Source organism: Pagrus major, chromosome 7 (genome assembly GCF_040436345.1).
Source record: "Pagrus major chromosome 7, Pma_NU_1.0".
Classification (NCBI taxonomy): domain Eukaryota; kingdom Metazoa; phylum Chordata; class Actinopteri; order Spariformes; family Sparidae; genus Pagrus; species Pagrus major.
The window spans coordinates 16,739,943-16,865,944 of record NC_133221.1 but is presented as its reverse complement, the minus strand read 5'-3'; the positions used below and the strand labels follow the sequence as shown (position 1 = coordinate 16,865,944).

Sequence of the window (126,002 nt, the reverse complement as noted above, 5' to 3'; positions counted from 1 at the left end):
TAGCCGTATGATAAAAGTTTTTTCTTCTGTTTTATTAACGCTCCTAATCAGGTTCACTGTAAAACACAATTTTTTGATGTTAGCAAACGTGTTTACTCCTTATTTACATTTGTCTCTCCTGTTTGTCAACGGGGTGAATAAACATGACTGCTGGTGTCACCTCAACCTGAGAATGCCCCCTTTGTGGGAGGAGGGTTGAGCATTGTCATCCAGGAGAGACAGACGCCAGCATGCTGTGTGGGAAGACAGCTTGAAAGAGTGCCAGCGTAAACACTCCCAGACCACATGTTCTCCCAGGGCAGAGGGGGCTGGCCTCTCTCCAGGCACATCTGCACACAATCCCTCAGCTTTTAGCAAGCCAGCCAAGGAGACAGAGCGGGGCAAAGAGGGGGGAGAGAGAAGAGTTCCCAGACGAAGAGAACCTGCTTCTTCTGTGACGCTGGTGTCAATGATGAAAGCGATGACATCTAAGAGAAACAATGAAAAGCAGCATGCAGAGGGAGGATCACAGGAATCTACTCCCTGTATGCAAAGTTCATAAAAATTCTGTGTGTGAAGGCTGACCGCCATCTTTGCAAGTGTACATCTGTATCACACCACTATATCCATGTGCCAAGGTCTGCTTGGCTACAATCATTACCCAACCTGCCCATATCCTTGAGAGAAGATGGATTGCTGCATAAATCAAGCTGCCTGACTCTCACACAGCCGGGCTCTGCTTCTGTAGCTGCTCTGCGTGCATGCAGTACACCGTGTCTGCAATTCTTCAACAAATTTTACTCACTCATTCTTCTGAAAAATAACCACTGCAGCTCATAATAGGCCTAAATGTAAATCTAGATGTAGCCCCATCTGTCTCTGACATCTCACTAACAGCTTCCCTTTAGTTGCTGCCTTTCAGTTTGCTAGTAAAGTGTGGCTTTGTGCATGTTTTCACAGAGAGGTAATTACTGAGCAAGCTATGCTGACAACACCTGAGGAATGCAGAGCATGCACCAGCGGCCTGTGTTCTCCTAACCCTCATTCCAACTCCCTTCTCCCCCATCTGCAACCCTCCCCCCACACAACCCACCAGCAAGGAGCTCCAGTCCAACCCAAAGTTCAGCATGACATTTTCACACGGCTCTTAGATTTGTAGATAATGCAGGTGTTATTTTATGTAATATTTTGATTGCTCTACCAGGAAACATACTTCAGCTCTAGATTATTCTAGATTAAACTGCTATATCAACAAAATCTGTAGTATTGCAGTATATAGTTACAATTAAATCAGATTTTCCCCCCTATCTGTTAGTAGAGGAAACCCTATCCGAATTCCACAGCTCCCAACAGGCCCTACGATTCCCGTTACTGGTGAATTCACAGAGTGTGCTGGCTGGCTCGGCCACTCTGCTGACTGAGTCACTCCCCAAACTGTCCTTGAGCTCTGTGGAACTCACAGCCCATCTGGCTGAACACTTGCATACACATATCAAAGCATTGCATAGATTGAAACAGGGGGAGTGAACAACCCTGGGTGACCTAATTGCAGTCCCACAGCGGTCCAGTCGAAAAAGAAAAAGCGTCAATATCTGGCCGGAGAGAATGATGGCAACCAAGAATAATGTTATTTTTATGCAAATTAAACCAATGTATCAAGTTGAACACTGTGCGGATGCGTGTGTGTGGGAGACAGAGAAATAGAGATTATGAATTCAGCTGAGCCTCTCTCGTCTGTCTGACTAGACTCATGATGAAATCAGGATGAAATCCCTTGTGCATCTAGATCAACATAAGAATATAGGCCTGTCCTCTGTCTTCCTGTGCTGCAAATGTTTTTGTCTCTAGTTGTATTATGCAAATGCCATGGCTATAAAAAAAAAAGAAACACACTGTATGGCTGAGTGAACAACTGCATATGCTTTCTACACACTCGAGGGCTAATCAGTCAGGGTATGCAAGATAAGGCAAGAGGGTCAGGGGATTTAGTTGCCAAGCAACTTCTGTTGATACAAACACTTTTTTTATTCACGTGATGAGAGCCGCCCAAAAGCTTGACAACTGATGCAAAGGCAGAGGGATGCAAAGTACGCTCTGACTGAGATAGTTATCTTATACATCAAGAGCCAAATATACATTTGGGTCAGATCCAAAACTATAAAAAAACATGGAAATTAGTCGAAGCGCAGTCCCAGCGTCCGGTGCTGTCTTTATCATTATATACGATGTAAAGTCATGGGCAGGTGTGAGCATGTTAAAATCCTGTCAAAGGTAAATTAAATACTATAACTAATACCAGATGTATTTTCGGGAAAGAATTGTTTTCAGGTTTTCATTGGCAATACAATGACATCACCAAATGTATCTGGTGTACTACTAGCTTACCCCAAAAATAGTGTAATATAACAAACTACTAGATGTTAGCAAGGCAAAAACAGGATATATTCAAATTACACAGCCGCTCTGATATGCTGTGACTCCTCTGTGATCACAGCCACACATAAAGTAGCAGGTTTCTTTTTTTTTTTGTGCCCAAGGCAGACCAAATGGCACACCAAAATCTCAAGGCACACATGTATATTTAACCATGCAAAAAAGTCTCTTTAACACTTGTTGTCAATCACTCTGTACGTGTTTCCTTTCAGTTCACTGGAAGGTTTATAAATGTTTTTTAAGGTAAAGAACTTGCCTCTGTTTGAGGAAATGAATGTGTACAAAGGATAGTTGTAGTAAATTAAAGACTCATCATTACTTGATGTGTATATTGCAAAAATAATCTATAGTTGTAGCAAAATCCCATGGTGCACCGGCAGTTGCCTCACAGCCCACCAGTGTGCCATGCCACATGATTTGGGAACCAATGGCAGTGTATGTGTAGAAATTTAAACCTCCTGGCATTTTGTTGTTGCTGTGTTCTATTTTTCAATAATATTTTCTTTATTTTCATTCTTTTTTAAAAGGCTGTTTTCTATCTCATAGAGCGTCCCTGTTACTCAGTGGTTAGCCAGCCGTAAAGAGTTGCTAACAATGGAAAATGTCATTTGTTCAGTGTGCCATGATGGTCTAAATGCTGTTTCAAAGCTTTTCTACCCTCGGGAGCTACATCTGCTTCATTTGACCAAATGGTCCAAATGGAAGAGAATGCCAGTGCTGGTTGCAACCAGGTGATCAGATGTACTTTTTTTGTTGCTTAGCTCTAACTTTAAAACACAATGTTGATGCCATAAGTATTAAAGGTCCAGTGTGAGGGATTTAGTAGCATCCAGTAGCGCGGTTGCAGAATGCAACCAACCGAACACCCCTCATGTCGCCATCCCTTATGGTGACTGCTAAAAACGCAAATACACAAAAGGCCCTCTCTAGAGTCCGCGCTTGGTTTGGCTGTTCTGGGCTACTGTTGAAACATGATGGTGCAACATGGCGGACCCCATGGAAGATGACCCGTTCCCTCTGTAGATGTAAAAGGCTCATTCTAAAGCAACAAAACACAACACTTCATTTCAGGCGATTATACACCAATAAAAACATAACTATGACTGTCTTATTCCGTTTCTGCCCCTAAATCCTACACACTGGACCTTTAACTTGGCCCACAATTAACAACAATGGCATCATATTATACTGGAGACATGACAACGAACCTACCTAATGCAAGTATAGTCATATTGAATGTACTATCGACACAGCTGTTCTGATATTGTAGCTATCTATTAATTCATTACTTAAGACAGAACTTGCCTTTAACTACAGTTAGCTTGGGGACATATTTCTACCTCTGCACTAAGAAATTGGGACGAACATGCCATATCGGGACAAAACATAATTTTTATAATTTAAAACCTATGTGTGTAGAAGTTAAAGTTATTCCAGGTCACAGTGAGCAACGTCTACCTTCTACTTATAAAACAGTATAGAAAATCTGATGCATTATTACCCCTTGACCTTAATCTCATTCAGCCTGACACTAAATCCAGCTGCTAAAAAGATTGACTGCTTCAGAGGGTGGCATCCAAGGGCCAATCTCAAAATGAAAATTAAAGTCAGGTGTGAAAAATTAAATTTTCACGCCTGACTCTGGTAAACATGATGGAATCTGCCTTTTCTGCATTTCTCCACCAAATCCTAAACCCCCACAGGGTTACCAAGAGGACTTAGCACTGAAAGAGTGGAATTTATATTTCTTGCAACAAAATAAAATATCTTATTCATCCCCTTGTGTAAAACTTGATCACGTGATGGCTGAAGAGGAGGATTGCGGTGGATAAAACCGATGAGATAAAGTCACATATCACACTTATATGAGCATATAGCCAGTGTGGAGCGTGCAGCACATCACAGTGCTGGGAAGAGCGACTCCAATCACCACCGCTGCTCCTGGCTCAATTTCCCTGGCTGACGTCAGCTGACTGCCTCGGCTCTCCGCTCTCTCTCCGCTCCTCCGGACACAGCGCCGCGGAAAAATGCTGCTCTCTGCGCCGCCAAGGACAGGAATCAACCCATACAACGGATACACCGGCAAAAACAGCAAGAGGGTGAGTACGGACACCACGGCCCCACTTTATGTCCCCTCTTTCTTTATATCTCGATGCGGTGTTTGTTCGAGCTCTGCCTCTCCAGTTAAAAGCTGCTCGGGCTGTTTAAGCTGCAGTGTCCTTGAAAAGTGGATCCCGGGCGACGTTTTTAAACTCTCGCACTTGCTCTTGCAACATTTGCTGTGGGCTTATTTCCCCCCCGTGTTGTTGCTGTAACACTGTTACAAACTAACACCGGGGCCCGTTACATTGTTCCCTGTAGATTACTACTACTGTTTGCTTTTGGTTTTTTTCTCTCCCCCCCCCCCTCCTCCGACACGGTCGCTGTTCTCTTCCTATACCCAGCCTGCAACACACAGCACAGCTTTCAAACGTGCTGTAGATGCTCGCAAGGCTATAAAGGCTAATTACGCTCGACTTTTATATGAATTCGTGTGGGTTGAATCAGCCGCTTCTTCGCTTAGGTAATGTTTTCATTGAATTAACCACAAGTTAGTAAAGTTTTTTTTTTCTCTCCTCTTTTACGCGTACCGATATGCCCCACCCCTTCTGTCCTGCTAATGATGACTGAGAGGGTTTGCATGGCACTATGGATAAGAGGAAAGTTACAGAGCTCATGTAATAAGTCCAATGTAAATGTAATACATGTGGCTGTATGAGGAAATCAGTTATAGGTCGTTGACAGCAGAGCTGGGATTCTAATATTGATTAGCTTGTCTGCTCATATGAATAATTCATTGGCTGACAGTGTTATCTATTTCCAGCCACTTTTTTCTGTAAAGACCATATAGATTTTTTATGTTTTACATTCTGGGTCATGTAGGAATCATGGGATTGAAATAAACTGTTTCAATCTGGAGCATATTGAGTGCTGATTGCATTTTCATGTAAAAATGTTGCAGCTAAAGTGTGACTGGAATGGCATATGAAGTCTGTTGACGCCTGACTCTCATCATTTTCTTGAATAACGCCCGAACAAAGCTGAAATCAAATACCTCCCTCCTTCCCTGTGTTATTCCCTTCCCTGCCTCGCGGCTGGCAGGAATTCAGATTGCTCAGATTAATGACCTGGAATTCCTGGAATCCTGGATTCAGACAATGTGTTCATTTCAAGAGGAGTCTCTGCAAACTCAAACCCTTTTTCTTGAAAGAAGACATGCACACAGTTTTTTTTTTCTTTTATGCACATTTGGCATTGTTAGTGCGCCAAAGTCACACAGAGGGAAGACTTGTAAATCCAGCGTCAAGTGGTAACCCCTGGTCTGTGTCTTTTACTACGGGAAAAAGGGCGGAGAAAAGAAAGGATTAAGAGATTTCCCCCCCTTTCCTCTGCTTTCGATTAACTCCCCCCCTTTCTTTTTTCTTTCTCCCCTGTGTGTTTCACATACCTTGATTTCTTGTCTGTCAGTGGTTCAGTTCACATGGAGAGGAGAGCCTGAACATTCCTCTTAGCTGATGAATCCCTTCACTTAAGGAATTGACTTTTCTGCTCTGTTCAGGGTGCTTGGTACCTGTTGAAAACAGACTTTCCTAACTATCTGTTCAAATTTTTCTGGTGTTTTTTTTTTTTTTAATGAAACTGGATTGAGTCAGAAGAAGGAGAGAAAAGAGAATCTCACCCTTTAGCCACGGGACGCCAAGGATTTTCATCAGCTTTCTTTATTGGGCTCTTCCCACCTTCCACTGTTTTCCTTGCTTTCTTTTTGTGCCTGCAGCTGCAGAGATCTAATATAAAGAGATTGTGTCTGTAACACTATGATTTTTTCAACGGTGCCTTTCAAAGTTTCTTTACCCAAGCAGGTAGGACTCTCTCATTCTCTCTCATTCAAGATACTTATAATATGTCATTTATTCTTAAACATGTACTTGTTGCAGAGCATAAATAATAACTATTTTGGCAAGATAGAGATTATGATTTGGACTTGATTATTTAAATGCAGCTGTATGGTAAGATAGTAATTCAAATAATTAATATGTTCGACCCTTTTTTTTAACATGAATAGTTTCAAGGATTTTGCAGTTAACCATTTGCTTATTTTGAGAGATAATTCAATAAAACAACTAAACGGGGAGACCTAAAGAAGACTTTGGAAGATTGTTCCAACATCTTCAGCATCGGTTGCACCAAAAGCCTTTGTTGCCAGACAGATGTGGCACTCAAGCGTCACACAATCAGGCTCATATCTTTGCTATTACTGTGGAGTTACAGGCATACATCCTGCCTCACTTGGCACTCAGTGTTCTCTCTCGGAAGAAAAAGTCCTTGAGTCACCTGCGCTCCCTGTAGGCTTCACCTCTGCTCCCTCTAACTGTAATCACCTCATCAGTCTTCAGCTGCTGCCAGGAGCACACTCCCTTTCTCTGCACCATGCTGTCAGCCACTTACTGTAGTTATATAATATTTAATAATAAGGCAAGTGGCTGGTTTATCTTTCCGCATCAATTACTGCATACTCTGTGATCATAATGGTGACGTGCAGACTATATACTACACTTGACAACTTCTCTGTGCAGAAAGTAGAGTGGATGAAAGCAATGAGCATCAATTGTTCATGGGCAGGATTATTCTGTTATTGTACAATGTAAAAATAGATGCCTTTTGCTTTTATATCCACTTTTTGTACGTCAGTTTTAAATGTATAGATGTTGTATGTGCAAAGGAGAACTTCCTGTTTTTATGAGGGTTGATCTTGTCTTGTAGAGAAGGCCCGTTCCCACAGAATGCCTCCAGGAATGCAATTCAATTTAACGATGACAGCTTGAACTCTAATCTCAAACCAAAAACATGTCCCTCATGACCCCTGTCCACTTCAAGGAGAGAAGCACAAACATGCGTGTATTGCAGAGGAATGTAAAGAATGCTAAGAAGATGACACTGAGATTCATGTAAGGGACGGTGTTAAAACATATGGGGGCGGTTGTGGACTGAAGAGTAACAAGTCGGAAGGAAATCGGTAACATGCCAGGAGGTCAAGTTTTGGGCACAGACTAAGAGGATATGCAACCTTACATACTGATTCAAATGATTCATGAACTGTGATTCACAATCCTGCACATTTAAGACATGTCATACTTTCTGCCCTTTTTAACTGCATTTGTGTTCTTTATGCACATTTTCTTGTGTTTGCACCAGCACATCAGGCATTACCTTACATGGGTGGCAAAACACCTGGAGCTGGTGCTGGGCACTGGGGCAGATGGGGAGTAGGTGTGGATCTGATTCACTGCCATCCTTTTCTCAGAAGGAGCCTAGCAGAGCGGTCTTAATGAGACACTACCTTCTGACTTGCGAGCACATGAGAGGGATTAGCACTTTCCGCTAACAAGCTCAGATCCCAATTAGACAGGCCTCACTAGCTAGGCTCAGGCCTGGACTCGGTCTCCCGTCAGATCGTATCTCCCCAGGCCTGTGCAGGTGCATCCCTCCTGATAGTCTGTGTGGGCCGCCTACAGTGAAGGCAAAGGGAGAGTACAGGAAGAGGCTGTGATTGTGGAAAAACAAACGGCGTACTATTGATGCTGAAGAAGAGAGGGAGATTAGAGAAGAGGGCCAAGATGAATGGGCACTGTGAGTCACTTCACTTTCTCAGTTGACTAAAAAGACCTGGAGTAAGTTTATGAAGGCTGATTTCTTAGGAAACTGTTTGCAAAACACAAGGCAGCTGGAAAGGGTGGATACCATAAAGCTTCCAAAAGAATCACTGGTGTTGCTACTCATGTCGGTTGTGTCTTTAAGGATAAGGATAGGTTATATGTAAGATATATCAGGGCAACCATTTTTCCCGTATTCAAGGTTTAGCAGTCAGGCAAAGATGGCTTTTTATAAGGGAATCATGTTTCACACATAAATCATCATACATTAATGTATGAGGCACAGGCATGCATCTTTAATTGTATGTCAATTGTCCTATTTATCCTGCCTGAAGATAGTTATCTTAAAGTAGGCTACATCAGTTGACTATAGATCTTTCTGATATGAATCTGGTCTATGAAGAGGGATCACAGTGAAATGACTTGTATAAATACAGTATAAAGGTTTCACAAACCACAAGTATGATTTTAAAGTCTTTTCCTAACGTTACTCAGTTTGTAGTACAACATATCACTCTAGTTAGCTTCCTCCAACTACAAGATGAAGTCTTGAAGTCTATTTTATAGATTTAATGTCTGAGATTGGCTTTAAGTTAATGTTATGTTAGCTTCATCTTTCTTATCGTGAGCTTATATTGTATGACAAATCGTTAAATTACACATAAAGAGGGCTTCAAAAGAAGATATACATCTAATCTAACGCAACTTTATCCCGTTTTTTTCTCTTTTACTGATTCGGTTGACCGTTTTGGCCATTGTTGAACTTCTGCATCGACTGGTGTGACGTGTGACCAATAAGAATGTTCTTAGTGATAGCAGTTGTGTCAGTTGATTGGTTGTGATTTGTCAGAGCTCACATGATCAGTTGATTTTTCTTCCCACCCAGGCATTTTTTAGCTTTTTCCTTCTCCCAAATTTTGAGATCTTTCACCTGTTACATCAGCCATATTGATCTCAGAATTATTTTTTTCTAACATTTTGTAGACATTAGACTCCAAGCATTGTGACTGTGAGTATGAAACAAAGATTTATAGTTTAGTTTTAAACGTCCAAATCTTTGTTTTAATTTTCTCATATGTGTTCCCTCATAGTTTTGTGTGCCTGGAATCTGAATTATTCTTGTACTATAGCTGGTTAGATTCACACAGCAGGGAGAAATGGAGAAGCCACAATTAGCTTGATTCCAGCAGTCTTTTGACAACTCCCTCTCTGTTAATAAGCTGGTGCTCCAGTGCTGACCTTGTGGTGTCCAACAAGCCATCCCATTGTTCCCCGGGGCCGGGCCTGCTGACCCTAACTAATCAAACAGTTCCTCCTCCACCAGCAAGGCAACACCAGCTGACACTTCAATTCCAATTGATTTAGTTTATCCCGGATCATGGTCCAGATTTTTTTTTTAAAGTCATATGTATGCACTTAATTCCTTATTATCAGTGCCTAATTTAAGCTGATGAACATATCATGGCACAACAATAATGTGCATGCATGCATTGAGTTGAGTGAAGTCTCTGCGTACTGATGTTGTCATGCTTTGATTGTGGCGGAGATATGTTGTAGTTTAAGAGTGTCTTCACTCAACAGGTCCATTTACCCCAATCTAACAAAACATTTACTGGTATCTAGCCATTCAGATGGTTTAGGTTTCGAGATTTCTCCCAAGACAATAGTAGTGGGTGGAATTTGTTTTTCGCTGCTCAAACTAAAGACTGAAATATTTCATTTGTTCTTTCCAGGAACAATATCCTCGTTACTGTGGATAATCCACAGCTCTCCCTTGAACAGTTTTGATTGGAACTATTTCAAATACGCCCAATGAAAACTGTTCGCATAAACACTTCCAGCTTCAACCCACAACATAAAGGCCTGTCTTGCAGCAGCGTGGAGCTCAGCCACTTTAATTCCAGCCAGGTTTAATAATATACGCTTTGTTTTTGCATAATACATTTTACATATAGATGGGCTCACTTGCCATCACAGCATAGGCAAAGCGTAGCTCCTGAGTATACTATACATTTTTACAGTTTGCCTGTCTGCCAAAAGTAGTTCTATACTATTAAAAAAGTTGGTCAGTTTAACTGGCACACTTAAGTATGTAATAACGAAGCTAAGGTCTCAACATTTACAGTCAAACCAACAATCGATGTGTTTAGTAGACAATCTATAATGGATCACCATGATGATTAGTGTATCGCCTGTCATGTCCCAGCCTATCTGCATTGGAGACCCTCATGACATGAAGACAGGGTGTATCATTGTCTTAATGAATGACTTACATGGGTGACTTTAGACTTAAAGTTTAAAGACTGGATCATACTGATACTAATGTTGCCATGCGGCCTTCCTCCATTTTTTGTACAGACTGATGATGAACATCAACTTGTGGGACCACCATTTACTTATCTACTGCCCAAGCAGGGTATACTGTTTTGCTACTGGCTGCTTGTAGAGGAGTTTGATTTATTTTAACAGTTAATATTTCAGGTACCTTGTAATGAGTTATGTTTTTTATGATCCCCATCACTGCTTAACTAGGGCACATTCAGAGCCTGCAGTACATGAGCTACACATGCACAGATCCTCTCTGTATGTATGACCTTTTAATGTGAACATGTGCACATTCTGCTTCATGGTACATTTTGCAATCTCACGCATTGTTCTTTCTCATATTTCTCTTCGGAAACACAAATTTCATAATATTAATGTTTTACTTTGTTTCACTTATTGAACTGTGTATATTAAAAATAATTTTGTAATTTTTTCATCATATCCATTTTTTATTTTTATTTTGAATTATCATCTCATCTGACCTGTCAAATCAGATAAGGCAGCGAAGTTGCTACTGATATCTTTGCTCTGACTCTGTGGCCCTATTTGGATACCTTCAACACCATTTAACCAGCCACTGTTGCTCATTTTCTGGCTTGTTGTGTCTTTAAAAGCCTGTCGTTTGAGCAGGTCAGTTAGTAGGCCGTTAAGTAGCTGGTATTGCTACATTACAGTTGATATCATGCAACTTCAGAAGCTTCTGCTTTGTGAATGACTGCATCATCTCAAATCTGACTCTGCCCTCTATTTTTTTCTGCAGCAGACGTATGTGTCCCCCTCCAACCATCAGATGGCTCCTCCAAGCCCCAACAACAACAACAATAGCAACTCCACCACCAATTCCATCAGCAATGGCAGCAGCAGCAACATTGGGGGAGACCAGCTGAGCAAAACCAACCTGTACATCCGTGGCCTCCACCCAGGGACCACAGACCAAGATCTGGTCAAGCTCTGTCAGCCGTAAGTCACCCAAAAAAACAGTTGCTGTTACCTCTAAATGTACATCCAGTAAATCTCTCCCTGGCTGCCCACTGTGCCCATGAAACAGATTGCAGTTGCAGAGTAGATTAAGACAGAAAAGAGCGATGTGTGCATGGATACATGGGCGATGGCTGTCTGTCTGAATGAAATCAACAATCAAAGATTGCAGGACTACATACTTGCACAGCTTCCTCACACTTACCTTAGCAGGTATTTCTCCATCGAAGAAGAGAGCCACATTTTTCTTTCAGACGTTTTCAAGGCCCATCATTTAGTGGCCTTGTGGAAAAACCAACAATCATTTGGGCAGCAAACTAAGACCTTTCAGTTTGGCACACATAAGCACAGACTTTCCAACAACTAGGTACAGAATGTTTAGTCTCTCTCCCTCACGCTACTTCTTTCTGTATGTCTCCTTCCACAACTTTTAGCCTGCAAGAGTTATTGGTCCACTTTGCTTCAGTCTTGTAGATTATCATCAAGCAGTTTGATGACAATGAGACTCTGCTCTCCTGATTCAAAGTCATCTTCTGAACTATAAATACCACACTGTGTTGCTCATCAGTGTGAGTGTGAGTCTTTCAAAACTCAGTTGTGGGCAGCGTGTCGTCAGACATCAAACGACAGCATCATCCAATCCATCTGATATGTTTGTTAGGCCTTCAATGGAAGACATCAAAACAAGTAGGGCTGAGATGAATGATCTGGGTTCACTTAATTGAATTCTGGAGCTTGGTGATGAGGACCAGAAGAGCAGAGGAGAGGAACGAGAGAAAAGGAGGGAAAAGGGGCTGGAGAGATTGAATAAGGGAGAGAGAGAGGGAGAGGCCTGCTATTTTACAGCTGTCTGGAAGATATGGCTCACATGAGGCTGCCCAACCCTACAGGAAATGGCGAGCCCAGGGGAAAGGGAAAGACAAACAAGGGCAATGGCATGAGTGGGGGGAGAGGGGTTGGATGGAGAGAATCAGAGGGGGAGGAGTGAATGGAGTTTAGGGTTTGTGTGTCAGGTGGTGTTCTGTGGGGGTAGTTCTCATATTTCTGCTTTTACAGAGCAGATAAAATCACTGCATGAAATTTGCCTTTTAGCAGAGCACATTAAGGCCGATGTAATTCTCATTTAAGCTGGACTGAGAGAGGATACTGTATCCAATAATAGTTAATAGGGGAAATGCTTGTCATTGAGGATGTAAAACGGTAGGAAAGACAAGTCAAGGAGGGAATTTTGACTTATTAAACTCAAGTTTTGAACAGTAAATGTGTGCTTAGTATCAGGACGCAACACGCAGGACGCTGCTCCCCTCCCCCACACTGTAGAGTTGTTGTATGCGTGCTCTGAAATGAGCTGTGTTGGGAGTGAGGGATGAGAGGAGAGAGGGAATGGGGGTTGGTTCTCCATCTCCGGCCCCTGCAGTTGCCTCTCTGGGTGCCTCGCTGCCACTCTCGCCCCGGTCCGTCTCTGGTGGTTGACCATGGATGGACATCGGGCCGGACTATGCTGTGCTCTCTCTCACACATGGCTGAGTCTCGAGCCCTTCTTTTCTCTATGCATCATGTAGTCTGAGTTCCTGAGCGCAATTAAGTGAACGGGTATCTCAACTGTGTAAGCAGGGGAGTGCAGTGAGCACAGCTCACAGCTTAAGTGTTAGTCATAATGTGAAGTCATAGACTGGTGGGATCCACAGTAATAATGCATGTGAAAATATAGGGAGACAATGTTGGCATATGCATCCAGTCCAGTTGGTGGCATGTTATGGCTTAGAATCAGAAATGCACCATGAAATAGTAATGTTGTGTAGGAGGCCAAATGCATATTACAACAGACCTTCAGGGTGATACCTTGATCATCTTGATCGTGTCATAAAAAGGAGGTTTATTAAGATATTTCATAGAGCCCCAGCAATATATTGGTCAGCTGATATTATCGCAGATATATCAGTATTGCCATATATGTTTTTCTGATATGAAAACTTTCCTTTTTTACAGAAAATAATGCAAAAAAAAGATGCTTGGGGTAGTTCATAAATATTAAATTCCTAGTGAAGTGTACAGTTTCAGTGTACCATTTTAAAACATCCTGTCTCCAATACGTACAACTTCGGCAAGAGTGTTTGATGACCACGTTTGAGGGATCACTGCAAAAATGTGTTTATATGCACAAATTCTGTGTACATAAGAATCATTTTATTACTCCCTAATATCGGTGTCGACATTGCCCCCAAAAATCCAGTATTGTTCAGGCTCTGTCTCACAAAGTTTTTATGTAGGGTATAAACACATGTGAGTAGGGCCGGGTATAAAACTTCAGCACTTTAATAGCACCGACCAAATTACCTCAATATTATCAAGTATAGAAAAATGTCTTGTCATTTGATACCAAATTACAATACCTAAGTAGTTAATCTCATCAGCGTCAGTGAGCCAATAAGCATGCAGCATGCTTGTTGTGCCAGGATCTAATCATGCTAGTGATTGGCTGTCTGGAGGCATGCAGGAAAAACACCAGGTTATGCTCAAAGGAGGGGCTCATCACATATATTTGTAATGTAATCTTTTGCTTAAACGGATTTCATAAAATTGGTATCAAAAAAAGAATAGTTCAGGAACCGGTATCGAAATCAGGGTATCAGTATCGGTACCGGTACATTTTTTTAACGATATCCCTCCACGTCAGAATTAAGAATGAAGATAAACAGGAAATCAGACAGAATGAAAATCTATTGAGTATATGTTTTCAGTTTTTTCTTGAAGCCCTCAATGGATTGACATAATCAGGCAGAAAGAGAGAGTTCCACATTATAAACAGCGTTTTAGGATCAAACCAGTGACAGTTTGGTCTTGTTGTACTGCAACAAGAAGTAAGTAAAATCTGAATATACATTGTATCTGTCCTTCAATATTTATATTTCCAACATGTAGTAGTGTAATCTACTGTTGGAGAAATCAATAATTTAGAATAGATGTATATTCTCATAAAAGCTTAAACATGTTCATGTTCAACCTTAAGCCACCTTGGTGACGGAATAAAGATTTGCAGATTTCTTTTTTTCTGAACGGAAAATAATCCTAAATTAACTTAAAGCAAACAATTTCATTTACGATTTGGAGTAATCCAACAGATTAACTGTCAGATTAAAATTCCGGCAGGTCATCGCTTATCCTTATTAACAGAGTATATTTTGAAAGGCACTCTCTCTCTCTCTCAGTGACACTGGGTAAAGAAAGCTGGACTGCATTATAGGAGGGGCACTAAGACCCAGTGGCAGGTCGTGCCAGAGGGTCACTGCCTAGAGAGAAGCTGGTTAGTAGAATGAGAGAGTGGCTGGGAGCCAGCGTTGGACAGGACAGCCAAGGAGAGGCATATCAGATTACACTGCATGCACATGCCTGGAGAGATGGGAACCGATAGACACTCTCCCTCACAGAAGCATTTGCCCGAGCCAGGCGCTATCGTTTGCATCTGCATTATCTATAGCTGGCCAGCCGGATAGATAATGCAGGATTTTTATATTGATAGAACATTGTGAAACAATCTGGAAATGCAGCAAACACATTTATTTTTAGCATTTTGTCACATCATGTTGGATTCCCCTTGAGTTATGATCCCTATTGACATCTGTGTGTGAGTTGGAATGAATAAGATAAATCTATACTTCTCTCCAGCATGCAGAAACCCATGGGACATTACTCTTATTACATTTAATTGACGTGCCCCCCAACCCCCCTATAAATTTCCCTTATGCACATAATTTATTATCAGATGGTGTAATTGTATTCATTGTAATTACACTGCATCTTTCAGGTTTATTATAATTCAGTCATCATGGCGCACAATCTCTCAGGGTATGTTAAGGTTTTTTTAGAGAGAAACCACACTGCCTCAGCAATGTTGCAATGCTAATATTGAATGTAAACAAGTCATTATTTTCAGTACACAGGGCAAGGACGATCCTTGAGTGTAACCCTTGCTGTTTTTCAGGTATGGGAAAATCGTATCCACCAAGGCCATCCTGGACAAGACTACCAACAAGTGCAAAGGTGAGGTGTGAAGGAGTCAGCTGGTTTAACATAACTGTTGAGCAGGTCACAGAGAAAAAGTATGTCAATGTGGGAACTTGTGTTGATTGAGAGAAGTTTTTGAAACTTCAGTGTTAGTAACCATCGACACCAGAAGATACAAAGGCTTGGATATGAATTAGAGGTTCTGTAGTCTGTAATGACAATGTCCTGGGAGAGAAGAATCACATTTCGTTTTAAGCATAACAATTTACAGAAAAGTGTACCATTTGAATTGTTGATCCATGTTTAAGTTAATTTTGTTAGGACAGTCAGATAAGCCAAAAGCAGTTTGTAATTTAGGCGCCTTCTTGAATAATGTTCAACCTTTGTTACGGTAATTTATAGTTATAGTTTACTTCTGTCCTATCAGATGCTGTTGCTCTGTTATGATTATGGCTGCACCTAAGTGTTGCAAAAATGTTCATTCATCATTAATCTGCTGCTGATTGTTAAGTAAATTGTTTCACATTAGAAATGTCAGAAAATGTCAGAAAAATTCATCATAAAAACACTATTTTTGTTGGTATACCTTGCAACCATGGTCTTCAGTCAATAAATGTGTATGTACATGTATGGCAGGTTGTAAACAGGGAAAACAAATAATATTCTGTGGTTGGAAATACACTCCATACACAGTGTTCTGTTCAGTCTGTTTGACAGTTACAAGATTACGGCACACGTTCTTCTCTATAATGCTGTTTGTTTTAATTTGCCAAGTGTTTACTCTGTGTTAATAGTCACACTATACCTGCCCAACAGGTGTGTATTGTGACATAATGGGTTGTATAATGCTACATCTGTCCTCCATGGAGAAGCATAGACAAGCACAGCTGCCTGTCTCTTCAGATTCTAACACTACAACTCTACATGCCTCATGTGTTCAGGTTACATGCCTGTGTCCATACAGTCCTGCGCTATGCACATCTCATTGTCATAACTTGTATGTCTTGCTGTATGTGTCGGTCCCTGCAGGCTATGGCTTTGTCGACTTCGACAGTCCCGCCTCTGCTCAGAAAGCTGTGACAGCACTGAAGGCAGGTGGAGTGCAGGCTCAGATGGCCAAGGTAAGAGTAATGTAATGAGTTTTGTTTGTAGTTAGCACCTAAATTACATCTGACAAATTGTTACAGATGTGGGATTTGTATTTATGAGCTGTTGCACACAGAAACTGTGGGGGGGGGGGGGGGGGGGGGGGGGGGGGGGGGCAAATTGCAGAAAATGCCAATTTCTTGATAATGCTGCTTTAACTAAAGTTTAATTAACTATAAATTTAACATTTATTAATAATGGTTATTATAAAGCGGTCCTTTGGTCAGAGTTAGATTCTCAGATTCAACATACATGGGTTAATACAAGGAAACAACAAGCAGCAGTAAAGAAAATAAAACATTTTCTAACAGTTCATATGAATAATGAAGTTGAAAGGATGTATGAGTCATTTAAACGGACTACTGTCTGCATTTAGCAGCCTGATAGCAGAGGGAATGAAGGACTTAGAGCAGCGGTTTGTTCTCCTAAAGGGCACATTACAACATCGGCCTGAGGGCATTACAGTGAATTCACTGGAATGAACATGGTCTGCAACATTTTGACAGTGACTCAGCAAAGAGTTCGAGGATGAATTATTAATTACAAATTAAATAGTGAATTATTAACCTTGCAGCAGAAAGGTTGTTCCTCGGCCTGACCTGCTTCTTATGACTTTCATTTTCAAGCTGTCTCAGACTCTTTCTCTAACATGCTTCCTTCCCACGTTTTTTTTGTTCTTATATGAGCCATGGTTCAGGACTATAAGCCAATTAAGCCTCAGTTTGTGTGTGTTTGCATGCGCGTAAGGGTGAATGCTTAAATCAGTATATTTATGGGTATTAATGCACTGTAGAATATGTGTGCTCACAAACAGGAGTGCACGGAAGCGCACAGGTACATGTGTGTACACGTGTATGTGGTGTGTGTGAGTGTGGTGACAGTGTTGAGGGAGTGTGTCCCAGGGCCTGCTCTCAGAGCTCCCTGCACAAAGGACCTGTCTGTTCTCCCTGGTGGCATCTGACTCAGTGTCTGAGCAGCTCCCCAGTCAGCAGGGCCCTGTGCCCAGCCACCCGCCCTGTCAACACACACACACACACACACACACCACTTGACAAATCACACATGCACTTCACCAGCCTTGCCTCAACCGGATTATGACACACACTCACGAGCACGCACACGCACACCACCGACACCCTGGGAAAGCTGATCTCTTGTTAAGCTGGATCACTGACATTCATACGGCTCCTTGCTCACAAAATAACTTGATTCCCCTTCACTCCGGGTTTACAACAGGGCTTATGTTGGCGTCATATTCCTCTATGACTCAGTCTGACTCATTTGCGGTTGAAACCCACAGCAGGTCCCCCTCTGCTCGCTCTCATGGGTTCAAGCTTTGTCGCTAGTTCGCTGCTGCTGTGAAGGAGGATGAGGAGGAGGAGGGAGGTGAAGGAGAAATCACCTTCAGCAGTGCAGGTCGCTGCAATTACACATGCATTATTCATAGGATGGAAATTAATTCACACTGCATTTACAGGTTTTTAATCACATCTGCACTCTGAGATAATGAATATGCATAATGGTTAGAGGGTGATACAGATTGGTTATCTTACAAGATGCTGTTGGTCAAATTGAATTTGTTTGAGTAGGAGGAAGAGAATAGAGGAAAAAAGGCTGACAGAATACTTCAAAAGCATAAAATGAAGAGTTTCTTTCAGGTTGTTTTCTAAAAAATTCAAACTTGCATATGGGAAAAGCTGCATAATTTGTCTGATTTATGCAAGCCAACAGAGCCGGCCACTGTGTCTGCATTCAAGGTCGGGATTACCACGAGAATATAACTGCATGAATACAAGCGACATCTTATTACCACGACCTGGGGAACCGGATGATAATGTTTGCCTTGTGGGAAGATGATAGCATAATGCTTCAGATGTCCTCCAGATCATTTCCAAAGGTCTCCGTCCAAAGCGTCTCTGCTGTGATTCTCCAGCGCGTAATCATTTTCGATCATCCATGGATGGAGAGCCATTTGAAACGTGATTACACTTTGATATCACATTACCTGGATCCTGCGCTTTCATCCTCCTAAGAGGCCACAGTCTCACAGTGAGCCTGTCTTCTTCCAGTGTGGTAATAACATATGAGAGCAGAGTGTGAAGACAAAAAGGAGCGAGTGGGTTGCATAAAGTGGACGAGACAGTCATAGTGAGGCAAAATGAGAGAGAAGTTCAGCTAAAGTCCAGCCAAGCCAGAATACTATCTCCTCCATCTCTGAATATCTGCTTTCTCTTCACTTGTGCAGCTCACTCTCTCATACAAGGCCAAAATGAAATCCACCTTCAACTTCAAACCCTTTCTCTCAGACTTTCTAATATCCTGCACCTGCCACCCATCCAAATATCATACATCTCACACAGTTCCTGCCAGCAGCTTTTGTATGGCTTCTGATTTTTGAAGGGGCTTGTTCTGATTTTTTCCGGAAGAGCTCTCTCTGTCTGCTCTGCATTCTCACTCTTTGATCCTCTCTCTGCTTCTCTCCGTTCAGCAACAGGAGCAGGACCCCACCAACTTATACATCTCAAACCTGCCTCTGTCCATGGACGAGCAGGAGCTGGAGAACATGTTGAAGCCCTTCAGCCAGGCCATTTCCACTCGCATCCTCCGTGACGCCAACGGAACCAGCCGAGGAGTGGGCTTTGCCAGGTATAAGCTTTGGGTGTTTAGTCACATGTGTTAGGACGGCGGATTAAAGTGGATTGTGATGGTTGTAACTGCCAAAAACATCCAGTTACACTGTGAAAAATAAAAAAATTGGAAGAGTCAGGGGTGAAGTTAGAGATCAACTTTATTTTTTTAGTATTAATCATGGTGAGTGAGCCCTCTGGTGGCCAGTAGAGGTAGAAAATCACCAACACAGAGAAGTACACTGTGTAACTGTTACACATTAAAGTTGCAACAATTAGTTCAGTTAATCAGTTAGTCGAAGAAGAAAAAAAGGCAACTGTTTTGATAACTGAGTTATCGTTTAAGCAATTTTCTAGGCAAAAATGACAAATATTTCCTGATTCCCAGCGTTTTTTGTGTGAATTTATGATAGTAAATGAATCTGAATGAGTCTTTGGGATTTTTACTGTTAGTTGAAAAAAAAAAAAGATTTTAAAGGGGCTATTTGTAAGATAAGTTGATTTTCTGAGTCTCATTCCCAACTCAAAACTGACGCTTTGGGATGTAGGATGGGTCGACCGCCATCCCAAAGCTTCAGTTTATAGCATAGTGTCAGAAAATAGCACCTTTAAGTTGTCACTTTGGGTTCTGGGAAGTTCCGATGAGCATTTACATTTGATAGTTTTAGTTCTGCAGCAGAAAACCTGGTGGGCTTATTTGAAGCCTCCACCTAAATAATGTTAAGATATCACAAAGTTAAAGAAAACAAAAAGTTAACTTACAAAAAAATAATGTGAATACATAAAAAAGATAATAGATAACTCATAATTACAACACATGTATAGCAACAACAACATAACAATGATAGTGTCAAAGTAAAAGCAGAAAATGTGAATATATGATGCTGTAGACGAAACCAAACTGAGATTAAGCGATTAATTCTAGAAATATCGTCAGATTAATCGATAATGAAAATAATCATTAGTTGTAGCTCTATTAAACACAGTAATCGTTTTAAATAAACATTTACCTTTTCTTATAGGATGGAGTCAACAGAGAAATGTGAAGCCATCATCCAACATTTCAATGGAAAATACATCAAGACTCCACCTGGAGTTCCAGGTGAGGTTTCTTTTTCTCATCGCCTTTTAGGATGACATCTTGTTTATACGTAGCATATTAAAATTTTTCCCAAACAACACTTTCCAGTGCCGTCAGAGCCTCTGTTGTGTAAATTTGCTGATGGAGGACAGAAGAAGCGTCAGAGCCAAGGGAAATATCTTCAGAACGGCCGGCCCTGGACGAGAGATGGGGATACTGTGAGTTAATGATCATTTTCTACGTCCCCATGACATCTTCTTTATTAAACTTGTGATACAGCACATTGATCTTCCTCACGATAACACAGCCCTTGGTCTTTGTTTCTCCAGGGAGGAATGACCCTGACCTATGACCCCACCACAGCCTTACAGAACGGGTCAGTACTGCTACTCTGACAAATGCTTTGTACGCCCAGAGGGATTGGGATCATGCTTTTGTGGTGACTCATTTTTAATTAATTTTTCATTTGCATCTCGTCTGTAGGTTCTACTCCTCTCCCTACAGCATCGCCCCCAACCGGATAATCGGGCCAACCTCTCTCTCCCCATACATGCATTCACCTGTGTCCACCTACCAGGTAGTTACAGACCCTCAGAGCTAACAGACTGGTGTTTGATCAAGTCCAGGCCTGCTGTCATATACCTATAAATCCCATGATATTGACACATGAGTTGCTTTAAATACAGCAAAATTTACGGGGATTTGCTCGTCTATGCTCTACCTTGATTGATTCTTTTTATATAATGTATTCTTATCCTGTTATACTTGTGTATTTCTTGTTCCTGCAGGTACACAACCCGTCCTGGTTACATCACCAGTCATACATCATGCCGCCCACAGTGAGTATCTTGAATTTTAAAGCTTTTTTTGTTTCAGTCGAGACCTTTTAAGATTCTGCTGCCTTCACGTTCTGTCAGACAGCCTCTCAATGCTAACACTACTGTATGTTTTTGTTACAGGGAGCAGTCCTGACGCCAGGAATGGACCACACCATGTCCATCCAGCCGACCTCGATGATGGGGCCCCTGACACAGCAGCTCAGCCACCTCTCCATGGGCAGCAGTGGCACAGTCAGTAGAGTATTCAGCACTGCGCTATCAGTGATACTTAACAGCTAAATCTAAATCTTTCCAAGGCAATTTGACGCAATTTTTCTGTCTGTGAAACACTCAAGAGTATGGTCACTTATATGTGATTGTGGGCGAATGACCATCGCCTGCCAGTACAGTACTGAATGTGGGCAGTGCAGGATGTTAGGCACACGAAACTGAGTTTGCTGGTTTGTAGTGTGTTTGAAGGGTCAACTACACACACGTCAACCACACCATTTCTTTGATGTGAATGTTTCATTTGCCCCTTCGCTCACACAGAATAGAAGTACACAGCTGAGCAGTAAATGTGTTATTGTGTTATACAAGAAGACACAAAAGGGATAGGCAATTATCTTAACTTTCCCTGCATGTTCATTCCCTTCTTTTAGGGATTAGGGTGGAAATAACGAGACTTACTGTATATTTGGGCAAGTTGAAGAAATCAGAAGTATAACATTGGATGGGATGTTCATCCTGAGCTGCAGCTTCTCTTTCTCGTTTGGGCAATTAAAGACAGGTGTCATTTCACATTTAAAGTTTGGAAAATACTTAATTTTAGCTGTTATGTTCACAAATATGCTTGAATTTGAATATACTCCTTGAAAAATGCTTGATTTTAAACATAATCTGGTGTTACATCTACACAATAACAATCAAAAATCTTTTAATATTTGAAATGAATCAATCTCATTGTCATTTTTGTCTCCTGGCGTCTCAAACCAAACTAACCCCAACCCAGCATGGCCATGATCAAAACTCACAGTCACTTACGAACGGTTAGTTTATTTATAGTGCAATCACCGAGAGACTCGTGAGAAAAACATGATATTACATGTCTCCAGTTGGTCCAGAACCAGCAGCCAGATGAAGTTGGATCACAGTAGTCTATTGGAGAAGTTATGAAAGCATGTATGCAGCTAGAAAACTAAACACGGTGGCAATATACAGTACATTGGTTGCTGTGGGTATAAAGTAACTCTATAAACTTTATTTTTCACAGTTGCATTTATAGTAAGAATGTAGATGCGATGATAAAGGCTTCAAGAGTCTGGACATTGTTGGTTTACATACCCGGAATGTGCTTAAATTTTATTCTTAAAAAGCTAAACAAACCCCGGTAAAATCTCGTCTAGTCCAGCTTTATTTGACAGTGTCATTGCCATGCAGCTGTCATGTCTTATGAAAGTATGATCTCTATTTACCTGCAGTATATGCCTGCAAACACATCTATGCAGGGGACCTACATCCCCCAGTACACCCAAGTGCCTGCCACCAACATCTCAGTTGAGGTACTGACCTCTGTTTTCTCTCACTACAACAGTTTGACACTAAAATGTTATCATGGGTTTAATGTTTGCTGCCTCCCTCTCAGGAAAGTGCTGTCCAACAACCCGTTGCCATAGAGACGCCCACAGAACACACAACCTACTCCTACCAGCATAACAAGTGAAGAGGTGGCAGAGGTGGGTTTGATCGCTGCCAGTGTCTGTGTGTGTGTGTGTGATTGTTTTGTGTTTCTGAAAACATCTTGACTTTTTTTTTTGTCATGCTATGTTTCTAACTGGTCTTCTCTTCTCCTGTCAGATCTTCCTCTGGAGCCGGAGTGACTCTCAAAGAGGCCCAAGTGCTGAAACACAGTGACTCAGGCACCAGACACATGGGAGGATCGTGGACTGTTACACAGAAAGGACAAAAAAAAAAAAAAAAAAAAAAAAGATATTTTCTACAAACTCATATTTTAAAACAAACTCTTTTACTCCAAGCAAGTAAGGCTGGAGGATGGATGGCAGGCAATGGGAAATGGAAGAACAGAACGAGGAGCATCTATTTTGATAACAGTCGAGATAAAAAGTCACACACGCTACACAGGTTTTAAAGGTTTTTTTGTGCGTTGTTCATATTCTTTTCTGATACTTCTCCGGGGAGTTAGAATGAAACCAGGAAAAGAACATTTCAACATGTTTTTATTTTGAGTTATGTTTTGTTTTTGTAAGATATGCTACTTTTACTTCACTTTTTTTGTCTGATACTTTCAGGCTTTGAACCTGCCTTTTTGTACATGATTCTTTGAGTTGGCGTGTTTCTAGCTTCATGTGTCCTAGTTTGATTGATTGGTGCAGATATTTGAAATACAGAAAGCTCAAAAACACAAACTGAAGTCATTCAAAAAGCTGATGACAGATAATATGGTGCTGACTTGGGTAAGCTTCTCATGAAGTGGCAGCAAGTTCATCAGGTATGAAACCTCACCTTTTTTTTTTTTTGGCACTTGACTCTCAAATAATTTATAGTTCCAATAATCTCGACTGAGCTTCAGACAATCAGAAGATTAAAAAGAAGAGAAAATTTAGAGATGATGGTCACTGATGACAGATTTCACAGAGAAGACTTCTTTGAAAGAGCTAAACAGATTCAAAGCATTCCAGAGATTAATATCAGAAAGGTCTACATATTGGTTCACTTTGAGCTGCTCCACTTGATGAAATCCAAAGTTGCTCAACAGGGATCACATCTCTCACAGAGCTGACTGTAAATAAGAGATTTAAATTTATTAAGGCTTTCTCTTGATTTCCTTTTATCGGTGTAGTAATGCTTCAGTTATTTCAGTAAGGACATTATACCAAACTGTTAGCAAACATAGCAATCTATGTCTTGCTGTGTGTTTTCTGTTTTAAAGGAGACAAATCATGCTCATTTTCAGGTTTGTATTTTTCATTTTGGTTGCTACCAGTATACGTTTATATGCTTTAATGCTGAAACAAAGGCATCCGTTTTCTCATACTGTCCAGTACAGTCTCCTCTGATTGTTCAGCTCAAACACAGCTGAGCCAGCACCACTCATTGTGTCTCTGGTCGGCTCTGTTGTGTTTTCAGTTTCCAGTTAGCTTCACTTCTACCGTGAATATACACATAGGTTATTAAAATGTGTGACATGGTGATGTAGTGTGATGTCACAAAGTCACAGAATTAAAGGCAGGACTACTGACGTTTCAGGCACTTCAGGAGCAGTGTTTTCTGTGGGAGAGAGAAGCTCCTCCTTGAGATTTTTAGCTTTCAAATTATTTTACATGCATGGGAACCAATATAAATCACTGAAGGAAAGGAAAAAACTGAAAAAGCATAATAGGTCTCCTTTAATCTGGGTCTCCACTAAATCCCAAAACTGTATTTTCTGAAGCAAGAATGAAGTGTTGTTATTAGAGTATGAAGTTCTTATTACACAGACATGGAGATCAACCAGTAAGCGTGGCTCTGTCCTGTTATATCTTCAGAAAACACTATAAAGGTGGATTATTACGGCCAGTGTAGAGATGTTTTAATACTGGCCATTGCTGTGTGTTTGCATCTTGTTTCTGCATTTCTGTTTTTCACCCGTTTTTTTTTTTTTTTTTACATTTCTTATTTAAAGGTTTTCTTATTTGTTTTTAAACAGTTCAGTTTTAATACTTTTAAGATTGATCCTATTTTTCAAAGAAGCTTTGATTTTATTTTTGATAGTGTGTTGTGTGCTTCAAATAGTGAAAAAGTAGATGTTTTCAACTTTTCTTTTTTCAAAAATACTGTTTTGTTTGTATGTTTGCATTTCTCTCGTTCTGGTTTCAGTGTTGACGTCAAAGAGGCTTTAATATTTTCTACAGACATTTCAGTTCTGGCTGTCACAAATATCGGCACCTTGTGGACATGACTCCTGATCGTGGATGAATTATGTACATTAGGTTCTGATGCATTGTTACAGAGTTGTGCCCCCAAGCAGTTGGGAACAGTCAGATAAATATATGTTCAAAACCTCAACTTACCTCATCCTGCCAGAGCAATGTAGATTCAGTTTGTGTACAAGGTTCACTGGCAATAACCGACTACAGTAGGTCTACAGTAGGTCTCATGGCTGTTCACAGCTGGTACTGTGTCCACATCCTTTAACTCTTCCGTCCAATGTTCGGAAAACATGCCCAAGGTCTGATGATCTATGCAATTAATTTATTATCCTTATGAATGCAATACTACAGATATCCAATGACAATGGATCACCTCACAATGACTTCACAGTCTGGCTCACATGGCTTTTTTCCTTCATTACGCATACGATGAGATTTGTTTGTTTTCCGACTGACTCGATCATCTTTGTTTCATTTATTGTTAGAAAGATTGCTGCATTAAAAGGGAACTATTTCATACCAAAATGTGGTTGTTAATATGACTGTAGGAAACGTAGGAACTCTATGGCAGGCGTGCTTTATGTGAACGAAGGCGGGTCCCCCACTCGTCTACCCAACTTTTATTTTACATGGATGCCATAGAGGTTGTGTTAGATGTAATTCTCCATTCCATCCAGCTGCAGTTTTTGTTTTGTGTGTCCCATCTTGTCCTGTTTGTTAACTTGCTTTCTTGCTGAGTAACTGATGCTGTTTTCCTCTTTTTAAACCATGAAACAGTTCATTTCCAGGAGAAAATTAAACTTCACAGAAATGCCTTAGATTTCACTGGAAGGGAAGTGAAGTGCTATTCAGATTTGACGCGCTTGATCTCTGACTGGAATTTTGTTTTTCATGCACTGCTAATGTTAAAAAGATTTTTGTTATATCAAACTACTCTGAACATAGATCTATGAAGCAAAGGACTATTGCGACTTTTAATTACTATTTTGTGTCCAAAACATTGAAGAAAAAATTGAATGGTGGCTTACTGAGTCTAATGAACTATTGCTGCTAATTTTGGAGTGCTAACTATTTAGAGATATTTTAGCTGAAGGTCATTCAATATATCAAGTCACATTTGGGTCAGTTTGTAACTCATGTTCAATGATGTCCATGCAGTCTTGTTTTTTTGTGCATCAAACAACCTCTCCTCAGTAAATGTTTGTCTGTGCCATGATACAGGTCTTTGTCTTCTAGTAAAAAAAAAAAACCCTACAGCTATTAAACTTTTAACTTGGTTTGGTTTTGAACTTGTCATTTTTTTAATAAAATTTTTTTTCACTGTGGATTGCGTCCTTATTGCACAAGAGATTCTTTGCGTGTTTTATCTCGTAAAAGAGATCATGCACTACAAATAAGTGAAGACACACGTCCAGGTTCTCTCATGTTTATCAAATTATCAAATGTGGCAGTTTTTTTTATATCAAACCGAGCTGATTCTGAGGTAATACATGAAGAACAGTCACAATACATGAGCATTTATTTCTAAAACAGACTTGAATCTAGATAAAAATATAGGAAATACGTAAAGAAAAAGTATATTACACTTTTCAAGAGGCTTTATATGTTATCAGTATGTACAAAGTTCAAAATATACCGAATATGCTCAAAAGTTGCTGTCAAATGAAAAGAAAGAAGACCTCTGAATACATAAAATAGACTTTTAACCTTAATTTACAATCTTATATCAAGACTAATGAGTAAGAATGAAATGGCAAAACTTTTACCCTGCAGTTTTAGGGTGCAACAAAGACCGTTTTGTTACACTTGCAAGTCAGTGGCAAGTAAAACATTCTGTTTCCATTAAAAATCATACTCTGAGCCAATGTCATATTTGAAGACTTTTGTGCATTTTAATCAAACAAATTATAAAAAAAATAAAAGTCCCATGCCCAAAAACACATTTTAAGAATAGTTCTCACTCAAATTTTAGTTTCATGGGCATTCATATTGCCTTGGTCAGCCAATATTTTTTTGCACATACCAAGAGTATCAAACATTGACAGTGACACCAAAATGCAGGATTACTGCCATTATAAAAAAATATGCAGCATTATGTGCTTGTCTCCCTGTAAGACAAAAACATGTAAACTTTGTACGTCTGCATCAACATGATCATTGCAGCTCAGAGTATGGTTTTGTAAGTCAGTACGTAAGTGTGATTTCAAAAACAGTTCTGGCTGGGCAATACAAAACACGCAGTACACAGCTGCTGTATTGATGCTCCATGGGTGCACCATAAAACAACAAAGTGGAGTAGAGTATTGGGAGGCAGTGCTTGGTGCTCCAGCATCATCCCATCAGCTAAGATCCGCTGAGGGCTGAGAGGATGCAGAGTAGCAGAGCTGGTTCCTGATCTGATGAGCTGGTGTGCAAGTCTTTCCCAGAACAGGACATGTGGATCCTGTTGTTGAACGTAGCTCAGCCATCGTTACGACTCGTATTTTTTTTATTGTGAATCAGCTATACAAGTTCAAAATCCTTATACTGACATCACAACAGCTTGTGGTTCACAATCTCCCACACCATCCGTCTTCTGAAGTAGGGCATGTGTTTCTGTGAATAAAAGAGAGGGCACGTGAGCCATTGTTAGGCAACTATCATGATGATTACCTGATAAATATTGCTGTTAATGTTGATGTGGTTTGTGATTACCTGCGTGAATGTGATTGGCTTGTCTTTGGTAATGTAATCTGCATATTTGCATGTGAACATTCCACAGTCGCTACCATTCATCTGCTGTGGGATTTCCTGGTAATAAAGGAGGAATAAAGAAGTTATTCGACATTACACAGAGCAAAATGTCTTATCGTCACTACAAATTTGACAGGATATTTGATCAGTAAGATTTACTTGACTGCTGAACCTTTGCTTTGAAAAATCACATTTTAGGATGAGGATTTTCTTGACAATGAATTGCACTATTAATAGATTTTCTTTTTAATTCACCTGGTTAGAGAATTGACTGCTGGAAATGTCTTTTTTTGAAATGTGTTTAAAACTTTTTTTCTCTCCTTTCGTGTTTTCTGTCTTTAACTATGTTCTCGTGTTTATGCTGCTGTCTTTCTTGGCCAGGTCTTGAAAAAGAGATTCTTAATAGCAACTGGACTCTCCTGGTTAAACAAAAGTTAAATTAAATAAATATAATACAAAAGCTGCAAGAACTATAACCTGGAACTTTCTGCTGATAATTGAGACATCTCCAAAATTTCTAGACATATGTAGTTTGATGACGCAACATGACATGAGACTGCTTGTATATATCAAAAGATGTAGGGTGGGAGCACTTCCTGGACTCAAATTCAGTTTGATAGGCTGAGTCAAAATCTTCATCCTCTGGACTTGCGGACTGAGCCCTCATGGTCTTCAGTTCCAAGTACTGTGACATATTAATTTTCATCACGTAAAGTCTGCGAGGGCATGACACTCAAGGCTAATCTAAGCCACTGATAGACAGGCCTAGACAGTAAAGTAATAAAATGCATTTTGATGACCTCTACAGCCTATACATCAACATATTTACATCTACATTATTTCTGTCCCACATAATCGAAGTAATGTTTCAATACAGAAATTGTTTTACACATTCATATCAAGTTCTAAAACATCATGTCCCTAGTGCAATGAATTGTATGTAATTTAATCAGTGAAGTCCAGTGAAGTCTGCAGCCCACGCCAACTCTATAGAAGTCAGCAGAAAGTCGGCTTGAGGACTGAATAAATTGTGTGCCCTCAGCACCTCAGCCCTCAGACTTCCCAGGGATGCGCCTGCGCAGTCCCAAATCTGCAAGAGCGGGGAAATCCAGACATTTGGATGCAGCCTTAGTGGTGCATTAGGATACATGCAGGCATAAAATCACAAGAAAACTCCAAGGCAACAAACTCTTAACGCAATTCTGCATGAAGACTTTGTGCCAAAATGCATCAGAGGTTGTTTTTAAGGTCTAACGTGACCATGCTGTAACAATAAAGGCTTTGTAATCGTTTAAAAGTGAGTGCCTTGGAGTTTTCTTGTGATTTTTAAAAAGGAAACCGACTACATATTACTCTTCGTCTTCAAGTGTGCAGGAATTACATTGCGCTTTTTGCTGTGCAGAATCCAGCCTGAGGTATCCAGTGCCTTGCCCTTCTTGTCCTTACTTTCCTGTTGCAGGTAGTCACTGAGGTAACAAAAATGAAGTATTACTTTCTGTGCACTTTGATGGTTCATGAGAATCAATTTGCAGAAGTTACATTTAGCACTACAAGTATTCAAAGAAACATGTCTGGTACTGCAACTTACAACAATATTCTGCATGCTTCATCATTGTTTCCTCCCATAGAATCAAAATACAGGATAGCCTTTTTGCGGAAATCCACCACCTGAGAGAAAGACGTGCAAAATTGAATGAAAAATTGAATGAAAAATTGCTAAATAAATAAATAAATCCCAACATTGCTGCTTCACAATTATGGCCATTAAGACTTACAGAGAGGCACCAGTGCACCCCCAAGTGGACAGGAACCAACAGGATGTCTTTAGCAAAGATGTCCATCTTTTTGGTCCAACGGCGGACAGTAGAGTAGCCACTGCTGCGCAGCTTGGGGTAGAAAAAGGTGTTGAATGTATTGGCGGATGGCAGATTGGGGTCCTTGCTGCGCTCGACCAACAGGTTCATGTAAAAGTTGATCACCTGAGAGATTAAGGAGGGAGAGTTTCAATTAACTGGGCAAGGACTACTGAATGGCTCAGTTGTGTTTCATTATTACACACATAATACAATCATGTATTTTTGATGTATGCCATGATTTATGCATAACCAAAAGAACATAAGACATTCAGATGAAAGGCCAAATTAATACCTGCTGATAATTCACACACAGATCTCACACCTTGAGGATAATGTGTACTCACTTCATCATTGAGCCAGTTCAGGTTGCTGAGGGTCTGCAAGTCTTTGCGGGTCAGGCTGAGACCAAAGCCTTCACTTAATACTTCATGAGAACCACCTCCTCTCAGTGCCCTGTTCACCTCAGCCTCCATTTCCTTAACAGAAGGAGACAGCATACATGTGAGAAAAGCAGAAAATAAACCTTATACTCATAACAAATTAATTTATACCTAATATTAAACAGCCTGTACCGACCTGCAGCAACAAAAAATACCCAATACTCTTAACCCCTGGTATCGCTCTGAGTTGTAATATTTGAACAATTTCAGATTTTATTGTTTGGAACAAAAGAATGGGTCTTTAATAGGGCGAAAATAATTTTCTTAATCTAGTAGGCAAAGAGAATCTAAAAGAAGGCATAAGCTATTCTGGAGAGAGATAAATCATTGTTCAGTCTCATTACCAGGTCGTCAAATACCAACGTTTTGGGTTTGTGACTCCGCTCAAGCCACAACAACAAGGCAAACATTTAGTCACCCCATAGTTTCAAATGCTTTTCTACTTATTAAAAGAAATAAAAGATTTACAGAAAGAAGAAATACATAATATTCTATGTGGAGGCAAGTCTATTTGGATTATCTAAATAAATTCCATACTTGGTAAACACTGCATACACATCAAGACTCACCTCTGTGAGTTCAGGGAATTCTGGTTTCTCTTCCAAAGGCTTTGGTTGTTCTATCACAAGAGTCAAAGGAACCTCCTTCTCCAAAGGAACTCGAACATGGACCTCCACATGTGGGCTGCGTTGTCCCTCTTCAGACAGACGCTGGGAAGAAGTAACAACATAAATTAAAGAGGTCTTTAAGTAACAAGAGGTTGAAAAACAACAACATTTATAAAACTGAATCTGAAAGAGGGCTTCAGTTTTGTACACTCACCTGTCGCAGCAACTGGGCAGCCAGCGCCTCCTGCTCTTCTATCTGTCTCCGTCTTTCTCTTGCCCGAGAGTCATACATACTAGTCCTATAGTGACCAAAAATACATGTTTACCTCTGTTCAAACATAATAGTGGATAAGTCATATAATTAAATACTTTTGCGAGTGTACTCACAATTCTTTGATCCATAACTCAGCTTGGAAACATGGCACACTGTAAAGATAGAGACAAATAATTGTGTGTATAATTAAAACACCTGAGTAAGCTTTCACTCAGCTATCACAGAGTTAACATGGTGTATTCATATAAAGTAATTTGAATATAAATTAAATATACAGCATCCAACATGAAATGTTTACACATTTACATCTTTGACCATACATCCATAACGTTAAATCATATTATATGTTAGATTCACTTGAAGCCTCTACTGTGCATACACTAACACTGGTCTTTACAGTGAGGTAGGAGACATCATGTGTCCAGCAGTTTAACTTGCGAAATAAAAAAAATATTTGCATAATTACATATTCTGGGACTTTTAATAAGGGAAAAGGAGTAGGTGCCAATCAGAAGGATTTCAGTGTGGAAATTTGATGAATAAAATATTAAGCCTGAATGAAAACTAATACCAACCTTGAGCTGTCTTTCTTTTTACCCTTTTGCTCATTTAAAATAATTACAGAGTCACCGTCATGAGCTGCAAGAAAAGACAAGGAGATTATAACCTAAGAAGAGATAAAGATGCAAGCAAATATAACATTCACTTATGGTATCACATTTGACAATGCCTAGATTTCAATAGGGTGTACACGCAAGTGTGCAAGAATTTTACCTGATGATTGTGTGTCCTGAGAGGAGTTATCCTGCAGAGCAGATGGGGAGGGAACTGATGTGAGAATAGCTGCTCTGCTGGAGCTGAGGTCTGTGTCCAGAGACCATGTCTGGGTCCCTGGCCTGTTGGCTGTCCCCACTGGGCTGGGGAGGTTGCTGGAGCTCTGGCTAGACACACCCCTGGGGCTGGGGGGGCTGCTGGGTGCCTCTGAAGTGCCTTCTGCTGCTGACCCAGCAGGGGAAGAGAACTGAAGCAGTCTGCGGCTGGTGGTCAGGAAGCTGGTGCTGATGAGACAGTGACGGGGGTAAGCATAGCGCACAGTCAAAGTGGTAAAGGACAGTCATGCAACTATTGAAATATATTTATCATGCAAATTCCCACTACCCATTTGAATGTAGGGAGAGTTTGTGAGTAAAGGTAGATGCTAACTGGTGGTTATACTCCCTGTAGGGTTGAATGTGAAATCAAATTGCAATTATTTTGACAGATACTGTGGTTGGGATTTGAGTCCTGATTTTAGTGACAATGGTCATCATTGCATTTCATTTTCACTTAACCAAATTTAAAACAATGCTTCAAGAAAAACATTTGAGCATCTATTATGATATTGAACCTGGCCATTTAGCGATTTTGATAATATTTGCATACTGACTTTTACATGCCAGTTCCAGCAACAGAGCAAACATGCGGCTACCACTGAAAATCCCATCACTATGGCACAACAGTGAACAAAAGTGGTATTATTCTCCATGACTATTTGGACCTTTGTTATTATTATTGTATCATGTTCGATCATATTCAAACTTCACTGAATCAGAGATTACTGGCACTTCTGAAATCTGACTGTAAAGGTATGCACATAAAAACTTGTTCAATCTGCAATTGGAAATAGATCTGCTGTTTATGTGCCTCTGGAGCCCTCCACTGGCCTGTGACTGAATTCTGGCAGTGCTCTCCCTCATTTGCCCCCCTACTCTACATCCCTCTACATATTTCATTAACAGTTTCAACATGGCATTGTAGAGGTCCATTGCAATTATATGGATACGTACAAATCTCTGTGCGACCTCACGATGGCGTGTGAGCTGCCGTTGTGTAGGAAAGACGACTGACCACCAGAGACCATGGTCAGAAGCTGCCTGTAGACCTCCTTCTCCTCCTCATGAACAGACTGTAAAACACAGAGGAAAACCACAAAGTAAATAAAGAAATGCAATGACTGATTTCGAAGAAAACACAATGGCGCCTTTTTGTCATGTTGTCTGACCTCTTGTGCTGTGCAGTGAGGCCTGGCCCTGTGTACACGGCCAGATGAGGTGCTGTGTGTTGGGCTCTGCACCACTTTGATGGGAAAGGTCTTCTCATACATGCTGGAGCTGCTTGCCACCCCACTAAACTGACTGCAGACAAAAAATGAAAGTGTGGTAATCAAACATCAACTGACAATAATTCACAGTGTTATGACAAGTCATTTAACTAAAAGCAACTCTTGAGATGGGGAATGCTTTTTCCTAAAGACAAATCCAAGAATACCTTGGCATTCCATACGGTCGGAGGTTTAGGGGCCTCCCTAACCGTGGGGAGGGGTGTAATTCAGGGGTGATGGAAGTTGGCAAGTTGACTGAGTGCCCATTGGTTTTTGGCACTTCACGATGTGTCGGACTCATGCACACTTGTCGCCTACAGACTTTTGATCCCAGAAGCGACTTCTCATTACGCAAGCAATCTAGAGTTGAACGAGAACAGAGGAATAAATAACTTCTCTCCAAGAACCTTAAGCCTCTACAAACACTATCGACCTTGAAACAAACGCTAATACACTTAAAGTGATAGTCTTACCTGATTTGGATGTTTTCCACGACAGAGTAGTGGAGGGAGCAGCGAACGTCTCATCCAAAGAGTTTCTTTCAACAATCTTAAAAAACAAAACAAAAAAACACATACATGATATATTAAATGAAAGGCAAACAAATGTTCTGACATCATCTACAGTCAGGCCCTTAACGTCAATTCCTTACCGGCCTCCTTGTCCAGACTGCTGCTGAAGTTGATGGCTGGGGTTCTCCAGGTGGAGGACCAGGGGAGGCAGGTAGTATATTTCTCAAGGTAGGGCTCACGTTGTTCCTCATCCATGTAGCCACACTGGAGCTATGAGTCTTAACCCCTTCAGCTGCAACCTTGACTGTGTCAATAAGATCCCCTTGGGAAAAAATAAACAAGCCGACAGGCAAGACTGTAAGTGGGATAGTATTGATTTAACTGTATCCTCACATACAGTATACTCACACCTTACAATGTATTAAAGTGAGTGGTGATTTACCCATTCGAGATTTCTTTATCATTAAGCCATCTTGGTCGACGTTATGTCCATCTTCCAAACTTTAGGGAAAACAGATTCATGTCTTACAGTTAATAACACATTCCACTGAAATACGGTTGAACAGAAACGATAGTTACGATGACTCAGTAAGATAATTCAAAGTAACTTGAGGTCCGTTTCTTTTTAAACACACCGACTTCAGATTACACGAGGGAATAACGCCGTTACAGCTCATACCATTCAATTGGTCTTTTCCTCCTCATCTGACCATCTCTCGGTGCCCCGTGTGCATCTGAGTCTTCCGCAGCTGGTACACCATTGCGAAGATTGGCAAAGCTTGTTTCTATCCATTCGTAGATTTTATTCAGCATGGCTCAAAAGTTTTAGAAATAATGCCGTTACAGATAAAACGCTACCGCTGCTTCCAGTTTACCTGTCAATATAGTCAAACGAAACCAAGCTAATGCGCTTCATTCGACTGAGGCAGGTTAGCTGAGGCTATATCAAAGGCTAACACTCCTCACAAATATCATTTTACTTTCCCACGAAACGAGCTAACCGTTAGCTAGTTAGCTGAGAATTAGCCAGTTGCCTAGCTAGCACACTATGCTAACTACCTTGCTAGCTAACGTTGTTAGCCACACGGCTAATTTGTAGAAGTATGTTTAAATTCCAACGGGAATGCGATAAGTCGCAACCGACGCTTTCGAAAAAACGGTTATCATTTTGAGCCGCAGCCTAAGTCATGTATATACCCGTAACGTGACTTTAAATTGCATATAAACTCGTTGAAGAATATTATCTCCCGCTTCTTCCTCATTCAAAACCACAACATGGCTGAACAGGACGCTCTACCATCGCACCTTGTGATTGGATGATTGGAGGCTGTGAGTCCGAGTGTACTCGCGGTTTACTGGTTGATTGCGGACTAGAGGAGGCCATTTAATATCACGTCACACTCACCGGCATCGACTTCTGTGCACTATTTATTTATCACATGTAGACGCCACAAACAATCAATGGTTGAACTTTCTCAAGAGCCAGGCATGACTTTTCCGATTTTCCAATAATACTTTCAATGAAATAATTATATGACCTTCGACCTTTATGCTAAATACATAAACCAACGGCCACAAAGTATGTCCTTACGTGCTTTAATTATTCATAATTAGGCATAAAATATTAGATATTGAGTATTTCTCCTCATACTTTAACCAGTCAAATGAACAGGCAGTAAAAAATGCAAACCCATTCAGTCAAAACAATACTATGCTGCATGTGGCCACGTTTTTACAAGTATTATCTGTCCAGTGAAAGTTAAGAAATAAGGATTGGTGAGTGTAAAGGATGAGTGAGGAGGCACAGAGAGGCAGCACATTGGTTCAGTTCTGCATGGGCAATTATTGTGTCACCCTGAATAAAGTAAGCAACTCAAGCCACATTAGCTGCCCAAGCAGCAGTGCATAACCTTCACCAAGCCATGGTCCATAAATACCATCATTATTTATTATTTACCCCAGCTACTTTGTGTGGAGTCAACCACCAGAGGCAAAGCTGAACACATAGTCGCAAAAAACTACAATTGTACAAAAATTAGCATGATAAGTGTACAATCGGTGCAATTCTCTGTTTACAAGTCAATAGACTGGATTAGAGAATAGGATAGGATATAAATAGAAGTATACCTCCAAAAGAAACAGAAACAAACTTCATAATGAGCTGACGTAATCAGAAAAATCTTTTAACAGTGGACCAAAATGCTAGTAAATAAAACGTCTACGAACTGCATGTTATTTTAATTATGTTAGAGGGTGATTTTATCAGAGGAGAACATTCAGAATATTCTGAAAAACAACTCCACAGCATTGAAACGTTTCGGCTGAATATATAAAACTGAAATTAAGCTTTATCCTCTAAAAGCAGCATTTTACACCTCTTACATGGTGTCATAAAAGTAACAGGCCAAAAATGATAAGAATGTAGAGGTGTTGAATATTACTATTTATTAAATCAGAGAGAAACCAGTGATTGAATTCATACACATTCACCATTTAATCAATTAGTACAGTAACACCAATGCTACGGTGAAATGCAGGGTGCTCTTAAAACAATACACGGCACACATCATCAAGGTATTTCAAGGGCACTTGAGAAGACGAATAAGTTAATTTTAAGCTTCAAACTCACCATTTTGTATCACACACTTTCTGAAATATATCACTCTGTCATAAAAAAATAAACTTCAAATGTCATGGAATATAGCATTCAAGCCCATCCACAAATGTAGGCCTTATCAAAAGTCACAGTAAATGCATGCATGTATGGCACTGCCATGGTTATATTTAATTATCATCTGTCACCACTTCAAAATTATGAAATACATTTCAGTAATATTAAGACCAAAAACCATAACACCAACAATCAAACTAAATATCTTTCATGAAAAAATCAGCCTAAACAATCTATATTTAAAAGATTCCAGGTTCAAACACACACATTAGAGAAATGACACACTAATAAGAAACATTTCAACAATTTCAAGGCAATGAATAACAGCTTCATAGTTAAATGGAGCAAAAATCAACATGCACATGATACAGTATACAATGAACATGAGTAACAAATCACGGTAGAGATGAGTAGCAACATCCTGAATCCAGAAGTAACATTTTCAGATTGTCATTCAAATGCCAGAAAACATGTCACCTACTGTCAAAGTAGTTTTTGTAATTCACAGTATTGAGACAACATTGCATATGATTGAAAACACAGGAAAAGCCTTTCAGTCTTAGAAGCCTTGTTTAAATTACATTTGTGCTTTCAATCACTAAATCAACACCCACAGCAAAAGTCGAATGATGGGATGACTGTACTTGGCATAGTTAGGGCTTTTTAGAGTCATGCATAATGTATTATAGATCTACTACCTCTTGACATCTATTGTTCGCAGAAGATTTGTGATATCTTGGCAGGCATGGATATAAAGACACCCATACAGCTTCAGATGAACACTCACAGTATGTTTTATCTGCTTTAAATGGAGGACAATCACAGAATGTTTCCAGCTGGTAAAGCGAATGGTGTGGGTTCACAGCATGCTAGAGAGGATGGAGAGGTTATTATTGACATTTTGGATGTGAATATCAGCATACGTCTATGTACACGTATAGCTGTACAAGAAAAAATAAAATTGTTGCATTTGGAAGCACTGTCATCACAATCACCAAAATTCTAAGACTGTTCTCATGTCTGTCTAAATTGCCATACATGGTGCATCCCTTGTCTGAAGGTAGAGTTGTGGTGATGGTTTACTCTCGTTTTGTTCCAAAGATTTGGAGGAAGAAGGAGAAGATGTAGATGATATCTAGGTAGATGTTGAGAGTGGCAAAGACGTACTCTTCTGGGCTCATGGTGTAGCGCTTGTTCCCCATGAGGAGCTGGGTGTCAAATGCCAAAAACTACAACAGAAAAGAAAATCAGATAGTAAGACATCTTTTTGTCTGGTTCGATTCATATAGCCTGTGATATATGTGCATTTCTAGCAATAATAGCTTGACAGTGTCTGTACTCTTACCATGGTAAACAGTATGGCTCCCAGGGCAGCGAAGATGGCATCTAGCCAGGGTACCTAAATGACCATAATGATTTGATTAGATGTGATCCCAAGATTTAGATCACCACATCTGAATGCACATGATAGTACAATTACTACATATTGTCTCAATTTAGAGTTGTGTCTGCATTAGTGACATTACAAATATTTGCCAGATTGTCAATTTACATTCCTATTTGATGTAACTGTGTCCTTGAAAGTCCTCAAAATCCCAACCTTACATGACACACAACTGGTGTAAAAGCTTGATTCACATGGTCGTACTTACATATTGAAAGGGAAGGACGAATGCAAGCACCAGTCCAGAGATGAACATGACCATGCAGAAAACAAAGAGCACGCCTTGGTATGATGTCACGTCAAACTGGATGGAGAAAGCATATGAAATCAAACCTACATATGTTAATCCAACAGCATGAAAAGCTGGCACACTGATGATTTTACAGTACATCAGATAAAATATAAAGGCCAGAAAAGGAAAAATCTCACCTTAGTTTGGAAGCTGAAGACTGTGACCAGGAGACAGACTGCTGCTGTGATGCCCAGACACATCACCACTGACTTGGTGTTATAGAAGCTATTAAAACAAGAAACATGTCATCACGCTGGGTATAAAGCAGCAAGACACAATGTAAAGTAACAAAAGACAGTCACATAGCTAACTCTTAAGTGTACCTGGACAACATTCCCGTCATGTAGGAGAGTGACAGGGTCTGAAACAGGATATATTAGAGTTATGTGAAAATACATTTATCTTTGGACAGGTCATGACTATGGATCCTTAACTTTTATAAAACATATTTGTAAATGTGTTTTGTTTTTTTGTTTTTTTACATCATTATAATTGTCAACTTACAGTCAGTTGTGAGTGAAAGTTACACATTGACAAACTTTGGTATAACTTTTTTAATAACAATCACTTATGAATTGTAAATTTAGTTAATAGTTATTTAACTGTTAACAAACAATGCATAAAATGCTTTATAAACGATTTGTTGAGCAATTATTTATTGTAAAGCTGCAACTGATGTAAATGGTTATTAAATACTGTGTAGTTCATCTATAAACATGATTTGGGAGGCCATTATAAGGTTGCAACTGATGTTTACAAACCGTTACTCTTGCTTCATTCAACGGTTTATAAAGCAAAACTCAGTCCACCAATGAAAATGTTTATTACAAAAAATAACAAATATCTGCTTTACACTTACAAAGATGGCAAGCAGAATCAGATTCCATGGAAACTGTCTCCTGTAGGAGTAAGAAGTAAAAGATTGAAGTTTAGGTGCTTGAAGTGATGTACGATTGTTTCTAGTAGTTTGTATTTTTTTGGTGTTGTACATTTAACTTTTAGGACTTTTTGCTTACCTTGGTGCAGAGCAGCAAGATAGGGTCAGATATGTCACAAAGAACACAGCGCTGTTAAACAAAATAAATATTGTTAGATATTTTGTTAGTTGGAAGTGACATGGACCAAAAATGTTACATAAAAAAACTGTGCATTACTAAACCAAGACTGACTGAACCTGTTACTTACTATGAGGCCCAGTACCACCCAGGATTGGTTTGAATGTAGTCCTTCACAGGGTCACTAAAAGAAACACAGTCTCTTGTAAGTACACTACCCGGTGAGTTTTATCAGATTTAAATTGAAAAAACATTGATCTAACACTCACCAGAATGTGAAAAGAGCCACAATAGCTAGAGTTACCAAAAGCTGAATCATCAAGATGGCATACACCTGAAAGAAAGCAAGTTAGAGTTAAAAAGAGATTGCATACTGGTTATTTTATATGTAATGGTTTGTGCTGGTGAGACCTTTAAAGTTTAACAATGCTTATCTGAGGTCAATTATAAGTGACACACAGCAGTCACAAAAGAGCTAATACTGTAATTAATGGAATGATCATGAAGCCTTTGATACCTTTCGAATGAAGACCCTCCTGATGTTGCGATCATCCCAGGTGAACTCTGTGAGCATCTCAACATCATTGTAGCAAGGAGCACTGGTGCCTGGAGAACACATTCATTTAAGACTATTTGGTCACTTCTGTACCACCCCAAAACACGATGAACATCATCAAGTGCATTTGTTAAAGTTTATGACACCCTGAAATTATGATTAAATATAATATGATAAGGTGTCATACCCGCAGTGGCTTCCTCATAGCTGGGAGGAGATGGTGACCCTGAGGCTTGTCCACTGGACGAGTCATTGGTCTTGTTTGCAAGTGACAACTGATAGCACAAAGGATGGACAATATGTTATCTTTTAGTTTATGGTCTGTAACTCATTTTAAGTCAGAGTAAATCAATATCAATTTCTGGTCTGGAGTGTAAAATGTCTCAGATTCTGCCGGTATTGAATATGCTTTAGTTACTGTTCATCAGTCTGTCAAAACTAGTGTGATATCACACATGCACAAACCTTGCTCCCTGAAAATCTAGTCACTATTTTAGCTTCAAACAAAGACTGACTGGATAGATATTGTTACTACCATTCAAGGGATGGAGAGAATACATTTTTCGCTTAATTTACGGGCTGATAAAATCCAGTGGTGTTGGGAAAAATGGATTGTGTACATTGATGCTTGGTGCTCACACTCAGTCAAAGTGGATGGACAGTGTTTCCCAGATGTTGAACTTTTGATGTGAAGATGCACACCACATTATCATCACCATCATTTTGCTGCTGTTCACAATTACCTTGCCGCAAATTCAAAAGATGCACTGTGTTCATGCATATTTGTATATAAATAACTGTATAAATGTTCTGTAATTTATGTAGCATGAAGGAGTTCATGAACTTCCATTCGATTATGCAACCCTGTGTTGTTTAATGGTGATTAAATTACCTTGTACCTCACAAGATGATCACTGACCCTTCATCACATGAACTGACATGTATCCATCAGTATAATGCTTGTATAAATACATAGGTGACCAACTGTCTGATTGTTCTACTGTGTTTACCTGTATTACAATGTTCTCTTGAAAAAAAATAAAATATTCATATTCGGTCATATTCCAGGAGCTTCTCCATCTTAGAAAATGAAAACTAGGCTTATTAACATAGGCTAAATGGTCATGATGACTATAAAGATGTTTGATTTCTGCTTATGCAGTATGTAGGCTACTGTATTGTACATGGGTAAATTATTATCATTTATATTTGTGTCTTGACTGTAACAGCACTATTTCGGTGAAATACTATCATATTGTAGGCTGACACTTGAGCTGAAATTTCAAGTCATTTTATTGCTTAGGCCTTCACTTTTACTCACACATAAACTGCTTTAGCTTGTTGACATGTCAAATGACGTTACAACCGCCTCCAACTGACAGTTTGACTTCCTTCAGTGCTGAGGCTACACTACAACTGATATATTAAAGATCCAGTGTGTAGGATTTAATACCATCTAGCGAGGCTGCAGATTGCAACTGAATGGGCATCATTTTGTTTTACTCTTACCATCGCCTTACCCTCCCTTACGGTGGCCGCTAAAAACATTTCAGTGTTTGGTTTGTCCGTTCTGGGCTACAGTAGAAACATGGCAGTGCAACATGGCGGACATTGTGGAAGAGGACCAAGGAAGAGGACCCGCTTCCTCTGTAGATATAAAAACCTTATTCTAAGGTCACGTAAACACAATGGTTCTTAGTTTCAGGTGATTATACACAAATAAAAACATAATTATGAATATTATATTTCATTTCTGCCAATAGATCCTCCTAAATCCTACTCTCTGGACTTATAAATGTCAATGTATACACTTCTGAATAACCAACAATTCAGCTGATTTTTTCCCCTTCAAATTAAAAACCAATTTACCATATGTTCAATTTTCAGCTGCTCACAATACAAGCACTTTCACATCAGCTTAAATTTGAACTGCTGTCACCTCTACCACTTCAAATGAAACTTAAGCTCATGGCAGGGATACCCAAACAACTGAGACATCAACTGCTTTTAATAATTTACACTTCATCACACACATCAGCTGGTGTAGCTGCTTCACCTTCAGATTTAACAAAAAAAAAAACCTTTACAGTGCTCATAACTGCCATTGTAGCCTACTAAATGACTGTTTTGATTGCTATGTTGACATAGCCTAGAGTTAGATGTTATTGACATACAGTAGGCTAGTAAGGCTACAGTTACAGTGCCTCTCATGTAGCCTATTAGCATAGATGCTCTCAGACCCGAATCTATGCTAATAGGCATATGAACATTTACTGCGTTGACTGTGTTTTTCCTAAGAGGCGATGGTAACCATCTGGATGAAATCATATGAGAGGCACAGACTGGGGGTTACAGCACCGTCATTTAGCACGCTTTGCTAGAGCTACAGAAATAAACGGGTTGTCATGGTGACGCAACGTCGTCAAACAATCGGTGACGCATTTGACGCAAACTCACAGTTTACATGAACAACACACAAATATAAAACAGCACAAATTAAGAAATACAGCAGGTTTAACGCACCATTCATAACCTAACTACTCTATGTAACAGCTATTGACTTCTGTGAGATTTTGTGGCTACAAATACCAGACTGCATGACCTCAGTCATTTAAATCCACCACTTACAGTGTAGTGTTTATTGAAATTACTAAATCCAATTGTATCACAAGTGAATAGCCTGCGTTGCTATCAAGCATTTCTAAAGGGATAGAGTAGAGCCACGCACGTCAGCTGTTACATAATAATCTAGGCCCCAGACAAAAATTCAAAATACAGATCTGTTTTTAATTTGTGATTAAGGGTAGATAAGGATAGAAACATTAAATGAATGACACTATCAAAGCAGGCTCATACCTTGCCCTGTGTCATGATGCTTGTTTGCCGTCCTGCAGTAGGTTGTCTTGTTTTGTATGCCAACCAGTCAATGGGGCTCTGGTGTCTCTTTTCTTGGTGATGTAGTTCTTGCAGTGCCTAGCCAAACTGTGAGAAAGGACCTTAGACTGACAGTGCTCTTCTTGCCTGCTCTGACTAAACACCCTCTGACGATATAGTGATGTAATCCCAAAACAACGCAGTTAAGACTGGTGCAGATACCCCTCCCTCACCCACAGAGGGATGTTCTAGCAGAATCCAGGTGATGCTGCGCCATAGAGAAAAGCTGGGACTGTACCACAGCACCAGGAAAAATGGGGAGGATGGATGCCTGTCCAGAAATATCTAGAAAATATGGTGTGCAGCAAAACTCAGAGAGGGGAACTGTAGGGGCTAAAATGTACTGTACTGTACTTTTTAGATTCAGAACTCTTATCAGTGTTTAAATGTTTCTGTTAATTTAAATAGGCCCTTTTCATTTGAATAACCTGAAACATGAGTGTATCCCTATTGTATTTAAAAAATGATTCAATTAAAATGAAGTAATTGTCATGTCAGGCAGTGTTTGCTGGGAATATGTTTTAGCTTTTAAAGAATATTTGACATGGCACCATTTTGGATTTTGTGAGACCCCAAATGATACTACTGAATACATATGAAAAAAATCAATGTGCCACAAAATAGAAATTCTGGTAACATAAGACAAATAAATATGACTTATGTACAATATGTACACTTTTATTTAAAAGTGTTAAGAACAGAGAAATATGAAGACAATACAGAGAAATTCTCCTGTATACAAGAGCAGAAAATGTATTCGAAATAAAAGTGATCTACTGATTGCTCTTTTCAATAAAAACACACAGATGCTGGAAAAAATACAGCATCAAGGAAAATCAAAGTGTTGTGGAAGAAGTAATGTAAAAACTGACATTCAGATTCTGGTCTACATGTTAGTCATGGCTTTTTCTTTGGATACTGATCACATCTTTTCTATCTGTTTATAAAGGTATGATGGACCCACTACATTACGGATCCTCATCGGGACACTGACAGGTGATATTAATTATATCCTGTCAAACACATCACTCCATCTCTATACGTGGACACAAGGAGGCAACAACCTGTTATCTGGAATGGTTAATGGAATGATACAGGAGTTTTGGACATGGCTTAAAAAGCTTCCACCAATTTACTTGACAAATGAAGGTAGATGTTAGAGACATGATTGGTAAAAGTCTCTCCCCAAAACACCAAAGAAGTAACAAGGCAAACATATAAAAATGGAAATTCAATTTAATTTACATCTAACAAAGCATCCCCTTTGGACTCAGATTTCCTTCACTGATACATTTGGCAAAATGTAGACTTATGACTACTCCAGAGGAACATAAAAGGTTTCTACAATATATCAGAAACCAGTCAGGCATGAATGGAAATATGTTCTGTGTCCTCAGTACATCTCCCCCTCCCCTCTGGTTCCTTCCAGTCTCAGGTCTGTGTCGTTTCTGCCCAGAGTAAACAGACTGACTACTGCCATCAAAGCTGCCAGCATCATGACTGCACAGCCTCCAAACATGTGTCTGGTGCCGCTGTCATCCTCCCCTCCACCTGTCCCTGATATCTCCCCATGAAGCGCCAGCAACCCTAGGCAGGCCAGCAGGTGCAGAGGAAGCCGGAACCAGGCCAGCACACCAGCCCGTTTCTCCTCTGGGATCACCCTGCCCTGGAGAAAGCTGACTGCAGGGAAGTAGAGGCCACAGGCCAGCTCCAGCAACAGAAAGGCCAGAAAGGATTCATGAGGTCTAGGCTGGCCTGCGGCAGTGGAGAAGGTCAGCATGAAGAGGGAGAAGAAGGCCATCAGCACAGCCAGGCAGAGAACATGACCAGGCTGTAGCCGATAGCGTGTGGAGGTGGCTAGGCGGTACAGCAAGGAGCCGGCCATGCTGGCAGCCATCAGGCAAGAGAACACGATTCCCAAAGGGGGTCCATGGGGGTCCAGTACTGGGGTCCAGAGGAAAACAAAAATGTAGAGGACACTTTCAAACAGAGCCTGCACTCCACCCAAGAGCATGACTCTCCTGTCTGAGAGTAAGCAGCGCAACCCCTCAAGGCAGCTGCGTGAGAACCGGGCCCTTGCAGACAAACGGGTCACACCTCCATTTGAAGTCCCAAGAAGCAGTGTTTGTTTGTCTCCTTCAGGAGCTTCTTCAGCCTCTTCTTTGCCCCAGTCTGTTAGCACCACCCAGCCACAGCATGCCAGGCAGGGGATAGCTAGGAGAAATGGAGCCACCGGACCCAGGTGGAGCCATTCAGCCAGCAAGTTAGCCACCAACCCTGCTCCCACAGCGAGCCCATGGTTCCAGGTGGCAACTTTAGTGAAGGTGCTTGGGATCCACTCCTTGGGAAAATCATGGACGTCTACATGGCGGTGCACATACCAGGCTTCAAATGTTGTGGTGAGCAGGGATGTGGACAGACCCCCCAGGACCCGGCCCACAATCAAAACAAAGTAGTCTCTGGACAGCTTGGTGAGACAACAAGCAGAGTAGGACAGGCAGAAGAGAAGACATGTCTGTCTGCGGCCCAAGACTTGAGGGAGCCAGCCTGAAAAAGGAGCAAACAGAACACAGGAGGCCAGGCCACACACATATAAGATGGCTATTTGGGATTCCAGGAAGCTGTAGTGGCGGTACAGTTTGTAGAGGTAAGGACCCTGGAGCCAGTCTGCCCACAAAGCCAAAAGGTATGCCCGGAGAAATATACTCTGGAAGCGACGGAAAACAGGGTTGGCTACAGCAGTTGGTGTAGACTGAGGTGGGGTGAGGCGGCGGGCTGTGAGTTCGAGGCCAGCACACAGGGCAAGCAGGAAAATGATGGCAAGATATGCTGTCACCAACATGGTGTGATAAACTGCACCCACTTGAGGTCAAAGCTGAGGTCCTGGGGCGTTTTGAGCTCTTCTCTTTTTATTTCTCAGCACCTGTGAAGAGACAAGGTGAACAAGTACAGAGAAATGAGCATTTACAACTGAATCAATTCATATGGGTAGTAATTCGCCATGTTTGTTTGTAGCAAACTTGGCTGATAAGCTTTTACTTTTAGATTTGTATTAATAAAAACGGCAGTAACATTACCAGCACAAACGACGGAAAACTTCATTAGTGCCAATTTAGTTTATTTTACGTAAATAGTGATAGATACGCTGAAAACCACATGAATGCTATTGTTATTTAGCCAACGTTAGCATAGAAGCTAACCTGTTACTAACGTAAAAATAAAAACATTTTAACTTCCGTCTCTATCCTATTATCATACGTTATTCACCGTACTTTGTGATACTATGTGATAGATCTTACCGTGCCGTTTGACAGCGGTCCCATATTACTTACACGACGCACAAAAGTGAAAAATAAAACATAAATAAGTGATGGTGTGAGATATGTGCTAGGCAAGTGTGCCTTTAGTAGGAAACAGACCATTCACTTCCGGGATCCGGGATCCGGGATCTGTTATTTCCCCACAAGATGGCGTCCCTGCGTTGCTTTTTGATTTCCAGGGGGGAAGAAGAAAGCTCTCATGTTTCCAGACATCCCGTGTTGTAACTTTCTCGAATGGCTAATCTTTTCTTTCTCTCTTCTTCAAAGAATTTGTCATTTAAAGTAAGTTCTTGAACAATGCTTTGTAGTATTTCCATGTCTGACTCCAATTGTATACTGATATACAACGTGATGCAGGCTAATGATAATGGACTTCATAGGTTGTTGTACTGTCTACCAGAGATTTCTAGCTATGGAGCAGTGAAAGAATGTATCTAAGTACATCTACTTACGTACTGTACTTAAGTACAATTTTAAGGTACTTGTACCCTACTTGAGTATTTCCATTTTCTGCTACTTTATAATTCCACTTCACTACATTTTGGAGCCAAATAATGTACTTTTTACTCACTATATTACCTATAATTATGATATTATGAGGTTATTATGATAATTACATTTAATTTCAGATACTTTAAGACTTTTGGTTGACTTTTACCGAAGTAATATTGCAACATATTATCTTTACTTCTACTAAAGTATGACTTTTGGGTACTTTATACAACATTGTTATGATTGCAATCACCAATAACATCCACACCCTAATAGCATACAGGGTATGTTATCCAGTGATGGAATGTAACTAAGTAAATTTACTCAAGTACTGTAATTAGGTACAATTTTGAGGTACTTTACTTGAAGATTTCCATTTTCTGCTACTTTATAGTTTAAATATTTGTAGCCCAAATTTACTTACCACAGTTACTTACTACAGTTACTTTTCAGATTACAAAATACATTTTATTTATTTTATTGGCAATCAGATTTTGAAAACCGTACATTTTGATAATACAAAAAACAGTAATCGTCCTGGCGGTTTAACGGTCAGTCGGTAAATATATGTAGCCTATTATTACTTCTACTGGTACTTTTGATACTTAAGTACATTTATTGCCAGAAAATTACTTGATACATAGGTATATTTAATATCAGATACTTCAAGACTTTCACCTACAGTAAGTAGGCCCTCGGTATGGATGACTTAATAGCAATAAGTAATATTTAAACATGATACCTTAACTTTTACTAGTATGTATGACTTTTGGGTACTTTTTAGAACACTGGTGTTATCTAACTTTATTCAGATGTGCCAGTGTACATTTGTGTTACTCATGTGTGAGATCCACACAGTCGTAATGACTCAGCACATCTTTCTTACTGCATTTTGCCCAAATGGACAGAAAAGAACAACACACAAGCAGAGTAGTACATAATTCGAACTTTATATCATTTCTATATAGGAACAAAGATTTACAAAATGTACAAGATGTCCTTAATCAGCCTTAATCAAACAAGCAAACAGCGAGAGGACCAATCAAATAGGAACTCTCACCCAAAAATATCTCTTGTGTTTGTATGACAAACATTGGGGGCAGAGGAAGGGTGCGTGTGGAGTGAGTGCTGGTGATTTCAGGGATTATGCTGGTTGGTTACATCATCTGATAGCAGGAAGTGTGTCTAAACCGTCTGAGAATCCCAACTTTATATTCTCCTGTGCAAAGCCCCCTTGGCATGGCCAAACCCCCACCTATTACAGGAAGGTCAATACATTCTTCTTTACACCGAACTCAACTGTCCGATCCATCATATAAGTTCAGTCATTGATACATAGACATTGGGGTAACATAATATATACAGCAACAAAAATAAACAAAGGAACTACATAACCCAACATGCATGGAGCGTCTCCATCAGTCCAGATGTGATACGATATAGTGACTCATACACAATGTTTTTGTGAAAATATATAAAATGCCTTTAACTCACAAAGTTGGCATATTTAAACCCAAGGTGTGCCAAATGTTTTCTGGAAGATCAGTCAAAAATATTAAGAGACAGAATTCATCCTACTGTGTACAAGTGACACATTAACATAGTGGTATCATTCCAGTACTGATGCAGATGGTATGTTTGTGAAACAACAATGATACACAATTACCTTAATATTTCAGATTTTGCTATGTTTTATATACAGGTTCCCTTTCTCTTAAACACAAACTGACATATAGTCAATCATCACTAATGGTCCCTAAGAAATAACGGTTTGGAGCTACGATATCCGTCTTTTAGCTGCTGCTTAGTCATGGCCTGTTGATACTGTACGAGTAAAGGAATAAAGAGAAGTGAACTGGCTTTAGATCTTAAGTACACTGGATAAAATGAACGATAGCACAAATGATTTGTCCAAAAGGATAATAGTAACTCTACATGTTAATTTAATTCATTTTATTTAATGGAACAATGTCTCTTAAGAGGTGCTGAGGTTTATGTGTATACATGAGTTTGTATGTGTATGTTTATTTATCCTAAAACATTGCATGAAGATCAATAACGAATCAAACATGTGTTCGCCACTGCCCTCATTTACCCCTCTGAACAAGACTCATCAGATTGCACAATTCCATCTTCCTCAATTTTCAAGGAAGTCCTGCCCTTGGAAGATAATATCTGTGTGTGTGTGTGTGTGTGTGTGTGTGTGTGTGTTTCCGTGTGTGGTGTGTTGTATATTTTTGTGCATAACAGTTTGTGTATCTGTGCTTGGCGAGTAGGCGGTTCGCTCAAGGGTCGATGCGAAAGGCCAACAGTTTGTCAGAGTGCATATTGTTGAGAGTGCGCAGGTCCGGCAGGCGCAGGAGGAGCTTGGGGAAGAGGGCAGAATCATCTGGGCGACGGCGGGTGATCAGAGACCGCAAGGCACGGATCAGACCCTCCTGTAACTGCTCCACAGCCCGCATGTCGGAGATCCCAGAACGGTCTGAGGAGCACAGAGAATGTGAGTGTGAGTGGTTGCTACATTTTTGGTTCATTAACAAAGTGTCACTCTGCAGCTTTTGTCACTAAATAGTGGCGCTCTCTCACCTGCAGAGACCAGCACCACAGCCATAAAGAGGGCCATCTCATCAGGCTCTAGCCCCAGGGAGCCTAGCTTCTCACTGAACTCGAACATTGCGTCCAGTAGAGAGCCCATGCCCAAGGTCCGCAGGGTGGACAGGGGGTAAGTTTGTCCATTCAGGAAGGTCACTGTACGCTCCTCAGCATTGAACAAGGTGCAGAACCTCACCATCAGAACCTAACCACACAAGGAAACAAAGAGAATTTGAGACAAATACTTACACCAACAATACAATAGGACACATATAGAAGTAGTCACTGATTTTATAAACATGATGAGCAAAATAAATCCTTTAAAATGTGTAATTACCTGGAAGGTGCCTGATTTTAGCAGCATGACCTGGTCTTGTTGGCTAAGCTCTTGAAATCCTGGGATGCCTTTGGCAAACTCTACCACCTCCTTGACAGCAGGAGTGAAACACTGAGAGAAGGACTCCCAAATCTCCTGACTCGTGCGCTCTGCCCCTGATACGGGCCATGCATTGAGAGGACAGGCCTTAGAGAAGACAAAAGACATAGAATCATTAATTGATTGTCAGGCAAAAGATATTGAAGTTGAAGTGAAGTTGAAGTGAAGTGAAGTTTTGCTATAATTTGCTTCCTGTTCTTACCAGCACTTTAGCTCCTGGAGCTAATTTCCACGGGCAGGAGGGCTGATTTTGGGTACTTCCTGCAGTGCGAACACTGTTGTGGTTGGCAGAGCCTTGACGTGTTGTATTGTTGGACTGATCATGATTCTGATTAGTTGACACTAAGTAGGTATAGCGATTGTTGTCCACATTTTGGAATGTATGTTGGTTGTCATTGTGGGCAACTGGGCAATGAGTGGCAACAGGGCAGGACTGATAACTCTGGGCAGAGGTGGGGTGAGAGGAGACTTGTGGAAAATTGGCATCCTGAGAAAAGTGTGTTGTGTTGTTGTTGTTGTTAGTGGTGATGGTAATGTTAGCCCTCTTGGCTGGTCTCTCCTGGCTGCTGCTTGTGAAGATGTCACGGTACGCTCTGGAGATGGCCCCGATGGCCTCTTTTGAGTTGCCTTCATCCAGGCTTGGGGGCATGTCCCTCACAGGGGGGGAGTCCATTTCGATGGCAGCCGACTCATTTAGGCTGTCCATGTAGCTCTGCATCTCGTCCAGAAGTCGCTGCTTCTCTCTCTTAGGAATGCGGCCAAAGCGCACAGCTAGGGAAGACACAGGGAGGACAGATCAGCAACATGGACATTAGAAGAAATCAAGACAACCAAGACAAATTAATTTCTTTAAGATCAAGAGTCAGGCGCGTGCTACCTCACAAGACAGGTAACTTATGCTGGCTGTACATTAAAGCTAAGCATGATGAGACAGCTACCGTCATATACACACATGTAAAAAGCATGAAACCTCCCTAAAGTTTCGAAGGATTTCAAGGAGAATCATCTAAGTTATAAGATGAAAACTTCCCTGTCCTCCTCACCCGTATCCCCATCCCCCTTCCCACAGTAACCATCAGCTGGAGAGGCTATTTATAGACCCCCTGCTACCATCTGCCTCATCCTCTCCTCTATCCACCCCTGTCTCCTTCCTCTCCCGCTCCCTCCCTCAGTTTGTAAGTAGGGCAGTGGGGCAACGTGAGCGTGATGTCACTGGCACTGAGCTCGTGAGTGGAAGAAGGCTGAGAGAGGTGTGCTCGAAGCGCAGAGATGAGTTGAGAAGACAGTAGTGGGAGCGTGAAGAGGACTGACGTGACAGACAGTGATACATGGAAAGTTAGAGTCTGCGTCTGTGTGCGTGGGAGGTGTGTGCACATGCAAGGTGGAGTTAGATAAGGCATAAAAGTTAAAACTGGTACAGCTTCAAAGACTTTTGCAAGTAAAGGTTTCCTGAGCAGAGAATTTGAATAGCAGCAATAATATGTTTCAGATGATGCACCGTTATACACACGCAATTTACATTAAACATAATGACACTTTGTTGGGTCAAGTGAGGTGATTTACTTAGCCCATTAATATGCAAAGTAAATATTGTTATGTTTACTGAATATACAGTAATCTGTTCATTCCCTGCAGTATCCTTTGATGAGGATTGGGCCAATAACGTGGCATGAGATTAATCCCTTTCATCATGGTGAAAAAGAAGCAAATGCGGACTAGTGAGCTGGTGCACTAAAAAAGATGCTCTGGTTCGAGGCAGAAAAGTCTGCCATCATTCCAACGGACTTAAATATTTGCCTATACTGAAGTGCCAAAGTAACACAGCTGCCTGGTGTGAAATCAGATTGTACTATTTATTGTGGGCTGCCGGCAGTTGCATGCGGTTTTCCTGTTTTTGTAATGGTTGAAACAGAGCAAAAAGGGGTTTCTAGGTTGTGGTACTTGACGCATTCGAAAATCTCCTCCGAGAGGGTCGACCTGACTCTTTGTTCACTTATTGAGTCGTATTTTGGCACCCTATTTTCTTATTGCACCAGAAGTGTCAAGCACATGCAGAAATAACACTAACCTCTTTACTAGATTAGGCAATATGGGGTACTGGAGGGTGGAGATAAGCAGAAACCATACTGAGAGGAAGACGGCAGGCAAACTACACCAAGTAGGTCATGATGTATGAATACACTATACGCCCAATTCTGTATTGTTTTTCTAGGTCAGCCCAGCTGTTTTCTTAATCCGTGATGATAGGTGATCAATCAATGTTCAGCTATCAGAGCTAAAACAAGGTGATGTGAGCGTCACGTCTGATAAATTCTGTCACAACGGATGGCTGTTTTCTGCATCCCTTGCTTAATTGTGGCCCTTTCCCTCATTAATTGCAGTGAGATGTTCTATGGGCATACACAAGGTAATCAAGTTGACCCTGTTCCAATTTCCTAAAATAATTCTTGTGTTTGCTGCAGTTTTCGAGATGATAGATAGCTTCGGGGACTCGAAGGCTCCTCTTCTCATAAATCATTGTCTGAGGGGGAGATGTAAGAGAGCTGAGGGAACATGGTGGGTACATGGAGGAGGAGGAGGGGCCGTGCTGAAAGAGAGCATTGAGGTAAGAGTGTTGTGGGAGGATGCTGCAAAGGGCAGGAGAAAGACACTTAGAAACTTAAGAGTGGTGCAAGGCCAGATGGAAATCTTTGGCAATGCAGTGACAGGGTAGAAGGGCAAGGCAGATGCAGGTCTGCTGATAAAGTGAGTGGCTGAGCTACTGGCACGATGACCTCAAAAGACTTTCCGCATTACATTTTTCACACAGACCTACATATCAGCGCTGTGCCCATTTCCCTGCTGCTTTGGCTAATCAGAGCACTGTGGCATTCTGGCAGAACTGCATGAGGGTCTCTCTCTCTATATAAAAATGTGTCAGGATGTCTCACCATCTCTTGACATGCCAACAGAGAGGCATTTCTTGAAGCGGCAATGCTGGCACCGGTTTCGGTTCATGCGCATGATCAGACAGTTCTCGTTCTTCACACACATCTTGTAGTTGATGTTCTGCTGGATGCTGCGGCGGAAAAAACCCTGAAACAAACAACCAAAAAAGCATGAAACTGGTGCACCAAAAGCCACACAAGGTGTAATCATGCCACATTAAGTGACCTGTTTTTTCTGATCAGGGCAACCAAGGAAAAAGAGTAAATTCCTGCACACAATTTTCACCTCTGCATTGACACATTTATTGACAGATCTATTTTATTTTGTAGATTTCGATCACTAACATCAATTATAATTTCTTAATCAATCTATCAATGCATGAATTTACTCTTTCTCACTGGAATACAGTTTTTTGGGGTTTCTAATTCCTGGCACTGACTCAGCTTACCTTGCAACCCTCACATGCATGCACTCCATAGTGGAAACCAGATGCGATGTCCCCACAGACTTTGCAAAGCAGGACCATTCCACCCGTTTCTGAAAAAGGGTAAACAGAAAGTTAGATAAGCTGCAAAAACTTAGACTGAGGTAAAAATCTTCATACATATTGATAGTAAGGGAGCACTAACTTGTGAAAGTTCCCGTGAACCCGCATGGCCTCTTTCCCGCGATGGGGTGTGCATAGGTATGCTGTGGAGTGGCTGCTGCTGCTGAGGGGTTACTGTAGACCTCTGGGAACTGGAACACCAGTTTGGAGGATGGGGTGGTGCAACCACCAGCCCTCTGTTTAAATGGCCCGATCTCTGTGAAGGTAACCTCCTCTGGAGAGGAGGGCTGGGAGTGTGAAGACGGGGACTGTGTCTGGTAGCCACTGGAGGGGCTACCTGGACTCGGGCTGGAACTTCCTGAGGACCCTGCATACAGGATGACTCCACCTCCTGCAGAGAAGGGAAAGAATGGACAGGAGAGCATTGAGCTGAGAGTTTTGATCTATGTGGTTCACGTTCATGCTCCTCAGACATGGCATTTATTTTTATATGCCAAACATGCAGAATTATAAATGCCATCATAACTTTAAAGTGGCAGTCCATATTTCCTTGGAAAAAAACATTCTGCTGCTCTACAACTTTAGAATGTGATGTGATGTAATGTTGCACGACCTCTGGGCAGCAGTGAACAGCTCTGAGAATTTGCAGCGTCGTTGCCTCATCCTGAGCGTAATGTGCGTAATGGTGCGCTCAAGCGGATAAAGTGGGCGCTAAAAATACTGCTGGTAGCACAGCAACAAAGCAGGCAGGCTTCCACTAGATGCACCAACGAAACGCGACTTATTTGTTAATAATCCTCGCGTCATGCTACTGCAATATTTATCTGGCACCGTGCAAATATGTGGAAGGATTTTGTCGTTCAGCTGTGGTTGTTTCTGAAGTTTCGCTTCCCTCGCAATCCCCCCCACCCTCTCCTCCTCTCTCTCTCTCTCTCTCTCTCTCTCTCGCACTTGTAGTCATGCGTTGTGGATGAGCTGAGACACGGCCTCACGTGTCTGCGGGGTCTGCTGCCTCCTCCGCTCCAATAATAGCCTCGCTCCCCTGGCACCGTGCCCAGCGCCAGCTAACAGCACGACACCTGACCGCCGCCTCACATGCATGGACTCCTGACACGGTTACTGCCCGAACCAAATCCGCAGTCTCGTGTTGAACTATACAACAATCCGAAGTCGGATCTGTGTTTACAAACATGACTGGGAAGCTCCCCGGGCGTGAGATGGCACCGAGTCTCAGCTGCTGCTGTTCATGCGCGACTAACAGTCGGAGAATGTGAGTCACGTTTTTGCAAAAGGGAAAGCATCAACTGTACGACCTGGACTCCAGTCATGAAAGTGTACAGTAGAGTCCAGGGGAGATGCAAATTCAGTTGAATACTCAAACAAATATGGGTCCAGTTTAAAACTTAAGTCCTGATTGGCTTGCACATGTCAACTAAGAAACTTCCAACTTTCACATAATTTCCAACAAATGCAAGTCAGCAGCCTTGCATATGGAAATCACGCGTAAGTGCAGTAGACATGTCCCTGTGCTGCTGCGTGTTGCCCTCTGCTGTACAAGGTATTTGTTTTAGCGCAAATGTTTTGATAATCCCTCAACCAGCACGTGTTGGCGGTTTGTTGACTCATGCCAGAGCCATAATAGACAGACTAGAGCAGATGCAGGCCTGAGCCTCACCTCCTCCTGAGCAGACAGTCAGCCTGGCCCAACCCCTGCACTCCACCCAAACACATTGCATGTCCACCTGAAGACTCACATGTACAGTACGTGTTTATGAATGACCCCTAGAGCCACTGTGCCTTAAACCCTGTCAATTAACAATCCCTTTTACAGTCTGCTTTCCAGTAGCTATACTAATAAATGTCACCTGCCACCTACATGTGTCATAGCAGGAAGGTTATTACAATCTAAATATAAACACTGAGGACTTCCTCAAAACATTAGATTTATTGTTATATTGCCAGGTGTGGTCAAAGGAGGAAAACACCATATAATATTGTTGTTTTCAATATTTGTAACAACAAACGTTGCAGGAGGTTTAATGGAACCACCAATCAGTCGATCATGTGATAGGCAACAGTGTTGTTCTGATTCTTATTATTGGGAGTCTGTAATATCAATCAGCTTCTAAATGAGCTGCTAGGGGGGGAAATATGTAGGCCAATACATGAAATTCCTTCCTCACAGCGCCCATCTTAAACTACCCGTGCAAGCACTAATCTGCCCGGGACTGGAGGCAGGCAGAGAAACGTGAGCAGCTCTCAGGCAGAGCAGCTCCTCTCCTCTCCGTTTCTCTCTTGTCCTTTATCTCTTAACTTTCACTTGCTCGTCTCACAATGCAGGACATGAAGAGACAGCCACAGATAGCCCACAGTCAAGGTGACCGAGGTCTTTTTCTGTTTGCCACTGTGGTGTAGTTCATAAACACTGAATGTGGTTTGCTTCCTTAGAAGCAATGCAGTGTTTATAATGCTGCAGTGTAACATTTTGAAGGCCAATAAAAAAGAGCCATTGTGAGCTCCTGAACGTGGCCCATCTGTGAGTGCTACTTGTGTCTTTGCAGTAGACTTCATTAACTCAGGCTTGTGGTAAGTAGGTCAATATCACAGGAGCTTGATAGAATTGTGTCTTTGTGCCTCTAGTACCTCTTCAAACTGATGCTGCAGCACACACGATCTCTATCAGGAGCGCCTGTATTCTGTGTCATCACAGTGGATAGCTGGAAGTTATAGCTAAGCACCAGAATGTGATTTCTACCCTGGGCTAAAAGTGCTTAACGCCTGGCACGCAAACATGAATTTATAAAACATCCGTTTCAGGGTCGTGCCATGTTATCAGAAACACAGATCCATGTTTTTAATCCGCTATCTGTTTCAGCATCGTTTGGAGAAGCTCAGGATGAGAGGAGATGTTTAACAGCAGAGTCACGTTCCAGCTGACACACACACACTAACACCCTAAGCGGATGTGTGTGCCCCCGGAGCGATGAGTTGGGGACAGATGTTGCAGAGTCAAGCTCGAGTCAGCTTCTGAAAACACACCGCGTGGTCTGTGATTCAAACGACAGAGAAAATGCTTCCAGTGCAGGCGAGAGGCGCATGAGGCGGGAAAACGTGACGAGAGAGAGAGAGAGAGAAAAGTTAATGCATGGAATCGCTGACCCACTGACCAGGCTCTCGCTCACCAGCACCGCAGGCGGCATCAACAGAGAAGCGTCCGTGAGAGCGGGGAAGCGGCGGGAGGCGGGAGGAGGGCCCGGCTATATCTCACGCGTCGCACGCGGCTCTGCAAGGGAAGCCACGTGAGGAGGCTTTTGATGGAGCTTTCACTGGGAAGACATGAAGCTGCGCTCCAGCCAGGAGCCAGAGCTCCTGCAGTCCGCCAGGGGCTTATAATTAAAGAGCCAAATTAAATAGAGCAGCATGTTGTGCAGCGGGGTGGTCTGACTGTGCACCACCAGCAGCACCGTCAGCTAAGTGCTGCACCTAGTTTAGAAACAGTGGGATCCTGTGTGTTGTTTAGCTTGCAACTGTATGTGATTTAACCGTCTGAGAAAATATCACGGTATACTGTCTTACACCATTATTAGAAGTATTATTACCACTGACAATGACCCGTAAAGGAATGATAACAGATCTTTATTTCGGAATATTTTATCATAATTTCCCAAATTATTAAGTCCTGACAGACTTCAGGTTGGTATTAACTTGAGATATACACTACTCAAAATTAGCTAGGGATATTTGGATATGGATGCATGTGCGTGGATGTGCAATAAAAGTCAAATGAAATGGGACACAAAATAAAAATTCCAATATGTCACACAATAAACAATCAGGCGAAACACCCATCCCAATATTTCTAACTAATTCTGAGTAGTATGTGTATATATATATATATATATATATATATATATATATATATATATATATATATATATGTATGTATATATATATATATATATATATATATGTATGTATATATATATATATATATATATATATATGTATATATATATGTATATATGTATGTATAGGTGAAACTTGTGACAAGGACAATGTACATTTTCACCAGGTGCGAAGCGTTTGCAAAGTTTTGTAAGTTTTCAAGCACGTCTAGCCTCCCAAAACGAGATTTATTTGAGAGAATATGAGGAATGTTTATCGTATTTATGGGATTATAGTTGAGTATGTTTAATGTATAAAAAACCCTGTTTTCTTAGTTGTATCACTCTCTTTCACCCATTCAAGGACTCAGTGATGTGAGTAGGTCCCGATTATATGTCCTGAGAAAAAAACACTCGTATTTTTGTCAATTCAAAGATCTGGTTTTGGGGTACATTTTTATGTTTTCATCAGTGTTAGTGTGTTGGTTGGTTTGTCAGCAGGGTTACACAGGTGTATTTTGGTGGCTTTTATCTATGAGTGAACACAAAAGGGGGCTGTTGAGCCTAATGTGGTTAGCTTGCTACAGTAGCTAGCACATGTTTTATTATGGTTGATCTTGTGAACTTTGATGTTGGCAAAAAAATTGTAATGAAGAGTAATACAGAAATCCTCCACCAGGGGCGTGTTGGGACAGTCAGGACAGTGTGTTTTGTGTTGACAGCTAAGTGTAGTGTAGTTAGTATGCAAATCAGCACATTAATATCGGTGTCAAGAAAGACTAAGTACTAATACGACTGACTCTCACAGTGCAGTTCACATGAGGATGTAAAATTTGATGAACATATTGATTTACATATTGCAAAATGTATGTTAAACGATTTGCATGACGAGGAAGTACAGTTAGACACTGATTTCATATGTAAAATGTGGGACTATTTTTTACAGTATGACATATAATACATGCTATTATATTAATCAAATACTACAATACTCTTTTGATTGACCTCTATATTTACATGCAACCCAAACATGTTGTCATTGCAGGTGAAATGGGGGCTCTGTGTCAACACAGACACACGTACATGGTTGTGTTCATCACCACCACTTTTGGAGACATTACATAGACTTGCATTCATTTCCTGGAGACTCACCCTACAGTAACAGTAACCACTACTTGTCAAAACCTAACTCTAACCTTTCCCTAACCTTAAACCAAGTCTTAACTATAAAACTCAATGATTTTCTTCATGGGGACTTGCAATTTGTCCCTATAAGAAAGTCCCACAATGGGACTCGGCAAACAGATTTACAGTACGTCCCCACAATGAATAAAGCACCGCCACACAGTCATTCTCATCTATCTGTTGGACTTTATGAGCCCTGCAGCCCACCATGCTCTGCAGCCATATTTTTGCCAGGTTATGATGATGTTTATGAGCTTTGTCTAAATCACTACACTGAACTCGTGAGTTAAATCCAGTCATATGGATTCCAATAACGTTATTGAAACATTAAAAGCCAGTGAACCCAGTTCAAGGTGGTCACTTCCATTTAGATCAATGAGAGGAAGCAAACAAAAGACAAAGGAAAGTAAAAATAAACAATTATCAACTGTAAAATATATAAGTAAACAACTACTTAAAGAAAGACTTGAAGTTGCTTTCATGCAAACTTCCTTCAAACATCAATAAAACACCAAGAGGGAAGCCCAGCTTACAGCCTTCATCTTTTATCTTTTCACTAATACTACAGCCATTATCTGATTACTCTTTAAACTGCCTCTCGTGTCCCGTGAAAAACACTGGCCCACTTAATCAACATAAATAGAAAGTCATAACCCGGTGAGTGGCTTTAGTGTCGCTGCTATCAGATTAGTGTAACATGTTGACAGAGCACAGGGTGCAGCCATCACCTGTGCTGGAACGTGACCGTCGCTGTTGTAAATGATTCACCGTCAATTAGTAGAGGAAAGCAAGCATGTGCACCTTTGGCTGACCTCGAGGGAACGCCTCCTAATGCCACTTAACGGATGGAAGTCGTGCGGTTATCAACTTTCATACTGTGGACACTGAGGCGACGGCCCTGATGTTAAAAACAAACACGCCCTTTCTCGTTAGAATTGCTTTGTTTTTTCCTCTTCAGGTGGTAGTGCGTGGTTTGACTTCTGGCCCTGATAACTTTTGATTACAGTGAGTGTGCTGAAGCTCCACGTGAGTTTGTTTTCATGGACAGGAGCAGGAAGTGGCCAGACTCACTCCAGCCATATGGGCATTTGAACGCAGCGCGGAAACTTTTTGACAAGTATGCGTAAAGTCGCACTTTTGCACCAAACTTTTACTGAACTTAGAGACAAGTTGAGGTGATTAAATGCCTTCAGAGTTAACTTAAGCATGAGCTAACTGTCATAAACATGTGGTAAACCGATAAAAAAATCACTCAGCTCAGTCAAGAAGTGGCATGCAGAAAATATAACACACTAGATTTCACACACAAATGCCAATTAAGCATATTTAAGGATACATTAAATTTGAAATTTAAGGGTTTTACACAATCAAATACTAAATAATAGAAATGGCATTTTATGTTATAATATTCAGAGATGTAAGCTATCACATTTAAATTAAATTGTCATGTTATTGTAGATTTCGGTTGAGTCAGACAGCTCAATAGTTGATAGTTGGCAACAAAATGAATGAGCTAAACAATGACTGTTAATAAATCCTGACTCGTGCCATAATGAGCATAACTCTCATAATGTCAAAGTTAATCTTACCAGGACTGTTATCCATGTCTCTTGTTGATGTCGATGCCTTTGATCAGACTTGAAAGTAGACGTCCGTGAATGTCACTATTCTGGAGCAAAAGTCTTTTGAAGACAGGTGAGAAAGTCAAGAGAAAGCCTTGCGTGAAACACCTGCTCCATGGAGCGCAAAAATGGGAAGAGGTGATGGAAAAGTGTCCAGCGCACGTTAAGTTTTCCCAGTGAAGAGATAGTAAAGAGCGGTGTCTCTGTCAGTCAGTGCTCAGGTCTGGTGTGGCAGAGGTGAGTTAGACGAGTCGAGCTCCTCAGAGATACCTGGATGTCTGCTGCGCGCTGGATACTGGCTGTGTGATGCTGCACGAGCGAAGACTAAAAGCTTCTCATGAATTCCAAGAAAGTACAGTCAGCATATCCGTGAGTGTCAGGCATGACATACACACCCACTGATACAAACACCCACATCAATCACGTTTGCAGGTGAGTAGGAAATGTGACCGCCTTTCCGTCCGCTCAACTTGTGTTGTGTCTGTTTGTGTGGGATTTGGCGCACTCTTTGTATCTCGCGGAGTCCTTTCTCTCCCTCTCTCTCCTTCACGCTTTTGTGCATTTTCATTGGCGGGGATCTGGAGCTGAGGGGAGTTTGATGCGCTTATTCGACCGTGGTATGTGTTCAGTAAAGCCACGCTACATGTGCGCTCTGCATGTGCCGGGGAGAGCGCTGCCCTACTGATACACATTTTATGCAAAATACGGGGCGCGTGGTGCGGAGGGATGGAGAGATTGGAGGATGAAGCACATGGACAATAGGCGTGGCTCACCGTGACTGCTTGCTCGCTGACAGGCAGCGCTGCAAGCGGATGGTAAACACCGAGAGACGTGCCAAACAACAAGCAAGTGCCAAGTTTAAAGCCCATGTGCCAAAGGAAACAGTAAAATGCACAACTGGACCTCTGACACACAGAGAGTTTGCTGTTGGAGCAGAAACGCCCCAATGCAGCAAAAAAAATGTCGATTGATGAAAAATCCCATATTTTATTATTTCTGCACGTGTGACGATTTTATTTTATTTTATTTTTATTTTTTGCATTTTTTTTAACTAAGCTAACTTTATGCGCTTGAAGATGAAGTAAAATATCAGTCGTTCATTTTATTCCTGATTTTAAAATATATTTTTGTCAAAATAAGTGCCAAAACACTTGACCAGCAATAAGCTCACTGTATGTAGCCCTCTGTATGTCTCTGAACAAGCAGGAGCAACCAGTCACAGCTTGAGGAAAGTGCCCCTTAGTGGCAATTCAGGGAAATAACACACGAGCACATAATTATCTCTATCTATCTATCTATCTATCTATCTATCTATCTATCTATCTATCTATCTATCCGTCCATCCATCCGTCCATCCATCATCATCTATTCTCAATGTAAGCGTACACTTTAAAGGTAATATTGCAGACAAAAAAATGTAGCTTTTGAAAATAAAATGTCAACCTTTTCATAAAAGTTCTAGTTTTCATCCACTAAAAAAACATACATTTGTGCCTAGATGTCTAATGTCATCACAAATGAGTGACCTACTTAAAAACCTAAAAATAAAAAATAAAAAATCTGCTTTGGGATTGTAGGGTGGGCCGGCTGCCCTGCCAGAGCGTCAGTGTTGGATGAAGTGGGAGTGAGACTCAAAAATCAATTTGTATTTCATTTTATTTTATTTTATTTTTGCAAATAGGACCTTTTAAATATGAACACAGGGTATATTATTATTGTATAGAGTAAAACATAATTGGTAAATCAACTGTGTTTTTAAATAACCCAATAAAATATGATTTTGTTAAAATAAACCTGAAATGGTAACCTGTAATGTGTTTATTACAAAGCTGTAATAAAATAGTGCTTTGTATTATTATATAAGCCTATTTCCCCTCTTTTAGACTGTTTGTCTAGTAATTAATAGCATTCCTTTTATGTCCTTTCTCACAATTACTCGAGACATTTTTAAATGGATAAGCTCTAAAAGTAGATTTTACTCAAACTAGACACTATCACAGACAATACGTAGTAAGTAACATTGAGTATTTATTTACACTTAATTTATTTCATTTCTTTATTAAAGGTGCACTTTGGCAAAAAAGTCAGAAATAGTTTGAAAGTGCAATATGTAAGAAGTTTGGTTTTAAAAAATTTAAAAAATAACTAATCTAAAATTATCAACAGTATGTGAAGAAATTACAGTTCGAACATGATGGAGACATCTATGTGTTGTATTGCACGGATATCTACTGAGGTTAGCATGCTAACCAGCTAGCCCCAGCCTGTCTTGTCTCATAATACCACCCCAAACTGAGCTTACTAGCTAATGGCAGCTAAAGTTTGTAGTTTAGTTAGCGATTACTTTGGTGATATGCTGCACCTATTTGTTTGGAGTGACCACGCTTGGACAGATGACCAATTAATTTACATATTGCACCTTTAAAGATGCACTGTGAAGTTTTAGGGAAGAAACTCAATCAGAAGAGAAAGATCTTCATTGACTGTTTTTTTTATGCCTAAACAAACTAAATAAACAAAGTCTCTGTTTTCATGACTGAAGAAACAAACTGACCTTAAAGGACAACACAAATTCATACTGTTTTACTTTGTTTATATTTGGCGGACCCTGCCACCTTTCTAGCTTCAAACAGTGTTCTGGGGACCTTATTTTCCCCTGAGAACAGCTTGTTTATTCAGTTATGGTTAAGTTAAGTCATTGTTTTGTTACCTCAGTAATATTGCAAAATATTATAATTCTGAGTTTGAATTTCTTCTCCAAAACGACATAGTGCCCCTTTAAGTGTTTCTATGTTGTGTTCCATCTCATCTCATCCTCATTGACACCTCTTTTGGAGAGTGTTTCACTGAACAGATGTTTATATTTGCTTTTTATTATGGTAAAAAGAAGAAGAAGAAGAAGAAGAAGAAGAAGACGAAAACGAAGAAAACGTTGACTGCTGAGTTTCCTCTCTGGTCAGGCAAAGTTGACAATTTATTTAAAGGTGCACTATGTCATTTTGGGGAAGAAATTTTAATCTTCATTGGATGATTTTTTTTATGCCTAAACAAACTGAATAGACAAACTTTATTCATTTTTGTGACTGAATAAACAAACTTCACAATTTCATACTGTTTTACTTTGTTTATATTTGGCGGACCCTGCCATCTTTCTAGCTTCAAACAGTTTTCTGGGGGCCTTATTTTCCTTCTTACCTTACATTTTTCTAGAATAATGTCCCTTGTTGGATCACTTAGTATTTTATTGACCTCTTTTGGAGAGCGTTTCACTGAACAGATGTTTATATTTGTTTTTTATTGTGGTAAAAAAGAAGAAAAAAAAAGGTCGACTGCTGAATTTCCTCTTTGGTCAGGCAACGTTGACAGCTTATTTAAGTAGGAAAAAAGATTGGAAAGAGGACAGAGGTGTGACTTTACTGGTCGTTAAATGTCTAGTTAGAGACATTAATATTATGTGAAAAATGGACGATTTGGATACCTTTCAAAACACTCTTCTGTTTGAAGGACTTAGACATCACTTTTGCTGACGTGTTACTCAATTGTAATGTAATTTAATTTGCATTTTGTTTGTTTTTTGTTTGTAAACTATTGTGAATGTAGATTTTTGAGAAATGATTTTAATGACGCTTAAAACTCAATCCCCTCATCGACAGGATGTGTGCTGCAGTCCTCCTCGCCGTCACTAGAGGGAGTCACCGCGCCAGAAATCGTCACGCACGGTAGCTCCCATCAACGCCCCTGCCCGAGCTGCGGGACACGGTGTCGGACTGGCAACAAACGAAGGTAATCTGACAAATGACTGAAATGATCTCTGAGGCGTGAGACCAAATGGCGTGATCTTAACGAGCTGCTGTGCTGTCATACCCCAGAGGAGTCCCCCCTGAAGACTGTCCATGACTTTGTTTTTGTGTCTTTCACAGAAAACTTCGGCGTGTCATCCACTGTTTAGGTTTCAAACTTCTGCGGGAGCGCGCTCGCGTTTGGAGCCGAGGCTACTCTAGGCGAAGAAGAGGAAGAAGAAGAAGAAGAAGAAGAAGAAGGTAGGACTGTGTGCTTTACATAAAACATCTCCTGCCGTGATTAATTGGACGTGTCTAAGAATAAACGCAGCGTCAGTCCGGGTGTGTTTACTGTATGTGTGTGTAAGACTCACGCACTCATCATGAGAACACGTTATGGCAGGGCACGAGATAATTACAGGCTGCTGGGGTTGTTTTGGGGGGCTGAGCAGAACAGAAGTCGCTGCCAACATACACACCTGCAAAGCAGTGAACCGCCCGAGGCTTAAAAGACAGTCTTCATCACCGTCTGTTTGTCTGTCTGTATGTGTCACCCATCCCATAACCGCCCCCTCCCTCCCTCCCTCCCTCCCTCTCTCTCTCTCTCTCTCTCTCTCTCTCTCTCTCTCTCTCTCTCTCTCTCTCTCTCTCTCACACACACACACACACACACACACACCTTGTTGAATGTGTGCTCTGTGTGAAGGATGCCAGTAAGGTGTGTGGCTGATGAGAGACTTTAGTTTATTCCAAGGCTGATCCTCCCAGTTTGTTTTAGATTAGCTTCCAGGACGGTTGATTAAGCTCAGGAAAGCAAAGCAAATGAGCAAAGAATGCAGAAAATTTTCCAGGAGTAGACTGTGTGGAATTAGCCTCATGATCGGCAGATTGTTTTTTTCCTTTCTTCTTCTTCTTCTTCATCTGTGCAGAAAAATAGCAAAAGCAGACCTCAGCGTGCGAGACATATACCATATACATATTTATATACCAACCCCTCCTGCCAAAAGGCAAAAAGCAAATAAAAACTTAGTTTTTTCATGTTTCCTGCTCAGTATTTAGTGCCCAGCTTTCTCACAAGGGCAGTTTTATGTGCAGGGAAGGAGGCATGGAAAAGAAGACCTTTCCTTTTGAGCTCACAGATTTGCAGTAATTACAGAATCACTTCCATATGTGGCTCTCTGGCTGCCTTCTCGCTGCCCCCACCACCCCTCTCTTCCCCAGTGTTCTCTCTCTTTCCCTCTCCCCTCTTTCATTTGCATTCTCCCCCTCTATTCCTCATTCTTTTTTCTTTCCTGCTTTTTATTTTTTGGGCTTTTCCCTGATGCACTCAGAGCATTTTCTTTCTAAAAACCACAGCTTAAACAAAGTTTATGATAATCAGAACATCCTGGCATTTTTGGCAAAAGACCGTGCTTTTTGGTGATTCAATTAGACCACGCTTGCCAAAAACAAAACAAAAAAACAAAACAAAAAAAACGAAGAAGAAGAGTTTGTGTGCTTCAGAGGGAGAGGGAGAGAGAGAGAGAGAGAGGAGACATGGACGGGAGAGGGGAAATGTTGAAGAATACGGAAATATGAAAAAGAGGAGAAAGAATGGGAGCTCAGTGAAGAATTCGAGAGGCAGGAGTGGAGCGTGAAGGAGGGAGAGGTGGAACAGAAAATGAGGCAGAGAGAGGGAGGGCTGGAGTAATGCTTTTTGACAGAGGTGGGTTCAAGATGGGTTCACGGTGACATCATGGCTGATTTTTGAGGAAAGTATAGACAGGAGAGCCGTTCACCTTTCATTGGACACACATGTTTGGGAATAGGCAGAGCGCTCATGTGCTGGCACACACGCTGGTAGCTGTGTGGACGGCCTCTGAATGCACCCCAAAATATGCACACTCCTCTTTTTATTTTCTCTCCCCCCCTCTTCTCTCTTTTTCCCTTCGTTTCTTCTGCAGTAAAAAAGCTTTTGGCTCTATTCTCTGTTCCAAGCTTTGTGCTCATTTGTTTTTGTTAGAAGAGCACATAGTGGTATATGCCCTTCAGTCCCTAACACATACATTTCTCCTTTGCCATGAGTAGCTCATTTTCCTGCGAGTAGTATTCCTCCGTGTATGTTTTTACTTCAAGGCGGTTGGACTCTAAATGAGCACACTTTGCCAGGCGGGATGAATGAGCTCCTTCATTTCACAGGATGTGTGTTTAAGTCTGTAACCAAGAGAGTGCGAGCAAGTGTATATTTGTGTGTTGTGCGTGTGTGCGTATGAGCGTGTTTCTGCAAATGACTCTAGAGTGGGGTGTGTGCGTCGGTCCCCCGCCTGTCTCAGTGTGGCACCCAACTTCACATGACATCAATCTGAACGTGGGGAAATAGTGATCTCATTGCAGGCATCTTGTTACTGATTAAAACCTGCCGCCACAGGCACCAGCTCCCTGCGCCCCTTCTCACCTCCCCACCACCAATCCCATCAACCCCCTCTCTCCTCTCTCCATCACACCCTCCAGTTTTCCTTACCTCTGCCTTTCTTTTTCACACCCCTTTCTCTCACATTCCCTGTACCACTAGCCCTCTTTTCGCCCCCTCTCTCCCCATCTCTCTTTAACCCCTCTAACCTCACTTCCTCCCTCTCTTTCTCCCTCCATCATCCCCCCTTTCCTCTTTCCTTTCTGCCTTCGCTGCCTTTCCTCTGCCAGCGAGCCCCGGGCCTCTACTCCATGGCTCCGTGAATGCAAATACGTTGAATTCAAAGTGGAAACACACGACTGAGTACGATGTTTCCATGAATATTTCATATCTTCATAAACACACCCAGAGAAGCTGCGAAAGCTTCAGGCTGAACAATGCCTGTGTTTGCCGGATGGCTTCCTGTGAGGAATGGCCTCTGCGCGTTTCGACTTTTTGTCAGAGCGCGCTGTGTTAGGATTGATGTCAGGGCAGTGCGTTATGATGTCACAGGCTGAAGTTAATGACACGAGAACGGAGGGGGCCATAGGCCATGTTTCCAGTGGTGCCCTGAGAGAGAGATAGCACCCTGATCTATCTTCATTATCCCCCACTCTGCAGCCTCCCAGACACAATGATCATAAATCTCTGCCTGAAGCACACTTCACTGACACTGAAACACAAACACTAGTAACCTCTGACCTTCTCGCTGCTACTGCCTACGCATACTCATCCATGCACACAGGCACAAGCACACTCACACACATTCAGAAGTGCAGACGTGCGCATACGCGAAGCCTCAACACACCCCCTGCTCAAGCTCGCTGTCATAATTTAATAAGGACCACAGCATGCCCCGCGCACTGACACACACACACACACACACACGACCATCATCATGCACTTGACTGCACATTCTGACACAAATGCATGGCCTCAGTCAGCCTGACAGCATCGCACTTGATGGCTTGAAATTCACACTTTGCAGTCACTCTAACAGCTGATACGGAGTTAGTCTTTGCAGCGTCCTACGGCTGTGTTTACCTTCTTGTTTCATTTTACACAATTGCTGATTTAGTGCTGCTATGTAAACAGTTAAGGGATTTCTGTTAGCTTTAGTGGCCTCATAAGCAACACATAAATCAAATGTAAACGAGATAAGGATCAGCCGAAGTGCTTTTTGCAGTATGGCTCAGATCTGTGCTTCCTGAATATAAGGTTTCTGCTAAAAGGCAACAGCGCCTCTCACTGCTTATCCATTCATTCAGCCTGATTATGTACAAGCAAATCCACATCGAAAAACGTATGAAAGAACATTTCAGTAGGCGTCTGCAGACCATATGTGGCCGTAAAGATCGGAAGCAAACGAGAGCGAGGCTGGGTACAAAAGTTTTTCTTATTATGATGGCTTGTCTTTATCCTCGAGACATATTGGGGTCTGTGTATGTGGGGATAAGATCTCTGCCAGCATCAGGCCAGTTACTGTGGTAAGCAGCAGTTAGAGCAAGTCTTAAATGTGAAGGTATCTGGGAAGACCCAAGTGCTGCATTGGTTGGCAGACTGTGAGATTTGGGAGAACGTGAAGTGAAGCATGGCCAATATGCCTAAAGGGCATCATTTTAGATGGAGTTTTAAAATAAGTAGTGCATGTATAAGTTGGTTATTTAGTAAATGCTCGCTGAACTTACTTGACTTTGACATTAATTAGGTTTGTTATTTGAGTGTTAAAGAAGCCTGCATGTATTTACTTTGACTTTTTTCCCCTTCAGAAAGTGAAGTTTATCTGTGCTCGTCTGCTGAGGTCAAAGTGCCCGTTGAGGTGCCCGTTGAGGTGTGCCTCTCCCTCCCAGTTCTGAGGTTTGAGGTGCTCCTCGCAACCAAAACAACTTGAGAAACATTACATTCAGAAAAACAGGGCACACGCCCAGAACCACAAACACATAAACACAGATCTGAAACATATGATCTCATATGGAGAGAGGGGCACGTTCAGGGGCACACCCAAATCTGTCGCTGCTGCTGCTGCCGCCGCCGCTGTTGCACAGTTCTGCCATCTCACACGGGACTTCCCTTCAGCTGATGTGCCACCATTAGTTTCATTTTGAGGTGATTTAGGTACAGAAATCTGCAGGGTTTTGTTTCCTGAAGAATAATCTTGATTTAAAAATATTTCTAACTGCATAATGTTTGGCAGGATGTGGACAGATGTTGTGTATCCTGAAAAATGTTAGATTTCCAGCTTTCAAAGCCAAATTCTGGTTTTCATTTATCCTCAATGAGAATAGTTTCTCTCGGTGTCCAAAACTCCCCTAATTACTTTCACAAGGGCCCTTATACTTCCTTTTTTCTCTCTTTAGTATTAAGTTCTAAGAGTAGTAGTAGCATCAGGAATGATAATAATAGTTGTGATTTATTATCACTGCGATGGAAAATTGTCACAGAGACATGAAGAGCAGTAAAACACGATGCCAAAAACAAATCATGTTGCACAAAAACAGCACATACACTACATGTCTGAGCGGGCAGGTAGGACAAAATTCCTTTTTGATTATTCAATAAATTGATCACACTGTGAATAAAAGAGTAGGTGAAACTACTTAGACTTTCTTGGCAGAATTAACCTATTGGCTTGCCGTTAAAAAAACGCATCTGTGCCGGATCAAAACATTATAATCTGTGTTGTTCAGGATATCCAAACATCCTCTCCTATTAAAACACTGAATTTATTGATTAAACAGGAATGATCTAAGATCACGACATGGCTCTGCATTTCCACATGCACAAACAGTTTGTAGGTAAACCGACCCTTTAGCCAAGCAGATGAAGGAGAGAAAAAGAATTCACCCGAGAGACAAAGAAGGGAGAGAGAATTAAAAACAGAAACTTAAGCTCTCTGGGCCTTTTTCTTCCCTCCAGGCGTTTCGTGGCTTGTGAAAAAATGTGCTGTATATTTGAAGTGTTGGGTCACGTGACAAAGAAAGGCTTTATGAATCAGAGAGTATAATTATTTCTTAGTGAGTGAGAGAGTGAGTGTGCGCCTGTGTTTGGGGAGTGAAAGAGTGATTTTTAAGAGGTAGAGATTGAGAGAGGAGGAGGAGAGAGTGGAAGAGGGGGAGTGAGGGAGAGAGAGAGGCTCACTGCTACTCTGTCTTTGCTGTCAGAAGGACTCTGATGAACGTACACACATCTTTTCTGCTTTTCCCCGGCCAGCTCTGCTCATCAGTCCGTTCCGTCAGCTACTCCATCTGTCCGTCTGCCTCATCAACACCAGAGCCGGTGAGTAATTCATACTTAAAAAGTTTGGAATCAGTAACTTAGCCATTGTTTTTTTTTCCTCTTTTTTTCTTTTTCTAGCTCTGTTAACACAGAGAAAGGAAGAAAGAAAGAAAGAAAGAAAGAGAGAGAGAGAGACTGCATTTTTTTGTGTCGACAGTTTTAATTGAAGACAGAGACTAAGTGTGCAAAACACTTGAGAGGCTTTGAGACAGTTAATCACTGTTTCCCTGAAACCTGAGCAGATTTTCATGTGTAAACACTTAAACCTCCGAACACACGTTTGTTTGCGTGCAGTGTTATAGTTTCTCTCTGCTTTAATAATGTGAGAGTGACACTGAGTTTATATGAAAACAGACTCGAGCATGTGTGAGTGTGCCTGCATGTGCCTGTGTGCACATATGTGCTTATTAGTGAGTGTTTCAAGTGTTACTCAGTGCCTGTGGAGCTCTTTATTATTAGCATATGTGTGTGTGTTAGTGTGTACATGGCTTGCATGTGTTTGATGTGTATGAATGTGTATTCACCAGAGGAGTCACCAGTCCTTGACCTGTTTCGTTTTTATAACCAACATATGAGCACTTAAAGAAGAGAAGCATTGTTTTCCACCTTTTTACACAGCCGAGGCTAATTCCTGTGGAGTGAGGTGTGTCTGAAACTCTGGTCTTAGTTTACATGGAAGTTTATTCATTGTGTTCCCGTAGTTAGCAGTGTGTCAGCGTAGATTATTTATTGATGCTGGCATATGTGCTAGGTTAACAGGTTCCACTTGTTACAGCCATGTGTAACACAGTGCGCTTAGTGTTGTGTGATTTGGATATCAGATGAAGATCAGGGACCTGATGTCAGAGCGGAGCTTTGGTTTATTACTCCAGCAGTGATTGGTCAGTAGGCAAGCCGCTGCAGCTGGACTGCCTTGAATCTGCACCTGCTGTCCACTGCTTATATCCCCTGGTGGACCTGACATAAGTGTGAGGGACAGTTTGATTGAAGTGAATTGAAAAAACACCCACACGGCTGAGTGAGGGACGTCAGCTCGAAGGCCAGCGATATCTTTGTCGCCCTCCGCTGTCATCTGGTCAATCAGTTTGAGTCGGTGACATCTGGAGTAGAAGAAACAGGGCTAATCATTGAGGCAGAGTAATATCACTGCACCCTCCTAGCACCGCCCATTGGTCTTTATCAAGGACAGGCCGCCATACAGAGCAGCTTTACCTTCATGGTGTTCAGTCACTGCATTTTGCTCGTCTTCAGGGAACGTTTGGAATCAATTATTATGTATGCTTGCTGTTATATGATCCAAATGTGTCGCTGCATGTCAGCTTTATCGGCCTCATCAAAAACGTTCTTCCATTTTTTTTATTGTCGTAAATATTTACACATGAAGCAGCAGATGTTCTTGTACTGTATCATCTATCAGTGCAGATCAGCTTATTATACTGGTAAAATGTACCATATGTCCATGGAAGTAACTTCTTTGGAACAAAAGCCCAAAAGAGTTTATTTTATATCACTAAATCAGTGAGATTAGTGGTATTTTTTCAGTCATATATGCCATTTTGACATGTTTGGTGTGGATCCAAAACTTAAATGTCATCAAAAAACAGGACAAATAATAACAATGAATAATTACTATTTCATTTGTGAGAATCATTCTTCTTGTAAACCATCAAAGTTGTTACAAAAGTGTTAAGAATGTTTCCATTTGACATTGATTTTTTTTTTTTATACCAAATTGCGAAACCAGGTGTGTTATGTGATAAATCCTTTCAGGTGTAGATAAATCTGATCTTATGTGGGATCTGCTGAAACAAAAGTTAACTCATAAAAGCTTATGTATTGCAAAATCCTTCTGTGTGACATGACTTTGAGCAGTAAATCTGGGAGTTGTTGATACCTGTCTCTCTCTGGAATTTCTATAGCAATTAAGGTGAAGTAGTTGGGAGGGGTTAGACAGGTGGTTTTAGGGGAATCGAGGGGCTCTCTGCTACCACACTATAATTAACAAGGAAACTATCTGGACACCATTTCCTATGTCTATTTTTGCAGGTGTGCCGCTCTGATTGTGAGGATTTACATTTCCAGGCTGCCGCCGAGCCCTCATTAAAAGATCTTTTGGCACAAAGTTCAACTAGCGTGGACGTGTGTGTCATTTTGCGCGTTGTACTTGCATGTGTGTGTTTGGGCCTGCTTGTGTCTGAGTGATCCTTTGACTCCCGAGGCTAAAAGCGGTGGTGGTGAAACCCATCCATTATGCATCTCTTTATACAGAGAGAGGTTTGTTTTCTCCCCGCATTGAGGGAGGGAAACACCTTCACTGCCGCCTGTGTAATCCTCTCAGTAATTACAAAACAAGACGTATTAGTAGAACCAACTGTAAAGTCTAGAGGAGGCGCCATCTTGGAACTTTCTTCTATTGCTTTATTTCCTGTCTCTCTGACACTCTCTTTATTTCTCAAAATGTCTTGCCATCATCTGTCTTTGCCTTTTCCTGTTGTGGTGTGTTTTCTTGTTTTGCTGGACCCACTGCTGGAGTCTCCATGTTGAGCACTCCAAAGAGCTCTACCACATCATGGAAACAGCAAGCTGTCAGGATGACTTCATCATGTCACAAAGTGTTTTATGTCTCACTGCGAGCTCTCACTCTTTCCATACTTCTCTCCACCACTGCAAGTCAACACAGCCTGTTTTGTGACATTACGTTTAAACAAAGAAAAGAAAGAACAAAAAAAAAAGGTTTGGGAATTAATGTTTGATGATTTATAGATAGAAAAACAAGGGTTGCATAATGACACTCCCCAGTGGCAGCTGTCACAAAACAATACTTCTTTAAGTGACAAACGATTATACAGAGGTGCTACTCTGCATTGTTTCTGTAAGCAAATACTTGTTTGTGTGAGGCAGATGTCAAACAAGTTTGTGGCGGTGGAATGCAGGTTTGTTTGGACCGTCTGTCACTGGCTGTCTTTCTCAGAGCCATTAGGCAGCCACTTGTTGAAAGACTGGGAGCTGTCAGCTTTGCATCAGATAATAGTGTTGAGGATATTGTTTTCACTGCCACAATACTGCTGACGCCAGCAACAAGATCAGATAACCCTGATCCAGTTTCAATATGGACATTTTAATTCGTCTTTGACAGCTCTGAATCCACCAGCAGTTGCTAAATGTCTCTCTGTGAGCATGTTAAGCAGCCAGGATGACACTAAATATTCATTTTGCTCCGAGCGGTTGGAAAAGCCAGTCTGTCAACTCAGTTAGGACACATGGACTGTAAAATCACTGTTTAACTGCTGTGGTAGTATGACTTCACCCACGACCCAAAACTTAAACATAACCCTCTCTGCTTCAAGTCATTTCCTTTACAAAGTGACTGGACATAAATCACTTCATGATGTTGACAATCTGAGGACGGTGCCTGGAAGACATGCCTGGTTTTCTGTCAGAAAATGAACAGGAGTGGGCAAGTCAGAGGTGGAAAAATAGCGAGAGGACTCTGTGATTCTGCCAAGCTTTCCCTGCCAGGATACATGGTACAGTTCATTTATCTCCAGGCTGTGAATTTACAGTTCAGTCCTTCCAGTGGAGGTTTTGACTTGCTGCTCTACTCTGGACTGATTGACACATATTTTTATTTTACCTCTCAGGAAATGTCTGAAAATTGCTTCTATGGAGTTCAGGAAACCCAAAGAAAAATGTGTGAAGTGAAATGTGAAACAAAAAGTAGTTCCCAGAGAGAGGAGAGTGAGAAAATTTGACTTCAAATGCAAATACACACAAAGAGTTATAACATCAATGCACACAGTTGTGTAGATTCTTTGTGTTTACTTCTACTGTAGAAAGAAACGTCCAACCCGGGGCAGCCATGGCACCCAGAATCCTGCTCATATACGCCGAGTAATCACCTGTGGTTTCTTGTGCTGACTAAAAAAAAACCCACTGCCTTTCTTGGTTGTGTGGTGCAGAGCTTCCTGAGATGCCGTGATTTATTTGTTATGTTTGACTGCAGTTCTTATTGCCTGAGGGGCCTCACTCCGTCACAACGTTTAAGGCACAATTGTTGTTTTGCTCACAGAGGATTTGATACCCTTTGTTTGACAGACATTCAATCTGTGGGAACTGTTCTCTCTCTCTGTGTCTTTACTACGCACACTCTATCCTTCGCTCTGCTCTGTTTTCTCGCTGAAAATCTCTTTAGCAAACAAGAGAATCCCCTTCTCTCTAAGCGTGCCTCATCTTGTAGCGCTGTCTCCAAATTGTCGGCTTGATTGATTTCATTTCATTTGCAACACGCCGTTTTGTGCCGATAAAATCAACGGATTATCTCGAGTGTAACCAATGAGCCGGCTTTAACATGACAAACTACTGTGAGGTCTGACACTCCACTATTTACAGAAACAACCAAAGTAAATTTAAACTGCTACAGTGCACCTCTTAGGGAATGATGGAAAGTCCCAGCGGCAGCAGCAGCCGTGAACCCACCCATTGCTGGCCCTGGTGCTCCTCGCCTGCCTGGCCGCCTGCTGCCTCCTGTGTGCCCCCCAGGCTCAGGGGAAGTGGGGAGGCCCTCCATGCCCATTTGGCCCTGGCTAACAGGGGATGAGGTCACTCCAAATTCCCCTTATCCCCTTATAGCCCCAGACGGGCTGGCGAAGTGAGCCTACCACAGGACCCAACATAAAACATAAATGGCTCTGTAAAAAGCTGCCGGGCTGATGTGACTCATTAAAAAACGCTGGCGCCAACTCTTTTATTAATTCATTATTGTGTTTGGGGAGAGTAAAGTTACAGGGTTCTATTTTAAAAGGCTGTGAGTCTCTCTCTCTCTCAGTACTCTTTAGTTCTTTCTTTCTTAGTTTCATGACATATGTGCTAAATAACAGTGCAACTGCAGTTTATTGTGCCTATATAGGATTCTTCACTTGGGTTGGGTGGCTTGAAACTCATTTAAAACTTAATTTTTGTGTCCTCCTGAGGGAATACAAAAGTTACATGCGTACTACTCTCTTCCTTCTTTTTCTCACACATCTCTTTTTTATTCTTCTCTCTTCTCTCAGCGCTCGCAGACAGATTGCGCTGCCTTTATGGGGCCTGGTTTGAGTTCATGAGGCAGATACCCAAACAGGCTAAATGCTGGCCAAGTACATACTCGTAACACACATGCACACGCACATTATGAGCGTTGCTGGCAGTTTTGTTTTTCCAGTCTGTACCTCTTCTCCCATTAGACCCACTGTGAAATCTTTAGTGATGTTTTTGTGTGTAAGCCACACAGTGGAACCGCTGCACAGGGTCATGGTACAAGTTGTATAAGCAGTTAGAGGAGAAGGGGGGTGGGTTAGGCGAAGGAGAGGATTGGTTATAAGGACATGATTATAGAGAGGAGATGTGGGGTGGGTCAGAAAAGGGGGAAGGAAAATCAAAGGTAGTTTGGGTGAAGGATAGAGTGAAAAAGGGGGAATGAAAGACGGCGAGAAGCACAGACAGAAAGGAGGAAAGAAAAAGAAAGATGGCAGTATGGCTGTGTTGGCAGGATGGGGGTGGGTGCCTATCGGCGGCTGCTCCTTCCTGAAACGTGGCCACCCGAGCCTGCCTGGGCCCTGGAAGCACATGTGGAACAGTTTACTGTAATGGAACTCTAAATTAGTGGTGGTTTGAAGCTGCCTGCAGCAGTAGGGTGTAATTAACTGGCTCTGTTGAAAGAGAAAGAGCCAGAAAGAGAGGCAGGGAGGGAGCCAGAGCCCTGGAAAAGGCGAGGGGTGAGAGGTGTGTGTGTGTGTGTGTGTGTTAGTGGGTGCTCTCACACATGTGTAGTTTTTTTCAGTGCTTGATTGCATGTGTATGTGTTTCAGACTGTGTGCGTCTTGGAAAGCTCTACCTCTTTTTCCTGGGCACGGCGCCACCTCTTAGTGCCCCCCAGTGCCCAGACCCTGTCACTGTTCCTCTGTGCGTTTTTTCGCTCAGTTCAGCAGTTCACCGATTCGGCCTTATAGACCCCCCCACCCCCTCCTCCTCATTTCTTTGTTTATTCCGAATTCATTACCAAGATTTTTTCCCTGTCTTTTCTCCCAGATTCACAAGCCACAGCAGTTCCAAATTCCTTGGCTCTGCTCTTTTTCAAAGCCACATTTCAAAAAACAAGCTGATCACACCACCCACTCATGAAATCACGCTAGGGAAGCGAAAGGCAAAAAGAAAACATGAAAAGGAAAATGGGGAAGGCTTTACCAGGATTTTTTTTTCCTCCCCCTTGTATTAACAGACAACAGTGGGGCATAACTGCAGCCTTGTCCACACTTGAGCCTGACTTGTCTGTGCCTACTGTGTGGAGTCAAAGTGACGAGCCGGGCGGCGGGAGGTTAGAGCCAAAATGACTCTGTGGGATGGGAGCCTGACCTCAAGAGAAGATAGTTGGAAGTGACAGCAGCAGTTAGCAATCAGTGGATCTCATTTTCCCTACCCTCTACCCCCATCGACCCCCTCCCTCCCCCTCTTCTTCATGCTCTGGACCCCGTGTCTGGGCCTCTGGTCCTGGGGGAAAGAGGCAGAGAGGCAGGCTGCTGTGCTAGGCTGGCAGCAGGAACAGAGGAGCTCTTTATAGTAGAGTTCTGGTGATTTAAATCATATGGCATAGCCTGGAATCACTGTAGAAGTCTGGAAGCTCTTCAAAACTGCAGGAACAAGAGCTCTCTCTCTTTTTCTCTCTCTCTTTTTTTCCCCTCCCTCCCGCTCTTCCCTGTTATAACTTTTTCCAAACTTCTTTCTTATTTTCTTTTCCCCTCACCCAGTCCCAGTTTTTCTGGCTTTTCCTCTCACAGCTCACTCATTCTTTTTCTCTCACGTCTTTATCTGTTTTGGTTCTCGCCATCCTTCCTCACATCCTCCTTCCTTCCCGTTCTCTCATACCTGTTGGTATAAAGTATGCACATCCTTCTTACAGTAGAACTGTGGATAATCTTTTCTCTGTCCCAGAGCTTCAGGTCTCAAAGTTGATGTGAGGTGAATCTTGTCTGTGGAATCTTGACACAAACCGCTGATTGTATCAACATGTCCATGCCAATCAGAAACATTTATTCTTGTTATATGTGGAGAATGTATTACTAAGAAATAACATGTTTCTCTTCCTTCTCTTCCTCAGAGTTTCGGATGACTCTTCTAAAGTGGAGGCCAGCCTTCCCTCAGTAAACCCCCATCATTGCCCATCCATTCCCCACATCCCGACAGGCTTCAAAAGGACACTTTTTTGAACTTTTCCGAGGATTTCCAGGTGTAGCAAGAACCGTTGCCTTCACCCAGTGGCCTGCTGCAGACCCCTGGGTGTGCTCCGTCACCATGGCTACCAACAGGGAACAGCAGGTGGGTCACATGACCGGCTTCCCACCTGCTGTCTACCCGTTCGCCTTCAACTCCATGAGAAGCCACTCCCCTTTCGACCTGCTGGCCAACAGTAGCCTGTTTGGGAGATTTGGTGCCGACCTGCCCAAAGAGATGGCCGCTCTCTGTAAGTCACTTTCAGAACTGCATTTGTTTGACCTTTCCTCCCTCTCACATATCATTTTCCATGTCGACTAACTACATACAGCCCATACCTTCATCCTAGTCAAGTCACATTAAACAATTTGATCGTGCACTGGAAAAAGGAAAATACGCCTATTTAAAATTGCACTTCATTATGTGTAATTTTGTGGAAACGGAAAACTTTAGGGTCTGCTTGTGATATAGGAGGAGGAGGAAAAAAAATCCCCCAAAGAAACCGTGAGGAAAAGGACCATTTTCATCAATACAATGATTACTCTGCTCCTGTGGTTTCCTTATAGATGCTTGTAGATGGTGTGGTTGTGACCACAGACTCTGGCTCAGGCTTCACTGCTGTGTGTGTGTGTGTGTCTGTGTGTGAGTGTGAGTCTGTGTGTGTCTGTGTGTATGTGGACCTCTCACAGAGCTTTTGTGAGGCAGGCAAACCCGCAAGTCTGCAATTAGAGACAAAACAACATTCTTTCAGTGTGAGGTGATGAGTGCTGTGAGCATCAACAAATATTTGAAAATGAGCACAATTGTGATTCAAAGACTTGTCTGACTGTTTATTCAGACCGAGCGTACCACACACACCTTTCTTGCCGAAAGAAAGGTGAGCGAGATTCAAGCAACCAGACTTCTACTTAACCAGACTAACCACAACAGCACGCTCCAGTAGTGTCAGACTTGTAATTTCAGACCTGACCACAGGGGGCACTGTTGTATGATGAAGCACCAGGATGGGATGATGCATGGAGCAGAGAGCACAAAGAGGAGATTGTTGGCAATCCAGAGTGTTTTTCTGTCATGGAAAAACTATTCAGATTACACACACGCCGCCGACATACATTGCTCATTGTTCAAAACACCTGCTAGTTGCAAAACGAAGTTTCTTTTTAATCAGCATCAGGATTCTAGGTCAGGGAGTTTCCTCGTGTAAAACCACAGAGGATGTCAAAGTAAGACAGAAAGAGAGCGAAAAGACTTTCGCTGAGGTAAAGGTAAGCAGGAGTTATGTGAAATCTTATCTGGGTGCAGTCCTAAAGGGTCGGCAGGTGGTGGTGTGTGGTAGGTGGTGGTGGAGGGGCTATAATGGGTTTGGGTGGCAACAGCTGAGTGCAGAGCCTCCCTGCCTGTGTGTGCAGTCCCCCCTCTCTCCCCTACCACAGCATGCCTGAGCACCTCTTCTGCCTTTCAGCCGTCAATCACTACCTCACCCCCCACCCCCTCTTCCCCCCTCCTCTTCCTCCTCTCTGCTGCTGCCCACCTAATCCTCAAGGTATTTTCACAGAACCGGAGCGAGAGACAGAGAAAGAGAGAGAGAGAGCACCTGGGGGTAATGTCCTAGTGTGGTGGAATCCAAGAACACACCCTGCTAGGAAAACACACAGATACACACATGCAAACACACCACCAGAGACACTCTTCCCACTCTCTCTCTCTCTCTTGCTTTCTCTCTCTGTCTCTTGCACACAGAGCACTTCTTTCATCTGAAAACTAGAAACATACCCCTGATGCAGAATGAAATCCCACAGCACTGACAGATGGATTCTTTTTGGTTTGTACACTGGCATGAGTTAAAACAAAAACAAGTAACAGGCAACCACACGGACTGGGGAATCATACATGGCTGCTTGTACTGACACATCCACGCTGGCAGGAGTATCGTTCGCTTGGGTTAGGGATCACAGTTCTTCGGTTTTAAGCTGTGTGTCAGGGTTTAAACAAGGCCAGGGTCAAAGATTAAGTCGGGATCATGGTGACAATTAGCTACAACTCAGCTTTATCTGTGAATAGTGCCCCCCTTTTTTTTTTAGTTCTACTTCTTTATTATCTGACAGCAACTTCACATATTAATGTCAGTATTGCTCTAATTTATTTACTGTGATTATTAGGATCGACATTGTTTTGATCCAAAGCAGGGTCACCAGAGCAGGGTCACCAGAGTAATTGCTGGTGAAAACTAAGCTGCTAACTTTAGCTGCCATTAGTTAGTCAGCTCAGTTAGCTGTACAGCTAGATACATCAGTAGATACTATATCTCTGCAATACAACACATAGACGTCTTTCACAACTGTTATTTCTTCACATAATGTTGATCATTTTAGTTTAGTTATTTTTTAAAATGTTTTAAACCAAATTTCTTACATATTGCACCTTTGAACTATGTCTGACTTTTTTTGCCTAATTAATTACTGTAAGATGCATACAGTATACTAATGGCTGTGAATATGGACATGTGATTTTTTTGATTAATCAAGACACGTCTTTTAAACTTTGCACACCTGTGGATCGATTTTTCCTGATTGCAAGCAAAGAGGACTGTGTGTAGAAGTTTTATGTTCAGAGTCTATAAAAATGTCAAAAAATAGCGAAAAATGCAAAACCCCAGGGCAGTAATGTTCTTAGTGTTCCTGTTTTGTTCAAACAGTACAAAACCCAAAGATATTCAGTTTGAAATGATTTAAACAGAGAAAAACAGCAGTTCCTCACATGTTAGAAGCTGGTACCAGAGAATCTTTTAGCATATTTGTTTGATACATGACTTAAACGATTAATCATTTACAGTTTTGTTGTTTTGTTAATGTTTTGTTTGACTGATCATCAAAGTAGTGTCTAGCGCATACAAAAATACATCTGAGTATCAGTTTAAGTTTTGGCCAGTGGATGGAAAACTATCAGCTGTTGGTATCGGCTTTTAAAACCTCCCTTTGGTGTATCCCTTGACGAGGAATGTTACAAGTCATTTTACTGACAGCAGTCTCATTCCCCGCTCTCTTAAACGTTAGCGGAGAAGACAAAAGGCCTTGGTTTGGACATTCCCCAGGCCCTATTTTTTTTCCCCCTTCTACTTCTTCTACAGGAGTTGGCTTAACAGGCCTGCTCATTGTTGTCGGGACTGTCTGTAGGCCAGAAAATACCTTCCACATAAAGGGAGTAGCACTGCAGATATTTCTGTGTGTGTGTGTGTGCAGTAAATAGTACTACATTCTTGCCCAGCTTCAGAGCTGCGTGTGTAATTGTTGTTAGAAAGGTAGCCAGGGTGACACCTACCTTTGTTGGGTGTGCATGCTGTGCCGACAGGTCGGAGCACCTCCCATGGCGGCACTCTGTTTTGGCACCAGAGTGTCTTTGGAAATACCTGTTTTGCACAGAGGTGGGAAGAGACAGCAGAAGGGAGGGATGGAGTAGGCAGACTGTGTTTGCACATGCATAGATAGTAGGCTCTTCTTCATTCTTAATGCATACATGGAGGAAGTAGACCCAGAAAATTTTGTGCTTCACTTCCGTGTGGGTGTGCTGCAAGACTCCCGTCCTTACCACCCATATCTTTATAAACGCGCAACGGCGTTCGTTCATCCATGAGAGGGTCTGATGGCTGTCTGTGCAGTGTGTAGCCGAGGCTGTTATCAGTTGATCCCTGTCATTATGGGAGCCCTTCAAACAAACAGTTGGAAGCCCATTAAGGCCACTTACTATGTGATAACATCGCCACTGAGCCCTGAAACACCTCTCTAAGCTTTCACCAATCAGGGCCGGAGCCCTGGCCCCAAAGCCAGCCACAGGGATGTTTTGAAAAGCTAGTAGGTCATTTCCTTCAGCCCACATGGCTCGGACCAAAATCTGAGGTCCTCTGCTGGGCTCGGACTCTCCACTCAGGCTATAATTTTTAGCTTTACGTTGAAGGACGGACACAGAAACCTCATGAGAGGCTCAGCTGTGAGCCTTTTCAGCCTCATCACAATGAGATGAAATTAAAGCATTGTATTAATAGAATGGAATGAGCAGCGTGTTGAAGCTTGTGTAAAAGCTGCCTTAGTCTGCTCAGTTGTGCCTCCAGTGGATACTAGATGAACAGCTTATGTGAAGTGTGTGTTGGGCATGGATTTATACACACAGACCCACACATGCACAGGCATTAGCATACTGGCTGCAGCGCATATATGCGCACACTCAAACACAGACAGACCATTAAGTCAGACGGACTGCGAAAAGGACCAAAATGTTCCAGCAAAAAAAAAAAAAATCCTCATGCAGAGTGACATAATTAAAAACACTCATTGCATTCTTAAACACACACACACACACACACACACACAAGGAGGTCATGTTGGCTTAGGGAGCTCGGGGGAGTTGCGTAAAGGAGCCATTTTGGTGGGAAATGTGGTATGAGAGGGAATGTAAAAGCGAATGTTTAAATGGAGAAGAGGGACAGCAGGGTAGGATGTCGAAGCCTTCTCTGCTGGATGCGAAGCAGAGCACAAACACCACATTGTACCGCTTTATTTATTTTCATAAAGGTTGAAGTGCTTGGTTTCAGCCCAACCTAGATGGAGGTGGGTAGGTACGTGGCCGATTGTGAAGGTTTGGATTTGTCTGGGTGCATATGTGTGAGCTTATGTGGGTATACTATATACTTGCGTGAAGGGAGGGGGAGATATGAAAGAGAAAGGGTGCTATGTATGGTTATGAAAATGATGAGCTCAGCCACGCTACCCCTCACTTCCTTTCAGGCGCAAGCTTCCCTATAGACACACACAACTCCCATCTCTGTTTTTTTTTTCGTCTTTTCCTGTGCGCTCTTCACAAACTATGGTGTCACCCTTTTGTTTTAAAAAGGCTCTTGGAGACACCCGAGTCTATAATATTCTGTTTACTCTTCTGAGTAAAGCCTATCCATCTCTGACCTCAATCTTGTCATTCACTGATTGCTGTTAGATTTATTGACGGGCCTGAAAAATTGCCCGAGGCTGGAGTGAGAACATTACAAATGAGGATTTCAAAGAATTTGAGGAAAGCTTCAGGAATGAGAGACCTGTATTTGAGATTATAGCCTTACAGGATTGTGGGTAACGTTCAATCCATGGTTGATAAATTAATTCCTTACAAATGTGGTCGTTGCGTATGGAATATAATCATTTTAAAGGCTGAAACAGAGCAGTGAAAGAGATTTGTATGTATGTATGAAGCATATCTTGATTCATATCATGTGTGATCTCTGTGCATGATCTGATCACCTACCAAGATTGTATTATTTTTTCTTAGCAAGAGTAGCATCTGTAGCATGATTATTTTCATGATTAATTGATCTGACTTCTGTGGTTTGCTGGAAGCGTTCATTAGTTTATGTTAGTGGACATTTCTAAACTAACGTTAGCTACTGTTGCTCTGTGTTAGAGGAGAAGAAAGGGGCAATGACACGAGGCACTCAAGAAGTCACATCCTTTGGACTGTCACAGAAAATTCACAAAGAAATCCAAAGCCCAGCAGCATTTAACAACTTAAAGACGTTACAATCCGCTTACATATGGCCAATAAAAATGTGATTAATACATGTAAATCTTTTTTATAGAGTCCCTTTAATAGTCCATAAAATGTCAAAGAACTGTAAAAAATGCTCATCACAATTACCCAGAGCCCAAACTGATGTCTTAAAATTGCTGCTTTTGTCCAACCAACAGTCCAAAACCCCAAGACTCTTCATTTACGATCATAATGACAAAGAAACGCAGCAAATCCTCACATTTAAGAGGCTTACAGCAGTAAATGTTTGACATTTGTGCTTGAAAAATGATTGTAGTGATAAATCAATCCTCAAAATAGTTGGTGATTTGATTTTCTTTCGATTGATTAATCAACTAATCGTAGCATCCCTATCTGTCATGTTGTCAGAGTCTTTACCAAAACCAGAAATCAATTCTGGATCATTTCTGGTATACAAGAAAACTACTAATTAAATCTCTATCCAGCAACAGTTTCTAATTCTCAAATTGTTAAAGTTAGCATACAGTAAATCAGTGTGAAGATTGGCGTTTACTGTTTTGACTGTCAAAACAGTAAACCATCATCATAGAGCCATCTGCTTTCTGGCACCTCTGCTCCTGTGACCGTGATCTACATAGCAAATTAGCAATGCTCAGACTGGACCATTTGTGTGTACTTGTATGTGTGTGATGACAGCATGTGTAGTGCTGTTCGGGCTGTGTCCTTGATCTATCAGTGAGGCTGGAGCCTCCTCTGCTTTAATAAACAGCTCTGCGTCGTCTGACATCCCTGCTTTCATCTCCCTAGGCGACCACTAGCCTCAAGATGACAGCTCTCCAAGGCGCTTCTCTTCTTTTTGGATATCGATTCCCACTCACATTGCTCTGTTTTATTTCTCAACCCGTGCTGGCCAGAATTCAATAGATGAGAGGGGAAAACGGACAGAAATTCCCACTTTGTTTTTCCAGTCAATTTAAGCACCTTGCTGAAGGAGTTTTTGCAAAACTGAATGGAATATCTGCTCCTCCGATGATATCCACCTAAACCCCGTCGGCTTATGCACTCTTGAGTTCCCTTCTCTCTCCACTTCTTCTCTTTCTTCTCAGCCCTCACTGTGGATTTCCTCTCGTTATCCCTCTGTGCAAGTTTGAGCCAATTTGCCCTAAGTGCTGGAAACTTGCTGAAAGTTTGTGTGTGTTTGTGTATTAGGTTTGTGCATGCGCTTGCATGCCTGCGTGTGTGGAAAGTCAGCAAAGGTTGCTGGTAAGGGAGAGGCCACAGAGTGTAGTTCAGCCCTGACATGATGACAGATGAAGATAAAGAGGCTACTATTAAAAATGGGAGGGGTCTGTTTTCAGATGGGCCTTTGTGGGCACGTGCAAGATGAAGAGGGTGCAATGGCGAGAAAAAGGAGGGACGGGCCGTGCGAAGGCGTGGGAGGGCACACAGCCACAGGGGCGGGCTTATGAGGAAAAGACAGCGGGGTGCGTACTTTCAGCCGCACAACCAAAAAGACTTTTTTTCCCCCACGAAACACGAGTAGTAAAATGTCATGATGCTGCAGATAGAGGGAGAGAAAAAGATAGAGAGACTTTGCTGAGAGATGGCCAAGACGGATAGTGCTCTGAAAAGTAGCTCTGTTTGGCCTTTGGTGGGACAAGCATGTGAACGGAGGCCAACATGGCCGCCGCTGAGACACAGGCTCGCTCATAAGTCATGCCTCACTTTCCCCACGTCGCTCCTCAGTGACACATCAGGTATCTTGCGGAGATATATTGTGAGAGAGTACGGCAGATGAGGGGATAAGATTACATGTCTTGTCTGAGCTGAACATGTGTAAAACCTGCGGCTGGTGGAGCAGTTGATGGATGTGATGAGGAAGAACGCTAGGATTGCGCTTTGTTTTCACTGACAAAACAACACATAAATAAGATATTACTTATTTTATTAATGAGCTCATAAACGAAGAGGACAGAAAATGCTTTTGGGTGTTTGGATCTCGATGGTCAGCTCCGTCATTAAGTTACTTTAGTTGCAACAAAAAACCTCTGTGTGTGTTTGTGCTTGTGTGTGTGTATTTCTGAGTAACCTGAATCTGGCTGTAGTGGGAGGGCGCTCTGAGCTGGTGTTCAGTGTCTCTATCATCGCCGGCAATCTGTTTCAGCACGTCCACGCACTGCACACATGCTCACATCAGCAATGGAAAAGCTCTACATTCCTTTCAAAATCACCGTGCTGCGTTTAGCGCATAGGCATTTGAAAACAAGCCGTCTTTATTGCCTCACACACCACTGCGTTGTTGACTGCTTGGCTGGAACCTGACTGACTGTATACAGAGGAAGTGGCAACAATGTGTTGTATACGTCTTATCTGTAATTGGCATCAAAGCGTCAGACAGTAGTAAAGCCAGATTTTCCTGGGCTCCAGCCCACGTGGAGCTATAAGCAGACAGGGTGCAGCTGACAGAGCACCCCTATCTACTGTACAGTTTAAGAGACAGAAATCTTATCATGAAAGAAATGTTTACATATTCTGTTTTTATTTATTATTTGTTCTGAGTAAAAGTCTAGTCTAATCACTGCAATTAAACATGATTGAAAGCAGCAGTCACACAAGATGACCAGTGAGTTGGCAGCCACTGAAAATGAAATATTTCCAAAACCAGAAACAAAAGCAGAGAACTTTGTCAACTACAACAAATCAAGCAGTCAGGAAAAAATGGCCATAGGGAACTTGATGAAATGGGGAGAGTATTTGCAGAAACAGAGGGGGGAGAGAGAAAAAAAAAAAAAAGAATTAAGGAGAGCGATGGAGAGACTTGTGAGCCAGAGAGTGAGGGAGAGAAGGAGGGAGGGCAGGATAAGTTTGGGGGGGAAAGTTAGTGGCCCAGTGGGGGTTTCTTCTAGAGTTCAACCTCTCTGGCTTGGGGAAGGAAGGGGAGGAGGAGGGAGAGGGGAAGGAGGGGAGGCAGGGAACGGCCTGGGTCAGCAGCAGTATGGAGTATGTGTAGATTAGATGTCTAAACTCACTCTGCAAAAAACCCTCTGAAGCGCTGGAGGACTCACAGCTCACAGTGCTGTGTGCCAATAAGCGGAGTACCTGGAGTTAGTGGTCTGAATTATAGTCTCAAACGCTGTAAAGAGAAACGTCAGAACCAGGAGAGAGTCGGATAGGGGCCATAAATCTCCAAAAACAAAAGAGGTTCAAGTGTGAGCACATGATATTATAAATCGATTGTGTTGCGGCTCGCCGGTCCTGGCAAACAACCCTGATGTTACATAGAACATTTAAACACCAGGGGATCAGCCAGTTTTAAGTTTCCAGGATGCTGAAACTAGCAGCTAAAAGGAAAAAAAGACAGGAAGGAGACGAAAGACGAGTGTGAGAAGAATGCTTGTGGATCACAAAAATGTGACTCGGGGCAGTGATGATTTAATCTGAAATGCATCCAGATCTGATCTTTTTTTTTGTTGAATTACTGTGTAAATGGGTGGGGAGTTACAGAAAGAATGAGTCGTTTGTAACAACAAGCTGCTAGCAGGAGCATCTTTGATAGATGACAGTTTGTTATCTAGCCTCACTCTTCTATACATGTTGTCATAAAGCTTCCTCTTTATGACCTGACAGCTGTATGAAGAAACACATAAAAAAAAAAACCCACTGATGTTGTTGACTATTTGATGCAACAAAAGAGCTGTTAAATGTGTGTGAGTGTGTGCAAGAGGACTATCAGCCCACATGAGTGTGCCAGCTTAAGAAAATAAACAAGAGGTCTCAGCTGGAGGAAAAGCTTTAAGGTCAATAAACATTTTAATCAAAATCATTCAAAATGGCCCAAAAAATGTGAAAGCATGGTTTCTTTCACGAGACAGGAAAAAGAGTGAAGTGTTAGACAGAAGAGGAGGGAGGAGGGAGGGCACTGTGTGTTTATGGAGAGCGTAGCCAGCAGCACAGATTGACAGGAAATGTTGTCTTTTTTGCCTGCTGGGCTGTACCACTTGTACTCGTCTAACGGGGGGGGGGAGATGAATGTGCTCGGCGCACAGACTAAAGCCATTCTATTATCATATATCTCCCATTGTATCAGGCTGTTTGCTTTAGCCCAGCCAGAGTCTATCTGTCTGCTGAGCAACAGTTAGGACCAGTGACAGGCTTTTTTATTGACCGCAGACCGCCTATTGATTTACTTTGATTTACCGCCTTTGTGAGGGCACTGCCATGTTTAAATTTAATTGTTTGAGCCTGTGTTAAAGAAGGCTAAATGTTGATGGCAGATTTTATTTTAGTGGTGTCTTAATGATACATAAAATATCATTACGTGAATCTGCATCCTCATGTCTCTCTTTATCCCTTGGCGACGGTTGCTTGGAGATAAATCACAAACAAGGTCAAGTGAACCTGTGAGAAGTGTGTCCAGCACATGGTGGGTTTGTATATTGGGGGGTATTTGTCTGTGTAAATGCACGGCAGGGATTGAGCAAGGCACAGCCCTCATTCATCACTGTTAAAGCACTTCCAGAGGGAGAGACTGCCCATCCTCTGTTCCCTCAAACAGACAGAAAAAGAGAGCGGAGGGAGGGATTTACCCTGGCATCTGGTTTCTGGGTTCAACCACAGCACAATGTTCTTTCTCTCTCTCTCTCTGACTCTCTTTCTGGCTCTCTTTCTCACATACTCACCCGGCCAGTGGCTGGACTTTAATATGGTTATGATTAGAGACGGGGGCTCAGAGGAGGGAGGGGAAGGGGCTCATATTTACTGCAGGGGAATTGGGGGGAGGTGCGATGTAAAGACAGACAGAGACGGATCTGAATCCGGACACAAACGGAGGGAGGGTGTGTGTTTGTTTGCATTCGGAGATGAAATATGAAACACAAAAGCAGCATGCACAAAAAAACAAGAGAAGAATGGGAATAGAGTTTTGTCCTCTAACCAGATCAGTTCTTCCTCCAGTGCCGGCCGGCCCCCTCTCCCCTCCCTTCTCCACCCCCCTCCTCCTGGGTCCCTCTCTCTCTCTATCCCTCCCTCTCTGGCATTCTCTCTCCACCCCCTCTCAGAGCGTCATGCCGAGGCAGTTGGTTCGCTCCGCCGTGTCTGGGGCTCAGCGAGAGCTGTGAGAGGCTGTTATTTAGGTCTGTTACAGCAGACAGGGAGCAGCTCACCCAAGGGCAGGGGGGAGAGTAGAGAGAGTCAGAGTCACGCTCAGCTCAGCACAGCCAGGCAGGAACCAGATCTGCATTCCAGCTGAGGGAAAAAGAGGGAAACTCCAGCATCGGCAGGAAAGGACAGCAGAGAGAGAGAGTGACAGCGAGAGATAAGTGCAGGGAGGGAAGCAGATCGAGCTAGCTGTTGCTGCTGCAGTTTGTTGTTGTCACTGCCTCTGCGAGTGACGTGAGCGGTGGGAAGCAGGGCAGGACGCAGGCAGGACTGAGGGCTCGTAGTGATTTTTTTGCTGAGGGCGGGGGGGTTGCCATGTTCGACTGTATGGAGGCTCTGGGAATGGGCCCCCGTCAGCTCTATGATGTCACCAGCCGCGGTGCGTGCATGCTGCGGAAGGCAAGCCCCTTCTTCGCGGGGCTGGACCCCTTCGCTTGGACGGGCAGTGCCAGCGTTCAGTGTAAGTGGCATCCTGTTTGCATTTCTTGTATGACACAATCATGTCTCCCTCTCTCTCTCTCTCTCTCTCTTTCTCTCTCTCTCTCTCTCTCTCTCTCTGTCTCTCTCTCTGTCTCTCTGTCTCTCTGTGTCTCTCGCTCTCACTCCCTCTGTCTCTCATTGCTGGCTTGCTTACCCCTCAGGGCTCGGCCAAAGGGGCTGCTGTCAGGGGCTACAGAGCTGTACAGGAAAAGACTGGGACAGACAGTCTCCTCTCCTCTCCTCTTCTCTCCTCTCCTCCTCCTCTCCCCCCTCACAGCCCACAGCCAGTTTGAGCTGCTCAGCCATCTGAAAGAAACTCTCTGCTATGATATGATATGCACTGTGTGTCCATATGTGTGTGTTTTTGTGTGCCTGTGTGACCATGTTTGAGCAGTGAGTCTGGGCCCATGGAGTCAAGTTTCAGTGACAATGTGAGCCACCTGAGGTTTGACCTTGCCAGGTGCTGTGTACTAAAAACAAAGCTATGAGTATGCACAGATGAAAGAAAAGAAAAGTGTTGGTGAGAGACAGGAAGAGAAAACTCTGATGCTTTGGATACACATGCACATTTCATTTATCTTCCATTCATGTGTGGGTTTGACACTATAAGTTTCGTTTTTGATGTATTACTCCTGACGAATGTGGCCTGGTTAATATTACAGATGTTCAAAGTTCTGGGTAGCTGACTGCAGGCCTCATAGGTTAGAGGTTTGTTTACGCTCCTGGATGCTAGATGGATAATGATATTCCTCTCGAGCCATGAATTAATAAGTAGATTAATTATTTAATGGTGAAACGGATGAATATAAATTAGAAATGTGGAATGCATACACAGTCTTTTAAAAAAGCTTCTGGACAGCTTTCTTTTCTGTCACACACTCATTTTTCCTCTGACGTTCAGTCTAACAACAGGCCTGTCTCTGGACAGACAAAACTGGGGTCCATTTCCATACACTTCCAGGGGGCCACTACTGCTGTGAGAGAGCGTGTGAGAGTGGAAAAGGAGTGGGGGGGGATGTATGTGGTGGTGAGCCAGATATGACAGCGGAAAAACAATCAGGAATACAAGAAGAGATAGAGCAGTGGGATAAACAGCTTCACTGTGTTCTTGTTTCTGGGAAGCTTTTTGAATTTGTGTTTTTCTATTTTTCTGTTTGTTCATCCTCCTGCTTTTTGTTCCTTTTTACTGCCTCTCGCGGGGGGGGGAGTCATCTGTCTTCATTAATCGTGAAGACACCAGCGTTTCAGTGGCTGTCATGCACACTGGCTGAGCTTTAATGAAGACAGATGCCCTGTCAGTGGAGGCCGAGGCCAGGGGGGGACTCCAGCCAGCCCAGCCTGCTCTGCTTAGCTAGGGGGAGCCCTGATGATAACAAGATGAGATTTGTTTATTTAATCAATCAGACCTCTATGGCCTCTCCTTTTAACCCATTCACACACATGCACACATTTAAAAATTAGGCCTCCGGATTCCAGAAGTACATTTTTCTCATTTGGGTCTTTGTTCCTGAAAATCAAAGAGATAAAAAAGTCGCGAGAAAGCTGCCCCGAGGGTAAGGGAGCTGAGTGTAGCAGAGCAGAGCAAAGTGGAGGCTGGTGTGGTGTACTGTTTCAAGCCCTCTGTGCCCAATAACCTTTGTAAACAAGGCTGCCCTATCCCCACATGAGGAGCCATAATGCCTCTCTTTACTGAAGCGGTTGCCCCTCATTGTCCTCATCAATGAGGCTGATGAATTGATGTTTGAGTCTGATATCTCATTAAGCCAGCCCAGCTGCACAACAGAGGGACCTGTCTGGCTCCTTATGCCACGCTCACACAAGCACACACACTCTCTCTGCACTCCAAAATAACCATTGGGTTTGGAAAGAGAGTCAACTGGCCCTGGCAATATACTTAACAATGAATTACTGCGGCCAGATTTTGTGAAACGAGTTCAACTGTGTGGAAAAATGATACTTTGAGGTGAATTTCATAAAAACATGGATGTTAGAAATCCTAAAATCGTCACTATTTCTTTGTCCCCCTAAATCTGACACAGAATGAGTCCATCCTATTGTCCTGGCAATAAATCTCCTGTGGTGATAAGTGTCACTGTCGCTGGACTTTAAAGTGTGTGGTCAGTTTTCCTGTTTTTTTGTTCACCAGTGGGAGACCTCAATGTCAGAGGTTAGTCAGAGGCTACGGCCTGGCCAATGTCAGATCTACACCATGTGTGGCGGCCTTGTCAACTTGCTGAAAAGGAGATCCTTTCAACCGGCTCAGCTTGTGTAATGCTCTTAAGTGCCTTCTACTGCGGAGCTGGTACTACATCTGAGCTGCCCAGCGCGTATGGATAATGGACACTGATTTAGTCATACGTCAATGAGAACTGAATTAGTCAACTGCCAGGGAAGCCATTTGAGAGGGCCTATGCGGACCAATCCCCACTCCGTCAATGTTCATTTGCGTAGAAGAATGAGGCAATTACGCTTAGCAGTTCTCCAGGGTCAGAAGAAGGGGAAGCGTGTTTTTCTCACCAAAACACACTCGTTGTAGCTCGATCTTTTTTGAGTTTGGATATTAATTGTGATTCTTCCAAGCGATACATACTATAGAAGAGAAAAGTGGCATGGCAGTAACGGATGGCTGGAGCAATCAATCACCATGCGTGCAATCACACCCGCACACACACACACACACACACACACACACACACACACACACACAGGCACACACGCCTCTTTGTTTTCCCTTAATGTGCTGTTCAAATGTGAATTGAGGAGCTAATTGAAATGGGGGTATATCGCGGTAGCAGTGGCAGAGAAATAAGAGCTTCCTGTGACCGCTGGCACATTCTGGCCCTGATCATTTTCTCCCTGATGGAAGTCCGCAGTTATTTCATTATAATTACAAAAGATTCAATTAAAAGATTAGAATGCCTGAGGGGGCAGGACTGGGATTAGATAGTGGTATCTTGGTTAGGGGGGTGGTGTGTGTGTGAAGGGGACTAAGACCGCGGTTCTGATGAGGACTTGTCACTGCTGTTATATATACATAAACCTTGTTGATCCTTTCAAGATAATGTCAAATGAATGTGCTGAAGTTAAAAGGGGCTTAAGTAGTCAGCCGGTCCAAGGTCACTGAGTCGTAATTGATATGCCCGACGGACAAACCTTCACTTGTCTCTGAAAACAGTTATGCCAATGCAGCTAAATGAGCTGTGTGAGGTACAAAGTGAAATGTGCAAAACACTGAAGCATGAGAGAAACCTTTTATGTCTTTAATTCCAAACTGTATTTAAAAAAACACGAAGAAGTTACAGAGCCCCCTTTTCGTTAAGCTGTTCTCATAGGAAAGCTGCGTGGAGGTGTTTATAAGTACACGTTTTTTTGAGTGTGTGTATACACAGGCTTATATTTATACTATATGAATCTTAATAATACTCTATTTTGCAGTAGCTCTGGCAGCTGCAGAAATAGGGCTGCAACTGATTTTCATTGTTGATTAATCAACCAAGTATTTTTCTCCATTAATTGATTAGTTGTTTGGTCTATAAAATGCAAAATAATGTTGATCAATGTATCATAATGCTCAAAATGACATCCTCAAATGTCTTGTTTTTTCCACAACCCAATATCAGTTTACTGTCATAGTGGCGGAAAGAACGCAGGAAATATTCACATTTAAGAAGCCGAAATCAGATTTATTTATTTATTTTTTTTCCTACAAAAACACTCAAACAAAGTCATCGGTTCAGAATAGTTTAATTAATTTAAAGGTCCTATTTGTAAGAAAGTAGATTTTTGAGTCATAGCATGATGCCACTTTCAGTATAGTACTATTGGTGTTGCAGTTCCACACCACCTTGCTAACAGATCTGTCTCAGCCCTGCTGTAATAGCCAAGCCCATTAATAGGCAGTGACGCCTATAAATAAACAGATTCAGTCCCTGCAGTTGCTTCAAGTTTTTTTCCACAAGCCCTCCTTTCGTGTGTGGTTTTGCTTATGCATAAATACAAGAGTGTCACCCTGTGCTCACGTACGTGTGTGGAGTCTGTATGTGAGCTCTTATATGTTATCGTATGTGGTGTTTGTGTGCCCTGTTTGGCTGGCGCTGCTGCACCCAGACTGCTGTGTCAAATCCAGAGACGGACAATGTGCCAGGCTGGATTCCACAGGCCTGTGTTGGAATCCAGCTCCGCTCTAATAGCAATTTATAGCCCCTCAGCAGCGTCACTCACACCACTGTAAATAAAACTCATCAGCCATGTGGAGCCTGAATCTGTCACCTCCAACTCTCTGTTTGTCTTGTCCTGTACGTCTTAGTGAAATTCTTTAGCAGTATTTCGTAAGAGGGCTTACGCTGAAATATTACAAGGAAATAGAAGACAACATGACAGAACAGGCTGTTATGAGGCAACAGTTTGCCCCATTGTATCAGTCGAGTATAAAATGTGGACTTTCGTAAGTTCTTTCACAATAGTTTGCTGGTCACGGAGTTATTGTGGCTGCCCACCCTAACACCCATGTCTGGCTGCTGCTATTATAGCTGTTTACTTAGAAAAGCTCTCAGCCTGCCAGGCACATTTTCCCTTGTACAAAGGTGTGGGCAATTGGCAGCCAGTGTGTGTATGGGTGTGCACCTTGGCATTTGCACCTATGAGAGTCACTGGTCAGCACTCGATGTACTGTTACACATGTGTGTTTTTTGTATAGTGTATATAGGACCTTGTGTATGTGAGCTGCAGTTCTGCTACCACCGTGTTATTGACTGACAGCTTGGCTCGAGCGTTGCTAGGGGCTCACTGTTATGAGAAGCGGTGGGCTCGGACAGCCAAGCCCTGACTAGAGACCCAGACGAGCCTGACTGTCCTCCCTCTCTGTGTGTGTGTGTGTGAATGGGCTGTGTTTACGTAGTCGACAGTGTTTGGCAGGGAGTGGTGGGCGGCTGGTGTAGTACAGCTATTATCTGGGCTCAGGGGTGGAGAGTGATGGAAGAGGAGTTGGTGGAGGAAGGGAGGGAGGGAGGGAGGTCCGCTGGCGTTTTCACTAGGACATTAGTCAAATTCTGCCAATGTGGATGTGTGCAACTGCCATGACCACTTTTCTGGAAATGGTGCATGAGCTCATTTGTATATATGCGCATGTGTTTGTGTGTATTTTGCCTGTGTGATCATTGAAGAGGGTGAACAGGTGTGCGTACGCAGACATGCCTTTATTTGTGTGCTTAGCGGACAGACTGGGACTTTTAACTGGGAGAACATGATTCAACTGAGAACTTCTACCCTGAGTATGTGTGTGTGTCTCTTTGTTTACATGTGCACATGAAACCAGGTTATTGTTAGAAATCAGGTTAATGCAGGAAACAGGAGAATGTGTTCACATCATGAAAACTTAACATACAGCTGGTCAGTAATCAGATTTCACTCCAACATGCTGTCAGCCTCAGACCACACAATTGTTCCTGTTGCTTATTACACAAATAGTCTACTGCATAGCTATGGTAACTGAATTATTTATTTTAGTTTCTGTTTCTGTTTTGGGTCAGGGTTTGGATTTGCATTTGTTTATTTTGGATACATGACTGCACAGTTATAGTAATGATCATCCCGTTCATCCCACTGCATTTCCTTCACAGCGATGCATTCCCCATGCTGACTCTTTGTCATGCACACATGGAAAATCCCAGTCGTAAACCTGGTTAAATGTAAACATGAATTCAAAATCAAAAAATTAGGGGTGTCACGGTTGGAGATTCAAAAGATAGAAATTCAGTTTGTTGCAAAGTTTTGATTCTCAAATCTGTCCCTTATAAACCCTCTTACCAAACAAATTAATAAAGGATCTCTGAAAAGGAGAATCAATCCAACATCTGAAGCACTGTGGACTTGCACTGGTAGGCGAGGGTGGAGAGAGAAAATGAAAACAGGGACAATCTTGCTCAAGATTTCGATGATTGAAAATGAAAGCTCATTTTGATAAATTTTTGGTTTCGAATCGTGACACCATCTAGTAAAAATGTAACACGTCTAGATCTAAATCTCTCTTATAAGCAAATCAGGCTACTGCAGAAATCCGCCAATTTCCAAGTTACTGAAGTGCATGTAAACACATTCACTGTGTCAGTGGGCCCCTGAATCTGACACAAGAAGTGCATTCTCACTTACACACATGACACACATGAGCAGGCATGCATGGACACAAAGAGAGCACATGCTCTTTAGTGGCCTCTAGCTAGCAGAGAATACTTAATGTACATCAGGGTCTTCACTGTAGCCTGACCTGTGATTGAACGAGAACCGGCTGTAGTCCTCCTGTCAGTAGGCCTGGATTTATTAGCTCCTGCTCCACTGTTTGAGCACCTCACATTTGCCAGAAAACATTGAGAGAAAACCAGCCAGACAGACAGCCAGCCAGTTAGACAGGAAGCGATCCAGCAAAGGAGTAAGGGGCTGCTCGCAATGATTTATGCCTCGTTCAGGAATGCTGAATGAGTTCAGGGCACACTGCTGTTATGGGAACTGACTGAATGGACACCGCTTGCTTTTTTTCTCGGTGACGTATTGAATATGGTAATTGTCAAAATGTCAAAATGTGATGTTATTGCCCTACATTAATGTCCCATGGAACTTCCAACACATTGAATGGCAGACAGAGGAGGAAATGAATCACTGTGCAGCCCCAATCTGAAGTTCTTGTCAGCCTCCGCCTAGAGACAGAGTTGGGCAACCTGTTGGCGGTTGGTTGCCAAGCAAAAGTGAAAAACTCTGATATGCATCACTGCTCGGCTGAATCACTCAAAGCAGAAGTTTCTCAGTTCCTTTTACATCTGATATGACTCTGAGTGCTTGTGCCAGTTTTAGGGGCTTTTGTGCCAGTTCTGCAATACCTCATACATACGGACTGCCAATCATTCGACATCAGGAAGCCACAGTCATCTTCTGGCTGCTGTATCACTCTCAGTCTGTCTTACACTTGTTTATCGCTTGCATTTAGTCCTTTCCAGTGAATAGATGCAGGAGAAATGCAGAAGAGATGTTAGATAAATGACTTTACATGATTTTGTTAAACTGAGCTGCAGCACAGGGACAGTGTGTGTAAACGCTTGGGCACAGACATTTACATGTCGAATGGGAATGAACTGTGTACTACTACTTGTGGGTGTGCTTGTTCCTTCCAATAAGAGGTTTGCGTTTGCACGCTTTGGTCTGCGGTGCTTCCCCAATAGAGTGAATACTACTGTTGTTGTTTACGTTATCCTCCTTTCCCCTCACTTCCTCTGACAGAGCGAGGCTGCAGCTACAGCTGGGCTACTTCTACTTTTGTAGGTTTCTATTGTTGTGGGGAGGAAGCAATAGCAATTGAGCGAGTGCTAGCGGCCTTGCCAGAGACAGACAGGTGAGAGCCAGGGCTACAGATGGTGAGAGGAAGTCTGGGAGGACGAGAAACAACCTGAGGATCAAAGACTGAGGGTTTGCCTCGATGACTCTCTTCTCCTCTCTCCTCACCTCGCCTGTCTGCCTGCCTGCCTCCGCTCTCTGTCTGCTTCCTCGCCTGCCCGTGACTTGTCCTGTCTACTTGACATGATCAATGGCCCGGGCCTGCGCCGGATTGCCAGGTTTGGGTTCACTCTCCAGTCAGTGGAGGAGAGCTGTGCTCCTTTCTGTCTTCTGGTGGGCAGATGAAGAGTCAGCTGGAGCTCACCACAGGGATGAGGAGGCACATTTTTTCCACAGATCTGCACTTGACTGTCTGCTTTTTTCCTGCAAAAACCATAAAAGGCCACTGACTAAAATCCTTTCATTGAAATGATGTTTCCTTTAATTTTCCCTCTCGTTTTAATACCTCCTTCCTCAGGTTTTGTACAAGGACATTTGAAGGAAACTTTTTTTTTTTTTTTGCTGGGTTCACGGGGGACAGGCGGCTCAGTGGGCAAGTTTGTCCGTTTGAAGCCAAGTTGTGTGTTTCTTGACAGGGTTGTGTGGTGCAGGAAAAGGGGGGTGCTCGCTGCCAAATGTTGGCTTGGCCGACTCCATCAAGAAAATATCAAAAGGCCCTTTATGAGGTGCTGTAAAGAAGAAAGGGTGTTTTGAGAGCACCACCAGACTGCAAGGGTAATTCCACTTTTTAAAATGTGCCCCGAGGATACAGGCTTATCCCACCTGCTGCCTTTCCTGCTCTGCTCTGCTTGTACGCTTTTTCTTTGGTGGAGCTATAGATAAAGAAGTGTGTGTGTGTGTGTGTGTGTGTGTGTGTGTGTGTGTGTGTGTCTGTGTGTGTTGGCAGGAGTTTGCGTGCCATGTCACTCAAAAGTTTTGTCATTAGCAGCTATGAACACATGCCAAAATGTTCTGCTCTCTCAGATTATATATGTGCATCATGTGCTCACACTTGTCCATCTCTCTGTGTTTCATGACTTTCTGTTGGTTCTGACAGAAAGGTGTAAATTCCTGGAGGGGTGTGTGTTAATGTCTGGTTTCTCACCACTCCTGGACAGCCTGGTGTGCTTTCACCATTCAAACCTGAGCCATCTCCTGGTCGACAGCCCAGTTTTATCATAGACCTTGTTTTAAAGGCCATTTTTACAGGCCTGTGAGTAAATGTGTGTGTCTGTAGGAGCCCAGGTAATGAGCTTTCTGACAGCTGTTGAAAGGCGTTGCTACTGCTCAGCACCTTTAATGAAAGCATCCCCCCCCTTGTCAACACGCACACACATTCCTCCCTCCCTTCCTCCCTCCCTCCCTCCCAGCTTTTGACTTCTCCACCATACAAACAATTTCTTTCTCAGTTGCAGGCAGGTTACATTGTGAGCGCTTGTGTAACTCACACAATGGAGACGTGATAGACCTCCCACCTAAAAAAAACTTGCAGGTGACTCAGTTGTTCACTTGAACAGTATTATTAGCACATGTGTGAAGGTGTAGCAGCAAGGGACGCAGAAGCAAAAGCGGTGACGGAGATCCTCCGGAAAGACTGGTACTGACAAGAGGAAGGAAACGAGTGTGCTGTGTGGGACCTTGTAGCAGAAGCCTCAGAGGGATGGCAGGAAGACGTGGGTAGAGAAACAGAGAAGGAGAGTGAAACACGCTGGCACCACTGACATGGGTGTGGTACTTTCTTTTCCTCTTTCGTGAAGCCTTAGCCTTAGTTTTTCTTAGAAACCTTTCCGTGTGCTGATGGTCACTCAGTGAGCACGCTATGGTGCAATAGCCTCTGCCATGGGGTAGAGGGCCAAGGGCACCCTCAAAGGCCCCACCTAGTGTGCCAGCAAGTCTTCCAGCCCACTGTTCACCATCCTCTCTCAATCTGCTCCCCTTCTGCCACTTGCTGTCTGCCCAGTACCCACCCCTCTTTTTTCACAGTGAGCCCCTCTCTCACACAATGCCTCCAAGTCTCACACACTCTTTTACTGCTCGGTGCATTCGACAGGAACATGCAAGCTTTGCAGGCTGTTTAATGAAGGTAGAGATGGAGACAAAGGCTCCACATGTCCATGCTTGCAGATAACATGAACAGAAAATGAACTACACACACGTACACTTGAGGATATTTTAATGGGGAACAGTGGAGCCCACTGCTGCACTGTTACACAGTGCTGCATTTGCAAATCAAATAGAGGCTGCAGCGCCCGTGGCTGGAGTGGGACACATGCAAATGACATAAACACCTAAGTGAACACCTACAAATATATCTGTGCCACTCACTCGTGTACTGTACTGTATGTACACTGGCCTCGCATAGAAACAGCCTGTGCCTTCGCTCTCGCATGCCAAGACAGCGTTCCCACTGAAGATTCAATCACACCAAGTCACGTAGACAAAATCTGCAGGCCTATTGTGAAAGAATACTTGCTACGCAGCCAGAATGTCATATGCTGCTCAGTTAAAAGGAGTGTGTTGCAACATAAAACACAAGCTGCACAGTCATGCCTCTGCTCACATACATTAGAAACACTCCCAGTTCCAGTTGAGTGAACAACAGGCAGCTTCAGTGTTACCACTGTTCCTTTGTTTTTCTATACTATCTCCTCCATTCTCTCTTTTTCTCTCCTATCTGTTGAACCTAAAGGGACATTGATTTGCCCAGCTGACTTGACCTAGAATTTAATGTAATTGACCTAGTTGGAGTCACCTTCAGCTAAACAGCTATTTCTGTCGTGTGCAGTTACATTTCACATCTAATGAGGTTGTGGAAAATGATGTACTGCACGTCCCACTCAGGCCGGAGCACTTTGGTTTAATGTAAGGGGGTGCTGATTGTTCTTTGTGTTGTTTGCTAGTGAATATTATCCTCCTGTATGCGTGTGTGTGTAGTTTGTAGCCATTGAATAGTATCTCTGTGTGTATGTGACCAGGGGATTAGGCCTGGTCAGTGCAGCTGGGCCACTTGTGCGCAGAGAGTATTGAGAGAAGGGATTAGGGAGTAAACTGATACTTAGCAGGAAACCAACAGTGGCTACCGGTGACTCAACTATCCCTCCTTCTTCCCTCCTCTTCTCCTCCCCCAACAACAGCAGCCACCCACCTATCCCACTCCTCTCATCTCATCTGTCCGTCATCAGCTCACAGGCCTCGGCCGGCGGATTGTCATGCAAATGGTGCCCCAGGCCTCGGAGCGCTGATAAGGAGGGCCTCTCATTTCACAGGGCTTTGTTTTCTAAACAGTGATGAGCCGAGTTGAGGAGACTGGGTAAAGGGGCTCAGGGCAGCTGCCTGAATGGGCCCTCTCACTGTGGCGCCCTGGGGTAAGTGGTGCGGGGGATTTGGATGGAGCGGGCTGAATGAGGCGAAGTCTAGGAGGCGGGTACAGGAGTCATGTTCTCTGGCAGGAACCAGGTTCAGCGTGTTGACGGAGCCTGATGTATTTTCTCCCTCGCCGCTGTCCGATTTTTCTCCAGGATGGCCTTTCTCCCTTTGGCTCGCTTTCTGTCTTCATTTAGAGGGTGTCAGTCAGTGCTCGTTACTTGACGCCACGTATGGTTTGTCCTTTTCTGAGGGGTTGTCAGCGCTCGGTCTGGAGCCTCATTCGCTGACTGTTATTATTGCATAAACACAAAGGTTCATGGCACGTTCAGAGGGTTTCTGCTCTCCCACTGACCCTGCTGCTTTGTTACATTCTGGCCAGGGAGATATGAGAACTGCTGTAGAAACATTCAGCGGGCGTAAACTTCAGGTTTTAGATTGATTTGCACATTTGGCTTGGGGATCGCTCTTAAAACTAATGGAAAACATCTTTGCCTCCAGCAAAGTGAGGCTTTCAAAGGAGGAATTCAAATGTGGATTCTGAATTGTCAAATATAAAAACACATATGAAAAACAGATGTTTGACCAGCAGGCAACAAATGAAAATGTCTGACATATTTCTGTTACTATCATTAATGAGGTAGTAGCCGGCCAGTCAAAGCAGCTGTAGTAAGGGGGGGTGGTAATGGTCAGCTTGGTCTTGAACAAGACTTGCCCTCAGGAGCAACTGTGTCCTCTCCTCCCCCTTCTGCCCCTTTCTCTGTTTTTTATCAAATTCCTCTTTTTATGCCCCCTTTTTTTCTTCTTTTTGAAGTCTCCCCTCTCTTGTAAAAAGGCAAGCTGGTGGTTTTTTTGCCTCAGCCTTGGGTGTGAGAGAGGGGAGGAATGAGGGGGGGTGGGTTGTAGGTTAAGTTTAGGCTAGCCCTCTGTGCTTTCCATTGAAGGTGCTGGGGGGAGGTGGACGCAGTAAAAGTTAGAATTTTAGAGCCTCCCTGTTTTTTATTTTATGATTGGCTTTTTTTATGGGCTGGGAGCTACAGCTGGTGGTGTGAATAGCTGCCCAAGGTGACCGAGTCCCAATAAAGTTTAGGCCAGCCGAGCTGGGGCCTCCAGTCCAGCCATGGGACCGCCTTTACAGGCCGCCTTACGAGCCTAGGCCTCTATTAAAACCTGGCAGGGCTGCACTGAGGAATTTAGGGCCAGGAAACAAGAGAAAAATAGGGTTTGTGTGTCAGGGGGTGGTGGGATGCAGAGTTGGAGGGGGGTTGAAGTTTAAGGGTAACCAAGGGTGAAAGTTGAAAGAGGTGCTGCTGGGTAAGTGGATGTTCAAGTGTGCAGCGTATGGATTCCATACTTCCCCTGAGCAACATGTGTGTCTGTGATTTTGTGCAGGCTAGCATGTGTGGCGAGGGTCTGGTCCTGTGTGTTTCCCAGGGGGAAGTATGGACTCCATACGCTGCACACTTGCACATCCAAAGAGCTTATATGAGTGGAATATAGTGAAGTTTAATGTACCGTAACAAGTATGTGACTCGAGGTATCACTGACGTCACAGTTGTGTTGGTAGAAGAGCTTTTGCACGCATGTCTGTTTGACATGTGTCTCTTCTGTGCATGCAAGATGTCATCATGCGCTGTTGTCAGTCTGTGGAATGAGGAAGAGCCAGCTTTGACTCTTGGCTGCGACAGCTCACTCTCTCGCTCTGTTACCTGGCCTTATCAGAGAAGCTGTCAATCTACAGCACTCTTGCTCACTGCTGCAAAAAACAGTTTTGTCTCTGCTGTCAGACAGTCATTCGTCTTTTGTTTCTTTGCGTTCAAACAGTAATCTCCCCAGATATGCACCTGAGTGCTGCCCCTCAGGGTGGTAATTGCTCTCTGGAATAAGACAGTTGCCTGTAGTTCATTCTCTGTTATTCTTTTCTATCTCTTATCTAATCAATTTTTTCCCACAGACGAGCTTAAAAAATGAATATGTGATACTGTATCTCAATCCTACACCAGGTGAAATGTTTACCAACTTAAGATTACCGTTACTTAGCATCGCAAATAAAATGGAAAAGGACAAAGAAATGCTGTCAGTTGTCAATGCATTTGAACACACTCGACCGTCTACGTCTGCTACATGTATTTACAAGCGCACATGTGACATTTCAGCAGCTGTCCGACAATGATTTATGTCAAACCATGTGCTCATGTCTTTCTTTTTCTTTCTTGTCCATAGCGGTGGAGACCCAGAGCACCAGCTCAGAGGAGATGGTACCCAGTTCTCCGTCTCCACCTCCCCCACCTCGGGTCTACAAACCATGTTTTGTGTGCCAGGACAAGTCCTCAGGGTACCACTACGGTGTCAGCTCCTGTGAGGGCTGCAAGGTGAGAAGAACCTGTCAGATCCTTTTTGAACAACACTGGGTTGCAAGAATTATTAGTTACCTGCCATTTCATTGAGATAGGGCTGGGCGATATGGCCTTAAAATCTTATCGCGTATTTTCAGGCTATATTGTGATACACGATATATAAATTATTATTTTGAAATCTCCTCCAAAGCACTACACAAATGCTAAGACTGGGGGACAAAATCAAATATCACAATGTAATTTTAACCAAATATATCAATAGCAATAGTGTGACAATATTGCGGGGATGACTATTGTTACTTGGACAAAACATTCACACAATGAGATTTTTGATAAATAATTACACGTAATGTGGATGTAATAAATAAGTGAGTAAAGAAAAATATTAGAAAAAGTAGAACAGTCTGTTAAGTTCAGAAAATCACGTCACTTCACTGTAATGCAGCCTTTAAAATCAAGATAAGACAACGCTTATGTCATACCGTGATATAGCGATTTCCAAAATCTAAGACAATATGTTGTCTCCATGTAGAATGGTTTATATCGCAGTGTGAAAATTGAAGCCACTAAGAAGAAAGAAAAAGAAAGTGAAAAAGGCCCACTGTTAAACATGCAAAGAGTTGAAATGCTAGAATAATTTTCTCTTCTTGAGTCAAGTTAGAAAAAGAGAAAAGAAGAAGCGAGTATGACAGCGAAACAGTTAAATGTCACGCACATCCTTGATTTGATGACTTGACTATAAAGCACAATCTCTCTCTCTCTGTCTCGCTCTTGCCCTCTTCCCTTTTGTCTCTTGCTTCCTGATGCTTCAGGGCTTCTTCCGCCGCAGTATCCAGAAGAACATGGTGTACACCTGCCACAGAGACAAGAACTGTCAGATTAACAAGGTCACACGCAACCGCTGCCAGTACTGCAGGCTGCAGAAGTGCTTTGAGGTCGGCATGTCCAAGGAAGGTGAGCCCTCCGGGAACTGGAGTCCCCAGAGATAGAGAGACCCACTTCCAAAACATAGATATTCACTCTCTTACACTCACAAAAACATGTATGTGTGCTGCAGATTGTGCCTTCAGATATGACAGACATAGATCAGGACTCTGTACCTTGGAGAGATTGGCAAGCAGTTGATATTTAGATTAGACTTGGCTTAGACACGACTAAACGTCTGACCTGATTCACACAGCGTTGAGCTTATTGATCTATGAATGCTCAGAGTGTACAAAGACTCTGGGAAAGTATGCAGCTGAGAGACAAATGATGAGCATACCAGGGGTGGTGATCAGGGCGAGGCTGGGCACTGTACCAATCATATGACTAATCGCTTTACGAAATGATCTTGACTTCCCGTTTCACCACAAAAACCTCGCCCCTCTGGCCTGCACAGACACTGCTTTCATTCATAAAGCCAACAGAGCAGAAAACTAAATTTTGAGTTTTAACAAAGAAATATCGATGGCAGGATTCACGCGGTTTGCCGAATCAAAGACACAGTTCTGTGCCCCCCTTTTAGTTTGTCCTTGTGTGTGGACGGGCGGCTGCGTGTAAGTGGCAGTTTCTTGCCCTTCACGGAGCCCGTGGGACATGTATGTGGGTGTAATGTTTGTGTGGGATGTGTGTTAAGACCGGGATCACATTGTGCCTCTGCTATTACTGGATATCCTGAGAGGAAGGAAAGTATGGGAGGAGGAGGGAGAGGAGGCAGAGAGGGAGAGAGTGGACGGCTGGCTTTTGTGCACCGGTCAACTGGATAGAGAGATAGACAAGGAAGAGAGCAGGTGATAAGAAAGAGATAGCCAACGTCCGTGCCGTGCTAAAGGAAATATGTTAATACTGTTAAGAGCAACCTCAGTTGCTACCAAGTTCTGGTTTCCACCAGCGAGCACAATGTCCTTGACAGTGGTGAAAGACAGAGAGCATGAGTGCTTGGGATGTTTTTACATGTGATCACAGATAAAGAAGGGAGAACATTCTGCTGCTCATCTCTTAAACTGCACGAGTAAATGATTTGGACGGTGTCGTGGCGAATCTCACTTCTAACTGCTTTGTTTTCTTGTTTTTCTTTACACAGCGGTGCGTAATGACAGAAACAAGAAGAAGAAGGATGTGAAGGAGGAGGTGGTGCTTCCAGAAAGCTATGAGCTGAGCGGAGAACTAGAGGAGTTGGTCAACAAAGTCAGCAAAGCTCACCAAGAAACCTTCCCGTCACTTTGCCAATTGGGCAAATACACCACCGTAAGTCACTCACACACACACACACACCCTCCACTACTGTTCCCCGATACTGTGTGTGGTAACATTCTTCAAGCAATGTCGTCACTCAGGGCTCCCAAATTGCATGCAAAGACGTAAATCCACCGTAGCTTTCCCAACATAGTGGTGGTTTAACTAATTCAGTTCCCCATTAAGCCATCTGTGTGGCCTCTGAATGATTGATGTAACATGTAAATGGATTTTTTTGTCCTTGATTGATGTTAAATGTAAATGTGTTGCGAGGCTCGGACACGCTCGCCCTTGATGCAAACAGGGTTGTACACCACCTCTGTGACAACACACTGATCTGTGTGTGTGTTTTTGTGCGTGTATGTGTGTGTGTGTGTGTGTGTTCAGAACTCCAGCTCAGACCATCGTGTCCAGCTGGATCTGGGTTTATGGGACAAGTTCAGTGAGCTTTCCACCAAATGCATCATCAAGATTGTGGAATTCGCCAAGCGGCTGCCAGGTTTCACCACCCTCACCATCGCTGACCAGATCACTCTACTGAAGTCGGCCTGCCTGGACATTTTGGTGAGGAACCATCGTCTTTGTTTTTCTCTTGTGTCTTCTTCACTTACTCTGACAGCAGTGCCCCTTTTCTTACAAATAAATGACTTGACAGATGAGGGAATACTGGCATCTGGTGGTGAAAAGTGATAGTGCAGGAAGGTTTGCCAAAATAATACTGATTGTATATTTGGTGTGAGAATAGGTAGACACAAATGGTATGACTCTTTGAGCTGATATCTATCTCTTAAGCTACTGCAGATATTTTGGTGCTTGTTTCATCACTTAACATTATATTTTTCCACCTCTTTTTGCTCACAGATGCTGAGGATCTGCACACGCTACACCCCAGAACAGGACACTATGACCTTCTCAGATGGCCTGACGCTGAACCGGACTCAGATGCACAACGCCGGCTTCGGACCACTCACCGACCTGGTGTTCGCCTTCGCCGGTCAGCTTCTACCGCTAGAGATGGACGACACAGAAACTGGCCTCCTCAGCGCCATCTGCCTCATCTGTGGAGGTACTGCAGCAACAAATACACAGTGATAATACAGTATAAGTAGTAAAGAAGTAGCTTTAGTAAATATGTGTTTCAGCAAATGATGTCACTGCTTTGATAGGAGTGTAGAAATACTCTGTTGGAAGTAAAAGCTTTTAAATTATACTAATAAAGTTTTTTAAAGTAAAAGTACAAAATGATCAGCATCAAAATATACCTAAAGCACTGAAAGTGTTTATTTTGCAGAATGGCATATTTCCGAATAATGTACATGATATTATTGGATATTAATTATTGATGCATTAATGTGATCATCACTTCAATGTTGAAGCTGCTAAAGGTTGTTTAAGTACTTTAGTAGTAGAGTAGACTAAATGTACTTAGTAAATGAGCTAGATATTTGTTTTGATGTGTAAAATGATTTCAAACAATAACACAAGTTTCTACATTTTTATAATAATGTCCAATTCTGGAAAATAATAGAGAATTTTGTGTGTTTCTTGTTCTCCTCATCAGACCGTATGGATCTAGAGGAGCCCCAGAAAGTGGATAAGCTGCAAGAGCCTCTACTGGAGGCTCTGAAGATTTACGCCCGCCGGCGTCGCCCCAACAAACCTCACATGTTCCCCCGCATGCTGATGAAGATCACCGACCTCAGGGGCATCAGCACTAAGGGTGAGTATGAAGAGAATGATTCCTACACAAACAATTACAACACAGGAAGAAGCAAAAGCCCAATCCCATTACAGATGATCGTGATGGAATGAATAAACATCTGGAAAGAAAGAAATATAATTTCAAAGTTGGATAAATTACTATCCAAACATATAACCCAAAAACATCAGTTTGGCAGTTTTCTTTCCTTTTGACATGAAATTTGTAAGTCTTTTACCAGTCCAAGTAATCAAAAATATCATCCTATTTTACGTTTACATCTGTAAGATATTCCATTGGTATTATCTCAAATATCAGTTTGTGCCAACTGACAATTGTAGGTGGCGTATTATTAATCCATCTGGGCAATATATTTTTCCGGGCAGCAAATGCAAGCACATTAAAGGGGCAATATGTTAGAATTTTAGTTGAAAACATTCAGAAATCAACAAAAATAATAAACAGAATGTGAATAAATAGCAGTTTTGACATCATTCTCTCTATGTATTGGGTTGATCTCCCAGTCCAAAGCTCCTGTGCTAGGAGCATAAACACAAACACTCTTCTGGTCCCAGAGTTCCCAGTACGAACTGCTAGCTGCAATGCTAACTGAGCTAACTAGCTAAGGGCAGTTACAGTTAGCAGCAGTTAATGTTTACTCTGGCTAATACTCCTCAATATAGATAAATACCAAATTGTTATTTTGAAAAAGGCCTGATCACTGTCATGACCCATTCATAACACACAGGACCTTGTCAGCAACCTTACTAATTATCTACCACAACCATGTTTGTGCTTCTAGGAGCAGAGAGAGCCATCACTCTGAAGATGGAGATCCCAGGGCCGATGCCTCCATTGATCAGGGAGATGCTCGAGAACCCAGAGGCCTTTGAAGACCAAACAGAGTCTAACGACAGCCCGCCGCCTCCACCACCGCCACCGCCACCTCCACCACCAGCCCTCGTCCTGAAGCAGGAGGCTGAGGACGAGGAGGACAGTTGGGCCACAGAGAACGGCAGCGAGCCCTCGCCGGAGGAGGAGGATGAAGACGACGATGACGACGTGGGGGATGAAGAGCGAGACAGGGGCTCGGACAGTGACGGGGAGCCCTGGGGGGTTCTGGATGCCATAGATGGGTCGAGGAAAGGCCTTGTTGGGAGGGCGCAGTGAACAGAGCATTTCATACAAACACATGCTCATACACATACACGTTCAAACATACACATACATTGAGACGTACAAGACAACCTCACTCACTCTTCCACCTCAATAAAATGCTGGCCTTCCCTCTCCCCTCTTTCTCTCCTCAATGCACATCACTGTGTCCTCCACCGCGGAGCACAGCAGAGCCTTATGTGTACAGACACTTTCTAACTCAGGCCACATGGTCCATGACAAGTGAACTACAGAAGAGTAAAGGAGAGATGACAGTAAAACCATATGAACTCCTGACAAGAGGGACGCTAACGTGACTAAAAGAACATAACCTCTTTCAGAAAGCTAAACGTATCTTCTTTTTTTTCCCACTATTGTTGTTTATATCTAAATAGGGGAACAGCCAAACCAGACACCAGAACTGAGCAGTTTGATTCTGATGGATTACAACAAGCACATTTCTCAAAAGTCAAGAGTACAGGGCAAAACCAAATCGAGTATGCTTATCTTTTGTTTTTGTGGTTATTGAATATTGTTTTTTCTTTTTTTTCAATTTATGAATAAGTCCATACATATCTATATACCATTATATTTTTGTCTTTATTTGTTATTCTGGTTTTATATATGAATCCTTGTAGACGAGTTCTTTTTCTTTGAAGAGCTTTCCTGAGAAGATATTCAGAGGGAAAGAAGGGTATTCAGAACTGGCTGGGTCTTCCTTAGCAGCTACATAATGCTTAGCTGGGGCTTTTTTTGTTTTTCTTTGGGCACTTTGGCTCACCGTGGATGTCAATGATAATCAACCCAGAGGACTATTGTTATGTTGCAGTGACTTAATCAGTTTCTGTTATCAGGGAATTGGCATTATTCTATTTTGCTCTCTGTCAAAGCGGAAAGTAAGCATCTTTGTGCCAAAGTTAGGAGAAGTCATCTTTGGAGCATGAGTTTGACTACTGGCAGGGACTCACAGCAGAGAGATAACACATACACTAACACACACACACACACACACACACACACACACACCCATACACACACACAAGCGCATACACACACTCCTTTCACTCTACCCTCAGCTGAAGCAGATGTGCCGACCTGGCATCGAGTGCCTGGACAGAGATTTACACTTCACACCGTACATGTAGCACTTTTGTGATCCTCTATTCAATTGAGACACATCATGTCAGCTGAGAGTAGAGTTACTGTCTGTGAGCTTTTATCTCTAAAACATCAACATAGAATACAATCAACCTTAGAGCACTCCCTGATGATGTCAGTAGACAAACACACTTTCAGCATCTGCTCATAGTGGCAACATTATGCATCAACAACGATCAAAGACATATGCAACTCAAAAGCAGGAATCCTTATGGAAGACATTTTGAAATCAGACTCAGGGCTTTTCAGTAAGGACCAAACCTCTAGCTGCTCTCAGGCATGCTAGAAACAGGCAATATTTATGTGTGTGTTATTCTTGACTCCATTTTGATCAGCTCAACACCCCTCTGCGTGTACATAGAAGGTGACAAGTCTGAAAAACAGCATGGATGCCAGTCTGACTCTGCAAGAGGGGGACAAATCATCATCATCGCCGTCGTCGCTGTCCCACCTTTGCTCGCGCTGGCATCCATGCAGCAAACTGCCTTCTTCATCCCAAAAGCCATTATATCATCTTGTCTTCTTGTGTGTACATCCTCGCCTCTCTTTAAAGGAGTTGTGGAGGATTATGTGTTCTCATGTATCATTTCTTTATTGCCAAAATGTCTCTGTTGGCGATCAGCTGCGAGGATGCGGCTGATGTACAGTACAGAGGTTTAATTTTCTGTCTCTCTTTGAAGCAATATGAACATTCAGTCTGTAGCGGTGAGAGGTCCCATCTTCTGAATATGGGCAGGTCTCCTCATTTTGAGAGTTGTGTGCGTGCCTGTGTGCGGGAATGTGCGTGTGAATGCTTTAAACATGTTTTCAGTCATTGGGTGAATGTCCTCGGCATGGTGCTGTCATACAAAAACACTTGTGTGATGACCTCATCCCTTCAATCTCTGCTGGGCTGTCATGATGTTAATGATGGTAACGCAGGCAGAACATTGAGATTATGTTGTTTTAATGTTTTTGTTTTTTCAACATGGCCAAGGTGTTGTCTACCCTCTGTTTATGTCAACTCTTGTCATACAAAGAAAAGCCATATAAACAGTAAGAGGCACAATAAACTACTTTTGTGAGATTATGGACTTTTTTTTTTATTGCATTTTTCTTTGTTACTGCAAAAATGCACAAAAACTACGTGATCGGGAGGAGTATACAGTCTTCTAACACTGAGAAGAAGTAACAGCTTGCACTATCATGATGTATCAGTAGAGGGAGCTCTTGAACCATGACTGCAGGGTGAACAGCTTGCAGCAGTGTTCTCCCTGCATGGAGGATAAGAGCAGGGTCTGTTAGGTCAGGGAGAGCTGTGGTTGCAGAGGCTAATAAATCACAGCCTCCTGCCGAACAAGGACATCAGATAAAGGTCTTTTCCTAAGATTTGTTCACTCTGCAGTCGGAGGAGTGCAGGTGGTAGATTTACTCTTTCCTATAGTTTTGTCTCAAAGATAGAGTGGTCCAGAAGTTCCAAAGTAAATCTGTCTGTTATGATTTATGTATTGAATTTTAGAATGGAGGACATCATTATAAAGAGGGCATCGTAGAAAGATGGACACCACAACTCAACAAATGACAAAGATAGAAACACTTTATAATAACTATCATTAAAACAAGGTAAGTTCATAGTTAATTAAGCTTTAGTTTATAGTTAATTCACCGTTTACAAACAATGAAATTCTTTTATAGACCATTTATTAAGCAATTGTTTATTGTAAAGTTGCAACTGATGTTTATTATAGTTTGTAGATGGTTAATAAATACTGTGTAGATCATCTATAAACATTATTTGGATGACCATTATAAAATTGCAACTGATGTTTATAAACCTTTAAAATTGCTTAATAAATGTTTTTTAAATTGGATGTCACTGTTTGTTGATGATGGAATAACTATTAACTAAAGTTTTATTAACTATACATTTACCATTTATTGATGATGGTCATTATAAAGTGTTAATCCAATGAAAAATATTAATTCCCCGCACACATTTTTTTTAACCTCTGCATTAATTTATTTTTTTTAAAAAGGCTGACAATTTGGTCAGAAAGACCTTTCTCAAGACACAGCACTCACAAAGTGACACAGTACTTGAACACAGCCCATATGTGACGATCCACAGCTGTGCTGGAGGTGTGTTCACAATTACATGCAACAACTCACCAAATCAAGATCACCATGAGTTAGTGTCATATACACAAAAAAGGGTCCAATCCATAGCAAATAAATTCCCTTGAAGGGGTCCTACAGCTCTGAAGTAGTCCAGGTGTAAACATATGCAAATGCAAAATCACGATTTCAAAAGGATAACCATGAAAAACAAAAACAAAGGAGAAACTCATTTATTATAAAGTGTTACTCAATTGGTCTATTAATTGATCGATCTACAGAAAATAGTGAAAAAATGCCAAATATTCTCTGATCTCAGCATGTCAAATGAGACATGCCACTTTGATATTTCATATTAAATTGAGTATCTTTGGATTTGGGACATTTAAAGATGTCAGATTTTGCAAAGTTGTGATGGTCATTTTCTCACATTTGTTCTATCAGACTTGATCTATAGTCTAAACAATCCAAAAATAACCAACAGTAAGTTAGTTTTAGCCCTAGATATTAATCATGTCCAGCTCTAGCAGAGAAAATGAAAATGATGCATTCAGATAAACAGAACATAGTTTATGGTCTCAAGTTTTCTTGGATTCATGTGATATTTGAGCTTGTAGATGAAAGCATCTTGGATCCAAAGCTGAGTCTGTTGGTAATGAGCTGTGAAATGTAAAAAGGACATCAGGGCCTTGAACTCGACTCAAAGTCAACACATTTGTCTGAAGATCTCAAAAACCTGATATAGTAGTGCAAACCACATCAGAAACAAGCCAAAGAATAAAAGAAGGAAACCCTTTGATGGCCTTGAACATGTTTCAGATTGGCCTTGTTAATGTCACCAAAAACCAAGAGTTCTACATTTCTCTCAGATTTTATAACGTCTACCTTGAGTACATCATTGTCACTGACAAGATCAGGCTTTCTGATATCCTGACATAGAACAGGAACCCTCTCAGTAAAGGGCTACCGATAGTAAACATGGGATACTAATGCCTCACCTTGATTTTATTAATAGAGAGAGAGAGAATCAGAGGAGGGTGATAAACAGAGATGAGATTCTATCAATTATACGATTGCTTTAATTAACTATCATTAAAGACAGATCAATAACACCAGACTGGAATTAAAATAAGGTCCATACATTATACACTATTTTACAAGAGACAGTCAAATGGCCTCATATACTGAGCCCCTGGAAGATGTTGCCATGGGAACCCATGGGAGGGTTTGGGTGTGCTTGGGGGAATTTAAAGGAGCCGGCAAGATTTCTATATACTCATCCTTCCACATCAGTGATGCTTGATTAACTAATTACTTGAGGTAGGAAAGGGGAAAAAAGATGGAAATGTGTAAAGCAAAGCCCCTGGAAAAAAGGTATAACTGTACAATGAATTAATAAAGGGTAAAAATCTCCCTTGTAATATTCTTGCAGCCACAGGACATCAATTATTCATAAAAAATAGTAAAGAATCCATAAAAGTAGGCCATGAGTGTGGTGAAGAAATTCATTTGAATATTTAAACCCAGAGAGAGAGAGAGAGAGAGAGAGAGAGAGAGAGAGAGAGAGAGCCTGCTGCACATCCGCTGAGTTTGCTCTGAACATCAGCAAACTGCAGCGGTACCTTAGTCAACACACAGGAGAGATAATGGAGCAGGAGAGGCTGGCTCCTCGGAGAGCAATCAGGAGGATAAAGCTCAGTGAACCCAAATGCTCCTGGCAGCAGTTAGGGAGGAAGGGCTTGGGCTCGGGGTGTGATAAAGGCAGAGACTGGAGGTGCATTCAATAAAAAAAGCTGCAGGGTCTTTCTATGTGCACCTAAAGCTATATACAAGACAGAGAGGTGCATATGCCATATGCCAGATGCAGGGTCATAACGTGGAACATCATTTACACTGTGTTTTCTTCCTTGGGTCAGAACAGACAAAAAGGACATGTTCGTCATTTGTTACATATGCAGTGAATCCACGGAGGGTTTGGGAATCAGTGGAGGGAACAAGGCGAGGTGAGGGGAAGGTGAGAAACGTTTTCAAGTGCAAAGACCATAAATTTAACACCTTCCCCCTGTGCGAGCAGTAGAGAGGCATGCGGGCGATCTTTAAAGAAAGGGTAATGGAGAAAGGGATGAAGAAACGGGTAAAGGTATCTGTGACAAGAATAAGTAAGAATGGAGGGTGCGCCGGCAGGGAGGCAGAGGAAATAAACAAGGCCAGGTAGAGGAAGGGGTGATTTGGGGAAGGGGAGCGAGGGCCGAGGAAGGCAGGCGTCGGGGTCATAAAAACTAGGAGATGTGTTCTGGCCTCTGGGTCTTCATATCTTTTACATTTCTAATTAAAAGAGATAAAGAGTGAGGGAGTCATCAATCCCACAGTGATTTCCCAGTTAAGGTTTTAGAGGGGGCTGTAAACTAGGCAGCCCGGCATCATTGATTTTATAATTAGCTATCGTCACCCCAGACTTCAAGATGGAGGGAGTGTGGTAGAGGGGAGCTTAAAAGAGGAAGATTGCTGGAGGAGTGGGGAGGCACGAGGATGAAGATGATGAGGAGGTGAGGCCTGAGGGGAGAGTGCGGGAGAGCCAAAGGTGAGCGGGGAGAAAATCCAGAATGAGATCTGAAACAGGCAACGAGCCAAAAGGGAATATAGGTTATATAGCTGTGTGAAAAGAAATGGCATAGTTAATTACCAGTGAAATGTCATGTGAGGATCAAAATATTACTATGATCTTTGGCCAGAAAAAGACACATTAGGCCCAATAATGGATACATAAACCTTTTTATTAGGCAGAACCCCACCCAAACCCTGTTACATGACTGATAAGAAAATACACGGTGGCGTACATAACCTTCACACACAAAACTTCAAAACAAACCATAACCACTGGAGCTTTATTGCAATGGGAGACGGCGTCCTGACGAGGAGTACTCGCACTGGAGCTCTCAGTGGAACAACAAAAAAATAACTTCCCTAAGACATAAAGGCAGATTACAACCACAAACAAAGACTATGGAGGGTACATGTAGTGTGCTATCTTCTGGGAAAAAATACCAGGCTCCTCAAAACATCCCTACTTCTATATAAGGTACATGTACTGCAACACCAGAATACCTAGTGACACAAGGTAAATGAGAGGTTGGACAGACATTTACACCTTTCATATAATCTAAAATGTCTTTCTCTACACACTGGTATCATTCCCGTTCATTAGCACCAATATCTTGCAACAATATAACTCAAATATCAAAGCAAGTATTTGGAAACAGATGATAAAAACACAAAGTGTAGATAAAATATGCGTAAACACAACACACACTGGTAATGATTAGGATAATGAGGAAAGGACACACATTGTTAAGTATCCATATATCAACTTTTTCATCTAAAAACTCTTCTCTAGTAAAAATAGGGTGCAAATACAGCAGATAAAATCAAGCATCAAAGTGTCCTAGCAAATCTTCTTAAGCCAAGCATGGAAAACTTTGTCACACATTGCACAAAGAGTTGTGTGAGAAACGCCTAGTTCAAACTAAACCTGAATATAGTTTCATTGCAGCATAACTCAAGTTAATTATAAATAGAAAATCATGAAAAATGCATACAGTATTGATTAAAAGGTAGGCAGCAATTTTTTTATTAGGCAGTATATTGCCATAGGGCTAAGGGGAAAATACCAACACCATGTCATGATGTCAGGATCTATAAAGATGATTTTCTTTGACTCTCTTTTTTCATTATTTTAGGCACAAATTTAGAACTGCACGGGTGTGAGATAAGATGTCTGTACAATACAAACTGTAACAAAGAGCAACAGTGAATATTCAAATCACTAGCTAGTAAATTAGCGTCTCATTTTAATAACCATGAAACGTAAATTCTAGCGAGTAAAAACTGCAGCTGATCTACAGTGAAAAGCTTATGAGCATTAATTTTATAATAATGATGATATGAAGTTACTGAAGTAGAAAGTTGCATCTGGCACCTATCTTAATAGACTTTAAACACAATCTGCTCAATAAGCTTTCTATTCCGAACGCTCGTCTGTCTTAAAGTGTCGCTAAATCTCTTCAACTGCATCTGCATGACACCAATCCACTGCTAATGCGAACAAGAAAGTGCATATCAAACCTTAGCTCTGAGTAAATGGAGGAGAAATATGATGTCATAGACCTACATTGCTGCAATATAATTCTAGCGTGACGCCGTATCATTACTTTATGCTATGTCATGAATAGTGTTCGAAAAGCTGCTGTGGAGAATTTAATGCTGGACGAGAGTTTTGCCATGATTTCCAGCGGAGCCAGGCCTGCACAAAACATCATAATTACAGTGCCTGTCATGACTCCTAATCACAAATGTCATAAAAACGACATAACATCCGTCGTAAAGCTCTCGACATCACTGTGATTCGACAGAAATCATTCTGCTACTCTCAAACGCCCATGCCTAAAACTGTGCAACAGTCTTATGTCACTCATAAACACGGTGTTGACCTGCCACCGCAAGCATTATGTCATTCTTAACAACAACAACAAAAAAAAAAAAAAAAAACAGCTAGGGCGATAACACAACAGTCTAGGAGGGAAAAACCAAGGTTCACGGCAGATACGATGTAAATTGCATATTAACATTTTGTCTGTGTAGTGAGTGAGCTGTATATGTGCTTGTTAGTGGAAGAAACCGCATTAACTCCAAGAAAAGTCCCCCTCTTCTCCTCTCCTTTTGATCGCTCGCCAAGACTGGATGTCCACTGGTTACCATAGCGAGGTGTCAGCCAGATCACTGGAGGAGGACACAAAGCAGAGTGTTTGTGCGTGTGTGGAAAAAAGTGAAAGAAACACATTCTGGTTGAAAGAGGAGGTTAGGCTGAAGGAGTGACTGAGTGGGAGAGAGAGGGCTTTAATGATGCTGAAAATTGGCCCGTGACTGCGGTACACCCCTCAGGTAAATCATTGCTACAGCTTGCTGTCAACTTATCTGTCCCCTTGTCCTCCCATCTCGCCCCTCCCACGCCCAAGCTCAGTCTCCCCCGCCTCACCCTGACTCAACTTCTTTTACGACCACATATTCAAAACTTCCATCTTCCAGCCATACTCACCCTGTCACCATAAATAATTGGTCGCTTGTGTCTGTGTGCATTAGCAAACTCTGGATTCATAGCATGAAACCATTTCTGTGAGGGACCAGACGGTGGAAAGTAACTAAGTAGGATTACTCAAGTACCATTTTTGGGTACAAGTACTTCCATTCTTCCATTCTGAAAAACTTTTCTACATTTAAGGGAAAAATATGATACTTTTTACTCCACTGCATTTCTCTCGCTGCTGTGTTCACAAATTACTTTGCAGGCTTTGGTTGGACACACAAATCAAGCCATGAGCTCGTAAAATATGACGCATTGCTGGAGTTTAAAAGCAGCCGGCGTGACAGGAAGAAATTTGTTGGCTTGTTTGGCCTCAAAGAAATGTTCCTTCTAATATGCAGTCAGTAATGCAAATCTCCATTTTCGAACATTAAATATTCAACTGTGATTAATCTTGTTGTGACTGTCTGATCGTCACCTGCCTTGCCCTTCATTAGGGACAATACATGCTTTACTTGATCTTACAATATATCTTATAACAATATATCTTATCTTATATATATCTATAACGGGTGGCAAGTAGTTTGTCCATGTGTCAAATTATTCTCTACTATTAGAGGCTAGAACAGCAGTAGTATATGGAGTATTTATCATTTGTAACATTAAATATTACAAAGTGCAAATGTAGCAACAACAACAAAGAAGATGTACAAAAAATACCACTACAGCAACATGAAAATACTCTATTACAAGTAAACGTCCTGCATTCAATATCATACATAGATAAAAGTACAGAGGTATCATCAGGAATATATACTTATGTATAAATATTTTAAAAAGTAAAAGTTCTTGTGCGACAGAATATACTGTATTTCTAATAGATTACATGATTAGATTGTTATTATAACTGGTTGAGGTGGAGCTACTTTTCAAAACTTTCTGTAAAGTTTGTTTTGTACGGTGGTACTCAACCTAAGGGTCAAGCCACCTCTAAAGGGTCTCAAGATGAATCTTAGGGGTCATGAGATGAATAATGGAGTTAAAAAAGACGTAGTCAGGATCGGACTTTTCTCTTTTTTCTCTGGTGGAAAGGCTACCAACTCATAGGCGAGGAGAGAAGAGGTTCTAGCAACACACTTGTGGTCAGAAGCCAACATGTAGGCAAACCACTGGTTCAGTCTTCAACACTGGGTTGTATTTTGTATGGAGTGAAGAGTAAAAAAATTATACAGCCATCAAATGGAAATACTCGAGTAAAGTAGAAGTACTTCAAAATTGTACGAACTTCTCCTCAAAGTGAAACTTTTACATTAACATCAGAGAAAATTTTATTGCAAATACGTAAAGCATATACCTTTACAAGGGTAACATTTTAAATGTATGAAATTTTATGACGTACTTTGATACTTGAGTGTAATGGGTATAAGCACTTTCCCCACCTCCTCTGTGTGTGTGTGTGTGTGTGTGTGTGTGTGTGTGTGTGTGTAAATTCATGTTAGACTATGTGTTTTTCAGATGGGAACTTGTACCTGAGAACAGTGTCCGTGTGCTCAGGAAGCAGAAGTGCTGTTTCCTCTCCGGAGCTGTGCCTTGCACATGGAAGTGGACTAGATTCCTCCTCCTTCACACCAGAGAGCAACACACACACACACACACACACACACACACACACACACACACACACACACACACACACAGGCACAGGCACACACTTAACACGTCTGTCCAGGAGCTATTACAGTCTAATAACTTGCAGACTAGCGGCCTAATTGCTTCTCGGAGATAATGTCTATATCAAACGATCCACTGCCCATGTTAAACTGGTGTGCATGGCTATCAGCATGAAGACATAGCTCATTTTCAGTATCACATATAATTACACAATGGTGACAATGAATGGCTCAGATAGCACGTCTCACCGAATCCGAGCTGTGTGCCAGAGTGTCAGAGCCGGCCTGGTGTGGTGAGGAGAGCGGGGCTGGCTGGTTGATGACCACGGCGCTCCTCTCTGCCTCCCTGGGGGAGGAAGGAGGGGTGGCAAGGAGCAGGGAGTCAGGCTCGCCCTGCTCACACAGGCTGTAGTGTCCCAGAGGTCTTGGTGGACGGAGGGGCTGCAGAGCCTCTGGGTTCTCGTCCTCAGAGTCAGATAATGCGCTGCCAGGCCGCCCTGCCAGATTGAAACATAGGCAAAGAAAAAAGTGGTCACCTCTCCTCAGAGCACGGCTCCTGTCGCCCTCAGCACAGGCCATTCTGAACAATATTTACTGTAGCTGTTGAATGATAGTTAACACTTTTATTGTTCACATCTGCAGGGCGTACAGTAGATTAATGTGTGGCTCCATTCACCTGTGGAGGCAATCGGGGCAGCGCTCCACTTGGCACTCGCCACTGTTCCCATCTTCTGCTCCAGCTGACAGATGTACTCCATCAACTCCTGTAGTGGAAAATACAGCCATCATATCACACACCAGGGCAGGACTTTCATCTCCCGAAGTCGTCACACTTATGTCTGACTTTTTCAAGCCAAAGCCACATAAAATGGTTACACAGTAAACACACAAACACAACATTTGCTGTTATATAAATATTATTATCCTGTTCAATAGTCACTTAAACAGTTGTTTGATTTATGATGTGCCACAGACTGGCTGCTACGCTCCGGTATGGCGGATGTTAAAATTAAGCTGGACACTGATTTTAAAAACATTGACCATCTACTCTGCCAGTAGCGGGCAAATGTGATGGTGGTTAGCCAACAAAAACTCTGCAGGCACTTTAACAGCAGCCGCACTGACTGCCCTGAAATCCACTGATTTATATTGCACTATAAACAATTTATATTGCACAATAACAACTAAGAAGACAACAACAGACTGAAGATTCCCAACACCTGGGACATTCACGATCCCAGCGTACTCGTGTATATGTTACATCCGTAAGCTTTCGAATATAAATATATAATTATTACAGAGCTGTTGTAAATACATCATCATTATTCCCAGGTGCACTCGAGCTTGAGGTACAAATCGTAACTAAACATTAAAGCTGATAATGACTAAAGTACTGGAGTTGTGAGCTGATTAGGATAAAACAGTTAGGATTTACTTGTTAATCCATACAAGCCATTTATTCACCATGAGACCTTATCAGCTTATAATGAAAAGGGCACAAAGTCAGTACCCTGGACACCATACATGCACAGTGTTTACACATGAAAATACCAATAATCATTCGAGCTTTACCCTTTTTGGCCAAACTTTCTGTCAGCACAGATTCTGTTTTTTCCCCTGTGACTAATCAAAACTGTGTTTCTGACCTGTTTCTCTGCAAGCAGCTGCTCCTTCTCCTTCTGGGCAACCCTCAGGCTGGCCTTCAGCTCCTGGAGCTCCCTGCGGGTTTCACACAGCTGAACCTGCAGGCCAGACATAACAACATGTCAATACCATCTAAAAGATAGTGTGACTTCAGAATGACTACTGTGTAGTACACAGACAAAATCTGACATTTTTGGAGGTGCATTTATTCGCCTTCTTGCGGAGACTAACATGACAAGATCAATACTATTCTCATTCCTGCATGTGAAGTCAGAGCCAGCAGGCAATTGGCTTAGCTTAGTATAAAGACTGGAAGAAGACATGAGGATGACAAGACTCCAGGAAGTTACTGTGCCAGACCAACAAATCCCTGTAAAACCACAACTTGTTGTTTTTACTCTCTGTTTGTGTTTAAATTAAATGAACAAGATACAATATGATTATTAATGAGCTTTGGACCACATGAGAGTGGTATCGATCTTCTCATCCAACTCTTGTCAAGAATGACATCAAACTATCCCTTTGACTTGAATATATGGTCAGTAGTAGTAGCAGATGTTAATTCAAGTGAATTCACAAAATGACATACTAACAAGAAACACTGACTGCAGTAAGTTCTTAGTATCCTTTCTCACCCGGTTGCAATCCTTTTCTCTCCCAAGCTCAACCTCCAGCTTCACTCTTTCCATCCTCTCCTCCTGCAGCCTCTCCTCCATCCTCTGCATCTCTGTGTTGAGTTTCTCCAGACGCTCATGGTCCTTCTGTCAGGGTAAGATACACAACACACATTTACTCAGTATATGACATATTTACCTCAGGCAGTTGAGCTCATTTCATCTTGAAGCCATCAGAAGCTGTTCTGAACCAATATGACATCTAATAACATAACTAAGACATTAATCAGACATATTGCAAGTTATATTAAAAACTTAAACTCTAGGACAGTACAAATGTTCTAAATTCTCTGCTTCAGATTCTCTAGTCTGCAGCGGCACGTTACCTCAGCAGTGCGCTGCAGACTCTGCCTCTCCTGGGCCCAGCGAGCTCTTCCTTCCCTCAGGGCCAGACTGGAATCTGCAAGCTGAAGAGTGAGCTGGGCTGCCTGCAGACGAGCCTGATGCAGTTCGGCCTGCCCATGATCCCTCTGTGCTATCGTGGCACTCAGATCGCTCCTCAAGCCCTCTGCAGCACGCTCACTTGCGTTCAGACGCTCTCGCAGGCTCCGCATCTCCTTCAGCGTTGCCTCGCTCTCCGCCTGGCCATAGATGAACAAGAAAACGTGTTAAAAGCTAAGCATGTTTATGAAGAAATACATCCATATATCAATCTAAATAGCAAAGTAAAGGTATCAAAGAAAACAACATCCCATCTTCAATAATTGAGACCACATAAATTCTTGTATCAGGTGCAAATACTACATCCCATCTGACTTCCAAAGAAATGTCTGACCTCTTTCCTGTGGGCAGTGGTGAGTTTCTGGGTGAGGGTAGTGATGGTGCTCTGGAGCTGCAGGACACTTGTGTCTCTCTTGGCCAGTGAGTTCCTCAGGCCCTGGAACTCCTTAGACAGACTTCGGAGTTCACCCTCCGTCTGTTCCAGCTTGGTCTAAAAGACAGAAAATAAATGACCCAGATGGGAAGAGTGAAAGAGATGTAGGAGAAAAGAACAATGAAGACATTGTTTTTATTAAGATATACAGCGTGTTCTGAATTATATTTACCTGCATGCTCTTTCTTTCACTCTCCTCTTCTTTCCTCTGAGCTCCAGCCCTCTTTGCTCTTTCCTTCATCCTGCACACAGAGATTCGGTCACTGACAATGAAGAGTATTCATTAGACACACATGAAACTAAAAGAAGGAGAAAGAAAATGTCGTACCTTTCCAACTCTGTCTCTCTTTCCACAGTTCTCTGTGTCAGGATTTTGATATCCTCCTCCAGCTCTTTGATTCGTACTTTGCTCTCCTCCCTCGCATCCAATAAAGTACTTTTCTCCTGGGCTAGTGATTCTCCTAAAGCCTGCACCTCCTAACAGACCAGAGGCATTTTTAATTTTCATAAGGAATTAATAATAAGGAATTCATTCATCATGACATAGACCAGGCTACACATATGAACATATTTTATATTTAACATTTTTATATCACTACCCAGACATTTAATTGAATTACTATTTTGAATTTTATAGTGACAAAGACAGGATATTGTTTAAGCAGAGACTTGTCATCAGAGAATAAGAGCTCAGATACAGAGAAAAATATGGAAATGCTAACAGGCAAATTGGTCCTAATCAAATGATCCTGACCCTGTCATTTGCCTAGCTCTATACGCCACCTTCTGCTTCCTTTCCATCTCCTCAATCTTCTCTTGAGTCTGCTTCAGCTCCTCCTGCAGCCCGGCAATGTCGCTTTCTAGCTCTCTGTATCGTCTGTCCCAGGCCTCCCTTGCCCTCTTGTATTCCACCTTCTCTTTCTCCCTCTGCCTGTTTGCTGCCTCCTGCACCTGCAGCAGCTCAGCGCGCTCTCGCAGGCATTCCTGCAGCCGACTCTGACAAGAGACAAAAGGAAGGAGGCAGCGGATGAGGAATCATAATTATGCTCTCATTTTTGTGTGACAGCAGTAAACGACAGTATTGATTCCCCAGCATATTGTTTCACCAGCACTCATTGATTTTGCCAAACTGAAAATATACTCTACTTCACTACCTTATCTAGTCCATATATTATGTGGTTGTTATGCTCACCTGCAGCAGTTCAGCCCTGGGCACCACCAGCAGCATGTCTGTGACTTCTCCATGGGACTCCTCCTCAAGGGTCACCAGATCCTCAAGTGGCTTTGGAGCGCAGAAAGTGAATTTGGAGCTACGGGAGCAAACTTCCCCCTTTGCATCAATATATACAAACTCATACTCTTGGGAGCTGGGCTTGGGTAGGTAGGAAGCTAAAAAAGTGGCAGAAAAAAAACAATCATGTCAAAATTGATTTGCACTGAAACATTTTTTGAGTTGGCTTCCTATTTTACTGAATACAGCACTGAAGGTTGAATCTATGGACACTGGCTGTTTAACTGTCTTTTATTTTGGAAGAGCCTTTAAAGATTATTAGAACTTGTAATAATGCAGCCTAACAGCATTTTTGGTATTTCGGATGCATGACATAGATTTCTTTCAGCCGATAATGATCTTCTTCTCCCGGATATAATACAGATAAGATAACGTATAATTTCACATTTTTGCATTTTAAAAAGACATTCATAACCTGTAGTGTATGTGCACCTGAGGGTAAGAAAGGCTCAGATGCAGTAAACAAAGATGGAGGATTTTATATTCCACAGCTCTAATGAGATTTGTTGTTTTAAACCCGTAGACTTTTCTCTCCTCTCTGAACACTTGTTGAACATATACTGCGAATTAACATGTGTTGTCTTCCTCTGAAATTGTAAAAAACTGTCCAAACCAGCTAGAACTAGTCTACACGACTCTACCCAGGTGCAGCAGTTTGATGTCATTGTTCCTCTTTTTCTTCTTGTTTGTCTTTGTGTTTTTTATTTTACATTTTAAGCCAACTTTCAAAGTATAAACAGACACCTACTGTACCAGAATTAGCAAATGCTGCACTTGTTAGCCAATTAATGCAATATGGCTTCATATTATCAGCTCTATTTATGGACTAGAATGTCACATACATGGAAAAATTGTGCAATATATAATAATTTTACTTAACTAAAATTATCAACAAAATGTGAAGAAATAATAATTTTGGCATTATGTTAAAGACGTTTGTGTACTGTGTTCAAGAGATAGCTATTGAAGGTGGCAACAGCTAACCTCTAGCCACTTTGTACCTTAAACAACACCAACACTCCCCCGGTGCTCTGAAATCCCAGTCTGGGGAGAATCAGCTAACACGAGCGCTAGCTGCACGGTTAACTGAGCATACTAGCTAATGACAGCTACAATTAGCAGCAATTAGTGATTACTCTGGTGATATAGAGAGATCAAGTCACGCCCCTTCCAGTGGACCCCATGGGACCTTGTTTCAGAAAAACTTTTTATGGTAGTGAATGGAGAGAGACAAATCCTTTTTTGATCCTGCTTGAATTGTGCCATGAATCACACACTTGATGTTTGTCAATTCAAAAGATCATTTTTCAAGTCAAGAAAGTCAAAGTTTGTCACAATTGAAGTAAAATAGTATCTAGTTTTTTGTTCTAGTGAACTACATTGTTTCGTTCAACACACATCACCCACACCCACATGGCTGCCAACTCAACAGGAAAAGGTACTAAAAAGGTGAAAACAACAACAAAGCTGCTCATACAGACAACTGCAGTTATGTGAAAGAGCAGATTGTCAGTTTTGTGAGCTACTGATTTACAGGACCAGCTCTACCATGTTTAAGTCATGGGTTTTGGTGACTGTTCAACGAGACGATGCTATTAATGTGACTGTTGCCTGTGTAGTCTTATAATTATGTATTTTCACAGTCTTATATTTCATCATTTTTTTTGACAAACTGTGACTTTATGGACTTGGGAAACTATCTTTTAAATTGACTAACATCATATGTGTGATTCATGACACAATTCAAACAAGACTGAATAATTACTGGTCTCTCTCCATTCACTACCATACAAAGTTTTTCTGAAATAAGGTCCCATGGGGCAAACCAGAATGGGGCGTAGCTTTCGGCTCTCTATGTTGTCCCCTATTTGTTTGGACTATGAATGTGACCAATTCTTACATATTGCACATTTAATATAAATTCCCTAGTATCTGGCCAGTAATTATAAGTCAGATATTTATTGTGCATCCATAATTTATCCAATATTGATGAATTGAATTTTAATGATTATGTGCAGTATAATTGGAATATTTACAAATGGAAGTTTTTAATTACCTGTACTTTTTAACATTAATTTATTTGCAGTAATGCACCTGCCGACCACCAGGGGCAGCACTCACGTAGTTCGGGGCAGCACTCACGTAGTTGAGCGCAGGTGAGCGAGAAACAAAATTGCGTCGGGCGCCGTCTTTGACTTCATAGTGGTTGCAAACAGGAATTAGCTATTAGTATTCTCTTCATTATTAACCAGGTTTTGTTAATTTTTATCGGCCTGAAATAGACCTTTTCCATCCCAACATTTCGTCTAGAAGTCCAGCTTGCTCGTTTCCGTTAAAGTTATTCCTGAAAACAGATGACGGATATAGACGGCCCTGTGTCAAGCTAGCTAACTTATTTGGAAGATGCCCTCTAAAGTCAGGCAAAATAGTTGCATAACGAGCACCTGTAGTGCTTAAACAAATACTCACATGTCGTGAGATAGGCTTGTCTGCTGTCTTACTGTTGTTACTGTGGTTGGATGAGAATATCGAGTGTCATCTCTGTTTGTTCAGGTGAGTGACAGGTGCAGTGACGTTACGTGTAAACATGGCGTACGTTAGCATCAACTTAAAAAACTCCAAGCTGTCAATGGCTAAACAGTTGACTCATTGGTATACCTTACTTGTGTTTTATTAGCAAGCTAGCCACCAGTACATCAAACAATGAACTGGATCTTGTTCAGAGTTAAACAAGTTAGTAAAACCAGTCACCTTCACTGTGAGGAAATGACCTCACAGGGCTTGTTTTGGTCAATGAATAGCTAGCTTGGTTAACTAATGTTAGCCCCAGTAAGGCCCAGCACACTAACTTATAAAACATTTCCTAATCTGCTATATTTTTACACATTAGTAACAACAATTAACAATAGCAATTATATTTATAAATGTACATACATAAATAGTTGTCACATAGTTCAATGCAAACTTTTATATTATATTTTTACAATTTTTTACTTACTCTTACTTCTTATTCTCCTCTCTATTTATATTTTATTCAATCTCTCTTTAGTGTGATATTTCTATTGTAGAAGGAGCTACTGTAACCAGCCAAGTATCTTTGATTCTGATGATGTCTGAATAAAGCAGTCCTGCAGTTGCTTTCAGTGTTTGTGCTAGGCTAAACACTTAACAGAGCTATTGTACCCTACAGAGATGAAACTTAATTAGATAAAATCAAAGCCAAACAACCAGTAATAAAGCAAACATTAACATCCTGTTTGATGCTATCCATGCTTTCAGTCTCTCACAGGAAGTCTTAAGTTTACTAGGATTGATACTGCTACTAAAGAACTGGTTTCTTGACCATTTGCATTTTCAGCTGGTAAACTTTCCACTGACTTAAAGTTTATATGTGCCAGCTTAACCATATTTATCCACTTCTCCACATTCCTGATTCCCTTTTATCCACCCTCAACAAAACAGATAGGAACAGATGATGTTATGCCTCCGGCTTCCTACTGTGACCAGAGAGCAGGCAGCCACAGCCCGTGACTTCTTCCAGCCCATAAAGTAAGCTAACCTAATATTACCCTTATCTCACACAGGCTCTAGCTCCATGTTTAGAATGATTTACTTGGAATTCCTGTTTCAAAACACTTGTACAGTAAAAGGGCCAGATGGAAAACAGACAGGAAGAATGACATACAGCAAGGTTTATGAGCTGTATTGTAACTTACAGCAGCAGCTTGGGTCACAGTGCAGGCAACCTTCTTTTTAAATCACCACATTGATGATGATAAGGAACCATCAGCAGTTTCTTTAGACTTCCCTTACCCTGCTCTTCTTCCATGAGGAATGACATTGACAGTATGCTTAAGTTAGTGGTGATAAATCAGGGGTCAGTGCCACACCTGCTGCACATGTGCTCCTCACACTGAATCACACTTATCAGTTGCAACTGACAGACAAGACAGAGTGAACACTGTACTCTCCAGTGAGTAGTAGTCAGAGCAGGCTTTGAGCCATTGTCTTTGTCATCCTCATTATTCAACTTCCTGCATTCTAAAGAAATGCATTCAAACCACGACAGAGACTGTGTCTTTGTTCGAGACCAAGCTAGAAGGGATATTTGTTTTCTGCATGGGATATTTTTCCTTTTGAATCTGTGGCAATACTCTTTTAAGACAGGAATAACTAACATTATCCTCCACTTAATACACCAGTTGCTAGCCCTCTGTATATCAGAGCAATTCAATTTACAGAAACATCAATCTCCTGCTGAAGGTTTTATGTGTGGATCTAAGCACTGTACTAGTATAGATTCCGGCTAACTATGGGAAATAAAATGCAATTAGAAAACAAGGGCATGAGTACCCTGGAAGTGCACGCAGCAGTTGACATCGGTGCCCTCTTGATAGTCAGCTGGGGCCAGTGCCCAAACAAACGTGTGGTAGTCCTTCACTGATGACCATTCCACCTGAGGAAGGAAACATGCACACGCCGTTATACAAACACTTGAATACAAACACTCTTTATTGTCTTGATTTTTGTGACAGTAATCAGGTTAACAAGACCTTGAAGAGCCCTATCCAGTCATTGCTGGCCCAGTTGTGCTGTGAGCTCAGTGTGTAGTGGCAATCGACTCTGCTCTGAGGGAAGTAACTGCAGCCCACGTTTCTGAACTCCACCAGCCAAGCCTTCTCCATGGCAACACAACAGAAAGGCAGGCTATTTTGCACCTACGGTAAAAACACAATGTTAAAACTTGAGTTTATATTTGTCAGGGTTTTTTTTTTTACTACAAGTTCACGGTAGAAACTGACATGCATGATTAGATGGGCTAATTGTGGAATAGGTAAGAGGTGAGCACCGGAGAACAAACAAGACAGCGGCAGAACTCTGTGAATATTTATTCAGTGTAAGAAGAGATCCTGACTGAGCTCACACTTGAGGAAAGGACGCAAGAGCTAAACCTTGGCGTCAGCGTGGCCTTTGAGCAACATGACATATTACATGTTTGTCACCAGGGCTATTTCAGTCATCGTCAACATTTGCTATTGTACACTGTCACGTGTGAGCATGCAGAGCAAGGTGTCTGGGGCCTCCAGCATGCACAGGGCTCAAATTCCACTAGGAAATGCACACTCTCCTTGAATTTTGTTGAATTCCTGCCTGCAGTTACCCACACCACACTGAGACACGTGTGTCTTACAGAAAGCATTATTTATTTATTTTGCATTGTGTAGGGTATTGACACGACTATAGGTCATATGTGCCCAACTCTTGGATGTCCAGACTATTCTAAAGAGCTGCAACTAACGATTATTTTCACATTGATTAGCTGTGTAGTCTATAATATTGTGAAAATTGTTAACACAATTTCCCAGAGCCCAACATAATGTCTATAATTGCTTCTTTTGTCCTACCAACAGTCCAAAAGCCAAAGACTCTTCATTTACTGTCATAAATGACAAATAAAAGCAGCAAATTCTCACATTTAAGGAGCTGTAACCAGTAAATGTTTCACAGTTTTGTTTTAAAAAATGACGGAAACGATAAATCGATTATCAGAATAGTTGGCGATTAATTTTCTTTTAATTGACGAGTTATTGGTGCGGTTCAAGGTTCTTTATTAGTGACACACAGAGCATAGACTGTGCAGTGAAATGCACTTTAGGCCCTCCAAACATTAGTTTACAGCTGGTAAGAGAAAAAGAAAATAGTAATAAGATACAGAGATGAAAACATAAAGATAAAATATAATGTGTGTACATGTACACACATACTATGTCTACTAAGTCTACTAATATGGCAACATGTGCTAAGAACAAAAAAGACTTGGAGATAACTGTAAAGCCCTATTCTGTCATACAGTGTGTTGCACGTGTAGATTAACTGTGACTTTGCCATACTTTATCTCCTGGGGTACAGGCATAATCCAACATAATTACAGGGTTGAACAGTT

The 126,002-nt window shown here is 42.0% G+C and overlaps 7 protein-coding genes across 8 annotated transcripts in view; 2 read left to right on the top strand and 5 right to left on the bottom strand.

The window, feature by feature from the left end:
* The first annotated feature begins 4,405 nt into the window (after window positions 1-4,405).
* On the top strand, window positions 4,406-26,288 carry rbms2b (RNA binding motif, single stranded interacting protein 2b). The gene is made up of 14 exons (XM_073470745.1): window positions 4,406-4,511; window positions 11,188-11,387; window positions 15,388-15,446; window positions 16,440-16,531; window positions 19,045-19,202; window positions 20,206-20,285; window positions 20,373-20,482; window positions 20,594-20,640; window positions 20,748-20,841; window positions 21,053-21,103; window positions 21,224-21,334; window positions 22,564-22,644; window positions 22,728-22,818; window positions 22,940-26,288. The coding sequence occupies exons 1-13, from the start codon at window positions 4,440-4,442 to the stop codon at window positions 22,803-22,805; spliced, it is 1,233 nt and encodes a 410-aa protein (XP_073326846.1). The 5' UTR covers window positions 4,406-4,439; the 3' UTR covers window positions 22,806-22,818; window positions 22,940-26,288.
* Window positions 26,289-26,421: 133 nt separating this feature from the next.
* senp1 (SUMO specific peptidase 1) lies at window positions 26,422-34,896 on the bottom strand. The gene is made up of 18 exons (XM_073471076.1): window positions 34,254-34,896; window positions 34,017-34,075; window positions 33,715-33,896; window positions 33,536-33,611; window positions 33,230-33,422; window positions 32,964-33,096; window positions 32,749-32,867; window positions 31,697-31,980; window positions 31,498-31,561; window positions 31,036-31,074; window positions 30,863-30,947; window positions 30,610-30,750; window positions 29,945-30,076; window positions 29,520-29,723; window positions 29,333-29,412; window positions 29,126-29,210; window positions 27,706-27,801; window positions 26,422-27,606 (listed from the first exon to the last, which is right to left on the bottom strand). Exons 1-18 carry the CDS (start codon window positions 34,385-34,387, stop codon window positions 27,544-27,546), a joined length of 2,169 nt encoding a protein of 722 aa, XP_073327177.1. The 5' UTR covers window positions 34,388-34,896; the 3' UTR covers window positions 26,422-27,543.
* Window positions 34,897-37,324: 2,428 nt separating this feature from the next.
* On the bottom strand, window positions 37,325-42,463 carry LOC141000370 (protein lifeguard 2-like). The gene is made up of 12 exons (XM_073471077.1): window positions 42,449-42,463; window positions 39,780-39,867; window positions 39,554-39,642; window positions 39,306-39,370; window positions 39,167-39,220; window positions 38,998-39,048; window positions 38,841-38,880; window positions 38,305-38,342; window positions 38,119-38,206; window positions 37,898-37,993; window positions 37,591-37,644; window positions 37,325-37,474 (listed from the first exon to the last, which is right to left on the bottom strand). Exons 1-12 carry the CDS (start codon window positions 42,461-42,463, stop codon window positions 37,325-37,327), a joined length of 828 nt encoding a protein of 275 aa, XP_073327178.1.
* A 714-nt stretch (window positions 42,464-43,177) lies between these two features.
* mfsd5 (major facilitator superfamily domain containing 5) lies at window positions 43,178-45,943 on the bottom strand. The gene is made up of 2 exons (XM_073470143.1): window positions 45,826-45,943; window positions 43,178-45,449 (listed from the first exon to the last, which is right to left on the bottom strand). Exon 2 carries the CDS (start codon window positions 45,366-45,368, stop codon window positions 43,920-43,922), a length of 1,449 nt encoding a protein of 482 aa, XP_073326244.1. The 5' UTR covers window positions 45,369-45,449; window positions 45,826-45,943; the 3' UTR covers window positions 43,178-43,919.
* Window positions 45,944-47,269: 1,326 nt separating this feature from the next.
* On the bottom strand, window positions 47,270-60,176 carry nr1d4a (nuclear receptor subfamily 1, group D, member 4a). The gene is made up of 8 exons (XM_073469509.1): window positions 59,500-60,176; window positions 52,924-53,232; window positions 52,743-52,831; window positions 52,297-52,441; window positions 49,569-50,137; window positions 49,268-49,453; window positions 48,925-49,135; window positions 47,270-48,820 (listed from the first exon to the last, which is right to left on the bottom strand). Exons 1-8 carry the CDS (start codon window positions 59,513-59,515, stop codon window positions 48,624-48,626), a joined length of 1,722 nt encoding a protein of 573 aa, XP_073325610.1. The 5' UTR covers window positions 59,516-60,176; the 3' UTR covers window positions 47,270-48,623.
* A 16,094-nt stretch (window positions 60,177-76,270) lies between these two features.
* rarga (retinoic acid receptor gamma a) lies at window positions 76,271-107,803 on the top strand. Of its 2 annotated transcripts, none has more exons than XM_073470647.1 (8): window positions 76,271-76,510; window positions 100,372-100,520; window positions 101,318-101,459; window positions 102,571-102,734; window positions 103,110-103,286; window positions 103,584-103,788; window positions 104,284-104,442; window positions 105,224-107,803. In XM_073470647.1, exons 1-8 carry the CDS (start codon window positions 76,342-76,344, stop codon window positions 105,589-105,591), a joined length of 1,533 nt encoding a protein of 510 aa, XP_073326748.1. In that variant the 5' UTR covers window positions 76,271-76,341; the 3' UTR covers window positions 105,592-107,803. The 2 variants fall into 2 exon arrangements, with proteins under 2 accessions (XP_073326748.1, XP_073326749.1); XM_073470648.1 differs by lacking the exon at window positions 76,271-76,510 and adding an exon at window positions 86,914-87,406.
* Window positions 107,804-111,581: 3,778 nt separating this feature from the next.
* Window positions 111,582-126,002, bottom strand: part of calcoco1a (calcium binding and coiled-coil domain 1a) — a 14,950-nt gene continuing 529 nt past the window's right edge. The window contains exons 2-15 of the mRNA XM_073470078.1: window positions 124,612-124,776; window positions 124,412-124,514; window positions 119,960-120,156; window positions 119,551-119,763; window positions 119,096-119,244; window positions 118,940-119,009; window positions 118,669-118,824; window positions 118,220-118,474; window positions 117,855-117,980; window positions 117,222-117,317; window positions 116,252-116,339; window positions 115,825-116,072; window positions 115,435-115,526; window positions 111,582-113,604 (exon numbers count right to left, since the gene is read on the bottom strand). Of these exons, the coding sequence (XP_073326179.1) occupies window positions 113,577-113,604; window positions 115,435-115,526; window positions 115,825-116,072; window positions 116,252-116,339; window positions 117,222-117,317; window positions 117,855-117,980; window positions 118,220-118,474; window positions 118,669-118,824; window positions 118,940-119,009; window positions 119,096-119,244; window positions 119,551-119,763; window positions 119,960-120,156; window positions 124,412-124,514; window positions 124,612-124,743 (1,953 nt within the window). The 5' untranslated portion in view covers window positions 124,744-124,776 and the 3' untranslated portion in view covers window positions 111,582-113,576. The remainder of the gene's footprint in view (window positions 113,605-115,434; window positions 115,527-115,824; window positions 116,073-116,251; window positions 116,340-117,221; window positions 117,318-117,854; window positions 117,981-118,219; window positions 118,475-118,668; window positions 118,825-118,939; window positions 119,010-119,095; window positions 119,245-119,550; window positions 119,764-119,959; window positions 120,157-124,411; window positions 124,515-124,611; window positions 124,777-126,002) is intronic.

What these genes read in the sequence shown, in the direction of transcription:
- rarga (XM_073470647.1), top strand. Translation starts at nt 76,342, where the DNA reads ATGGCTACCAACAGGGAACAGCAGGTGGGTCACATGACCGGCTTCCCA. An exon ending in GCTCCTGTGAGGGCTGCAAG is followed by an intron (nt 100,521 to 101,317) that starts GTGAGAAGAACC and finishes CTGATGCTTCAG; the next exon opens with GGCTTCTTCCGCCGCAGTAT. An exon ending in CAGGGGCATCAGCACTAAGG is followed by an intron (nt 104,443 to 105,223) that starts GTGAGTATGAAG and finishes TTGTGCTTCTAG; the next exon opens with GAGCAGAGAGAGCCATCACT.
- mfsd5 (XM_073470143.1), bottom strand. Translation starts at nt 45,368, where the DNA reads ATGTTGGTGACAGCATATCTTGCCATCATTTTCCTGCTTGCCCTGTGT.
- LOC141000370 (XM_073471077.1), bottom strand. An exon ending in GGAGGGTCTTCATTCGAAAG is followed by an intron (nt 39,371 to 39,553) that starts GTATCAAAGGCT and finishes GCTTTCTTTCAG; the next exon opens with GTGTATGCCATCTTGATGAT. An exon ending in TCGTCCTTCCCTTTCAATAT is followed by an intron (nt 37,645 to 37,897) that starts GTAAGTACGACC and finishes ATGGTCATTTAG; the next exon opens with GTACCCTGGCTAGATGCCAT.
- nr1d4a (XM_073469509.1), bottom strand. An exon ending in ATGCATGTGAGGGTTGCAAG is followed by an intron (nt 52,442 to 52,742) that starts GTAAGCTGAGTC and finishes TGTTTGTTTCAG; the next exon opens with GGTTTTTTCCGCCGCAGCAT. An exon ending in CTCCAGGAGCTAAAGTGCTG is followed by an intron (nt 49,454 to 49,568) that starts GTAAGAACAGGA and finishes GTCTTCTCTAAG; the next exon opens with GCCTGTCCTCTCAATGCATG.
- senp1 (XM_073471076.1), bottom strand. Translation starts at nt 34,387, where the DNA reads ATGCTGAATAAAATCTACGAATGGATAGAAACAAGCTTTGCCAATCTT. An exon ending in CTCACTGCACAGCACAAGAG is followed by an intron (nt 32,868 to 32,963) that starts GTCAGACAACAT and finishes TGTGTTTTACAG; the next exon opens with TCTGTTCATGAGGAGGAGAA. An exon ending in AATTCCCTGAACTCACAGAG is followed by an intron (nt 30,077 to 30,609) that starts GTGAGTCTTGAT and finishes CCTTCTGTTAAG; the next exon opens with GAAATGGAGGCTGAGGTGAA.
- rbms2b (XM_073470745.1), top strand. Translation starts at nt 4,440, where the DNA reads ATGCTGCTCTCTGCGCCGCCAAGGACAGGAATCAACCCATACAACGGA. An exon ending in CACCTGTGTCCACCTACCAG is followed by an intron (nt 20,842 to 21,052) that starts GTAGTTACAGAC and finishes TTGTTCCTGCAG; the next exon opens with GTACACAACCCGTCCTGGTT. An exon ending in CATACATCATGCCGCCCACA is followed by an intron (nt 21,104 to 21,223) that starts GTGAGTATCTTG and finishes TTTTTGTTACAG; the next exon opens with GGAGCAGTCCTGACGCCAGG.